General features: G+C 56.5%; 5 protein-coding genes and 1 pseudogene across 10 annotated transcripts; 4 read left to right on the top strand and 2 right to left on the bottom strand.

Moving 5' to 3' along the window:
- Nucleotides 1–6,242: 6,242 nt before the first annotated feature.
- ABHD17A (abhydrolase domain containing 17A, depalmitoylase) lies at nucleotides 6,243–12,900 on the bottom strand. The gene is made up of 5 exons (XM_014884397.2): nucleotides 12,771–12,900; nucleotides 10,445–10,945; nucleotides 8,820–9,014; nucleotides 8,033–8,212; nucleotides 6,243–7,187 (listed from the first exon to the last, which is right to left on the bottom strand). The coding sequence occupies exons 2-5, from the start codon at nucleotides 10,747–10,749 to the stop codon at nucleotides 6,962–6,964; spliced, it is 906 nt and encodes a 301-aa protein (XP_014739883.1). The 5' UTR covers nucleotides 10,750–10,945; nucleotides 12,771–12,900; the 3' UTR covers nucleotides 6,243–6,961.
- Nucleotides 12,901–13,526: 626 nt separating this feature from the next.
- Nucleotides 13,527–14,095, top strand: LOC106858003 (protein FAM32A pseudogene; annotated as a pseudogene).
- Nucleotides 14,096–15,302: 1,207 nt separating this feature from the next.
- Nucleotides 15,303–24,891, bottom strand: LOC106858002 (AN1-type zinc finger protein 5-like). Its single transcript, XM_014884398.2, has 7 exons — nucleotides 24,775–24,891; nucleotides 24,202–24,471; nucleotides 22,967–23,140; nucleotides 21,884–21,977; nucleotides 20,960–21,078; nucleotides 19,427–19,537; nucleotides 15,303–17,734 (listed from the first exon to the last, which is right to left on the bottom strand). The coding sequence occupies exons 3-7, from the start codon at nucleotides 23,115–23,117 to the stop codon at nucleotides 17,586–17,588; spliced, it is 624 nt and encodes a 207-aa protein (XP_014739884.2). The 5' UTR covers nucleotides 23,118–23,140; nucleotides 24,202–24,471; nucleotides 24,775–24,891; the 3' UTR covers nucleotides 15,303–17,585.
- A 16,747-nt stretch (nucleotides 24,892–41,638) lies between these two features.
- On the top strand, nucleotides 41,639–57,384 carry LOC106858019 (nuclear receptor ROR-beta-like). The gene is made up of 10 exons (XM_014884430.2): nucleotides 41,639–41,779; nucleotides 48,997–49,082; nucleotides 49,179–49,320; nucleotides 49,690–50,103; nucleotides 50,569–50,690; nucleotides 50,954–51,086; nucleotides 52,145–52,252; nucleotides 52,639–52,749; nucleotides 53,068–53,180; nucleotides 53,712–57,384. The coding sequence occupies exons 1-10, from the start codon at nucleotides 41,773–41,775 to the stop codon at nucleotides 53,871–53,873; spliced, it is 1,398 nt and encodes a 465-aa protein (XP_014739916.1). The 5' UTR covers nucleotides 41,639–41,772; the 3' UTR covers nucleotides 53,874–57,384.
- A 3,522-nt stretch (nucleotides 57,385–60,906) lies between these two features.
- On the top strand, nucleotides 60,907–82,491 carry SCAMP4 (secretory carrier membrane protein 4). 5 transcript variants are annotated; one of them, XM_088179217.1, is made up of 9 exons: nucleotides 61,651–62,671; nucleotides 64,741–64,979; nucleotides 66,805–66,875; nucleotides 67,262–67,314; nucleotides 70,125–70,253; nucleotides 73,974–74,130; nucleotides 77,008–77,109; nucleotides 78,295–78,412; nucleotides 79,446–82,491. In XM_088179217.1, exons 4-9 carry the CDS (start codon nucleotides 67,308–67,310, stop codon nucleotides 79,620–79,622), a joined length of 690 nt encoding a protein of 229 aa, XP_088035343.1. In that variant the 5' UTR covers nucleotides 61,651–62,671; nucleotides 64,741–64,979; nucleotides 66,805–66,875; nucleotides 67,262–67,307; the 3' UTR covers nucleotides 79,623–82,491. The 5 variants fall into 5 exon arrangements, with proteins under 5 accessions (XP_014739855.1, XP_088035344.1, XP_088035343.1 ...); XM_014884369.2 differs by lacking the exons at nucleotides 61,651–62,671; nucleotides 64,741–64,979 and adding an exon at nucleotides 60,907–60,976; XM_088179218.1 differs by lacking the exons at nucleotides 61,651–62,671; nucleotides 64,741–64,979 and adding an exon at nucleotides 61,016–61,052.
- A 3,497-nt stretch (nucleotides 82,492–85,988) lies between these two features.
- On the top strand, nucleotides 85,989–127,187 carry CSNK1G2 (casein kinase 1 gamma 2). Of its 2 annotated transcripts, XM_088179214.1 has the most exons (13): nucleotides 85,989–86,127; nucleotides 111,838–112,334; nucleotides 119,566–119,606; nucleotides 120,141–120,210; nucleotides 120,608–120,756; nucleotides 121,154–121,388; nucleotides 121,590–121,675; nucleotides 122,026–122,110; nucleotides 122,188–122,336; nucleotides 122,718–122,801; nucleotides 124,318–124,422; nucleotides 126,068–126,174; nucleotides 126,682–127,187. In XM_088179214.1, exons 2-13 carry the CDS (start codon nucleotides 112,148–112,150, stop codon nucleotides 126,734–126,736), a joined length of 1,353 nt encoding a protein of 450 aa, XP_088035340.1. In that variant the 5' UTR covers nucleotides 85,989–86,127; nucleotides 111,838–112,147; the 3' UTR covers nucleotides 126,737–127,187. The 2 variants fall into 2 exon arrangements, with proteins under 2 accessions (XP_088035340.1, XP_014739851.1); XM_014884365.2 differs by lacking the exon at nucleotides 124,318–124,422 and having other exon boundaries at nucleotides 85,992–86,127.
- The last annotated feature ends 1,817 nt before the right edge of the window (nucleotides 127,188–129,004 follow it).

Here is a 129,004-nt window from a genome sequence, read left to right as displayed (position 1 = left end):
GGCAGTCACACCTGCATTTCCCAGTGGGGAAACTGAGGCACAAAGTGACAGCACTTTGGCTGAGCTGAGCCAGAGCAGGGACCTGGAGCCAGCCCGGGGGGATCAAGCAGGTGAGGGACATCCACAGCTCCTGGGAACCACCTGGCACTGCCCCTGCCTTGGGTGTTCAGAGCAGGGAGGCTCCACCTCCATAGGTGAGGCCCTTCTCAGGCCAGCAAGGACCAAGCCCTGCGAGGAGAAATCCCATGGATGGAACCAGACACACCAGCCTGGACAGACAGGATGATCCAGGGAGCCTCACCACTTGTGCAAGGAGAGATGGGAAGCTCAAGGGCAATGCCAGGAACAATTGGGTGATGCAGAGAAAGGTGCACAAGGAGGAGTTGGCCTTGGCCAAAGGGAGGGACAAGGGATAGATAGAAGAAATTGTGTTTTGTAATAGCCTTAAGTGAAAAAACCACACTTTGTTTTCCAAATTGGGCACACGCTGCTGCCTCCTCCCTGCCCATTGCTCCCATGGCATCCCAGCAGAGTCCAGGAGAAGACAATACCAGGAGAGGAACCAGCAGCTGCTGAACCTGGGAAACCTTAATAATCCATAAAAAGCAGGAAACCCCAGGAGATAAATTGCCTTCCCTCCGGCAGAAACTTGGCCCTGGCACAAGGTGCTTGTGGGGGAGGGCTGTGCTAAGATCTCCACCCACACCTCCCCAGCCAGTCCCCCTCTCCCATCAGGCCTGGGAGAGCAAGCTCATCTTTCCCCCACAAAAACAGAGTGGTTTTATTTTTATGGTATGGTTAAATCTATTTTATAGAACTTCAGCTGTAACAGAGAAGCTTCAAGAAACACACACACATAAACAAAAGCTCAGATACACGGGTTATTTCCCTGCCTTATAATTCTCACCCCGTGCTTTCTCATCTTACAAACAAGCAAAATAAAATAAAATAAGTAAAAAAATAAAATACTTGTTTCTGACTTGGAGGACTCCACATGGAAAACCTTCACAAAATCGATGCTGGTCTTGCTTTTGCCTTCCCATTTAAGCTCAGTTAACCGGGATGCCCATTCAGCTCCCAGTGAACAGCACTGGGAAGGTGCCAAGGGTCCCTCTGCAGCTCCTCTGGAAGCAGCAATCCCCAAATTCTCCCATCCTGCTCAGCACTCCACAGGAATTCCCTCCAACCCTGCTCAGGACCTAAATCCCCCCCCACCCCCAGCCTCTTTGACTGATCATGGGACCCCCAAAACTCCCTCAACACCTCAAAGCTCCTGACCCTCTGCAGAGAAGTGGGAGGACTCCAACCCCACTGCCTCGCATGTCCCACAGCCAGAGCCCCTGGTTTCAGGTAAGGAGGGGCTGTCACTGACCTTAGTCCCTGCAGGGACAAGGGGTTGGCCCAGGAGAGCCAGGCAAGGGGATGTCACTGCAGAGGGGCCAGAGTCACCCCTGGCACAGCCCTTCCTGCTGCTGGGGGATACCAGGACCTGTCCCCAGTGACAGGGGGACACCACACTGTGCTGGGTGACAGTGACACAGGGACCTGTCCCCAGGGACAGGGAAACACCACATTGTGCTGGGTGACACAGGGACCTGCCCTGGTGCCAGGGTGACCTCATGCCTTGCTGGGTGTCCCCCACACATCCAGAACCACGAGGGTGTGACCCAGGAACGTGGCTCCAGGGCTGCCACGGGGGATGCTCCTGCTTCACTCCCCAGAGCAGAGGTCAGATCCAGCCCTAGGACTTGGGGGTTTCCCTGGAATCTCATCCCCATCCTCCAGCCTTGCCCCCCCGCCCCAGCTGAGGCCATGAACCCCCAGCTGGGTGAATGGGGTTGAGTTTTGGGAGAATAGCCCAAAAAAATGGAAACCAGCTGGAGATGCTGGTGTGACCAGAGCCTCCCCCCACAGACCCCCACTCCCTGCTCCTTGTTCTACATCCATCCATGAGCATCCTAGGGTGAGTTTCTGCTCCCCACGGGGGAGATTTTCTCTGTATCCACAAGGAAACTTTTCCATTGTCCCAGCCCAGCCTCAGTGTGAAGTGCAAGGTGGGGTTTGTGAAGCTGGAGAAGGGAACAGATTTGGGAGAACAGGGCCTTCCCTGGAGTTGCCAGAACATCCTCACATGGGGTCACATCTTCACAGAGATGGCTGATCAGGATGGTGACACCGCTCCCAGTACTCCCAGTACCCCATCCTGGTACCACCCTACCTATAAAGCCCCATGGTCCATGTCCCCCATAGAAGGTCTTCCCCAGACAGAGTTTCTCCGTGACACCCCATAATCCCATCCTCATCCTGGGGCAATGGCCTGGCTGCTGCATCCCACCCTGCCCAGCCCCAGCCCATGGATGGCTGCTGCATCCACCCAGGGGGATGTTCCAGCTCCCCACGGTTCTCCTGGCACCCCAAAGGGATGTTTTGCCCTCCCAAGGGGTGCTCTAGGTCCCCACAGGTGCTCCTGGTACATGAAGGGGATGCATCCCAGCCCCTCCTCCAGGATGTTCTGGTCCCTCTATGGGATTTTCATCCCCCCCAGGATGTTCCTGCTGTCCTAAGGGGATGCTCTGGCCCCTACAGGACAATGTTTTTGTCACGAAGGGGCTGCTCCCAGCCCCCCACGGGGACATTTCAGTCCCTCAGGGTGTCCCAGCCCCCCAAATCGTGTCCTAGCCGCGGTGCGTGGTCCCCCGTGTGCTGTCCAGGCGCTGTCACCGCGGGGCTGTGGCAGCCCGTGGGCCTCCCTTGGCCGTCCCAGCCTCCAGGCATCGCTCAGGCATAGGATGACAAAGGGAAGCTCACAGGGGGCAGCGGGCCCGGACCCGCACTCTCCGAGAGCTCCTGCGGACAGAGACATGTGAGGGGAGAGAAGCCTGGGGAGCCGGAGGATCCGAGGGAGCTGGGGGGCTCTGGAGAGTTGGGAAATCCCGAGGAGTTGAAGGATCTCGGGGATCTGGGATAATCCCAGGAGGCTGAGGGATCCTACAGCAGCTGGGGAATCCCGTGGAGACAGGGGAGCTGGGGGATCAGAGGGAGCTGGAGATTCTCAGCCTGCCCCACGTCCAGGAGGTGAAAACCAGCCCAAGGGTCTCCCTGTGCAAGCCACGGCCCTGGCCACGCTGCAGCCCCTGGGGGTGGTTTGGGACATGGCAGGTGTGAGGTGACAGTGGGGCCGGTGGAACCCGAGGGTGAGGAGAGGGGCCAGAGGGGGTGTGGGGCTGCTCAGGGGCGTGTGCACATCTGTGTGTGAGTGTGTGAGCCCATCTCTGTGTGTGTGAGTGTGAGTGCACATCTACATGTGTGTGTGTGTAGGTCTGTGTGTGTGTGGACACCTGTGTGTGTGTGTGCAGGTCTCTGCAGGGCTGTGCACACTCGTGTGTGTGTGTGTGTGTGTGTGTGAACGTGTGTGCAGAGGTCTCTGTGTGCAGGGTGCATGTGCTCATCCATCCGTGTGCACATGGACGTGCACAAGCAGAGGAGGGTGGGGCCATCCCATAGTTTCCCACCCAAGCCCGGGGTCCCAACCCACCTCAGGGACTGCCACCTGCCACCCCTGTCCCCAGCCCCAGCCATCAGAGCAGGGCCAGGTGCTCCCCCGGTTCTGGGCACCGTTCATGTGTTCTGGGTGCCCCTCCAAGGTTGTGGGTGCCCTCTCAGGGTTCTGGGTGTCCCCAGGGCCGTGGGTGTCCCTGCCCCCCCTGCCCCCCTCACCGTGTCTCACCAGGGAGGTGCCGCCGGTGTCGCGGTGCGGCCGCGGGCGCGTCGGGCTCTCAGAGCTCTGCACTGCTCGGGGAGTGGGGACACAGGCTCTGCTCCCCCAGATCTGCCCCATTCCTGTCCCCACTGTCCCTGCTGTCTCCAAGGCCTCCACCTCACTCCCTGGACAGGGCAGGGCCAGCACATCCTCCCCTCTCCTTGTCCTTTCCTGTCTCCTGCCCTCAGCCAGCACCGTGCTGTGCTCCTCACCCTGGCATCCATTTCCCAACGCCGTCCTCTCTCCCAGCCAGACCACCAGTGGGATGCTTCCCCTCTGCCCTTTTATACCGTCTTTGTTCATATGACAAGCACGTGGAAAAACAGAGCAGAGCTCGGAAAAAAGCTCCTTAAGATGCTTTAATTCAGTTTCCTGGATCCCATGACTGAGCTCGGCCTCTGAACGAGGTCTCATGACTGTGGCACGCAGGCCCCAGCCATCAAAAGCCTCATTTATGCCCCAAATGAGACTTAAACCCCTCTTGGCCCTCACCCGACATCTCCCATGCCCAGCCTGGGCCCATGTGCTCCCCTGGCTGAGGGCTTCAAACGGGCTGGAGGGACACCTGCCCTGACCCTGCTCTGCTCTAGCTGCAGGAGGGACTTTGGGGACACTCAAGGCCTTGGCTCTGCCTGTCCCCTCCAGGGAAAGGACACTGCAGAGTCCTCCTCCAGATACCAAAACCATCCAGCCCTGTCCCCCACCCAGTGAGTGCCCTTCCTTCGCCCCAAACTACAGCATCAGTGGAGGGGACAGAAGTGCTGTCCCAGAGGCTCGTGGCCCAGTTTGGCCCCAGATGGGGGTTCTGTGCCCAGGACCCCAGCCCACGCCCTCTGAAGCCCCTACAGTTCTTTGTAGGGGTGAGTGCTCCTCTCTTCCTCCTCACTCCAGCTGCTGAGTGAGGATGGAGCCTCCATCCTGGGCAGTGACAGATCCAGACCCAAAGCCCTGATCCCAGTCAGGGTTCCCCACCATGGAGGTGGCACCCAGCAATGTCCATGTCCATGGACTCCCATATTCCCGGCCTAGACTTTGGGGATCAGGCTGAACGCTACTGACCTTTTGCCTTTGTTTCAAACTGAGACACAGGAAATACAACCTCGAGCCACCTCAAGATCCCCCCAAACCCAGCTCTGAGCCATCCTGCTGGAAAGGCAGAGCTGCCTTGAAGCTCAACAGGAAACAGGCAGCAGTAAGAGGATAAAAATACCCTGGGTGCACACAAAATGTCTCTGTGCCAGGATTAGGGAGCCCTGGGACAGTGGGGCCATAGGGAGCCAGGCTGGGCGGCTTTGGCTTCCCACACACGTGAGCCCAAGGCTCCCAAACCACCTGGCCACTGCTGGCAGAGGGATGGGGAAGGAAGGACTGGGGGGATGTGCAGGGAGAAGCAAGACATCCCAGCTCCTGGACCCCAAAATCCCCCTGGAAATGAATGAACACCACTCCAGAGCCATCCACATCCTCAGCACCAAGGAAGGTTCATCCCTCCTCCTCTGGAACACCCTGCTCTGGTCCTGGGGGAAATGAGGGATGTGTGGGGAGCAAAGGGTCTTGTGCCCCCCACCTCGGCCTCCCCCAGCTGCCAGCCCCAACAATAGGTGCATTGGAGTGCTCGGAGCATGGGGGTGCAGTGAGCCCCCCCGTCCAGCCTCTGAGCCCCTAAGGAGATTAAATCCCTCCTCACATGAGCCTGGCGGGCCCCAGGGCCTCGTGTCGGGGAGGGGACACCAGGAGGACAGGGAGGGGACACCAGGAGGACAGGGAGGGGAAGGGCAGAGCAGTTTTGCTGTTTGGGCTAGGGCCAGGGATGTCCCAGGGGCAGGAAAACACACAAACAACTCTCCCCAGGGGTGTAAGAGCAGGCACTGTCCCAAAAATCACCAACCTGAGCCTCTGCCTTTCCCTGGGGCAAATTTCCCATGTGTTGGTGTGAGGATTCTGTGGGCCACTCCTGAACTTGCCCCCATGGCCAGTGCATCTCCAGAATCACTGAGGTCTCCACACAGTTCTGGTCAGAACTGGGCATGGAGCAAGTAAAAAATAAGGTTTGCTCTCCCCAGGATCACCCCATGTACTCCAGGACCACTCTGTATCCCTGGTGTAGAGCAGGCCATGGGGATGTCCCCCTTCCCCTGTGGCACACCTGGCCCCCCACAACTCCTGGAAGGCTGAGACCATCCTCCACCTCTGCACTCATGGTTCTGTGGGATCCCCTAATGACAGGGGACAGGGAAATGGGTTCCTATTATCCCCACGTCCCACTGGACACAGAGACCTTTGCAGCCTGGTCCCAGGGGCCAAGGGCATCTTCCCCACTCCTGCTGGCACCCTGGGGCTGCCCAGACCCCAGAGGAGGGTGACAAGCCAACGACAATCCAGGAAATGTGCTGAACAGGGGGAAAGTCGAGGGACCAGACACCCTGGAGCCGGGTCATGGGCAGGAGCCCCCAGGGGTACCCAGGGAAAGGGCACACACGGGTGAAACGTTAAACCTCTGCTCTTTATTTGCTGCCTAGTTTCCTCACCCCGTTCCCCAGGCAAGTGGTCCAGAGGAGGTTTTCCAGGGGTGACCCGAACACCAGCAGTGCTCTGGGAAGGCTGAGCAGCGCCAGACTGGAGGAGGTGTGGGGCAGGGGGGCACCTCCTCCATGCATCCCCATAGTCCCCGTGGGGACACGGCTCTGCCCCAGCCGCAGGGTGAACACCGGGCACCACTAGCGCTGGTCCCGGGAAAGCTCCATGGAGAGCAGGAACTGCCACCTCCTCTGTCCCACCCACACGGACACCGGGAGGGGCCGGGCCCCAGCCCCTCTCCAACTCGCCTTATTGCTATGGTCAGAGCAGCAGAGCGGCCGGGAGGGACTCGGGGCTTCGCCGGTTTGGGAGAGGAGACGAGGACATGTGTGAAGCCAAGGATCCACCATCAGGGTGGGCTCATGTCTCTGGGAAGGGGCAAGGAGGGAGCTGCCGTCTCTGGCCAGCCAGGCCAGTGGTGCCAGCAGCGCCGGGGCTGGCACCAGCAAGGAGGAGAGCTGTGCCCATGTCCAAGAGCAAACACTGTCCATTCCAGGGCCTCCCACCCTCTCCTGAGCCTGAAGCTGAGGCTGAACAAACTTGTTACAGCTCCAGCAGCAGAGACTACGAAGAGCTACTGGGAGAACTGGAGAAACAAGCAGAACCCCCTGCCTGTCCCTCTGGCTAGTTGCGTTGGCTGGCCAGCTCCTGGGAGATGAATTTCCGAAGGCGCTCGAGGTACTGGCTGTAGAGTTCAATGTCATTGTGCCCGGCCCCGTCCACCCACAGCGGCTCCACAGCCTTGGGGCAGCGCTCGAACAGCGCCAGGCCGTGCGAGAAGTCGATGACTTCGTCCTCTGTACCGTGGATGATGAGGACAGGAGAGGTGATTTTGGAGATCTTCTCGATGCTGCCAAGAGAGTGGATGGGGAAGAGAGGAGAGGGGGGGGTAAGGACAGGGAATGAGACATTTCCACTCCTCCTGCCCCCAAAACATCCCCTGGGAGAGGGACCAGGAAATGCTCTTTGATCATAGCAGAGCACAGGGACAGGGAGGGACACAGGAGTTTCTGCCAAGGAAAAGATCTGTCCCGGTGTGACAGACAAGGAGCAGAGAGCAGTGACAACATCCTCGTGGGACCTCGGCAGGGCTGATGGGAACTGCTGCAGGACAGCCCATCCCTGTCGGCATCAGCCCTGCTAGGCTCTGAGGAAGGGAAGCACGGCTGGTCCCAGCCCAGTCCCAAAGGCCACGCGAGGCCAGCAGGATGCAGAGTGTGGGCTGGAGGCTCCCAGCCACAGCTTCCGGCTTGGGGACTGTCCCTGGGGCCCCACTGGCCTGGCTGCAAGGGAGAGGCAAAGGAAGAACTCGTCCTCTCAGCACTGCTCCTGCCATCTGAAGAGCAGGAAAATCCCCAAGGAATTACTCCTGGGGGACAGAGGGGTCCCAGGGACACCTGACAAGGAGCACAGTCCCAAAGCTGGCAGGCAAAGTCACCGTGACAGGGTGGCCAGGAAGTGATGCCACAGGGGACTGGGGTACACACGTGGCACAGCCCTCAGGAAGGAGCACAGTGACCCCAGGGAGGGGTACAACTCCCAGACGGCACCAAATACACGGTGAGAAGATGCCGAAGGGGATGATTAAACCTATCACGAAAAATGGCCCATATGTCCCATGCTCCCTGGCTGTGACCAGAGGTGTTGTGGGCACTGCCTCACCAACCCCCCATGCCCTCTGCCCAGGGCACTCACTTGGGGAAGGCATCGAACCAATAGGTCTTCTTGGTGTCGGGGAAGGCGACGCGCATGCCGGAGGTGAGCGGGGAGTGCAGCACGATGGCCGCGCACTCGTAGCGGGAGGCCAGGTCAACCGTGGGCACCGTGCCGATGCTCTGTCCATACAAAATGATGTTCTCCGGGCTGATCCCGTACCTGGCAGAAGACAGGGCAGCTCAGTGTCAGGCACATCGCCAGGAGATACAGCTCAGGGGTTACTCTGCTCTGGTCACTGCATCCACAAGGCTCCTGGCAGCGTGTGGGGTCTGTCCCCCTGACCTTCCCCCAGCTCCTCATGGCTGGGCCCAGGGCAGTTCCCTGCACTCCCAAAGGACCAGAAAGCAGCCAGGGCTGAGCTGCCAGGTGGGTGGTGTCAAGGCTTTTCCTCACCTCAGGTCAGGGTTATAGGGTGTTCACAGACCCTGGACTGCAGCCGTGTGGGGCAGCCCCAGCTCTGGGTCACACTGCAAGCCAGGCCCGAGAAAAAGGAGGCAGAGCATGGCATGGGGCTGCACCCCAAACCTGGCAGGGGAATCACAGCTGAGCCTGGCAGTGAGACAGGAAGCACAGCTTGTACCAAGTTCATGCCCCGCAGCATCCCTGCCCCTCAGATCCCTCAGTCGCTCCCACTACAGTTTTCCAACCACCCCTTCCTGTCTCAAGTGGCCCAGGGTTCCCCTTCTGAGAGATTTCCTGTTTTCCAGACTGCTGGAGCACAGGGTTTTGCTGAGGGCAGCAGGGCCCTGCTCCCGGCCCCGCTCACCGTGTGCGCAGCGCCTGCCATGCAGCGTCGATGTCGGAGTAGAGGTTCCGCTCCGAGGGCTTGCCCGTGCTCACGCCGTAGCCCGAGTAGTCATAGGAGAAGATGTTGCAATTGATGCGGGTGCCCAGCCCGATGTAGAAGCTGCTCATCTGCCCCAGGTCCACGGCGTTGCCATGGGAGAAGAGCACCGTGTACCTGGGACACGGGTACAGAACGTTAACCCCAGGCTCGGCCGCAGTGCCGGAGCTCGGGCACGGATATCTCCAGCCTTGGGGGCCAACAACCGAACTGTGGGACACAAAGGGCCAACACCCCTCTGGCCACCAAGGAAGGCCCTCATGACACCCTCAGGGCTATCCAGACCCTTCTGCTGCTGGAGCCAGGGGCTCACTCCCAGTGGGAAGAGGCAGCTTGAAGGCAGGAGATGATTCTGTTCAAATTTTTGAGTCTATTTTTGGTAAAAAGCTCAGGATTTGGGGCCGTTTGCCCAATGGGGATTTCAAGTAAGAATTTTGACAGCGGGTTTTTTCTCTCCTGAGCCTGGCAAGACACCAGATGCTGAGAGAGAAGTGAATTGTGGGAGTGACAAGGCACAAGAAATTTCCACCATAAGGGGAAAAACAATGCTAATCATAAAAATTAACACTAATAGCAGATTGATGGGAGCTTGGCTCCCTTCTGCTAGAGGGAGGGAGCAGGACTCACTCCCGGCTGAGCCCCTGCAGCTGATCCGAGGGGGTCTGTGGCCAGACTGAACCTCCAATCCTGGTCTGGATGCCCAAGGAGCCCTAGCTGGAAGTCAGTGACAGGATGAGCTGCGGGAGGTCAGACAGCCAGCAGCACCTGGTATCCCACGCTTTGGGAGGTCTGGTTCCCCCCAGCCCAGGTTCTCCCCTCCAGCCCTGAAGCCTGGGATGCCGGTCCTTGAGGACCTGTTGTTCCTGGGAGGATACAGGAAAGGGGTCAGCTGGGGTGACCTGGCCTCCCTCTGCACCTGAACCCCCCAAATTGTGCCACTGCTTGGGGAGCAGCTGCCAAGTCCCCTCCTGTCTCCTCCAGCCCAGGCACTGGCAGCAGGAGGGGGGCTCCATCTCACACTCCAGGGTACCTCTCCAGCTTCCCAGTTCATAGACCCAGGGGAGTGACCAAACCCCTCCTGGCTTTCAGTTCCATCATTCTTTTCCCTGAGGAATCAAATGTCCCTATGAATTTGACTAAACCATGGCTGGCACGGGCAGCTGTCCATCCCCATGGTCACCGCAGGGCTGGGGACAGGGAGAAGAAGCAGCTGGTGCAGCCACCCTGGTGTTCCCTGAAAACCAAGCTCTGTGCAAACAACTGGAGCGTTGCGTCACTGCTGTGACACTGGCGGATTGTGAGACGGCCTGGGGAATCCCCACCTCCCTGCAGCCTCTGCTCCTGCTTTAACCCCACTCCCAGTACGGCCACAAGCCAGACCGGTCCTGGGAGCCCAGCTCGCCCAGGCTGCCTCCAAAGCCCTGCGGCAGGGCCAGCTCCTCCAGTGCGGGTCAGCCGAGGGAGAAGAGGGGACAGGAGCCCCCAGAGTGGCCCCAGCCGCGGCCAGCCCAGCAGAGCCCCAGCTGGCACACCCACGGGTGACTCACCTGGCGCCGGGCACGCAGCGGACGTACATGCAGCCGACGCGGTTCCCCCGGCTGCTCTTGGTGACGAACACCTCGATGTTGTCCAGCTCCCGCTGGGAGTACTGGAAATCCGCCCGGTCCTTCAAGTGCAGCTTCCAGCGGCCCGCGGCGCCTCGCAGGGAGCCTGTGCTGCCCACGGGCTCGGGCTCGGGCACCATGGCGTAGGTGGGCTCCGGGGGCAGGAAGGCGAGCTTGGCCGCGATGCGGCTGGGGCAGGGCGGGCAGCAGAAGAGGCAGCAGAGTTGGCTGATCGACAGCCCGTTCATGACGGCGGCGAGGCGGGAGGCGGCCGCGCCCCGAGCGAGGGAGGATCCGAATCGGACAGAGGCCGGGAACGACGCTGGCCCGCAGACGCCCCGTCCTCAGCTGGCCCTGGGCACGGCTGGCGCCGGCCGTGCAGCGCGGGCCGGGGCGGGCGGCGGGGCTGCCGTGTCCATCTGTCCGTCCGGCGGCTGCAGGGGCCTGCGGGCAGGGTGAGGGCCCTGAGTGCTCTGTCCCCTCTGTGACAAACGTGCTCCCTGCAGTGTCTCCCCCCTCGAGCACCTCTGCAGCTCGCAGCCCCCACCGAGCCCACGCAGCACCCCCCCTCCCCAAAATCAAACCTCCTGCCACATTCGCCAGCCCCCGCGGGCAGCCCACGCAGAAAGGGTGAGGACAAGCGCAGGATCACACACACACCACCCCCACAGCAGCCACACGGCTGATGGGACAAAGGACACGGCTCCCCCGGGGCCACCTAGGTGCCGGCACAGGCGTGCAGGAGTGCAGAGCTCCCGAGGAAAAAGGGGAAAGGGGAGAGAAAGAAAGAAAAAAAAAAAAAAAAAAACCAACTATTTTCTGCAAGTTTGGGCACAGGCTTGAGCTGAGGAATGTCAAACCAGCCCACACCCTGAGGAATTCACTCCATCTGCTTCCGAAGGGCTGGGAAAGGGGAGGAAAGGGTGGAAGAGGGATATGGCACTGAAGCTGCGATATGGCACTGAAATACGCGGAAATACTGGGAGTGAAGGGATGCCCCGTACCCCAGTGGGAGCCAGGCCCCTTCGGGCCGGTGACCATTCATAGCGGGGTCAGGGCCGGTGTCACACCTGGCACGTGGCAGCCCTGCTCCTCCCAGGTTTGGCACACCGTGTGCCACTGGGACCAGCACTCCCGGAGCAGATCGGGGAGTTAGTCCAGTGGCTGCACACCTGCACGGCGAACACGCGGGGAGGTGACACTACAGGTCACTAACATTGTGTGTCACACTCGTGTCCTGCGTCTTACACGCTGGGACAAAGGCAGGCACCAGCTGAGGACACCCTGCCGTGGGCAGGCAGCCCCACTCAGCCCCTGCCCTCGCCCCAGGCCTGCTGTGGGGCCCGACACACCGCACACACAACCGACCCCACACACATCCACAGCCACAGAGAGGGGATCCATGCTGTACCCAGCCACTGACCTATGTGGGGCTCCCCAGCACTGACTGGTGGGTGCTCCCCCCTCCCCTGACAGGCATAGGACCCCCACCCCGCACACACGGACTGGGGTGGGGCTGTGGGACCCCTTTTGGCCTCCCTCCCACCACTGACCAACTTACCCGTGTGGCACCCCCACCACTGACCAGAGAGTTCCCCCCCTCTCTGTCCATTGTGGCCCTCCCACCTTGCTGACAAGCATGGAAACCCACGCCCAACTCACACGGACCCGTGTGGGCCCCCGCGACTGCTGTGGGCCTCTATCCGCTCACTGATCGCTGGGGGACCCCCCCCAAACACACACTGAACAGTGGGACTCCTCCGCGGTCACTCTGTGTGTGTGTCCCCCACAGTCCCACTGAACCTGTGTAAGCCCCTCGAACCCCCCACTGACCTCCTCGAGACTTCCCCCCGACTACTGAGGGACCCCCATGAGCACACAGTGACCCGCGTGGGTCTCCCTCTGCCCCCACCGCCTGCTGTGGGACCGTGAGCCTCTTCCGACTGCTGGAGGAGGGTCTCACACACACTGACCGGTCTCCACCTCCACTGACCGGCGTGGACGTTTCACCGGGAGGGTCCCACACCCTCAGTGACCTGCGCGGGGCTCCCTTAGACATAGACTGACGCCTGTGTCCCCAGCACACTGATCAGCAGGGCCTCCCTCGAGTGCCGGGGCCTCCCCTCCCTCTGACCGCGCTGTGGGACCCCCCACCAACACACACTGACCGCCCCCTCCGCCCGCTGCACCCCGATCCCTGCAGGCTCCCCCCGCCTCGGCGGTGTCCCCACCCGCTCCCCCGGCCCATGTGCCCGTCCCTGCCCGGTACCTGCACATTCTCCCGGCCCCCCGGCCCCGCTCGCTGCTGCCTTGAGGCCCCGCGGCCGTTGCGGCCTCCCAGGCGGGGGCGGTGCTGGCCCCGCCCCTACCGGAAGTGACGCAATCGCTCCGCGCCCGTTGCCATGGGAACAGCGCGGCCGCCTCATGGCGGGGACGCGGCGCGGCCCTTCCCTCCTCAATCCCTGGATCCCAAATGGGGCTGGAAGGGACCTCTGGAGATCATCCAGTCCGACCTTGGCAGGGTCACCTGGGCTTGAGATGTCTCCTGAGAAGGAAACTTCCCCGCCTCCCTGGGCAGCTGTGCTGTGCTCTGCCATCCTCAGTATAAAAAATGTTCCTTCCTCACGTTGAGCTGGGACTTCTTGTGGTTCAGTTTATGGCCATTGCACCACTGAAAGGAGACTTGCACTCACGTTGGAGATATTTATGTGCATTGGTGAGACCCCCCTCTTGCTGGAAAATATACCAAGTTTAAAATTTTTATTTTCTAACTTTAGTCACGTTTGTTCGCCTTTGCCCCGGGGGAAGGGAACTGAAGTTTTTCCCCAAAGCATTGTTCCACTAGGTGAGGCCTGATAAGTTCAGCATCTCAACAGGCTGAGAGCAGCACAAGAGATACATGAGAGATAAGGGCCATCAAGGGCCATTGGTGAACCATCAGCAAACATCAGCGAACATCTGCTCCAGACCTGCCCTCCGGCACGGCTGGAGACACCTGGAAAAGGCTGATAAGGAAATGCAGGAATGAAGACCTAATTAACATCAGAAGCGAGGAAATCAGTATCCAATATGAAACCAAATAGTAAGAACTGCGCAACTCGGGACCAATGAACATGAAACTGATGGATTTCTACAGGACTGTATAAAGTTTGAGAAAAGTCATGGAGCGTGGTCCCCTGCGGCTGAAGGGCAGCGGGGACGCCCTGAGGGTGAAGGGTGAAAAAAAGGCGGCGAAAGACAAGGCCCAGATCTTGGAGCAGATCGGGAGCAGCAAGCAGCAGCAGCAGGAGGAGGAGAAGCGCGGGCTGGACAAACGCACCTCGGCGCAGGTGGCCTTCGAGAAGATGCAGGAGAAGCGACAAGTGGAGCGGGTCCTGAAGAAAGCGTTGAAAACCCACAAGCAGTGGAGGAGATCAACAGGCACTTGGATGCTCTGACTGAGCACTGCAACATTCCCAAAGTCAGCTGGACTAAGTGACTGGCCTGCTTGTCACGGCTCTGAAGCTGGGCTTTCTTTCTATCAGGCAGTGCTGCCATGTGCATCTGTCTATTTTCCATATTGTGGAATATAACTTCTGAGCCTTTGTGACTTTATATTGTCTTATAGTCTTTTTTTAAAAAATCAAACATCCAACACTCCCGGTCTTCTCTGGATTAACCAAGCCCAGCTCCCGTGGTCTCTCCTCACAGATGCTCCAGACCCCAAATCATCTTTGGGGCCTCTGCTGGACCCTCTCCAGTAGCTCCTTGTCCTCCTTGTCCTTCTTGTCCCAGAACTGGACACAGCACCCCAGCTGTGCCTCACTGCAGCCGAGTGAGGGGCAGGATCATTCCCTGCCCTGCTGGCCACACTCTTCCCAGATGTCCCCCGGGGTCCCATTGTCCCCCCGGCCCCAGGACACTCTGCTGGCTCAGGGACAGTTTGTCATCCACCAGGACCCCCAGGCCCTTCTCTGCAGAGCTGCTCTCCAGGGTCACTCCCAGCCTGTGCTGGCATTTGGGGTTGCTCCTCCCCGGGTGCAGGACTCTTCCCTTGCTGAACCTCCTCAGGTTTCTGTACACCCAGCTCCTCAAGGTCCCACTGAATGGCAGCTCAGCCTTCAGGTGAATCAGCCACTGCCCCCAGCCTGAATCATCGTGAAACCTGATCAGGATCCATTCTATCCCTCCAGCAGGTCGTTGCTACACAAACTGAACAAGGCTGGACAATCCCTGGGGACAGTGCTGACCACAGCTGGACTCTGCTGTGCATAGCAGGCCCCTCTGAGCTCTGCATTCAGCCAGGCCCTCCCCTCCAATTCATTTATTCCACATTTCCTGTGTCTACCTACGAAGATGTCACGGGAGAGCATCCAAAGTCTTGCTGAAGTCAGTCCTGGTGCCAAACACTGCCAGAACACCCCCACACATGGTTACGGGGAGGGGGGGAGGCTTTGGGGGCCTGTCCCAAACTCCCTTTCCTGCTCCAGCCCCACGGAGGTGACAGCAGACAAGAGGGAACCCAGGAGAACCTGAGAGCCCCTCAAACCCCAGCCAGAGCTCCCTACTCAGCCAGAAGGCAAAATCCCAGACAGGGATTAAGTGTCAGGGTTGAAGTGATCTCTGGAGACCATCCAGTCCAACTCCTTGTGGATTTGAGATCTGGGGGGTGCAGGTCTGGGCTGCTTTGATCCCCGGCCAGCACCAGGTACTGTGAATGATCATCCACAGGGAAACTGAGGCACAGAGCCCCAGAGCCACCCCAGAAGAGCCCAGTGGTGCCCCACCAGACACCCCTGCCTGAAACAGAGCACCCACAGCATCCAAGCAAACTAGACTGTGTTGTATTTACACTCATGGACAGGGAGGAAGGAACAGGGAAAAGGGCAGTGCTGGAGAAGCAGGTGGCTATGGGCTTTCCCAACGGATCCATGGGAGCTGCTGCACTTCCTCGGGGCTGGTGGCTGCAATTCCTGCTTCCCCTGAGAGTGAGGGATCATTCTCAGCCAAAAGCTCAGTGGCAAACCCAGCCTGGCCACCCAGCTCCACGCTGACGGCCCAGGTGTATCCAGGGGTAACACATGCAGACACTTGTGTGCTCCAGACATAATGTCAGTGTTATCCAGAAGGAAAAACGTGAGGAAAAGGCTGGCAAGAGGCAGCCTTGCTCCTCTCTGTGGTGGAGTGGGGAATCTGCATCAGTTTAGGACGTTCAGATGCTACTGGTACCACCAGAGGATGGCAGCTGGCAGAGAGCACACACTGCTTTGGCTGGAGCAGACTGCAAAAACCAAACACTCAGATCTCCCCACCAGTTCTGGGCAGAACTGCCACAAGCAGGGCAGGAAAACAGCCCTTAGAAGGAAGGAATTGCTGTGATTTCCCCAGCTGGGCCCTGCAGCTCTGCTCTCCAACACCGAGGGAAACACTTCCAAAGCGTGGGATGGCCAGCAGTGGGACAGAGGCTGCTGCTTGTCCCCCGGGACACATCCGGGTTTCTCTGTTTGTGAGAGCCAGAGCCCCGTGGCCACAGCCCCGCCTCAGGTGTTCCCAGGAATTCCCCGGGCATGGGAGGGGCTGTGGCTATGCCCCAGGAGCCTCTGCCTGCCTTGTGCTGCATCCCTGACCCCAGGTCCTCCCAACAGAGCCCTCCGGGTGCTTGTTCTGGAGTGGTACTGAGATGGCATTTGGCTTTTCCTACACCTCCCTTCCTGTGTGTGTGTGTGCACCCCCAGAGCCTTCAAAGACCCTTTTGAGGTGCTTGAGGCATTTGAGCATGTTCACTATAGCCCAAAGTTCTCCTTCTGCCTTCCCTTCTACCCTGGAGCCCTCCCTGGGCCTTCCAGCACCTCAGGGAATTCTGAGTCTTTCAGTGAGCCCAGAGCCCTCCAAGCACCTCTCCCTGCTCCCCGGGTCTCTCCATGGGTGTTTTTGAAGCTCCGCCAGGACTTCTGGGTACCCTGGGACCCTCCTTGTGACTTTCCCTGTGTCCCAGTTCCCTCTGTCTGGCTTGCAGAGCATCTCCTGGGGACCTGGCCCTGCCTCTCATCCCACAGGGAGGGAAGAGGTAGAGGAGAGCAGCTGGGTGGGCTCCCCAACCTCTCCCCAATACCAGCATCGCCCACACGGGAGGAGGGGACCCCACTGTCAGCTGGATGCAGGGACAGGTCCAGAAGCAGAGGTGTAGGGACCTGAGCTTTGTGCACAACCCTGATGAGAGTGACTCGTGTAAGGCAGAAGGCAGGGAGAGAGGAGAGAAAGGAGAGGAGAAAGAGGAGAGGAAAGACGGGAGAGAGGAGAGCAGGCACAGGCAGCGCTGAGGGACACACCTTGCTGGGAATGCAGCTGGGGTTATCCAGGGGTGCTGAAGCAGGAGGCTGGAGCAGGGGTGTCCCCGGCTCCCTCCCTGCAGAGAGAGGCACAAGGCAGCAAGCAGAACCTCCGAGAAGGTCCTGCCCAGCCCACATCACTTCAAGCCACCAAATAACTTCCCTGTGCCAGCATCACTGCTCAACCCCCTTGGTGCTTCTCCAACAGCGTCAACATAGGGTGGGGAGAAGGGTCTGGGGTGCTGGAACTACAGAATCAACTTATCTGCATCTGAGAGCAAACACCTCCCGGGGAGCAGACGGCAGCCTGGCTGCCAGGATCCCCCAGCTCCCGGGATTGCAGGCAGAGGGAACAGAGTCCAGCTGCTCAGGGATTGTGGCCACAAATCCTGGGTGGTTTGCAGGACTCAGAGCCGCCAGGAAGGGAAAGGCTGCCCGGCAGAGCCCGGCCACTCACGCCGTGCAAACCACCCGGAAAGAGGAGAGTCCGAAGGTCTTAGCGCTGGAGCAGCAGGGCAGGACGGTCCCTTTCCTTTGGGAAGCTGGTTGAGAACACATCAGCTGAGCTGTGGCTGTTGGACAGGCAGGAGGGGAGAGGAGCAACACCAACTGACTGCCAGAGGTGCGAGGAGTCCCCATGTCCAGGTGCCGGGTTCGTGTGCGCTGCTGGAGTTACCCTCACACCGCCGCAGGGGCTGGGAGGAGGAGAAGGAAGGCTGGGAGGAAGGGGAGGAGCACCAGGCAGCCTGGCTGCAGTTCGATCTGCTCAGACCCCTTCACAACTTCTGAATCTTCTCGGCGATAACGATGGGGTTTTCCTTGCGGATCTTCTCGGCAGCTTCTGCCTTGTAGTCGTAGGGGCAGGCGTGCATGTCAGAGTACCGGTGAATGGCACAGAACAGGTTCCCACAGCGGCAGTCGAAGCCTGTGAGGAGGAGGAGCAAGGACAAAACCACATCAGGCCCCATCCAGCCGGGCAGGAAAGCAGCAAGGCCTGGCTCCTTCCTGCCATGCCAGGAAATGCCACCAAGGCAGAGAGAGGGGCAAGGAAGGGGGGCTGGTTGTCCACCACAGGCCAAAGGGACTCTTCATTTGGGGAAGACCGTGGGTGGCTCTTTGCTTTCCTCTGGCTCAGGAGCTCTGCATGCTTTGGGCAGCCCCAGCTGTCACATGGTGGGAAACGCTCGCAGAGCAGCTGCTGTCCATGTTCCCTGGGGACAAGGGACGTGCCAGGCACTGCAGAGTGCCAGATTGCTAATCCAGACTCCCCAGGCAGCCCGAGCTGGAGCGGAGCCCTCTGAGCCAGTCCAGCTCCCCAGGGTCACACAGCAGCAGCTGGACTGACCAGCAGCAAGCAGCAGAGCTGTCACCACGTTAGGATCATGTTTGAGATACTTAGGCTTCAAAATTCCCAGTGTAGTCACTTCACTCAGGGGCAATGATCAGAGTGCTACCATCAACACAGCACACTGGGAAAGCAAGGCAGGGAGCAAGCAGGGGATGTACTGCAGGGAATCTCACTGCCAGGGAATCATACTCTGTCCCTTCACCTTTTTCCAACTACAGGCTGTAAAGCCCACAGATACCTTGCTCCAAGTTTACTCCTGGCTGAGAAAACTCGTTTTATTCTAAATACCCTGAATTCACAGGAGTTCTCTGTAAGATGAATCCTAAAGAAGAGAATTTCTCATTGTTTAAAGCTCTTAAGGAAACACTCATCCAGGAAAACAATCCTCTCTGCAAACTGAAGGCTGGGCACAGAGTACCCGGCCCAGCCTCAGCCTTATCAACTCACCTCTATTCTAGGACAGTGCCCGTGGATTTCCAGGCAAGCTCAGGTTCAAACTTTGCCAAAGTCTCTTATATCCATGAAAACAGCCAGTCCCTGGCTCCTGGATGCACCAAGCAAGCTACAGAAGCAAGTGCTCTGCCAGAACAGCATAACCTGCACAGCTCCAGAGTTAACTTTTTTCCAGGGAAGCACTAAATGCCAGAGATAATTTAGGAGAATGATGTTTTTATTAACAAACCACAGCCAACTTCACTGCTTTACTTTACAGGAGCCATTTTCCCATTAATAGCAGTGCCCTGACATCCCAGCACTTCTCTCTCCAGCTTTACAGGCTGCATGCTGAGAGCCATCCTGCTCTCAGGAAGCTAACAGTGGAAATCAGGCAGCATTAACAAATGGGATGAGTCTTGCAGAGGGATTTTCCATTTGGGTCTAGCTCAGTTCATGTCACTGTTACGAAAGCTTTACCACAGACCTGACCAGGAGCGGATTCCAATCCACAACGAGCTCTGCCTTCCTCTACAGCAGCTTCTGCCAAGAGGCAGAAACGACCAAGAGGTGCTGCTGCATCCAATCCTGCTCCCAAGGGCTGCCAGGATCCTGGCAGTGAGTGGGATGTTCCCCAGGCTGCTGCCTCAGCCAGTGCTGTTGCAGGTCAGAGCTCTCCTCCCTCCTCTCCTGCAGCACCATGGCTCCAGGATGGATTTGGGGGGAACCTCCAGCCTCTGACCCTCCAAACCCAGCAGCACCACAGCACTGTACTCAAGGGCTCTCACTCTGGACTGCTTAGGGCACAGGGAAGTTTTCCCAGAGCCAGGCACTCACCAGTCAGCCCAATCTTCTTCCGGCAGGTGAAGCAGCGATTCTTCTTCGGTTTCGGTTTCTCCGAAGCCATCTTGCCCTCAGCCGTGTTCTGGGATATCTCAAGCAGGGTACCTGACACAGAGGCAAGAGTTTTGCTGCCCTTCTTGATAAACCAAACGTTAATTTTATTACAGGAGCTGCTTGAGGCTCTAGTGACTCTGTGTGTGCACACTGCCCTGGCTGACATACCCCAAACTGTGAGATTTGCCTTGTTTCTCAGAGATCTCCACCTCACAGCTTTCTCTCTGTTTCAAATGCCTTAAATCCAAAGCTGGAGTGGCCACTGGACAGTGACTGGATAGTTACTACAGCTCAGCTGCTGTACAGCAGCACAGCTGTCAGCTGAGCCCACAGTTAATCTTTGCAGGGAGGAAAAAAGTTAACCCCTTGTAAGTACTACTAATTATTTTTGCTGACTCTTATGTAAGTGTTCCCCATATGTAGGTCTTAGAATGTTTTACACAGATATCCATCACTGCCTCTAATCTACCAAAGGGAAAAATGAGCTCTCAAAGCCAGATTGTTAAAGGTCACTGATGCTTAGCAGGATTTCCTCCAGTACCTAAGCAGGTTAGAGAAGTCAACAGGAGGGAGGAGCTCCAACTGCTCATTGGAGCACCTGCGGTGCAGGCTGCTCTGAGGAGACAAAACAGAGACAGCTTTATGGAGCTGACCCTAAACAGCCTCCTAAAAACTACACAGGCAGATGAAAGGGACAGGCTCTCCCAAGCCTCTTTTTAACAGCCTCTCACCTGCCTGTTCTAAATCGTCTCCTGGGCTTGCAGGCAAGGGATTACCAAACCCAAAATGCCTATGTGTGGTGACTAGAGCCTGGCTTTTCAGCAACCAATAGCTCCTGGATTTTTTTAGCTTTCAATGCAAGCAAGCTGTCAGCTGAGCAAAGGAGGGTGTCTGCATGCAGATCACCTGCTTATGGCATCAGCTGGAGGATGTGCCACGCTGGGCAATCACTCTGCTGCTCCTCAATCACATCAGGGCATCCACTGTGTAATACCCTCCGAGGGACAGGTGCCCCCATCACACGGGGTGACAACAGCAGGCCTCCACTACCCCCAGGCACTGTCACAAACGAGTCTCCCGTCTCCAAGCCTCGATGGATCCGTCTCCCTTCCTCCCCCTCGGGAGCTGGCAGGGGAGTGCCGCCAGCAGAGCCGTGGCAGGCTGTGGGACGCTCCGGGCTCGCTGCCATTCGCTGCGAGAGGCGTCATGGAAGATTATCCTCCTGCCAGCCACTCGAGGGTTGGCAGCCACTCAGCCCTCAGCCCACAGAGCAATCTCTATTGGCCTGCCCTCAAGCACAGTATTTGCTCTCCTCCCTGTCACCAAAACAAGAGTTTCCTCCTCTGCTCTCAGGTGTGCCTTTACTGCCGGGAGGGGACACACCCCAGGGTCAGCAGCTGTCCCTGCTGCTCCAATGGACTCCTGAGCTCAGTGTCACTCAGATTTGTGTAAAGGACAAACCAACCACCCTACCTGATGAAGAAGAAGCTGATGAGGCTTCATCTGTCTTGCTGAATTCCTCTGTCTCGTTGCTAGTTTCCTCTCTGGATATGCTCATGGCTGTCATCTGATGGGTCACAGGAGTCTGAGCGCTGGGAGCATGTGCAGCAGACAAACAAAAAGAGAAAACACAACTATCTTCATTTGATGGACGGTTATGTGGGAGACACCTTCAGCCCATAAAGTTTATTTCCTTATATTCAAAAGTAGGTCAGGAGCACAGCAGGTCAATTCCCCTTGAGATCTGGGATCAAAGTTCTTTATAGACATAAACGGAATGAATCTGTGATGATCTCAGTTTCCCTTTCCACCCAATTATATCTCAAAGCAAAGCAAGAACCCATACAAACAAGTGCAGGGGCAGGGAATCACAGTTATGAGTCAGGGCTGTAATGTGATGGTAGAGCTCAGTGCAGCCCTGTCCTCCTTCCCATCAAACAGGCCCAAGGTCTCTATCCTGCTGTCACAGCTTCCAGACTGGGTCATCAGCAGTTGCTTTCATTTAAGAATCACGGGACATTCTGAGTTCATGATCCTCGTGATCCTTCCAAGTCCAACTCTTGGCCCTGCACAGGAAAACCCCAAAAATCCCACTGCTTGGGACTGAGCAGAAATGGAACAGCTGAACAGAGCCAGGGACAGACAAGGTGCACTGGCTCCAGGAAAACCAAGATAACAATTTACTACCAACCCTCTGGTACCTCACTCTACAGATCAGACATCAGCAGCAGCAGGGACATCTCAATCTTCCAAATAAACCAGAGTCACAACGCAGAGATTGACCCAGCCCGTTTACAGACTGGCCATGTAAAGGATGACACTCCCATCTCTGTGGGTACCTGTGTACCAGAGCTGGATTTTAGCAGGGTTTAGATCCCCTCCAGGCTCTGCCCCTACCTGGCTTTTGCATCCTCAGGTGTGGAGTCTTCCTCTGCACGCTGTCCTGCGATTGCCTCAGGAGCCATGGGGCTGCTGCTGGGACCACTGGGTGCTACGAGACAACAGCAGGCTTGGTCAAGTCTCTGAGAAGTACCAGCAAGTTCCTCAGGTGCTTGATAGCCAAGGAGAAAGCAGAACAAGCACTTTCCAGCAGGCTTCACACTCCTGCTCCCTACTGGAGCTGGGAGGGCTTCCATATCCCTATTCCTACACTCTCCTCTCCAAATCTGTGTATGGACTCTGTGGAACAGCAGGGCTGTCTGGATCTTGAACCCAATGGCACTTTGTAACTTCTCCAAGGTGTAAGAACCAGATCCTCATCTGCTGAAAGGAAATGCTTCAACAGACACCTGTGGGTTTGTATCAGCTGACGATTTAAGCTGGGGTCTTAGGCAAACTCTTTGTCAGGAAAAGTCATGTTCCTGAGCATATTTTGTGTGGGTGACTCCATGATTACCCTCAGGAATAAACTGTGAAAGAACTGTCAGAGGCATTTCTCATTCTGTACATGGGGCATCTGCACAAACCCCCAGCAAAAGAAATCCCTGGTCATGTTTCAGAGAGCATCCTTCCCCTACTCCCATCCCAAGTGCAGGAAACAAACCTTGTAAGTCATAGCTTTTAGATATCACACTGTTAAGATAAGAATATTATACAATTAGGCCAAATAACATTTCATTGTGGGGCTTTGTCATGATTTCCAGCAGTCAGCACCTAATCAGGGAGCAGGAAATAGCTGAAAGCTAGGATCACCATTAGCAAATGTGAAATTTTACAGTTTACTGGAAGGTGCTGGCTAGGATGGGGCTTCACTAACTGGGAAGAAAACTAGTGCCCCTCCTGATAGGGAACAGAAGTGCTTGAGGGCTTGGGTCATTGATTTAGTGCCTTGGGTATCCATGGAAAGGGGAAGATGGTTTTTCTAGGAGGGGGTAAATCTGCTGGTGACCAGGTACCAGCACCATGCTCTATCACAGCTATTGAACACAGTTTGTATCCAGACACCCACTGAAGACAGATTTACAAGAAAAAATGCTCTACCTGGAGGGCTTATCCGGTCACTGCTCTGCTGCCTCTGCAGGAACTCCTTGTAGCACACGGAGCACATCCCGTTGGTCCGGGGGCTGCCATAGAACCCACAGCCCGTGGTGCACAGCAGAGGCACCTGCGTCTGGTTCGTCTCCTGAGCCATCCTCGCTCCTCTGAGGCACCGAGCTACAACCAAGAATCAAAAATAAACTCAGGACAGCTGTGAGGGCTGGAGCACTTGGGCATTGTGTGCTGCAGCTGATCAGGAAGGAGCACAAAGGATCCCAAGAGAGCCCAGTTCCTGCACGTGCACAACAACACCACCCCAGGCCCCTGAGCACTTGGGGCTCCTAAAATCCATGTCTTGGGGCCCTAAGCCACCCAGAGCTCAGCAGCCAGGAGCTGCCCAGAGCCAGACTGGAAGGCAACAGGAACTGGCTCCCGGCTCTCCCTCCTGCACCACGAGGCTCCCAGAACTCCCAGTGACACATGAGCACATCAGACCCGAACAATCCACTCTCCACCGCTACAAAATGTGCCCCCACAGCACTACTGATGCCCCCTGTGAACACCCACACCTCAAACACCCAGTGCAGGCCTAGTCAGTCACATTTTGGTTTTCATTTCAAGCCCGGTTTAGTTTTTTAATGCTCAGGAAGATGACGCAAGCAGTGCAAAAAGAAGCCACTGACGCTCTGTTCTGACATACGTGGGTAAGGGGAACGTTAGCATGGTTAGGTTGGAAATAAAGATAAGGTTTTGTTTCCAGCAGTAAGACGTGATTCCAGAACACCTTCCCAGGGAAAACAGCTGACACAGTGAAACCTAATTTTAAATTTAATCTTAATAATTTCTCTCTGGATCACATGCAGTTACCTCCAACCCCAGGAACTGGCCCCTTCCAGCCACACACGGTGTAGCATTTACAGGGCCAAACCCACCACAGTGCTCCAAATGAGAACCATGAGGCACAAACAAAAACCACACACAATTCCAATGCGTGTGGACAACGTGGCTGCAGCCACTCCAGCTCTGACACAGAAAAAGGAGAAAGGATGTGTGCGAGACCATGGTGGGTGCGGGTGGCTCCAGCTCGGGCACAAAGCCACGGCGTTGGTACCAGGAGCCCCGGCAGTGCTGCCTTTGTGGGATACACGAAGTACCCGGCCAGCTCTGCCGCTTCCCTTCCTGCTCCTACAAAACTTGCTTCACCAAGGGAATAAACAAGACGAACACGAAATCATTACCCTGCCAGAAGCGCTCCCGTGGGACGGAACCGGATCACCTCTGGTTTATCCTCCTCGTCCTCAGCTGGGGGATGCGGGTCTCGCCTCCGCACCCGGGGGTCCCTCGCAGAGCTCAGACCAGCGCTCCCATCGCCACACTGGGATCCTCCCGGCCCGAACCGGCCTCTCCTCGGGCACTCGCAGCCAGGGCAGCCCCGGCAGCGGTGGATCCCTCGGGGGTCCCGGTGCCACACGGACAAACCTTCGGGAGCTGCTGTCGATCGAGCGTCCCTGCAGAGAGAAGGGGCCGCGGGCTCAGCGCTCCCCTAGCGCCGCACGGCGCGGCCGGACGGACGGGCCCGAGCCGCGGCCCCCGCGGTGCCCGGGCGACCCGGGGCTGCCGGGACCCCCCACCAGGCTAGGGAAAGACCCCCGCCCGCTTCTCCCGCGGCTGGGCCCGGCCCGCCGCCCCCGTCCCCTGCGGCCGAGCCCCGCGCCCCGCTCCCGGCCCGCGGCGCTAATCGAGGCCGAGGCTCCGCGGCCTGCGCGGAGCGGGAGCCCCGGGCCGGGCCCCGCTCGCCGGGCCCCACTCACCGGCGGCGGAGGAGGGCGGGCGGCCCCGGGCCGGGCCGGGCCGGCCCCGGGAGGCTCAGGCGAGCAGCGGGCAGGGAGCGCTGCCGGGAAACATGGCGGGCGCGGGCCCCGAGCGCCTCCCCCGGGGAGGGCCCGGGACGGGGGGGACGGGACGGGGGGGACGCGAGGCCTGGGACGGGGCCGGGGGTGTCGGTGTGAGGCGGGGATAGAGCCGGGGGTTGTGATACCCCCGGGCACAGGGGCGGGGGCGGAGGGGAGGGGGCTGGGGTGTGGGTGTGCTCCAGCAATAGGGGAGGGGGCTGTGATCCCCCTGGCTGTGAGAACAAGAGAGTAGGGGTGCTTCGGAAACAGCGGAGAGGGTTGTGACACCTCCCTCCCCCGGCCATAGGGACTGGGGCATAGGGGAGGGGGTGGGGTATAGGTGTGCTGCAGCAATGGAGGCGAGGGCTGTGGGTCCCTGGTTATAGAGACGAGGGTATACGTGTGCCCTGACTATAGGGAAGGGAGCTCTGACCCCCTTGGCCATAGGGGCGAGGTTATAGATGCGCCCCATCTATAGCTGAGGGGGCTGAGATCCTCATGTGAGTATATGGGGTGGGACACAGCCAGACTCCCCTTTAGAGAGGACTGCAGCGGCTGGGTCACAATCAGACTCGGGCTGTAGGAAGAGCGGTGAGACCCTTGTGCTTTAAGCTATAGGGCCTGGGACACAGATATTGCATGGCTGTAGAGGCTGGGACACTGCAGGGGCTTCAGCTGTCGGGCAGAGGACTGGGGACATGGCTGTAACTGCAGGGGAAGAAGGTGGACAGCACCCTGCTCACACCCCATCCAGAGGGGCAGGATGCAGCCAGCTCTACCCAATGGATGGAGAGGGGCTGGGACCCTCAGCACTGAGGTCTGGGGCCATACACCATCCACAGTGTGGCTGGGTGAGATGCTCCAGGGGCCTCCAGCTGGAAGGGGTTCCCGGCTATAAACTGTTCGTGCTGCTCTTCACCAAGCACTGGATGATGTGGGGGTTTATTCTATCAAAGCTTTGCTCGGATGGCCCAGTTGAGTCATGGGGCCGATTCCTTTCTGAGCTCGTGTGCCCAGCCCTGCATCCAGGACTCTCCTCCGAGCCCATGTGTCCGTGCTGGGAGTCCAGGATTCTCCTCCAAGCCCATGCCGAGGGTCCAGTCCTCTCCACTCCCGGGTTCCCCGGGGCAGACCGAGCAGGAGCAAACACCCACTCCCAGCTGTGCTGGGGCTGGGGAGCACCGAGCAGCAAAACCCCTGCAAAGCCACAAGGCCAAGGTCTCCTCAGGAGTCTCTCCACCACCTCCCCGCCCAGGGGGACTGCAAAGAGCTTTGCCCTGAGCCCTGAACTCCGGCGGGCTGGGGCGAGGGGTTCGGCCCGGTTTTGGTTAGAGGAGAGGCGTGGGCCACACTCCGCTCTCGGGGTGCCCTTGGGGGAGCCTTTGGGGCAGCGCAAAGGTCCCTGCGGGGACAGGTTGAGACATTTCCCGTGGCACCCACCCCGGGCACATCCGGGCCGGGGCCGCGCGGCCACCAGGTGGCACCAGGAACCCATGGACGGGGCACCCAGGGATGGGGGGAGTACAGGGATGGGGAGTACAGGTACCCAGGGATGGGGGGAGTACAGGGACGGGGGGAGTACAGGGATGGGGAGTACAGGTACCCAGGGATGGGGGGAGTACAGGGACGGGGGGAGTACAGGGATGGGGAGTACAGGTACCCAGGGATGGGGGGAGTACAGGGACGGGGGGAGTACAGGGATGGGGAGTACAGGTACCCAGGAATGGGGGGAGTACAGGGATGGGGGGAGTACAGGGATGGGGAGTACAGGGACGGGGGGAGTACAGGGATGGGGAGTACAGGTACCCAGGAATGGGGGGAGTACAGGGATGGGGGGTGCAGGTACCCAGGGATGGCGGGAGTACAGGGACGGGGAGAGTACAGGTACCCAGAGAAGGTGGGAGTACAGGAACGGGAGGTGCACAGGTACCCACAGAGGGTGGGCACACAGATACCTGGGGAAGGTGAAAGCAGAGGTACCCAGGTGAGCACGCGGGTACCCAGGGACAGTGGGTGCACAGGTACCCACAGAGGGGGCTCGTGCAGGTTCTCGTAGAGGTGGACACACATGTACATGAGGATGGTGAATACACAGATACCCTGGGAAGGTGTGTGGGTTACCAGGGAAGATGTGTGCACAGGTAACCGGGAAGGGGTGGGTGTAGAGGTGCTCATGGAAGGTGAGGGCATAGGTCACTCACACCCCCACACCTGCAGCTTCCCAGGCATCCCTCACTCACTGCCAGCCCCATGCTCCAGCCAGCCCTGCAGAGGGGGTCCCTGGACCCTACTTTGTTAATGAGAGTCTCTCAGCTAACAAGGCTTCCTTGGCTAAAGGGGGGGGGGGGGGGGTCCCCTTAGCTATTGCAGACCCGGGCACTTGGGGCTGCCAGCTCCAGCCCAATGAGCCCCTGGCTCCTGGGGCTCCACCATGCACCCTCTGGTGCTGCTGTCCTGCTCCCCAGGCCCTTCAGCTTTGGGGATCAGGGCACCTTTTAGGGGGACAAAGCCCAGCAGGCCCGGTGGGGCAGGTGGAGCACAGGGGCTGCTCTCAGGGCAGTTGCAAGGGGACTGGGAGGTCCCTGACCCTGGGGACTCTGAGATCCCAGGGCAGCGTGGTAGGAGCTGGGGACACTGTGTTGGGGATGCTGTGCTGGGGAAGCGGGGGGCACGCACAGCAGAGCAGTCCGGGCAGTACGATATTAATACACATTTTCCCATGGTGCTCTGGCACAATTTTCAGAGCCAAAGCCGGAGGGAGTTCCTGGTCGACACAGCCTGGGTTTGTCCCTTCCCCACTCCACTCTCCCCTCACCCCCAAATCCACCGGCCCCCCACTCCTGTGACTCCCACAGCACCAGGACATGTTGCTGCAGCATCGTCTCCATCTGTCCTTGAGCCGTGGGAGAGGAGAGCGGAACTGCCTCCATCCCTGCCGGCATCAGCCCTCTCCACAGCATCTTCTCCGCCTGGGTTATCTAATGGCTGTGGCAGAGCCTTTAAATGTCACCCACTAAAGAGAGCACGACGGCGTCCGGGAAGGGAGGGGAGGCTGGGTGAGACAGGATGGGAGAAACAGGAGCAAAACAGTATCGATTTCCAGCCAATTATCACTGTTATCAAAGCAGAGCAATTAAAGGATGATGCCACATCGCCAATACCCGGCTGCCCCTCCGAGGCGAGGCGCGGGCTCACCAGCTCTGTCAAACACTCACAAATACACAAACACATCCAAGTGCCTCGTTCCCTCTGTACATGTGTGTCCGTGTGTGCTCGGAGCACAGGCGTGTGCTCTCTCTCTCTCTCTCACACACACACGCACAGGGGTCCTGAGCTCCGCGGCGGCTGCTGAGCTTGTTTTCCCCGTGGAGTTAATCTCCCCAGCCCGCTTCACTGCCTCGTTCTCCGTGCAGCCAAGATGTGCCTCCATCTGGTTCTCGCTGAGCCCAGGGAGGGTGGAGGGCGCTGGGGACGGCTGGCAAAGCACTGCCCAGGGCTCTCGCCTGACGAGGGGATGGAGCTGCTGGAACTTAGCGCACTTCTCCTCAGGTCGCCTAAAATACTTTCTCTTCGTGTGCCCATCCCTCCTTCTCCCTCCTCCTTCCCGCAGCCCCAAGGTGCGGGGTCTGGCTCTGACCCTGCTGCACCCCAGGGGTCTCCCAGGCTGCCAGCTGGGCACTCGCCTTTCACATGTTCATGGCTCTGAATTACACCATCCCTGTCACTCGGTTTGTTCAGCTGGAGCAGAGGAGACTGAGGGGAGACTCCTCGGGGGCTGCAGCTCCTCCCGAGGGGAGGCAGAGGGGCAGGGGCTGAGCTCTGCTCTGGGCCAGGGCCAGGAGCCCAGGAAGGGCTGGAGCTGTGCCAGGGCTTGGCATGGAGCTCAGGGCAAGGTTCTTCCCCCCGAGGGTGCTGGGCACTGCCCAGGCTCCCCAGGGAATGGTCCCGGCCCCAAGGCTGCCAGAGCTCCAGGAGCGTTTGGACAGCGCTCTCAGGGATGCTCAGGGTGGGATTGTTGGGGGGTCTCTGCAGGGACAGGGGCTGGACTGGATGATCCTTGTTAGTCTTGTCTCACTCAGAATATTCCAGGTTTTTATGATTCTGTGATTCCATCAGTGGTGGGTGGTGTTTGGGAGCAGCAAAGATGCCAGCAGAGACCAGACCTTTTGCTCAAAATGCAGCCCAGAGCAGTAACAGGGATTATACATGGACCATACTCTGTGCCACAACACAGTGATTCAGTGGCACTGGCACAGGGTACTCAGAAGAGCTGTGGCTGCCCCTGGATCCCTGGAAGTGTCCAAGGCCAGACTGGATGGGGTTTGGAGGAGCATGGGATAGAGGAAGGTGTCCCTGCCCCTGGCAGGGTGTGGCACTGGATGAACTTTAATGTCCTTCCAAACCTAAGCCAGTCTGGGGTTATACAAACACCTTCAGTGCACAGCTTGAGACATGTCAGTGTGGTTCCAGTACTGAGAGGGTCAAACCCACAGCCAAGGTCAATCCCTGGTTGGGCAGACCCCAAAACCTCCCTTTCCCAGTCTGGCAGCCTTGTCCCCAAGAGCTGTGCTGCCCACATCCAGCGGCAGAGCTCCAGAGCAGCATCTCCAATAGCCACTCCAGCCACTTCCATCTCCCTCCAGATGCCTTCCCGAGCATCTGGGGAGGAAGGAAAACTGGGCTCTGCTCCTATTGCCTGGGAGGGAGTTTATATGGAAAACCACGGAGGCTGACAATGGCAGGAGCCCTGAGCTCCTTGTCTGGCCTTGGCCACACTTCTCTGCAGCTCGGGTGCCCCATGCTGGCTCTCACCACTGAGAATTGCTGCTTCCCTGGGGAATGAGCAGAACCTGAGCCCTGAGCCCAGCCTGGTCTCTGGTCATCCACACTTCCCTGTCCCCTGGATCCTGGCCGTGCACAGCTAACACATTAACCTAGTGCTGCGCCAGCCCCCGGCCCCGCGCTCCCTGCCTGTGTGACACATATCTGGGTGAGCAGAGAGGTGTAGGGGGGCATCAAATCCTTTTAAAAGGCTCAGTGGGTTAGAAACCCCCTTGCAATTACCACCTTCTCCTTGTCTGGTGCACACAAAGGACCCTCCGGGGCGCTGGGCATGTTCCTGACAAACCCAACACAGCCGCGGGGGCCGGGAGGAAGGGACATGCAGGAGCCTTTTCAGACTCTGCTATTTGGTTGCAAACTGCTTAATTTCCTGAACAAAATGATATTTTTGTTGTTGTTGTTGTTTTGATGGAAAGGACAGCACTTTTTTGGCATGGTACAATCCCAGGGCTATTCATCCGTCACCACAGCAACGAGCTCCATCAATGGCCATCCGAGATTGCGGATGATTAGAGACAACATGTAAAAGGTGGAAGACGCTGGGCACCTCGAAAACCTCATCTTCCCAAATGACTTGAATTATCCTCATTATTTCTCCCCGGCCAATTCTCTCCCCAGTCCGCAGGAGACGTCGCTGTTATATAAACACGGGAAGAGCCAAGTTACGAGAGCAGGTGGATGAGAAGGGAATGGTCTCTTCTGGTGGGGACTGACCTGGAAAGCTCATGACATGGAGGATGAAACCCTCAGAGATGTTCAGGGAGTTCTTCCGTGCCTGCAAGGGCCACGCAAGGGTGGGGCCACGCTGCTGTCAGGGCAGTGGGGACCATGGCTGAGCCTTTGGGAAGAGTGACCGTGACCTCTGCTTTTCCCTAGTACTGCAGGACATCCTGCAACGCTTCCCTGAACTGAGCAATCCATTCTGGGGGCACAGTGAGGAGCTTCGTGTTGGTTTGCTCTTGTAGCACTTCAAGGACCCAGCCCATCACCACCAGAGAGAAAGAGGTCACTGGAGCCTGGTGAAGGTGTGACATGTCCCAGCAGAGGGACTTCCCATGGTCACAGTGTCCTGAAACATGGCAGCCCTGAAACTTTAATGCTCACCTGCAATATTCATGGTGCTTTCGACAGCAGCAAGGTGGGAATTGTGCAGAGCAGCCTGAATATTTCATGGGGGGCTCTGCACTGGGATTTTGGGCATGGTTTCCTCCACTGCCACTACAGCCCCACCCTGCCATGGAGTCTGAGCTCTGGTGTGGAGGAAGAGTGATGATTTGCAACCAGAGTCCCTCAGAAATAATCAGTGCGTGTTTTGGCCCCTGCCCAGGGTGAGAGGTGAGCGTGTGTCCTTTTGGGCATCTCTCTGCTCTGGGGTGATCAGGAGACCTTGGGTGCCAGGTGTGGGTCTCCAGAGTGACCTCCCAAACTGGCTTTGGTGGATGTCCCCCACTCTGAGTCCCCAAAGCACCACAGAGCGTCCTCAAGTGCCCACCTTGGCTGGGCTGTCCTAGCGTCACTACGAGGGACAGGGACAGCAGCAGTCCCCAGTCCTGTCCTCTCTGGCTGTTGCAGAGTTTTTCCCTTGCTACAGGCCCTTGTCCCAGGGCCATGCAGAGGCATGGGAGGTGAGGGTCACACGGCTGGGATCCAGATCAGCTCTCCATTGGGACATCCCCACTGTGAGCCAGGTGCTCACAGCCAGTGTTACACAGGATCCTGATCTGTATTGACCCAGCCCAGCCCCAGACCAGTGACACCACAATGGTGGGGGAGGTGATGGTGAGAACATCAGCGATCTCTGCAGAACACCAGCAGAGAGCAGCCCCTCCCCAGCCCCTCTCTGTCCCCCTTGGCTGGAGCCCTTCCTGAGCACTCCCTGCCTGCTCTGCAGCAGCTTTGGGGGGTGCTGGGCAGTGGTTGCCTCTGAAGTGCCCTTAGCTGGAGCCCCGAGGGCAGCAGAGCCCCATGGCAGGGACAGGGCTCAAGCACCCTCGTGGTTCCAGCAATGCCTCAGAGCCCATCATGGTGCATGTCCCCTCCTCACTCCGTGCCTCAGTTTTCCCTCTGTATCCTGGGGATGACCCCTCTGTATCCTGGGGATGACCCCTCTGTCTGGGGTATTTTCCAGAACCTCAGGCAAGAGAACAGGATATCAGTGGGCTCCTGACTCCACCCAGGGACAGAGCCCAGCCTTGAGCACACAGATGGGAAGGGTGCCCGGGGGACATGAGTGCCAATCCTTCTCTTCATCCCATGGAGCAGCACAAGGAGGCACAGTGTGGCTGCTTCCCCTGGGCTCAGCACTAGGCAGGATCAGTTTTGCTTCCCTTCTGCAAGGGTGCTGGGGCTTGTCCTTGGAGCAGGGGACAGGGGACTGCTGTCACTGCCCCTGATTGTCTTCTGGGGTACAGGGACACGAGGAACAGCTCTGCCCCAGTGTGGGAAGGTGGCTGTCAGTGGTTGTTCCTGGAGAGCAAACCCTGCACTGTTTTGACCTCCTTTTCTGCAGGAGCCACCCCTGCTGTCCCCCAGTGTCACATGTAAGATGCTGGCAGCTCTGCTCTGGGACATCTGTGCCATTCAGGGGCTCCATGTGCTGGCTCCTGGCTTGGGCTCTTCCCCTCCTTCAGTCCCCAACGTGTCCCAGGTCCCCCTGCTTAGGGAGCACCACCTGGCCAGGACATGCACCCCAAATCCCGCCTGCCTCCAGCTCCCCAAGTCCCCCTTTGGGTCCCATCTGCTCCCCAGCAACCCCGGCACCTCAGGGCAGGGGAGGAATGGGAAAAACCACAACAGGGTTTTTTGCAGGGAGCCGTGGCTCGATTGGAGCCGATAATTAACAACAAGAGAAGATCGATAAGGGAAGCGGCTGTGCTGCAGCCAGGGACAGGGACTGGGACTGGGACTGGGACTGGGTCTGGGCTGGGGCCCCTCCTGCCGCTCGGGGGTCCATGGACCCCTCTCTGGCACCCTCTGCCACCTCAGTGCCCCATTTCTGCTCGCATCCCGCATTCTCACAGGAGGAGAAGGAGGAGGATGGGAGATGCACACGTAAGGGCTTATCCAGGTCCCCCAGGGGAACCAGCCCACCACCAGGCTGGGGGTACAACAGGGGGACCCCCCCTCCATCCCACAGACCCCAGGCCACACAGGCAAGGGAGCTGGAGCGACGCTGCAGGTCAGGGAGCTGCGGGGTGGGAGAAGGAGTTAATTCCTACACCGAAAAGCTCTTTGCCGGCATCTCGTGTCTAATGGAAGAGTCATGTCGGATTAGCGGGCGGGCGCGCGAGGCGCCGAGCGAGGGCCCAGCCTGGCGGGCCGGGCCCCGGGGACAGCCGGGGTAGCCATGCGGAATGGCAGATCTGGGCCACTGTGCCAGCGCCGGCGGCGGCCGCGCCAGCACCACGGCCAAGGACGGGCGCAGGGAGCGGCCCGTGGAGCTCCCACGCGGGTTCCCATCCCCGCCTCAGCGTCCGCTCCTGGTGCCCAGGGATGCTTTTCCTCTGTTCCCAACCAGCCCAGAGCAAAGGTGGTTCACAAGGAAGGAGCCCCGAGCCCTGGCGGCTCCGCAGCCGCTGCAATCCAATCGCCGAGGGCGAGCAATGCCCGGGCGATGGAAAAGTGGGTCAGGCACATTGGACACCATGTGCTCCTCCTCTTCTTTCACACTCCTTATCGCAGAGCCGATGGTAAATAAACCAGCCCGTCTCCCCAGCAACCCAGCCGGGCGCTGGGCTGTGCCGGGAGCGGAGTCCAAGGTGAGCCACGGTGGCAGCCATAGGAGCCAGCTGGGAGCCAGGAGTGAGCAGGAACCCCCAGCCCATGGGCACAGCACGAGAGCAGGGTCTGCCCGGTGGCCAGGGAGTGCCATCCCAGTCTGGTGGGGTGGGAAATGTGGGAAAGGCCCTTGTCTGGGTGTGATGCTGCCTCTGCAAAGGGCACTGAGCTCTCCCAAGCGATTCACTGGTTCTGGCAGAGTCCAAGGTGGAAAAACTCTTGTGACCAGGAAGCATAGTGAGGTATTTGAGACACCTTGTCTCCCTTGGGCTCTGTCAGCTGGAGCAATGGCTGAGAACATCAGAGCATCCCTGACCCACTGACCTGTAAAAACGAGGCATCCCAGAGGGGCCCCACCTTGTATCATCCCACCGAGCATCTCCCTCCTCAGGTAACCCCAGTGGCTCCCCCGAGGCAGGGCTGGGTTGCTGCCACCCCCCCCTCCAGCTGCTTAAACCAAGCAGAGCCCTTTGTTTTCTGCTTTCATATTATTTAATTCTCCTCTCCTCACTTGCACTGCAGGGGCAGTGGCTAAGCCCGGGGCTTTGCTAAGCCGGGATCGTATTAAAAGAACAGAGAGGAAGAGAGTTTCTGGTGCTAAGCTGCTTGTGGTAACAAAGATGGATTTAAGGAAACTGCTCCCATAGCGATATTATTGCCCAAAAGCACCCAACCCCAAGGGAAAGCGGCTGGGATGCAGGGAAAGGCCCTGGGAGGTTCCTGCTGGGATGCACCAGCAGCAGCACCGGCACTGCAGGGCTGGGGGTTCTTGTGTGGGGCCACCAGGTGAAGCCCCCAGAGGCCACAGCTGGAGCTGGGACCCAAAACCAGAGCTGAGCCCCTCAGCCAGGACTGGCACCGGCCCCTTGGTGCTGGGCAGCAGTGGGTGGCTCACCTGGGCTTTGGCTGTATTAAAAGCTAAGCCCTCTGGCACGGCTTTTTCCAGAGCAGCAGCCAAAAAGGTGCTTATGGGGCCAAGGCGGGCGCCTGCCAAGCCCTAATTAGGGCCGCTCAGCGGTGCAGGCGCTAATGCTCAACCTTTCGCCTCTGGAGAGCGGGATTTAACACACCGGGATCGCCTCGGGGCTGCGAGTGCTGCGCTTGGGGTGTCTGGTGAGAGGGGAAAAACCCCCTTTCCTTCCCAAAATTGCACCAGACCGGCAGCTGCCAAGCCTTCCTGGGCCACCGGTGCTTGGCATCCCCAAGACAGCAGGATGCAGAGTGAGCAGAGCCCGGGCACGGGGCGGGCCAGCAGCAGATTTCTGGACACTTTCCTCTTCCCTGCACTTTACCTCACCTTCTCTCTGCATTAACATGTTAACTTTGGTCAAGAGCTTTTCCCACTGACCTACTGATCTTTCCTATTTCGGTCCCTGGAATTAAGGGATTGCTGGGCTTAACTTGCACTAAAGCCTCCAGATCGGCTCTGGAACGGGACGCCCAGGTACGGGCACCACGGGCAGCCTGGGGCACCGAGGGCAGGAGGAGGGAGCCCAGCAGTGTCCGATGGCTCCAGCACGGGTGGGACAGGGCAGCACGCCACCCTCGAGCAGCTCAGGTGCTGCCAGCTCTGCTCCTGCTTCTCCCATTCTCCTTTGGAGCCACTGTGGTCAGGGCTGGGCACCCACACAGGTGATGGGGAGGTTGGGGTGCCCAGAGCCCCCCAGCAGGGATGAATGGGTGCTCTGAGGGCCAGGGTCTGTCCTGGCAGCAGGGATGCTGCCCGGGGGCTGTGCAGCTTCCAAGCTCCTTCCCCAGGGAGCAGCTGCTTCCTATGGCAGAGCCCTGAGTGGGCAGCCAGGACAGGACCTTGACCAGCATCATTTTCCTGCCTCCAGCCCCAGCCTGGGTCCCACAGTCATCCCCAGCTGAGCCCTGCAGGGAGGAAGCTCCTGGCACCCAATGAGCACCTGCCTGCACATCCTGCCACATCCTCTGCCTGCCCCACAGGGTGATGCCTCAGTGTCACCAGCCCCCAGAGCCTCACTATTGATGGTAAAGACAGGGACACCATCTTGGTGGCCCTGAGCCATGGGCTATCTTTATGCAGTATTTCTACAATATTCCAATTTGGGGGCAAAATAAAATCTCCAAATATACCTTTCTCACCCCATATTGGAGGTTCCCCTCAAAGACAGGTGGCTTTTCCACCTGGAGGGACCATCCCTGCTCCAGGCCTAGGGACCATGTCACTGCCAAGTGCCCCCATCTGCCCCGGGACCCCCGTGCTCGCCGCCGGGTGCAGAAGCAGCATCACATGAAACTCAGCAATTTTGTGTCTAGGAAGTTCAAAAAGATGGAGGTGAAGGAGGGGCTGGGGGGGGGGGCAGGAACAACCCAGCTTTGAAGGTGCCTGGAGATTAACTCAAGGCCATGGTAGAGGCTCGGAGACTTTTACAGCAAAACCTCATTAAGGCAGGAGCGGGGGGAACGGGGGGAGTCAGGAAATCTTCTAAGCAGGAGGAAAAATGTTTGATTCAGCAGAAACAAGTGGGAAAAAAGCCCCCTTGAGTCCCCCCACTCCGCTTTTATCTCTCCCGGGGGGATCGGGGCGGAATATGAAATCTGCCCCTTTCCTCTTTCCTGTTTATCTCCTAATTATTACGCTGGAGATTCGGCAGCGCCGCGCGGTGCCCGGGACGGGGCTGAGCGGAGGCTGCGCCGCCCGAGCTGGGGGCGAGCGCCGGGGGGAGCTGCCCGGGGAGCCCCCTGCACCCCACACTGCAGGGCTGAGCCCCCCGGGGCACCAGGGAGGGAGGGGGCGACGTGGGGGACCAGGACCCCTTCAAGTGCCAATTTGGGCATCATTTGTGAGAGGAGATGAGTCAGGGCTCTGCGGTCGGGGCCGGGGAGACGCTGCCTTTGCCCCCTCCCCAGGGACCACAGAGCCCAGTGGGGCCAGAAGGGGGATGGGCTCGGCCAAGGGCCAGGACAACCAGGGATAAAGGGAGCAAAGCCCCCCGCGGCGGGTGCTGCAGCCACCCACAGTCACCCAACACCACGGCCCACTGACCTACTTGGAGCATCACTGCACCACGGGAGTGCGGGATGGGGATGCAGGAGGAGATGGGCATGGAAACAGGGATGGGAATGGAGACGGGGATGGGGATGGAGACAGGGATGCAGGAAGGGATGAAGGTGCAGATGGACAGGAATGCAGGAAGAGACAAGGATGAAAACAGTAATGGAGATGCAGACAGGGATGGGGATGCAGAGAGGAATGGAGATGCAGACAGGGATGGGGATGACGAAGGGATGGGGGTGCAGATGGACAGGAATGAAAACGGGGATGTAGGAAGGGATGGAAATACAGGAAGGGATGGGGATGCAGGGATGGTCAGGGATGCAGGCAGGGATGGGGATTCAGGCAGGGATGGGGATGCAGGCAGGGATGGGGATCCAGGGGATGCTGCGCTCCACTCCAGTGGACACCCACAGCCGCTGCCCGGGGCACAGTAGGGTCCAGCCTGGCCATGGTTCCCCTCCCCCCCAGCCCCTAACGAAGGCTCAGTAATCACTAATTGCTTGGGACACCCCTTGGGGTGCAGGAGGAGACAGAATGTTCCTCCCCCGGCAGCTCTGCTAGCCACGGCTCCAATTAGCCTCGTTATCCTGCGTCGCTGCTGATTAGGGGCCAGGTAATTGCCGCGGCGTTGGGTGTCCCTTAGAGCCACATGGCAGCAGCTATTGCATAAGCAGCGGGCAGGCGCTAAGTGAGCCGTGAGCGGGTCAGACCATCCCGGGGGCTCCGGTTACACCTGGCCCTGCTGCCCCACAGCCCCTGGCCTCGGGTGGTGACAGTGACAGCCCCGCACGGGCTGCAGGACTCAGGAGTGCACCCCACTGCTGCCTCAGTTTCCCCCTTCTCTATGCTCTGTTTTACACTCACAGTGTGCCCAAATGACCCACCCTGCGCCCAAGGCCCCATGACCCCATAGCCCCATGCCATGGCCCCTGAACATCACAGCCCCACAGCCCCACATCACAGCCCCACACCACAGCCCCACACCACAGCCCCACATCACAGCCCTACAGCAACACAGCCCCACACCACAACCCCATGGCCCCATAGCCCCAGGTTGCAGTCCCATGGCCCCACAGCCCCACACCACAGCCATTTTCCATGGCCCATTACCCCTGGCCCCACATCCCCTTGCCCCAGCCCGTGCCAGCCTTTGCCTAAGCAGCCCCAAGGTGCAGTGACTCACAGCTCTGCAGCAGGGCCACGTGCCCAGCACCATGCCCGATCCCACTGGCTGCGAGGACTGGCACAGCTGGCAAAGCCACATCTCATCCCCATGGTCTGAGGACACTGCTCTGTTTGGTTTGGCACAGTTGAGGGATCCTCATCCTGCACAGCAGAGGTGCTTCAGCAGCAGGGCTGGGAAGAAGGGTGACACTGACACCATGGAGAGGACAAAGCAGTGGGACCCAGCCCCTGAGCAGGAGGTGCCCCCTTATATCACCCCCACAGCCCGGGGGACACAATAAGGCTCAGTGGTTGTAATTGCTGCATTTCCCCTGCAGCCCCCCCGGCCCCCACTGCTGCCCCTGCCCCCAGCCCGGTATGGGGGGACCTGGCTGGACCCTCACCCAGCCCAGGGACTGAGGGACAGGATCCCCATCCAGCCCAGGGACTGAGGAACAGGACTCCTGCCCAGTCCTGAGGCTGGGGGCTGCCATGGGGCACCTGAGGATGAGATGTGGGAACACCGATGCTGTGCCCCCTGTCAGTGGGTTCACCCCGTGACCCACTCCCTGCCGGGCTGGCCAGCTGTTCCAGGTGGGAAACTGAGTCACGGCAGGCGCCTGGCAGTGCCCCTGGCAGTGTCCCTGGCAGAGAGCCCAGGGCAGAGACACCGCGGGGTCCGGCTGTGCCAGCCCGGGGCTGGCCGAGCTCGGGGCTGCTGTCACAGCTCTGGCTGTGGTCCCCGCTGTGGTCCCCGAGCCGGGGTGATGGGCTCTGGGTGTGGGACGGGCGATGCTGGCAGAAGGTTCCCCTCTCGCTGGGTGGGGCGCGAGGGAGAGCAAACAGTGATTAAGGCGCGATGGTGTCATCCGGAATTCCTGCTCACCTCCGGGCCAGCCGGGGGCCGGCTGGGCTAATCCTGGTTAAGAGCCGTGCCAGCGGTGGCCACTTCAGTGCTGCCACAGGTTGGCAGGGCCCCGCCGTCTGCCCTGGCCCTGATCACAAAGATTTGGCAGCGAGGCTGGGCCAGGAGGAGAAATGCTGGATGGCGGCAAGTGTCAGTTTTTGGTTCCTTATCCCGTCCTGGTGGCCTTTTCCTTCCTCTGCCACTGGTGCCACCTGTCCTAGGCTGGATCCAGCCCCGCTGGACCTGTCCCCCGGCATTGCCCCGGCGGGTGCAGCTCCTGGCACCGAGTCCAGGCCTGGCACCACCCAGGAACCAAAGGCAGCTCTGGCTCTCCAGCCCCACTGCTTTCCATCACCAAGAGCAGCACCAGTAGACACTGGGGTGAGGGTCTCTGCACCAGCCAGCTGTGAACAGAGCTGCACCAGCTCCTGTCATAGCCTGGGGAGGGGGAGAGAATTTTTAGTGGGTGTTCTGTGACCTCCACCACTGCCACAGCAGAAACAGCCCTGGTCAAGGCTGCTCCTCTCTTAGGAACAAATGTTACTCCAGGGGCTCAGCTACCAATGAGCTGACTCCACCTCGCTCTGGCTTTTCTGGCACCAGGACCCTAATTTAAACCCAGCCAAGTCCATGGGGTGAGACCCTGCTCACGACGAAAAGGTTTCCTGCTCTGGTAGAGCCTCTCCACCTCCACCCTTGTGGCCCCAAAACCGTGGGGCTGAGTCCCAGACCTGCAGCACCCAGCACACGCTCAGGTAACCCTGCAGCATCTCCTTCTCCCCCGGGCCTTTCCCCGGGCCGCTGCCGAGCCTGGCGGTGCCGCACACGAAGGGTTAAGGGGCCGGCGGCGGGAGCGGGTGCGTGGATGGGTGCGTGGGTCCCGCGTTGCTCACGGCAGGTGTGGTGCCGCTTATGTAACCTCATACTTCTGGGTTGCGCTGAGCACTCGGGGAGTATTTTCGCTCTCGCTCTGGCGCGATTCAGCCACGACTGTCCCAACAGCAGCAATCGGCGACCGCCTTTTGGGAGGGGCGATTTCGCCGAGGCCGGACCCTGCGTGCCACGAAGAGTCACTGCGCTGCTCCCGGTCTCAGTTTCCCCATCTGAAATGGGGCTAATGAGAGTGACCTGCTTCGGGCAGCTCCCGTGACCCCGGGGGACGGCAGCGGCCTCGCCGCGCACGCCGCGGGCGCAGGGGCTGCCCCCGATGTTCCCCGGGTGGGATCTCTGCCTCCATCCGGGGCTGCGCTCGCACGAGCCGTGCTGGAAGCGGAGCCTGCGAAGAGCGAGGGGAGACGTCGCCCCGCGTCCCGTCTGCGTGCCCATCCATGCGGAGGAGGCAGGAAAGCCGGGAGGAAGGAGAGAATCCGACCGGCGAGAGCAGCGAACCCGTTCCCAATCGCCATCAGCAAAATCATGTCAGACAGCAGCACTGGAGCGCGCTGGGCTCGGCCCCTCCGCCCCCCGCATCTCCCGCCCCCCAGCCCGGTCCCTCTCCCTGCCGCAGCCGCTCCCGCACCGGAGCAGAGCGGGGCGGTTCTCGGCACACGGGTGGGAGCACACAGAGTGCCACCACAGCTCAGCCCCAGCGTCCCTCTGCCACCGCCACCTGCCAGAGCCAGAGCAGGGGGACAGTTCCAGGAACAGCAGGGGAGCCCCTCTGCCAGCGGCCCATCAGAATCTCTGCACCCCCAGCTCAGCTCAGCGTTTGGGGATGCATGTGGGTGGAAATTGCCCCCCTCAGCTGCGATTAAATGGTTTGATTTGAGTGTTGGGGGGCTGACGTGTCCCTTCAGGGCCCAGCTGCGAGGGCAGGAGGCCATCCAGGGAGGAGGCAGTGATGCCATGTGTAGTGATGGTGATGGTGGCTGCGTCTGTGCCTCTGGTGGATGTTGTCTCCACATCCATGGCTGATGTGGCCGTGCCATGCTTGTGATCACGACTGGATGCCATGCTCATGGCAGGTGCCACATCCATGCCTGTGGTGATGCCAGGTCCACGCCCATGGTGTATGCCAGCTCCATGTCTGCGTTGTGAGTTGTGCTCATACCTATGGCAGATGCCTTCTCCACACACATCAGGTCTCCAGGCCAGTGCCACTGTCCCCGGGCACCTCTGGGCACTGCTGAGCACTGACCCTGGCACCTGAGCTCAGGACCAACCGCCTCCACCCATGTGATGTGGCAGCGGGGAGAACTCTGGTGACCCGGTGCGCCTCAAACCCCAGCCAGGGGACTTTGCCCCATGCCGACATCTCGGGCTCTGCATGGCAAGGTCATGTTGTGTTGTCCAGAGCCACCATCTCTTTGCACGTCTTAGGCAGAGTGTCCAAATGTCCCTTTATCTGGGATACAACCCCGGGCCCCAGAACCACCTGTGTGTACCCCAGCACGAAGGACAAGGTGGCAATGCCTCCCTGACACCTTCAAAGCTTCCTACTACTTCCATGGCGCCATTCCCGACCCGCAGGTCTCCCGGGTGGGTTGTGCCCCCAGACCTCAGTATCTGCACTCTGGCACGGACACACTGGGCAGCCACACGGGGGTCCCCGTACTCCCCACACCCCCCCAGTGCCGGGTGCTGCCCCTTCGGCAGAGGGGCCCCGTCCTGTCCTGTCGGGATTTATTTGGGGTCCCCGCGCCGAGCGGGGTCCGTGTCGGGGATAGCGGGGCTGAACGGGAGCGAAGTGAAGCAAGAGGAGCAGTGATTCAGCGGGACACGCAGCCGGCCCCGTGCCTGGGCGAGCCGGGGCAGGACGGGCACCGGCACAGCCCTCCCGGGGGCGGGCAGCCCCGGGGGCAGCTCCGAGCGCCCCGCGGCCACAGCCGGGCAGGGGTCGTGCAGACCCCGGTCCCGGGGAGGAGCCGGCAGCGCCCGCGCAGAGCCGAACACCGGGCGGCGGAGCGGCGGGGATGGGGATGGAGCAGGAGGAGGAGGAGGACGAAGGGCAGGAGGTGGGGCTGGAAGTGAAACCGATTGGGGGGGGGGCGGGGCGGGCTCGTCATGTGAACGGCCGCATGCTCGGGCAGAAGTGGGTCACGGCGCGGCGGAGGGGCAGGTGCCAGAGCCGCCCGGTGCCGCCCGGTGCTTCCCGGTGCCGCCCGGTGCCTCCCGGTGCCGCCGCTTCCCGCCGCGCCCCGCGCTGCTCCGGACCCCCGCGCCGCCCCATGCGCCCCCCGGCGCCCTGACCGCGGCGGACACGATGCGAGGTGGGTCCGGGGGGCTGGGGGCTGCGGGGGGCAGCGGCAGAAGTTGGTGCCGGTGGGGATCGGGGAGATCCGCATCAGCCTGGCATAGGGGGACGGGGAGGACCCGACGTCAGCCCGGACTGGGATACGGGGGACCCGCATCAGCCCCGCCGGTGAGGGACGGGGGGACTCGGTGTCAGCCCGGACAGTGACAAGGGGGAACCCGCATCAGTTTTGCTGGAGGGGGGCGCGGGGACCCGTACGAGCCCCGCGGAAGGCATGGGAAGGACCCCGCACCAGCCCCACTGGGGACACGGGGGGACCCGCACCAGCCCCGCGGAGGGGAACAAGGGGGGAACCCGCACCAGCCCCGCCGGGGCCGCTCCGCCTTCTCCAGCTCCCCCTTCGTTAGGAATAAAATTCTTGTTTATTTTGCTTTGCTTTCCGACGCCGGCTTAGACGCACTCTTAAGCTTTTCCCCGCACTAAACCCCTTAATCTCCTCTTCAATATGTTGCTCCCACCAGGGCTGGATTTATTGTAGTTTTTTTCCCCTTTTCCCCCTCCCCACGGCGTGGGGGGCAGTTTGGGAGGCTCCTGCAGGGACGGGCAAGGGATTAGGCGCAATTTGGGTGCCCCTTGTCCAGGGCAGGGGTGAGTTGTGCCAGCACTTGCCTGGTTTTTTTACCCGTTACCAAAGGCAATTCCTACTTTTCACCCATCTGCTTTGCCAAGCAGGCGGTGGGGAGGAGGAGGATGGAGGGAGGAAGGCTCCAGCGGGACAATCCAGCAGGGCCTGGTGATGGTGACGCAGCGGTGGCCGGACCCAGCTCTGTTCCCAGCATCACTGCACCCTGGGCTGGGATTTTCATCCTCCTTTAAATCATTTTTCCATCATCTCCTGCCTTTCCCGAGCCCTTCGCCCTGCCAGGACTCCTTCGCGCCCCTCCATAGGTGTGTTTTGGGGGTGCACGTCCTTAGGCACATTTTGGGGTGTGGGTACCAGGACGTTCATCTCGAGCTCCTCAAATCCTCCTTCCTCTCTGCGCCGCGGGTGCTGCGGCTCTGCCCCCGCCGCACTCTTGTGTAATGGTGGGGCCGGGGTGGGTGAAGAGGATGAGACAAGCCCCCCACATCTCCTTCCTGCCCCTCGACATCCTGGGTTTTCACCTTTATTAGGACGAAGGGAAGCATTAACGCCTGTCTAATTACGAACACGCCTGGCTCTTACGTAGCACTTACACAGCCAGCATCGGCTTAATTAGCAACTGGGCGAACTTTTCCTTTTTAAAAAATATTTTTCCTTTCCCCCCCTGAATTCCTGGTGTTGACCCTAATTTAGGGCCAAACCCTCCTGATATCCCAGTATTCCCCTCAGTCGGGCGCTTTTCCCGCAGTCCCGCGTCCTCATCTCTCTCGAAGCTCAAAATGCCGCATGGCGACACCAAATTGATTCAATCTCCATTTTCCTTCCCAAAACCGCCACCGCTCTGCCCCATTTCCCCGGGGGCCACAGCAGCTCCTCGCTCCTGTCCTTCCCTGCGCCGCGGCTGCGCCGGGGCCGGGGAAGAGGCTTTGCCTTGTATAATCCTATACGGTTTCCAGCCCTCCTGCTCACTTGTTTTGCAAGCAGCGTGGCGAGGAGCGTGCGGTGGCTCGGCAGCCTTTGCGACTTGTCCTAGTGACCTAGATCTGTCATTGGAAAAATCAGAGAGGGCGGAGGAGGAGCTTCCCTGCCCGTTTCGGCGGCGTGCACACGCTGGCGCGGCCGGCACCCACCGGCCCTCCCGCACGACGGCCGCGCCTGTCCCGGGTACCACAGCGCGGGGATGCCCGTCCCTGTCACTTCCCAAAAAACAAGCCTAGAGGGGAAAGCTGTCCGCTTGCTTTATGGGGTCCTGAGGGGTCCAGACAGGATTTGGGATCCCCCACCCTGATAACCCCAGGGGCAGTCAGCGCCTGGAGAGGGAAGAGCAGTGGTGGGGGGTGGTGGTCGCCGTCCCCAGCCCAACGTCCCTGTCCCTGCTCCCTGTCACGTTTAACTTTGAACTCGCAGCGGCTATTTAAAGAGCTGCTAATGTCTAAATCAGCCCGGTTTATCGGATGTGGTGAGCAGAGCTGCTCTCCTGCCTTTTTTTAGCCCCAGGGAGATAATTCCCCCCGGTTTAGCAGCAGTGCCGGAGGGGTTCTCCCACCGCAGCCCGATTTGTCCCCACCCCGGGCTGGCAGGTCCCCCTCCCCGCTGCCTCACCTTTGCCACCCTTCTGCACCAGGCAAAGTGCAAAGGGCTGCGTCCTGCCGGCGGGGCCGGCCTTGGCACGGAGCTGCGTGGCACGGGAGCTGCGGAACCGGAGCTGCTGAACCGGAGCAGCCCGGGAGGGAGCCGGGCGGCCCTGGGGGAGCCACAGCGCCCATCCGGCGCTACGATTTCCCTGTTAGGGGCACACACTGCACCACGGGACAGGGAAAAACAGCACTTTACTGGGGACTGGAGAGAATGCAAAACCTCCATTCGCGTGCCTGCAAGGGAAGGTGGCCAGAGGTTGCCCCGGGGCAGGGTAAGAGCAGCTGAACGCTGTTTTGGCCCAAAGTTTCCAGGAAATCTTTGCTAATCAATTAGGAAAGCAGTTCTCCCTCCAGCATCCCAGCCCGGCCACAGGGCCATGGTTGTGTCATCTAAATTTTCCCTGCTGCCCACTTGGCACCGGTGCTGTCCGTGTTCCTGCGCCTGGAGCTGGGGCTGTGAACATCGGGCACGGGCCTGGCTTGTTTGGGGTTCCCTGGGGTGCATGGATGGGGATGGAATTTTTTGGCAGCGATGGCCGAAGTGCCGGGGTGCTGGGAGACCCCGAGGCGCTGCGGCACTGGAGGCTGTTTAAAGTCAACAGCAGATGTAAAGGGGTGATAATTCCCTTTATTTCCTTATTATTCCTACCCCAGCAGTAAAACACAACTGTGAATGGTGCCTGTAGGGAAATGCAGTCACTCCTAGGACTGGAGGTTGCTGCAGGGGATGCAAGAGCAGAGCCAGGGTTTAGGGCAGGAATGGGGGTCCCTGCATGTCCCTGTGGGTCCCTGTGCAGCCTGGACTCATCCTCTTCTCCCTGCCCTGGGTGCACCAGGGGGATGAGTTCCCCTGGAAGGGGAGATATGGTGGAGGTGAAGCATCAGAGAACCCCAGTGCCCTGGCTGGGGCTGGGGGACCCGGGGGGGCTGCAGGGCTGCTGCCAATTACCAGGGGTGCCTGTCCTGAGGCATCGATCCAGCCTGGCAGAGGGATGGGCACGGACCTGCCTTCCCAGCAGGTTCCCTGGGTAATGAGCCAGGGCACTGGGGAAACACTGGGGGGTATTTGGGGCAGGGATGGCCCCAGAGGCACAGAGCCGGCTCTGAAATACTCAGAGCTGGGATACTCGCCCCACTACCAAGGACAGCATGGCCTCACGTGGTCCCCCAGAGGAAGGGGTGGTCATATTCTGCCCCTGTGAGGTGACAGCTGTGCAGGCTCACCCCAAGGGACTGTTCAGGGGATTGTGCAGGGATCTCCCAGGGCACCCCAAAACTCGCCCCTCCCAGAAGTCCTCACCCCACAGCCAGTTATGCTGATGGGAGGGGGAGCATGTCCAAAAAGCCTCCAGCAGCACTGGGGTCACAGCACGTCCCAAGGTGAGGGTTTTGAGGTGATTTCCCCAAAGCAGTGAGATCATACGGCTGAGGGGAGGGATGGGAGGAGGAGGAGGATGGGGACACCATCCTCCCTGCACCACGGAAGGGGGGGTCAGGCCCCCGCGGCTGCATCCTGCAGGGCCTGCCTTGTTTTGTTTTGGGGTGCAAGAGATGCCCGCCCTTGGGGCGGAGGCGATGGAGAGGAGGGTGTGCCGGCGTGGCGTGGCACCAAGGCCGATTCCTGCTCCGGGGAGGGCGGTTCTGGCTCTGCCGAAACCACGGGAGCCTCAGCATGGTCTGGGGTGAGCGGTGCTGGGCTGGAGGGGACACAGCTGGCTGGGTCTGGGCAGTGACCGGCGACCTCACCTGGAGCCGCAGCTCATGGTGACAAATGGGTGCCCCAAGCGGGAGGTATCACCCCAAAATGTCCCAAAATCCCCGCTCCCGGTGGCAGGAGGTCGGGGTTCTGCCCTGAGCACCGGCCCGCTCCCGGAGTGGCCGCGGGCCCGGAAGGGTTAACGTTACACAGGCCGTGGTTACACAAGCGCGCGTGGCCACGGGCAGAAAGTGTGTCAGTGGGACAGGATGGCTCCAACCGCGGGGCCACGCGCAGCCGCCGCTCCGGGGGCCATCGCCCCGCCACGGCCGGGCCCCGTGGCCGGACCGTGCCACAGGGCCACTTACATAAGGGCCGGCCGGTGGCAGCGGGCCGGGAGTTGGGCAAGAAGTGTTTACAGTGGGAGGAGAGCAAATACCACCGCCGGGACATTTTAATTGCCGGCTGGAGATCATTATTAATTATTTTTTTTAACCCTTTTGTTGTTTCTTTTATCCCGATCGTTATTTTAGCCCCATCGGCCTCAGGGTGGAGTTTCTCTGCTTCCTTCCCCAAGGTACACCCTCTCCTAAATGCCCCCCCGTTCGCAGCGTGGCCGATGGTGGCACGGTTGTGATGGGAGGAGATGCCAAATTCTCTGGTGGGGAAACTGAGGCACGGGGGGAGGGGGTGGAGGAATACCCGGGATTTGGGTTCTACTGCGACGTTTTCCCTGATCAGAGTGAGATTTGGGGAATCGGGAGCCGCTGTGGCCACCCCACCCGTACCCACATTCCTTCTCATCCTTCTGGATTTGCTCCCGGAGTGTGTTCGGGGGTCTCGGGGGAGATGGGGACATGGTCCAGCCGCCTCGGGGGTCCACGGCTGCGGCACGAGGGGACATTGATGGAGCCGACTCGGTGATTCAGCCGGGTTTACAATCAGAGCAGCAATTAACCGTGCTGGGCTGTAATTGCCATCGCCAGGTTATGGCCCTATCTCCACGTCAGTTATTTGGGGCGAGCGTCTTACGAGCGGGTCAGGTGCCAGCGGCGGGCACGGCCGGGTAATTAGCAGGATGGTAATTAGAGCCCCAAAAGGCTGCGGGCACACGGCGGGTGGTCGGGGTTTCTCCTTCACCAGGACAGCATCATCCCCATCACCTCCAGCTCCGGGGGGCTCCCGGGGGGCTCCTCTCGGCCCGTGGGCGGGATTTGGGATCCCATCGGCATTACACGAAGCCTTTGGGATTTTTGGGGCACTGCGGGCTGGCGTGGCTGGGCCGTGTTGGGTGGGTGCCGGCGGTCCCGGGCCGTGCTCAGCCCGGTGTTTGCCGGTGCCGGTAATTCCGGGTACCGGGTATCGACCGCGGGCGTGAGGGCGCGGCGCCCGCGATGCATCACCCGCTGCCGGCGGCTGCAATTAACGTTGCATAACGAGCCGACGCCGCTTCCTGCCGGGGGTGGCACCCCCTCCCTGTGCCCCCCGCCGTGCCACCACCTCGGTCCCATCCCGGGACAGGGCTCGGGGCAGGGTGTTGGAGAGAGAGGCGGTTCCTGGGTCCGGCAGCATGGGAGAAGATGGCACCGGGATCCAGGGAATTGGGGGTGTCTTGGTCATCGGTGATTTGGGGGTGGCCCTCCTGGTGCCTCTCTCCATGCCTGCAAAAGGGGTGGCCCTGGTGCTGCAGTGTTAATGCAGCTGCGGGAGATTTGAGGATGCCCTGGACATCCCTGCCCTGCCCACCGCGGGGAAATCAGCTCTGCTCTCCCAGGCCCAGAGCCACGGATGAGGAGTTGGCAGAGGATGTGGGGAGGAGCAGGGATGAGATGTGACTCCCTCGAGTCGGGGGAAAACACACAGCCCTGGGAGAAGTTCGGCTCAGCAGCCTGGGGAAGGAGGGGTAAGGCCCAAAATCACCTGGTGCATGTGGGGCATTGGGTTAATCAGTGAGTCAAAGGATGCAGGAGGGATCCGTCCCTCCTCTTATACCTGAATTTGGAGTGAGTCCTTCCCCAGAGTGGCTGAAAGCAAACCTGCCCCAGGGGATACAGTGATGGCATCCCTGGGGGTACCAACAGCATTCCTGGGATACCGACGGCTTCCCTGGGGGACCAATGCCATCCCTGGGGGATTGAGCATCCCTAGGAGGGACCAATGCTATCCCTGGGGGACCAATGGCACCTTGGCTGCCCCTCTGCCCAACGAGGCTTCACTGCCCCATCCCAGCCTCCCCCCAAGCAGCAAGGGACCCCAGGACCCTGCCAGGTGCTGGGGTACAGGTGGCACTGGCTGAGAACTGTGACTGTCACTCGCAAAGGTGGCCCTAAAAAACACATCCCTCGAGCAGAGCCGATAGCTCCCCAGGGAGAAGAGAGGCAGAAGGGAATTACCCGAGTGGGGATTTGCACAGGCCCAGGAGATTGGACATCACCATAATCTGGCCGTGGGGGTTATTTTGGCGCGGCGGTGCCTGCCCAGCACCCTCGAGAGCGATGCCAGGCTGAGTCTGGCCGGGGGGTGCGGGGGCTGGAGCGGGGATTAGAGGGTGCAGAGATGCTGGGAGGCACGTACGAGTCCCGGGGGTGCCGTGCATCCCCCCCCCGCGGGTCGGGAGGACAGAGCCAGCCCAGATCTGGGGCAGCTGGAAAATGAGGAGGACGAAGCCTATTAGCAGCTCAGTGCCAGCGAAGCAGAAGCGGGGAGGGAAGCGGATTTGTGGGGGGAAGGGGGCCGGGACCTTGAGCTGGGGATGGCTATATCGGTCCTGGGTTTCAGAGGAGCTGCTGGGGGGGGCGGGGGGGCCCAGACCCTCTGCCTGGGCCAGACCTCCAGCATCAGAGCATCTGCAGCTGCAGGGGTGGGGATAGTCCCTGTGTCAAGGCTGTCCCTGTCCTGGTGCACACATCAGTTGAAAAATAAAGGGAGTGGTTTCAAAACAGGGTCCCTGGCAGGCTGGGGCTGAAACATTCCATGCTCTCCCAGATCCAAGGGCTTTCCTACCCTGTCTCTTGTTGCTGGGGGATGGAGGTACCCCACGCCCTGTGTGAACCTTGTAGGGACCTCTCTGAGGTGCAAGAATCCTTGTGGAGTCTGTGGGAAGAGCTGAGGTGCCGGTGGGTGCAGCTCTCGTGCCTCAGTTTCCCCGGGTGCTGAGCCAACCCGCGGCTGTCATGGACAGGGAGCCATCTCTCTCCTGCCATTCAGCAGTGACCATTATTAACCGCCGTGGTTTCCCCTTTCCCCATCCCTCACAGCCCAAATCGAGGTGATCCCGTGCAAGATCTGCGGAGACAAATCCTCAGGGATCCACTACGGTGTCATCACCTGCGAAGGCTGCAAGGTGAGCCCAGGGATGGCAGTGCGGGCAGGGGGTCGGCTGCGGGGGCTGGCTTCCAGCCGGGCTCTTTCCTAACTCCTCCCGTCCCATCCCGGGCAGGGTTTCTTTCGGAGGAGTCAGCAGAACAACGCCAGCTACTCCTGCTCCCGGCAGAGGAACTGCCTGATCGACCGCACCAACCGCAACCGCTGCCAGCACTGCCGCCTGCAGAAATGCCTGGCGCTGGGCATGTCCCGCGACGGTGAGTCGTGCCCTGGAGGTGCCCGGGGTCCCCAGGGGCCACCTGATCGTCCTCGGAGCGAGTCAGGCACTCAGGAAGAAGCTGCTTCCCCTGCAGGGCCAGCCCGGTGCAAGGAGGGTTTGGGAAGCAAGAAATGCTTTTGTATTTTCCATGGGAAAATCGAAACTGGTTATGTTTGGTTTGACCCACGGTCGGTCTGGGGCGGGTTGGGGTGCGTCCAGTGGGGTCCCAGCCCCGCTTGGGGCTCAGAGACCCCCCAAACCAGGCACTCCCCCGGGAGCCAGGATGTTTCCCAGGGCAGTGGGCGGTCGTGGCTTTGCCCTGGGGGGTGAAGCTGCCCTGACACGGCGCCGTCTCCCCCCGGGGCAGCGGTGAAGTTCGGCCGCATGTCCAAGAAGCAGCGGGACAGCCTCTACGCCGAGGTGCAGAAGCACCAGCAGAGCCAGGAGCAGAGCGGCGGCACCAAGGATGAGCCCGAGCCCCTGAGCCGCGTCTACACCACGAGCGTCAGCAGCGGCCTCTCGGACCTGGACGACATCTCCACGCTGTCGGACGGGCTCCTCTTCGATTTCCCCCTGACCCCCGACGGCAGCAGCACCTACTACAACCTGGACCTGCTGACCTCGGCGCAGCCCTCGCCCGACCAGTCCAGCCTGGACGTGGCTGATGCCACGCTCATCAAGCAGGAGTCCATCTACGAGCTGATGCTGGAGCCGGCGCTGTTGGCACACGGGGCGCTGGAGGGGGCCCAGCTGCCCCCCGACATCTCTGTCCTGGAGATTGGTGAGTGCCGCTGCGGTGCCGGGCACATGTGGGGGAGGTGTGGCCCCAAGGATGGTGCCTGGGGCCACCCCAGCACCTTGCAGGACATACCCAGCTCTGGGGACACACACCTGGTCTAGGGGAAAGTGTCCCTGCCCATAGCAGAGGGTTGCAATGAGATTGAAGATGATAAGTGGATGGGATTTAAGCTTCAAACCCAAACGATTGTGGGATTCTAGATAGTGAGCCCAGCCTCAGATCTTGGAGCAGCCCCAAGGTTCCCTGATGGAGCTCAGCATACCCAAGGTCATGTGGCACATCCCTGGCTTGCTTTAGGCTCAGCCCCTGCTGTCCAATCTGTCCTCACACCCCCGTGACACCATGTGAGGACCCCATCACCCCTCCAGCTCTCAGCCCCAGCAGCCCCAGAGGAGAGGATGGGGTTGGGGTCCCCAGGTCTCACCGCCCACTGTCCCCACCTTGCAGACCGGGTGGCCCAGAACGTGGTGAAGTCTCACCTGGAGACGTGCCAGTACACAACAGAGGAGCTCAAGCGCCTGGCCTGGAGCCTCTACTCCCCCGAGGAGGTCCGTGCCCTGCAGAGCAAGGTGAGTGCCACTGTCACAGCCCCAGACACAGCCAGTGTCCCCTGGGGCTATGCTGAGATGGGGGTGAAGGTGAGGAGGGTCGGTCAGTGCTTTGGGGGCTGCCCGAAGGGGGAGTTGGCGGTGGCAGCTCACGTCCCAGGTGTCCTAATGCCACCATCCCCCTTGGATGGCACAGCACTGGGGTCTCACTCCTGCCCTGGGGGGTCACAGAGCTGGGTGCCAGGGTGTCGGCACCCCCTGAGAGTGTCCCTGCTGTACCACAGAGCTGTGAGGCCATGTGGCAGCAGTGCTCGCTGCAGATCTCCAACGCCATCCAGTACGTGGTGGAGTTCGCCAAGCGCATCGATGGCTTCATGGAGCTCTGCCAGAATGACCAGATCATCCTCCTGAAAGCCGGTAAGAGGGGGGACCCCCACCACCCCCCTTGTGTCCCTGCCACTCCCCTTCATGTCCTCACTGTCCCCCTCCCGTCCCCAACGCCTCCCCTGAGCGGCAGCTGTGGGGCCAGAAGCAAATCCCATCTTTTCTCTTGGCTGGTGCTTTCCTTTTAGGGGTCCCCTCCCTCGCTGCCCCAGTTCTCCCAGTGCTGAGGGAGCAGGTGCTGGGCTGGAAGGAGCTGAAAGTCACGTTTAAGGGCCATGGTGAAGGGGGGCACGTGGGGAGTGGCTGCCTTGGGCAGAGGCTTTTCTTCATGGCCCTCTTCCAAATGTCACCCAGAAACTGGGATGGAAATGAGAACAGAAGGTTTTCCTCTGGGAGAAGGGGTGCCAAACTCAAACAGGAGCAGGGAGGATTGACAGAAAAGGATTGGCCTCTTCTCCCAGCAAGAGACTGGGAAGAGGAGGATGATGGCAGCACACACCCACGTCTCCCACCCTTCCATCTGCCCAAGCTGGTGATGCCGTGCCCAGGCCAGGGAGCTGAATGTGCAAAATCCCCAAAACACTGGAAAAATCCTCATAGTTTCTAATATGTCAGAGCTGGGGAGCTGAGATTAGCACGTAGCACTGGGGACACGTGCCAGTGTCCCAGCGAGGTGCTGTACCCCAAAGCCAGAGCTGGCCTGCCTGACGCACTGGAGTTTAACTCATTCTTTCATTTCTTCCTTCCATTTTCTTTTTATTTATTTTGTTTTCATCCTTTCCTCTCTCTTGGTGCTCCACGACCTCGGTCTCTCTGTGCCTGGCTGTGAATGACTGGATAATATTTCCCTTTGGTGAAATATTGTGGTCACAATTGGACACCTAAAAAAACCCAACCAATCCCAAAAACCCAAACTGGATTTGTTGAAATACCCATTCTGCTCTTGGGAATGAACAATTTGGACCTCAAACGTGCACTGGGGGCTTTCCTCTTTCTTACATGTGGTCCTGGGGTGATGAAAACCCCCCTGACCTTCCCCGCCCTGCCCTGCCCTGCCCTGCCCTCGTCTGCGCTCTCTCTGCCTACATCAGGTTGCCTCGAGGTGCTCCTGATCCGCATGATCCGCGCGTTCAACCCCTTGAACAACACCGTCCTCTTCGAGGGCAAGTTCGGTGGGATGCAGATGTTCAAATCCCTCGGTAAGAGCTGCCCCTCCCTCGGGGCTCTCCCCCTTCTCCCCCTTCTCCCCCTTCTCCCCCTTCTCCCCCTTCTCCCCCTTCTCCCCCTTCTCCCCCTTCTCCCCCTTCTCCCCCTTCTCCCCCTTCTCCCCCTTCTCCCCCTTCTCCCCCTTCTCCCCCTTCTCCCCCTTCTCCCCCTTCTCCCCCTTCTCCCCTCTGTTTTCCTTGTCCCTCCCTTCTCCCTCTGGAGCCCAGACAAGGCTGGAATTTGCAGCCAGGTGAGTGTCCAGGACTCTCCTCCACCCATCTTGTCTCCCAAAACCTTTCCAAGCTCCGGGTGCCGCTGGGTTCTGCTGATGGGTGGGCAGAGCAGTGACAGTGACGTGTCCCTGCTGTCCCCTGCTCAGGCTGTGACGACCTCATCGGTGCCATCTTCGAGCTGGGGAGGACCCTGTGCCGCCTGCAGCTGTCGGATGAGGAGCTCGCCCTCTTCACTGCTGCTGTCCTGCTCTCCCCAGGTACTGGGGGGCCCTGGGGAGGGCCCCATATCCAGGGGTGTCCTGTGGGGAGAGCTGGCCCCGTAAACCTCAGCACTGCTTCCTTGGTGGATTATTTCAGTTATTCCTGGGAAAATAACTTTTAAAAAATTATCTAAAGATGCACAGAATGCATCTGTCAAATCTCCTTGATGGGAAGAGGAGTCACCCATGGTGGGGTGGGGAGCATAGAGAGGAGCCAAAACCATCCTGGAGAGCAGGAAGGGTTAAAAGAGCCAGGGGCCACTGCCCTGTGCCTGGAAGTGACCCTGTGGTGACTCTGTCCTTCCTCTCCCACAGACCGCCCATGGCTGACCGAGTCCAAGAAGGTGCAAAAGCTCCAGGACAAGATCTACGTGGCCCTGCAGCACGAGATCCAGAAGAAACACTCCGCTGAGGACAAGCTCTCGAAGGTAGTGGTACAGGAAACCCAGCCAGGGGTACAGGCGGTGTCTGAGCTGGGGGATGTGACTGTGCCAGAGCTCAGGAGCCACACGCGGGCATTTTGGAGAGCGAGACATCAAACCTGTCAGAGGAGGAGAATTTCTCCTTCCCAGGGCTGTGAATCTCCGTTGTGGTGCAGGCAGAGGCAGCACCATGCTGCTGAACCTGGCAGGGCATGAGGAAGTGGGGTTTTTTAGGCAAAATTTGCCATTTTGAGAATGTTTTGACCTGTACAGAGGGTGGGGAGGAGCCCCTTCTCCCTGTGGAAAGATGGGGGTTTGGGGGTGAGGCCAGGCTGCTGCCAAAGGTGGGGAGTCTGCTGGTATCCCAGTGCCAGGCAAGGCCAGTGATCCCCAAACACAGGGAAGGGGGAACAGCAGTGCAAGGGACACCAGTTGGGAACCCCGTGTTCCCCAAACCCCCTCGTTTGTCCCCAAGGGAGGGGGAACAGTGGCACTACACCCAGACCCAGTAGTCACCAGCTCCTTCTCTCCCTGCAGATGGTTTCCAAACTGCCCTTGATGAAGACCATTTGCAACCTGCACTTGGACAAGCTGGAATTTTTCCGTCTCCTGCACCCCGAGACTGCCATGAACTTCCCCCCCCTCTATAAGGAGGTTTTCAACTCGGAGCTTCAGTACAGCGACCCCCGGGAGAGCTAAGGCCGGGAGCCAGCGGCCCCCTTCGAGCTCCCCAAAACTTGGAGACAAACTGCACTTCAGAGGTTTGGGGCAATTAATTTAAATCAAATAATCAAACTCAAGAGAATCCCGGGGGGGCTGTGGTGCCTCCCTGGCCCCGTCTCCTCGCTGTGGATTGCAATAGCTCTTGAATGTAAAGCACCTTGAAGGAAAAAGCAAATGGACTTTGCCATACCAATGAAATGAATGTGAAATCTCTGCTTGGGAGAGGAGATGCTCCCAGCAGTGGTGAGGGACCAGCTGCTCCCGGTGACACGGGAGGAGGGAGTGCCCTCCCTGCTGTCCCGGCTGCACTCTCCACCTCCTATTTTTATTTCTTTTTTTTTTTTAATTATTCTTATTTTTATTTTATTGGGTTTTTTTAACCCAAACACCAGGCATGGGATAAAGAAGGGGCAATGCTGACTCGGCTGGGTCGGGTTGGGGCTGGAGCTGAGGAGAGGGAAAGGAGAGAGCTTTTGCTTTATTTCATCTCCCACGGGTGCAGCAGGCCCCCGGGAGCTTGGCCAAGAAAGGTCTGGCTGTGGCTGGTGGGGGGATTCAGCACAGGATTCTCCTGTGGAAGAGGCTGATTTGAAGGAAAAGATGCCCAGTGCAGCAGGGGAAAAGTTTTGCAGGGTCTCCATGCCCTCCATCACAGCTTTTTCCCAAATTCCCAGCCAGCTCCTCCAGCTGGGTGACCACACGACTTTGTGGAGCTGGTTCAGCAGGTTCACCTGCCTCATGCCACCTTTGTGCATCCCAAAAGCTTTTCCAGGGCCGTGGGACTTCAGCCAGAGCCCAAATCCTGGCCATTCCACCCCAGAAGCACCCGTGGCCACTGGAGGGGCTCCAGGGCTGTCCCTGTCCCCGTGGTGGCTGAGCAGTGGTGGCTCTCTGGGTGCTGCTGTTGTGTGGAGTTCTCTTATCAACCCCATTAAAACTGCCCCATGGTTCAGCACCCAGAGGAGGGTTTGTGACCCTTCCTCCACCCAGCCCACAGCTGGTCCCATTCCCAGGTTCTCCCTTCCCACACCACACACAGGAGCAGCATGTGGCTGCCTGCTGCTGCAGGTTGAGCTGGACCCAGGCTTTCCCTTCAGTGAGCTCCTTAGAACTGTTATTTTGGGGGTTGTTCTTTTAGGAGCTTTTTAGGGGGAGAAACTGTCTGTTGGAGTCAAGGAGAAGTGAAAAGTCCTTATTCCTTCCCTTCAAGGAATAAGGGTGGTTGGAAGGAATGTGGTGTTTGGGACCTGCTGCTCCTTTTGGGAGACTCAAAAAGGGATGAAGGGAAGGATTTGTGGGGTGATGCTGTTCTAGGCCACAGCAGCAGGGGATGCTTGAGAGACTCTGTGGCTCTGCAGATGGATTTTTCCATCTCTGTTCCTGCTCCCGCTGCAGCAAATGCCAAAAAACTACAAGGGAAAAATCTGCTCTGAGGCAGCCCCAGTTTCTGCTGACAAAGGGCTAAAATCCCAAGCCCCTTTCCTGCTTTGTGCTGATTCCTCGTACACCCAACCCCATCCTCCGGCAGCTCAGATCATCCCCGAGCACGAGCCAAAACCTTTGGATCCATAACTGCACCCTTTAAATGAGCAGCTTTCTTAGTGACGTGAGGGATATTCCTGCTTTTATAAAAAGACCTCCTAGGGAAGCCCATGGACCAACCCTGACAAGCGAAGACTCCCCAGGAAGCTGATGGGATTTCTGCTCCGCTTGAAGGCAGAGGGAAACGTGGGACCGCGTTCCTCCCCGGCAGCTGCGTGCAGCCCTGAGCTCCCTGGGTTTGCTGACCACATCCAAACTGCTTCTGGGAGCAGATTGGAGCCCACCAGCCTTGGCTCCCTCTCTGCTGGAGCCAGCTCTCTGGGAAAAGGCTGCCGGCCTTCCCACGGCCCCACGCGACGTCCAGTGCCAATGCGTCGCTGTCCAGCGCAGCGTCCACGGCGTGGGGATGTGCCCAGCTCCTCTCCTGCCCTCTCCAAAGCTTGGACAGAAGCCAGAAGTCAGTACTGCCTTTTACGTCCAGAGGGTTGTGCCTTTTTTTTTGGAAGCATCATTTCTGCCAGCACCGTTCACTTCCCGGGAAAAGCACCCCCAGAACACGACCGAGCTTCTGCCGCGCTCGCAGGGAACAGCCCGTGGGTGTTTGGAAACGTTTGGGGGGAAAAAAAAAAAAAAAAAAAAAAAGCACACACCCTTCTTTTCAGCCTCAGTATTCCTCAGCCAACACACACCAATGGTCAACACCACCGACTTCATTTCATCCGGCAAAGAACCCAGGAAAGCACCTTAACCCGGGAACAGGCTCACCACACAGCGCCCATCCCGTGGGGAGAGATTCTGGATTATTCTGAGCAATAAGAGCCCCCCGTGGGAACCTAGGGAAGACTGGAAGTATTAAACACGTGTAACTTGACCTGCCAAACTGCGGGAATCTGCACTTTTCAGTTCTCTTTAAAGGAACCGACTTGATTCGATGATTTTTTTGGGAGGGGATAAAAGTGATTCGGTGTCGATTCGGTGATTGCTGGCCTGGGACGGGCGCCACGCATGGCAAGGGATGGCAAGGGACGGCAGCCCCTGCTTTGGGCTCACCAGGGCTGTGCCAAGGCTCCTCACCCCCGCTGGGCCACCCAGAGCTCCGTGCCCGCAGGGAAAGGGAGAACAACAAAACCTGGGCAGAAATGCCCGAAAAAGGGAGATTTTGGCTCTCCCCTGTGGCCAGGGGGGAGGGTGCCCGGGAGCCCCGAGCCCCCCCTGGCTCCGGTGCTCCGTGCTCGGTGTCTCGGAGACGTTCCCATCCCAACACGGGATGTTCCTTTCCAACAGCCCAGGGCGGCCCCGGCTGCCAGCGATGGCTCTTTTCCAGACCAAGATTAATTTAGTGTTTGTTTGTCTGCTTTGGCAGTTTAGCTGAGTGTCCATTTCCACCCACAGAACCCTCACACTGTGTATAAAGATGGATCAAAAATATATATAATATATATTCTTGTGAATGTTGGTGCAAAAGAGAAAAATATATAAAGTTTCAGTCGGTTTTATGTTATTTTTTATCTCTATGAATGAAAGGAAGAAATGGAAAACCTTTTATTTCCATTTACCACCCCTCCACACACACCTACCTGTAGATACCAACAGGTTTTATGGAAATGTTTTACTTTTTAGATTTAGGAAAATGCTTCTGTTCTCATTGAATGTTCTGTCTTGTAAGATTGTAATTTCTATTTTTTTAAAGAAAAGAAAATAACTAAATAAAATTTCCTCTTTCAGACCAGTCAGCTTAGGAAGGGAGGGCAGGGGAGGGAGAAACGTTTATTTAAGGACAAAAACTGTTGTTGGAATTTTTCATAACATTAAATAAAAAGTAATATAATGTATGGATGACAACCTTTTTACTGAGGTGTGTTCTATAGGTACATAGATGTATATTGCACAAAATTTACAGGAAGAAAAATAAAGTCTGTTTCACAAGGTAAAAAAAAAATTAAAATGTTGGAAATAGTGATTTTAAATTTTAGCAAAGAATGAGAGTGGAAGCGAATCCCTCAAAGTGACGGAAAAATCTTTAATTTATTCCATGGATTCAGGACTGAGCTGTAACAGAGTCCCAGAATGGTTTGGGCTGGAAGGGACCCTAAAGCCCATCCAGTGCCACCCCTGCCATGGCAGGGACACCTCCCACTGTCCCAGGCTGCTCCAATCCCAATGTCCAACCTGGCCTGGGACACTGCCAGGGATCCAGGAGCAGCCACAGCTGCTCTGGGCACCCTGTGCCAGCCCTGCCCACCCTCCCAGGGAACAATTCCTGCCCAATATCCCATCCATCCTGTGCAGGATTTGGATATAAGGGTAGCTTTCAGACACTGCTACACTTCATGCCAAGAGCACGACAAAGTGAGCCAGGAGGAGGCTGGAGCAGTGCCCTGTGAGGGTGGGTCTGGTTTGGAGCCCTTGGAAGCACTTCCCAGCCCCTGTGCATCCTCCAGCCTGGGCACTCCAAGGAAGAGCAGAGGTCTGGGAAGGTTCTTCATCCGGGAATCCTGTTTAACCCCTGGAGCTGAGGGACAGGGACTGCACCTGGAAGTACCAGGGACACATTTTGGGGCAGGAGACTGGAGACAGGTCTGAGGGGATGGTGCATCCATGGGAAGGAATCAGGGACAGCCAAGGATCATTTGAGAGTCATTTTCACACAGTTCCCAGTCCTAGGAAGGAAAGAACACCCCAGGTATTCCAGGGCATTATACATGGATGTTCATGGATGTCCTGGATTTAACAAGGATGCAAGGCACCAATCTCTGCTCTGGGCCAGGGCCAGGAGCCCAGGAAGGGCTGGAGCTGTGCCAGGGCTTGGCATGGAGCTCAGGGAAAGGTTCTTCCCCCCGAGGGTGCTGGGCACTGCCCAGGCTCCCCAGGGAATGGTCCCGGCCCCAAGGCTGCCAGAGCTCCAGGAGCGTTTGGACAGCGCTCTCAGGGATGCTCAGGGTGGGATTGTTGGGGGGTCTGTGCAGGGACAGGGGCTGCACTCATCATCCCTGAGGGTCTCTGCTAACTCAGAATATTCCAGGATTCTTTGAATCTCTGCTCTGGGTGCAGACAGGCCAAAGGGATCACTGGGTGTGAAACGTGCAATTCTCATCCTCGTTTCCTTCTCCTTCCCCTGGGAATCTCTCCTGGGTGTCCCTTCCCTTCTGCTCGTGCAGATCCCGAGCTGGGTCCCTCAGCAGCACAGCAGGGCTGTCCAGGAGCTGTGGAGCAGAGGGAAATAATGAAAAGGGATCCTTGTGGCAACAGGGTCAGTCAATGCCAGCTCCCATTGCTGCCTCCAGCCATTCCCAGGGGACAACATGGCTTCTCCTCCACCTTCCAACCCATTTGGAGCTCAGATATTGGATAAATCCTGACAGCTCCCAAGAGCTGGGAACAGCCTGAAACAGGGCACAGCTTGTGGAGATGCTGGTAAAGGCTATCATCCACTTTGGGGGTGGAGGGAGTGGAGCTGGGGTATCCAGGGAACCCTGTGTCCGATATGGGAGCACCAGAGTCGAGGGTGCCACCCTTGGATTGCTGCACACTGACATTTTGTTTTTCATTTTTAAAAATGTGTATTTTTTTCCTCTCAAACATCCTGTTTCTTTGGTGTATTTCAGAAAAATAACATAATAAATTAAAGCATGGCAAATCCATTTAAAAATTCCTTGTGAAGAGATCCTCTTTAAAGGAAAAAAAAGTTCGGGAAAAATGGCTCCAAGGGAGAAGCTGAGAATTGTCAAGGAGGTTTCAGAGCTGAAGGGCGGGATCAGGGTGGGCTCTGGAGGGACGGGATCCCGTGGGACAGGGGACAGGAGTTTGGGGGTGGCCCGGGCGGTGTCCCCTCCTCGGGTCCCCCGGTCCCCGCTGTCCCCCAGTAACGCTCCCTCCCTTACTGGTCCAGCAACACCGGATTTACTGGGGCCGAGTGACCTCTGCTGGTTCACACCCAAAATATTCCCTGCACGTAGATGATCCGGATGGATGGGAACAGGAGACCTGGCCCTTCCTTCCCAAAAACTCCTGCGCAGCTGGAAAATCCTGGAGCCAGCGGCAGTGGCCGTGCCCGCTTTGGGGACGATCCCCGGCAAAACGGGACAGCCCAGCCCGGGCAGCGGCTGAGCGCGCTGGGCTCCAGGGAGGCTTGGTGGGGTTTGGGGAAATTTTAGGGGAAGTTTTCAGAGAGAGGTCTCAGCATTTGCTCAGCTAAGAGCGATGAGCCTGACACACTCCCTGGAGCTGGGACCGACAGAAACCACGGCCCCGGCGCTTGGAAATGTTTTTTAAAGTCGAGTTGGGGTTTTATACACCTGAATTAAGAGGATTTGCAGAGCTGAGACTTTGGAGAGGGATCCCTACCTATATTTAGGAGTCTAATGTGGTGAAAGTAAGGACTTTAAGGAGCTCTAGAACCGAACAAAAGTGTTCAGGCTGGAAGGGACAAGAAAAGAAAACAAATAAACTAAATCAAATTTCCTCTTTCTGACCAGTTTAGGAAGGGAAGGCAGGGAGGAAGAAATACTCATTTAAGGACAAAATTGTTGTCAGAATTGTTCATAACATTAAATAAAAAGTAATGTAATATATGAATGACAACCTTTTTACTGAGGTGTTTTCTGTGGGTACATAGATGTATATTGCACAAAACTTACAGGAAGAAGAATAAAGTATGTTTTACAAAGTAAAAAAAACAAAACAAAAAACTAACAAACAGAAAAACAAAACCAAAACCAGCTAGCAATGCTGGAAATTGTGATTTTTAAATTTTAGCAAAGAGTGAGACTGAAAGTGAATCCTTCAAAGTCTTTAATTGGAAAAACTTTAATTTCCTATGTGCTCTCGGGACCAAGGTGTACCAGAGTCCCACAATGGTTTGGGCTGGAAGGGACCTTAAAGCCCATCCAGTGCCACCCCTGCCATGGCCAGGGACACCTTCCACTGTCCCAGGCTGCTCCAATCCCAATGTCCAATCTGGCCTGGGACACTGCCAGGGATCCAGGGGCAGCCACAGCTGCTCTGGGCACCCTGTGCCAGCCCTGCCCACCCTCCCAGGGAACAATTCCTGCCCAATATCCCATCCAGCCCTGCCCTCTGGCAGTGGAAGCCATTCCCTGTGTCCTGTCCCTCCATGCCTTGTCCCCAGTCCCTCTCCAGCTCTCCTGGAGCCCCTTTAGGCCCTGCAGGGGGCTCTCAGCTCTCCCTGGATCCTTCTCTTCTCCAGGTGAGCACCCCCAGCTCTCCCAGGGATGTCCCAGCCCCTGGAACATCTGGGAACATCTGGGAGAACATCTCCCCTCTCTCCCCGGCAGAGCGCCAGGCGGGGTCGGGCCCGGTACTTCGAACAATTCTGGCCCTCCCGGCTGCCGTCCCGCACCACTGCCCCTCCCCTCCGCCCTACCCATCACATGACAGCGGCGGGTGTCCGCCGCGTGGCACTCCGGGAGTTGTAGTCCACAGCGCGGGACGCGCAGCGGCGGCGGCTATGGGCGGGACTCTGTTTCCCAGCGCGCCCCGCGGCGGCCCGGGGGGAGCGGGACCGGGCGCTCGCTGAGGTGGGCGCGGGGGGATCGGGCCGGGGGCACCGGGCGGGCCGGGGGCGAAATGGGCGGAGGGATGGAGGAGACGGAGGTCGGGGAGGGGGAGCGCGGGTGAGGGGAGCTGGGGGCGGGGAGGGGGAGCTGAGGGTCGGGGAGGTGCCGAGGCAGGGGAGGGAACTGTGAGTCTGGGGGATGAGGGGGAGCAGGGGGCTACGGAGGAGGGACGGGGGAGCCGGGAGTGGGAGGAGCTGGGGGCCGGGAGGGGTCGCGGGTGATCTCGGGGGCTCGTGGTGCAGCGCGGGGCTCCGGGGGGCGGTGACACTCCCTCAGCCCGGGGGTGTAACGGGGGGTGCCCGGGGAGGGGTAACGGGGCAGCTCCGGGGGCGACAGAGGAGGGGGCGATGGGGAGGCTGGGCTTGGGGAGGTATCGGGGACAGGTCTGGGGGGACGGGTCGTGTGTGAGGGGGAAGGAATCGGGGACAGCCCGGGCGGGGGAGGGATCGGGGGCGGCCCCGCTGGGAGCCGCTATCGGGGGCAGCGGGCGGGAGGAGCCGGGCCGGGCCGGGCCGTGTCCCGTGTGCCCCCAGCCCCGGGGCTGCCGCCTTCCCCCCGCTCCCCAGGGGCTCTGGGGAATTGCCTCCCGCGGCTCCTTCCCGGCTTGGCCCTGGGGACGCGGCTCGGGGGGACACAGGAGGGACAGGGTGACACTGCCCGGCCGCCCTGCTCCCGCCGGGGAGGTTCCTGACAGGAATTCTCCGGGGGTTTTGAGGATGAACTTCTCTGGTCTATGTGGTTCAGCTACCGCAGATGTGTGTGTTGCCCTCGACAGACAGCACCTGGATGTTGTAGTTTTATTTCCCCTTCTAATTTCCCTTTCTAATTTCTGGTCTCAGTGTTTTGTAGCTCTCTCAAGAAACTCTTTTGTGGAACCTGTGATGAATAGAGCAGTGGGTTAGAAATTAAGCAATTGGTGGATTGATTTATCTGCATTTCAGTGTTATTCTGGGCTAATTAATATTTTTGCTGCTGTCTGCAGTCGAATTCTTCTGTGTGAGGCCAGTCTGAGCAGGTGACAAGGGGTGGAACAGGCTTCTGTCTGAAGCACGGGTGTTTCTGTGCTTTCTGTTTTCTTGAGCCATCTGAGTTTCTGTTCCTGAACGGCCACGCTTCACCTCTGGATGTGGTTGTACCAAAATCAATATTTGTCTGCTGTGAGTTTTGCATAGGCAAATTAAGGCTCCTTCTCATCTGCTGAGGCAGCAAGTATAGGGCTGTGTAAACAGGCTGAGGGAGACTTGGGGGAATTGCTTCCAATTCTGCTGTCTCCCCAGCTCCAGGATGGGGGCAGATGGGGCAGCAGAAGTCCGTGTATAGCCAGGAGTCCCCACGAAGCTCCTGGAATTTTGAGCTGATCTTGGAATGACGTGGGAGGGAGATAACCCTTGTAACTTCACTGTTCTCTGCTCCTTTTCTCAGGGCACTGCTGCCATACAGTTTCCCCATTCTCCCTGGTTGTGCTGGGTGGCTTTTGGAGTTATTTTTTGGCTGATTGTGTCACTGCAGGGACAGTGTCCCACCCTCTGAGGGCTGGTGGTGCGTCAGGGAGAGGAAACACCACCAAAGCCAAGCTGTGTCACTTCTGGGTTTATAATGCTGAGCTGATTGTTTTGGAGTGGCTGCTGCTGCCTTAGGCTCTCTGGGAAGTTCCTGGTAAGAGCTGGGCATCTGCAAGAGGCTCAAACCCCATGTTTTGTCTTGAAACCAGTGCAGAGCCACCACTTTGTCTTTAAATTCAACTGGAGAGATCATGAGAAAGGTGTTTGCTTGTGCTGGGAGCACAGGAGGCTGTGCTTATTCCCTGCTGAGCCAGGTGACTTCAAACCTGGATATCCTGGATCCCTGCGGGGGTCTTGTTCCTTTGAGGCTCTTCTGGAAGGTCTGGGGTGTGCTGGCTCAGGATGGGTTCTGAAAGCCTGGTAGTCTGGTGGTTCTCCCCAAAGACTCAGCTCGAACCACTGTCAGGAGATGTGTGTTGTGCCCAGGTTTCTCATTTCTTGTGTTCCCATCGTTAAATCCCTGTTGATGAGGGAATGTGCACACTTCTTCTCTGTGCTGGGATCCTGCTCCTCTGTTTGCTCTTGGCAAAGTGCTCTGGATGAAACCTGGAGTACAGGATTGTGTAGAAGCTCTTGACCTTGCTGCATTGCAGAGTCACAGAGTCCTTAAAGTTAGAAAAGACCTCCCAGGTCACTGAGTCCATCCTGTGGACAATGCCCACCTTGTCCTCAGCCCAGAGCACTGAGTGCCACATCCAGGCCTTCCTTGGACACCTCCAGGGACGGGGACTCCAAACCTCCCTGGGCAGCCCCTGCCAATCCCTGACTACTCCTGACCATGGAGAAATTCCTTCTGATGTCCAACCTGAACCTCCCCTCAACCTGAGGCCATTTCCTCTTGTCCTGTCACTTGTTCTCTGGGAGCGGAGTCATCAAAACAGAATGAAATTATAAAGGCAGTACAGAAAATATCCTAAAGCAAGAAACTCAGAAACTAGGGGATTTGTTGGATGGAAAACTTGGGTTATTGGGTTCTTCTGAGATTGGCTGGGACATCTGCAGGGCGAAAGAGGAGCTTTTGTCCAGTGAATCTGGTCTTGGGCACATGCTCTAGGCCACTTGGTGGGTTTATGGCAATGCAGGAATGAATTCAGCTCTCCCACTTCCCTGTCACTGCTCCTCTTTTGACCTGGCCTTTGCTTGTTCTCTGCCACCTTTCTGTGGTAGTGGAAAAAACAGTCGGGAGCGATAACAAACTTTTAAAACTATTTGATAAGGGCAGAATAAAGCAGGGGACTTAGGAGTAACGTTTGCAGTAGCAGGAATGGGAGGGATACTCACTAAGTTTGCTGATGATACTAAATTGGGAGGAACTGCTGACCTCCTGGAAGGCAGAGAGGCCTCACAGAGAGAGACCCTGACAAACCCTGGGGCTGAGCAATCGCCAGCCATGTGACATGTGACAAGGGCAAGTGTCAGATCCTGCCCTGGGATGGGGCAGCCCTGGATACAGGGACAGGCTGGGAATGAGAGGCTGGAGAGCAGCGCCGTGGGAAGGGACCTGGGGGTCCTGGTGGGTGGCAAGTTGGATCTGAGTCACTGCTGGCAGCCCAAAGGGCCACCAGGCCCAGGGAGGGATTGTCCCACTCTGCTCTGCACTGGGGCAGCCTCACCTCCAGTGCTGGGGGCACCTTGGGCACCACAAGATCAGAAGGACCCAGAGGTGTTGGAGAGTGTCCAAAGGAGGGACACGGAGCTGGGGAAGCTCTGAGGAGCAGCTGAGGGCACTTGGCTCGTTCAGCTGGAGCAGAGGAGACTGAGGGGAGACTCCTCGGGGGCTGCAGCTCCTCCCGAGGGGAGGCAGAGGGGCAGGGGCTGAGCTCTGCTCTGGGCCAGGGCCAGGAGCCCAGGAAGGGCTGGAGCTGTGCCAGGGCTTGGCATGGAGCTCAGGGAAAGGTTCTTCCCCCCGAGGGTGCTGGGCACTGCCCAGGCTCCCCAGGGAATGGTCCCGGCCCCAAGGCTGCCAGAGCTCCAGGAGCGTTTGGACAGCGCTCTCAGGGATGCTCAGGGTGGGATTGTTGGGGGGTCTGTGCAGGGACAGGGGCTGGACTGGATGATCCTTGGGGGTCCCTTTCCACTCAGGGTATTCCAGGATTCTGTGATACTCAAAATATGCCTCAAAGCAGATTCTCACATGTATTCCTTCACAAATTTTTCCCTAAGCTGAGATGGTGGAGTGTTTCACACTGAAGTCACATTCAAAGGAATCATGGTGTTGTCTGCATAGAAAAACAGCACTGTTTGTGTTCATGTCTTGGTTTGAGAGGGAAGTGGTGTCCCTGCAACTCACACAGGGCATTTTGTCTGCAAGATTCTGGTGAAGAAAAGCTCTGAGTGTCTCCAGTGGATTCCTGAGTCATGTGCATTGGACTGTGAACTTCGGAGTTATTCATTGACCACGGGTGAATACAGTGGAAAAAGGAAGTTCACTTCACACCAGAGTTTCCTTGCCATGTGTGGGATTTTCCTCCCTCCACAAGCAGTGGGTTATTGATGAGGAAAATCTCTGCAATGGGTGTAGGGTGTTGGGTTTCACCTATTCTCGATTAAACTGAAGATATTTAGATGAATAGAGATCTGATTTATGTATTGGAGAGGGACTGTTTAAAAGAGGGTATAGTGATAGGGCAAGGGGGGAATGGCTTCAAACAGATGGAGGGCGGGGTTAGATTGGATATTGGGAAGAAATTGTTGGGAAGAAACTCCCTATCATTTTACCAGGAGCTGGGAAGGTCAGCACTTCTCAGGAAGTGATTGCTCAGTGTAAAACATGGCCATGTGTGCTTATCCTTGCTGAAAGAAATGTTCTTGATGCTGCTTTGTGGATCCCAACCGCATCTTTCTGTGGAAGGGGGTGCATCACCAGAATGCTGCTTTGTCTGGAGGTTTTATTTATTTGAGTTAAAGCCTCTCCACAGCACCACAGGTCTCCTTGAGAGAAGGGCACAGGAAAACCATTGTTTGGCCATTGCAGGAAACCCATTGTCTGGCTCTGTCAAGCCAGGAATGTCCCCCTCAGTCTTTCCTTCTGATCCCTTTTCCAGTGGGCAGACACCTCTCTGCAGCTGTTGGACACCAATACTGAAGTGCAGTAGCTAAATAATCCTCTTGTGAAGGAGGGCCTTATTTGCAGGCTCATTTTTCAGTAAATGATTCCTCTCTCTTAGTGCCTTGTTTTAGCTGGTGTTCATGGGCCATTTGTTTTCCACCCAAAATTCACAGATCTCAACTTAGAGCAGCTGCAGAAGGGTGGGGTGAAGTTTTAATTAAGTTTTCTTAACTGTCTTCATCCTTTGTTTTCTATTCACATGTTTGAAAAATGAAAAGTAAAAGGCTCCCATTTCCAAGCCATCAGTTACAAAACCGTGCCAGGCACTGGGCAGTGCTGGTGCTGAGGGACAGCCCTGAGGCCTCAGCTGTGGCAGGGCTGGATCCCTGAGCAGCTCCCAGGGGACAGAGCCTGCTGTCCACACTCTGGGGCTTCCTAGACTCTGGTCCAGGAAAATAATATGTTCTCTGTGCAGACATATTTAAGCTTGTACATCTCTGCAGAGGAAGAACAGGCTGCTGGTGCAGTCCTGGGTGCTGTTTTCTCCACGGGCTGGGTTAGAGTAGATCAAATGAAAAGCAAAAGCAACCCAACAAAACAGCTATGCCGGTGCAAAACTCTGCAGCCTCCAGACCTTCCCTGGGGCACACAGGGGGACAGCAGGGAGGTGCAGCAAAGGGGAAGCAGCTGCTGTAAATCCTGAGGGATTTGGATACAGTGTGGCTCTTCTGACCCCGCTGCTGCAGCTGCTGTCAGTGTTTTTAGGGGCAGATTTTAGTCTAGACTGTCTTAATTTCTGTCAGACCCCACAGTGCTGGTTTGCAGGGTTGGTTTGTGTGTTCTGTTTCCATTCTGGGATTTGCAGGTAGGGACACATGGTGTTTTTATCCTTAAGGAAGAAGGGGTGGAATCACAGTTCAGCAAAGACCTCTCTGTGTATTTCATCTGTGGGATCAGCTCTGCCAAAATCAGCAGCACAGCTGATGCTGGGTAAACTTCCCAGGGTTTGCTTCTGCCAGAGTTACAGCCACGCTCTGTGGTGGTAACAGGAAGAATGAATCTGCATTTGTGCAGAGTTTCTAAAATAACAGGGGATGTTGGGTTTGGTTCCAGCTGATTATTTTTTTGTTTATCAGGAGTTTAGTGCCCAGCTAACAGGGATTATCTGTTTGTTCCAGGAGTTGGGAAGCACCACAGAGAGCCAGGAGCCTACAAATCATCTCAACACCTAAATGAGGCATTAAGTTTGGTGAGCTCTACACATTTCTCTTCCAATATATGAGCTCTGCTGGGTCCCACCCTGACCTGTGTGGCTGCCCCTGAGAGCTGCAGGTGTTCTGGCAGGGCCTCCCTGAGCATCCTCAGCCTTTGCCAGGGACACATTTCTCTGCTGCTGGATAATACAAACCTTCCAAGTGGCTGAAGGAGGTGCTGCCAGAGCTTCCTCTGCACAAGCAGAGATCAGGATTCTTTCTGGGAGGCTCCAGCTCTCATCCTTTGGGTGATTGACACGAGTAGTTTGTAGTGGGAAGCCCAGGCTCTTGTTTGTCACACACTGGGAACATTCCCAGTTCCAGGAGGTTCTCTGGGTGCTGGTTAGTGACATGTGCTGACCTGATTTTCTTTCTCCAACAGATCTGTTGCTCTGTCTGAAACCTCACCAGGGAACACCAGTATAGAAATGGCAGGTAAGAGCACCTCAGATAGGGCAAGGAGGGAGAGAGGTTTCAGAGTGTTCATGATGTTGTGTGGCTGTAACGTGTCAGGAATGTGACCTGTGTCCCTTCCCAAGACCTTGGTGACCCCTAAAGCTCTTCAGCTACTTCTCTTGCCTTGGTCACATTCACTTTCCTGCTGTATCCTGATCTGTCACCTGAGGTTTCTGCTCAAGTCAAAAAGGTTCAGGTGTGACTTGCTTGAAAGTTTTATGAGGGTGGAACTTACTCAGAAAAAAAGTACATGAGAATAATTCCTTTTTCCAGAGGCTTTCCACAGTGTCCCTAGCCGTGCTATTGACATTAATCCATCTGAATTTAATTTGCAGTGAAATTAGTAACAAAATTCCAACTTTTTTTAAAATAAGGGGAAGTCTGGAATTTGCCTCCAGCTGCTGCTCATGGATGATGCAGTTTGGTTTTTGAAAGCATGGAATGTATTTGCTGATCTGATGTGTTGATCCCAGCCTTGATGAGAGAACTGTAGCACTCCAAGCTCTGCAGTCAGACATGAAAGGGGATATTTAATCTAATTTATTTTGTCTAATCTCAGAAGTAACCCAGAACAGCTGGGACCTGCAGGGTCTCTGGGTGGGAGGAGGTGGTCAGCAGCCTGGCAGCAGCAAGGAAGAGGTGTAATCCCCAGCTTTGTGTACCTAGCAAACAATCATGGCAGTGACTGGACCATTTTATGAGCTTGAAAAGTGACAAACTGCAGTGGCTTCTTGGTTTTGGCCCCACCACGTGGGAACTCTGCACTGGGCACTGTCAGCAGCTCTGCTGTCCAGACAGAAAATGGGAGAGAGCAGAACCAAAGGAACAATCTGCAGCTTCAGCTGTTGAAGACAGGGACAAAAAAAAAGTCTCCTCATTCCTCAGAAAAAAAAAAAATGTTGGAGAATCTGCTTTTACTGCATTTGATTAATCTTGGTCTTACTGGCTTCCCTAGAGACCTGTCCTTTCAGCTTTAAAAGCTGTGTCCCCTCCCTTTCCCTTGATCCAGCATTGTTAAATCCCTTTCTAGGCTGCAGGGACACACTGTGCAGGAGAAATCCCATTAGGTGTTTACAGCAAACAAAAAATGAATGCAAAGGAGTCCAAATTCCTGTGGACTTTGGAAACATCCGTGGGCCATCAGCTCTCCATGGGATGGAGTCAGCAGTGATGTTAACCAGTAACTCAAACCAGCTTGGAGGGGCATCTGAATTAATATAAAATGGGTTTAAGGGAGGTGGGTGAGGAGGGGCAGAAGATTTGATGTTTGTTTTTATCGGGAGAAGTTAAATTGGGCTGGTGACTTCAGACATTATTCAATAGCTACTTCTGATGTATTCCCAGTGGGCGTTCTCACCATATTTTCTGTGTGAAAATATGCATGAGGGAAAGCCTTTTTCCTTCCTAAAGCCTGGCTGCAGCTCTAGGCTCTTCCCTGCCAACCTTCAAACAGAGCTGAGGAGCTGCTCCTGCAAAATGTCTCCTCAGCCAGAGATAATGGGAAGAGAAGGGGAACTCTTGTGCTGACAGCTCTTGTTCAGACATTTCCTCTTGTCTCCTGAGCCATTTGGAGGTTTTCCCAGGACATTCTTCATCTCTTCCTCTGGTTGTTTTTAATTCTGTTTACTGGGGCTGAAGGAGGCTAGAGACAATTAGTCACAATGCCCTGGAATCAAACTTTAATCAGCTCTGGAAGGCAAGAGCAAACATTCCCAAACATGTAGGAGCACACATCCAGGCACACACAGATAAATCTGGGAGCTGACAGCAGCAGAGGATTCAGGCATTTAATTACTTGATTTTGAAACAGAAATTCTTCCCAAGGTAGGGTTTTCTTCACCATAAAGCTTTTGGCAGCATTTGCTGATTTATTGTCTCTGAATGCAAAGCTTTTTCTTTATTTCTTTGGGTTTTTTTTTTTTATTTTTCCTAGGGCTTAACCTTGCAGGAAAACCTTCAACTTTTTCCATTAAAAATCTTGTGTGTTTTCAAAACAAGATCATCCCTGACACAGAATCATGGAATCACAAAATGTTTTGGGTTGGAAGGGATCTTAAAGCTGGTCCAGTTCCAAACCCTCCCACTATTCCAGGCTGCTCTAAGCCCCATCCAGCCTGGCCTTGGACACTTCCAGGGATCCAGGGGCAGCCACAGCTGCTCTGGGCACCCTGTGCCAGGGCCTGCCCACCCTCACAGCCAGGAATTCCTTCCCAACATCTGATTTATTTCACTCAACTGGATGATACCTGGGTACAGAATTCCAGTTTGGGGATGCCTTCAGGCTCCCTTCCTTATTCTCCCAGGCTACTGCATGTCCTAAGGCCTGACCCAGAGCCAAGACTTGCTCCTGCCTACCCAAAGCTGGTGGCTGAAGGTAAATCTGCTTGTCTGGACACTCCCCAGCCTTTATTTCCTCTTGCTCTGGGTTTCTAAAGGGTTGTAACTGAGCACCTCTGTGCAGCTGTTTCCCCCAGATGTTGCTGACACCTCCCCCTTCCTGAGGAAGTTCATCCTGGAGCTTATTTTAAGTTTTTTTTTTTCTTGTAGCACCTTTCACACAACTTCACACTGATGTGTAAAGTTGTTAAATCCATGTGATGTTTCTTAGCTTGTTCCTATTCCCCTCTCTCAGCCCTGTGTGTAATAGAATGAATGTCCTGTCCACTGCTGAGGAAGAAAACCAAAATATTTGTGGTCCAGGGACAGGATGAACATGCAGCAGTGTTGGGAAGGTTTGGGGGATATGACACATTTCTGCTTCCAGCTGAAATCTGTGTTCTGTGTTCCAGAAAAGGTGAATAACTTCCCACCGCTCCCCAAGTTCATCCCTCTGAAACCATGTTTCTACCAGAACTTTGCTGATGAAATTCCCATCGATTACCAGTTCCTGGTGAAGAGAATCTATCATGTGTGGATCTGTAAGTTGAATAAAAACATCTGTGCTGGAAAAAAGTATTTGTGTAGCAAAATCCCATAGATCTCCATGAATAATGTGCTTTGAAGTTTTGATGAGGAGCAATGAACCCCCTTAGAATACTCTAATATAACTTTATGCCTGAATTTTAAGCTGCTGTGCCTTGAATCCTTGAAGGATCTTGAAGAAATCAGGGTGTCAGTGCTGGAAAAGTCTATTAGTAAATAGCAGGCCACCTTTGATACCTTTATTAATGTCAAATGATCACAGAATCCCAGACTGGTTTGTGTGGGAAGGGACCTGAAGGATCATCTCATTCCACCCTCTACCATGGCAGGGACACCTTCCACTGTCCCAGGCTGCTCCAATCCCAATGTCCAACCTGGCCTGGGACACTGCCAGGGATCCAGGGGCAGCCACAGCTGCTCTGGGCACCCTGTGCCAGCCCTGCCCACCCTCCCAGGGAACAATTCCTTCCCAATATCCCATCCACCCCTGCCCTCTGGCAGTGGAAGCCATTCCCTGTGTCCTGTCCCTCCATTTCTTGTCCAAAGCCCCTCTCCAGACTTTTTGTAAGCCCTATTTAACTCTCAGACATAGTTACCTTAAGGAATTTCCCCATTCCCCTAATGTAAGAGGAATAGAAGAATTTTAGACAAAATAATTTTGGCCCATTTGCTGCTACCTGGCTCCCCACCTCGCTCTTGGAAGGCTAAAATTCCTTCTTACCCCCACATTTCCCTTCCCAATGGAAGCAGTGTCTTCTAGCTGCATGCTGGCTCTTCCTTAGCTATCCAGAGCCCCCAAAACATTCCCCATCCTGCTGGAGCTGGGAGCTGATCCTGTCACAGCTGCTGATGTGCTGATACTCTGTGTGAACAGAGCTCCTGGCCCTGGGCTCCTGTTGTTTGCCTCAGCCATTCAGAAAGCAGAAATGAAAATTGACCATTCTTCTCCAAGGAATGAAATCGGTGTGGCAGGCCTAGGAAACCACAGGGAACGCTTTGGAAGATTAAGAATCTTTTTGCCTTGCTTATCTTTTTTTCCCCCAAATGCTTGTCATCCTCTTTACCCTTCTCACTGAAGGAAAGCTTGTTTTCTGCCAGCTCTGCATTTGATGGCATGGCTTTTATTCCAGATGCACGGGATGTGTGTAGGAGAGAGATTTGTGTGCATAAATAATGGCATAATCCATGGCTCCATTGTTCTTTGGTTATGTGGAGCTGCTGCAATGAGCTCTGTAATTTTCTTGCCTGAAGAAGCTGCCTGTCCCTCCAGACTCACTGGTGCCATGTTGAAGCTGTAAAGCTGCCTTTGTCCTCCCCTCTCCCAAAACAAAGAGTCCCTCAGTCGAGTTAATGGCAGGCTGGAGGAGAGCCAGGGATTTGGGCATGGCCAGGAGAACTGCCATCTGCACCAGGAGTTTCACATTTCCATCTCCTGCACTCCAGAGTTTCACATTTCCATCTGCAGCACGCTTCCTTTGGGGGTCTCCCTGATGTTTTGGCGTGGGTTGGAGGGAGATGTGTAAAGGGAAGAAGGTAAACAAGAAAAGGCCCCTTTTGAAAATAGAAACGCACAAGTCATTGCTGGAAGGGTGATTGCTCATTACTTTAATTGGATGTGAGCACTGGATTATTAAGGTGGAGGGAGGTTTGGGGAAGGTTGTACCAGAGCTCCCACTGCTGGAGAACAAACTCTGACCTGAGGCACAGGGAGAGCCAAAAGTTCCTTGACACTTTGTAGATGCCCTTGGCTTGGTGTTGTTTTGTTGGGAATTGTAAAATAAGTAACTTTTGGAGAATAAATAGCTTCTGAAAATGAATATTTGGAGAAGTAAAGCTAATTGGTATGAAAGTGAGATATCATAGGTTCATGTAATCCCAGAATAGTTTGGGTTGGAAGAACCTTAAAGTCCATCCACTGCCACCCCCTGCCGTGGGCAGGGACACCTTCCACTGTCCCAGGCTGCTCCAAGCCCTGTCCAGCCTGGCCTTGGACACTTCCAGGGATAGGGAATTTACAAACTGTTCGTTTAAATACCTAGAATTAATTATTTTAAATAACTAATATTCTTCCCCCCAATATTAAGACACATCCAAACCATTAGGTACAAAGGTTACTCAGAAGACATTTTCTTTGCAGTAAAACAATGTTTTATTTTACTCTCAGGCCATGTGTAAGTCAGAAGTAGCAGCTGGGTATAGGTTTAATTCCCCTGACTGTGTTGTCAGTATTATTTTGTAACCATAAAACCCTGCAGTTGTTTAGGACCCCCAGGCTGTGTGAAGGCAGGTGGGTCAGTGCCAGGAGGAGAGGGAAGAGTCAGAAGGACCAAGGCAGTGATGTGCAGATGAGCTGCAGAGCCATGACAGGGAATAAAATGAGGAATGGGCAGGACATGTTCCCTTGGCACAGGTGAGGAGAAATTTATTTTTGCCTGAATAACTGAGGCCAAGGTCCAGAGTGTTACCACAAGCTCATCACCAGGCTGTGCTGGAGGATCTTTGGTGTTTGGACCTTGCACCTTCTTCTTTCTTTGTACTTGTTGATACAGGTTACCACAAGTGGTTTTAAGAGTCACCACCAGTTTTTCAAAATAGGAGCTTATAAATTGGCTTCTTTGAGCCTGGCAGAACAGGGGGGGGATGCAGGGACAGCTTCAGGGAGCCCCTGGCTTGGGGCTGAACCCTCTTTCCAGGGATGTGAGCTCCAGGAAAATGGGGGAGCAGCATCCCTTCATATACTACTACTTAGTATACTACTACTACTAAGTAGAACTCTATATATATACTAAGTGTATACACAGTATACACTACTTACTTACACTACTTAGTGCAGCACTGCTGTGCTCTGGGGGCCTTTATCAACTGTTCCTTTTTATCCAAGTGACAGGAACAGGGATGTGAAAAGGCCTCTAAGCCACCCCTATGGTCCCATGCTCTCAGCCTGATTGGAGTTTGTTTATCCCCTTGCTCAAGGCAGCACTGCCAAGCCCCCAAGCTGATCTCCAGGCTTCTTCAGAGGCCCAGGGAAGCAGAGAGAGCCTGCAAGGCACTGAGCTGGCTCAGAGACAGCTCCCGAGGCAGCCCCAGCAAGCACAGTCATTCAGAGGTGGGAGCAGGGCTAGGGTCACCCCTTCTCCTCTCACAAAGGGGTTTTGCTATAAATGGAAATTAGACCTTGCTCATAATTCATAATAACACTGGCCTGAGTCTTGTATTGGTCACATCAGTTGCTTCCTAAGCTTTCCATGTTTTGACAGGTCATAAAAGAGTTCCCTCATCCCTGTGCTGCAGGATCCCTCTGGAGCTGGATGTTCTGTGCTCCCAGCTCCAGGTCACATGGGAGCCTGTGACTCACTCAGAGCAGCTGCACTGCTGCCCCAGGGACCCTTCCCTGTAACCCTGGGGGCTTTGTAGAGTCCTGAGATATCCTGAGTTAGCAGGGACCCACAAGGACCTTCAGTCCAGCTCTGGCATTAGCCAGGAGACCCCAGCAATCCCCCCTGAGCATCCCTGAGAGCTCCTGGAGCTCTGGCAGCCTTGGGGCCGGGACCATTCCCTGGGGAGCCTGGGCAGTGCCCAGCACCCTCGGGGGGAAGAACCTTTCCCTGAGCTCCATGCCAAGCCCTGACACAACCCCAGCCATTATCTTTTGTTTCTTTTTCTCACCAATTCCTGGAATTTCCCCATCCCACGTTCCCTCCTCTGCCCTTTCCCAGTTTACTGCATCACGCTGGCCGTGAACCTCATTGCCTGCCTGGCCTGGTGGATTGGGGGAGGCTACGGGGTCAACTTTGGCCTGGCCATCCTCTGGCTCATCCTCTTCAGCCCCTGTGGCTACGTCTGCTGGTTCCGACCTGCCTACAAAGCCTTCCGGTGAGTACAGGCCCAGGAGCTGCCTCTGGTCCAGTTCCCTCTGGAAGTTTCCCTGGTTGTTATTGGGGGGAGATCTCTCTGGCTGGGATGAAGGTTCAGCACCTGATGTCTGAATGTCTTGTTTACTTTCAAAATGAAGATGAATGTGGCTACTTTTAAATACTAGATACAGGACTGAGGGTCACGTAAGATTGGAGTGAGCAGTTTGTCACTTCTGAGAGGGTTAAATTCATATTTTACTTAAATATCTGAAACACCCTCATCTCAGTTTAGCATTAAAATAGGTACTAATTCGGTAAAGCTTCATTGAGACTTATTTTGATGGAAGACTATTACTAGTTTTTGAGAACTCTTCTGATTTCTCTTTCCAGCTACTTGAGAGTTTGTCTGCTTAGCTTTTTAGATAAAAGCAGTTCCCTGGAGTCAGTCCTTCTGAAACTCCACAAATATTTAAAGCCATCTTACATTTTTTCTTTAATTAATAATCATTTGCATTTGCTGTGGCATCACAGCAAATCACTCAAACATTAATGTGTAAAGCCTGGCAGAGCTAGGAGGGTCCTGAGCAGTTCCCAGCCTGACACAGGGAAAGGAGGGGCCTGCCCACCACCACACACGAGTCAGAGGTTTGCCCTCTAAAGGTGAAGCTCCTCCTGGTAGGATACTCTGGATTTTGCTTATTCACCTGTGATGAGCTGGTTTGGATAACAGCAAAAGCAGCTGATGGAAATGGGAGGTGGCAGGTGAGTCCTGTCTGGCACATGATAAATTAATTGTTTAAATTGTTCTGAACTGCTGCTTTGTGTGCCCACAGCACTGGGCAGGGGCTGTTAAATCACCAATGGCATGGTGGAGTACAGGAGAGGGTCATTTCTGCTGGAAAGAGGAGGGTTGGATTTGTCTCAAAGTTCCAAATGACATGAAAAGCCCAGCTCTGAACTCTTGCCCTCTGGGGCTGGAGTTTGTCCCCATCCTGAGCCCAGAAGCCCCAGGGCCTCCAAGTGCTGGAGCTCTGTTCAAAGAAGAATTTCCATTCTAAAGTCTGGGAAAAATTACTCCTCCCTGCTGACCTCCCCCAGGCTCCACAGGAACGTTTCTCATTATTCCTTGAACGTTGTTTGGATGTGTTTATGCAAGTGAATGCTGAGAGGTCCCCGAGGTTACTCTGTGCAGAGGCTTGCAGTTATAAAAAGACTCAAGCCCAGGGACAGAGTGGGGAGCCCAGGGATCGTCCCCTGGGACAGCGGTTGGGAAGAGGCTTGGAAATCACTGCAGAGGGGCAGCACTGCTGGGATCACACGTGGTGATTCCAGAGGCAAAATCAGCCCTGCTTGTCCTGGAGGAGGCCACCCTTCAGTGCTGGCACCCTGTCCTTGGAGGAAGCTTCTGTAAAACCTTCGTCATCCCACTGCATCCCAAATTAAATTAGCTGCAGAGCTTTGGTGCTAGGGCAAAGCTGTAGCAAATCTGCACCAGAAAGCTGGATGAGAAATCACCTTTTCTCTGTATCCTCACTAATTCCTGCAGATCCTTTCAAATGAAGACTCCTCCAGCCCCTTCAGGTCGGAGTTGGAAGAGTCTGTTTGAAGGCTCAGCCTCAAGCCTAATCCTTGTTAATTGGATTCTGACAGGCACTACTGTCAGCAGGCCCTGCCTAAAGTATTTCTTTCACATTGCTGTACTCTGAGGTGGTATTTGAAGGGTGGGTTTGTGAGGATATTCAAGGATGACAAATCTTCCAGAGCCACCATCTGTGACAGACACCCAGACCAACACGGGCAGCTCCGAGGAGCGTGGGTCTGACTGGAGGCTTCTCCACGTGCCTCACCTCCCCCATCTCCTCCCAAGGCATCAGAAGCTAGAATTATAAAACTAACAACCATTAGCATCATAAAAATAATTAAAATAATAACCATTTAAATACTTTCAGGGCTTAAGCAGGAGCTGGCAGTGATTGGAGCTCTTTTCTAAACTCCCCTTTGCACCAAACTGCCTCACAAGCATTTTTTGTACATCTGTAGATAAATCATTGGCCCTTTGAGTTCCTTAGAGTATGGGAATCATTTGTATCATTAATAATGATAGTTTGAGGAACTTCAGATGTGCCTGATGTAGCTGGTTTGATGGGATGAAGATGTGTTGTGGCAGAGCCCAGACATGGACAGGGCAGTGCCAGGCCCCCAGTGCACCCATGACAGAGACTCTGAATGTCCCTTGCTTAGGGTAATTTTCATGCTAGTTACTGAACCTGCATAAACTCAAGGACCTCACCTGTACATCCTGAGCATGGGGAGCCTGCAGAGATGGGAAGTGTGCCTCTGCTTTCATGGTACCACCCACCTCTCTCATGGCTGTTTTCCTTTCTATGATGTCCCAGTGCTGGATGATTTACCATGGGCGTGGGAACATGATGACAGGCAGCCACTGAGACATTCCCAGCTGGAATTCTCGTGCTCAGTGATCATTTTTAGTGCATGGACAGGCTCTGCCTGCCAGCATCAGGCCCCTGCGTGCCTCCTTGCCAGGGTGGAGCCGGGCAGGTGTCAGGCTGGGCTGACGTTTGGTCAGAGAATGATTCAGACTCTCTGTGTAGGAGACTCGTGTCCCTCAGCCTCTCCTTGTGTGTCATCATATGTGCAATTCCTCGGGGAGAGCAACTGCAAGAGGCAGGTTATTGGGAGCCAATCTGTGCTGCTGAGTCATGGAGCTGTGTGCTTTCACTGCCAGGGAAGGGGAGCAGCCTCCCAGCACACAGCCATGGAGGGAACCCTCTGGAGTCAGCACTGTGGAGGGTTTGAATGTGGTGGTGGGCTCAGACATAGGTGTGGAGCAGCACAAGGTGCCAGTGCCCCCCTGACCTCCTCTCTTCCTCCACAGGTCAGACAGTTCCTTTAATTTCATGGCCTTTTTCTTCATCTTCGGGGCACAGTTCCTCCTCACAGTCCTGCAGGCGATCGGCTTCTCTGGATGGGGAGCGTGGTAAGTGGCAATGTTCAGCAGGCCCAGGAGATCAGGGCTGTGCCTGCTTCCATGGACTTGGAGAGGCTGATGGGAACCTGTACAAGGTGGAGAGGAAGAGGCTTTCTGATTTCCTCAGTGGCAGAGCTGTATCTGCTCTTGGGATGCACCATTTGGGTTTCATTGCTGTGTTGGGCAGAAATCAAGGCCAGGTTGGATTGGATTTGGAGCAATCTGGTCTAGTGGAAGGAGTCCCTGCCCATGTGGTCTGGCTGAGCTTTAAGGTCCCTTCCAACACAAGCCATTCTGTGATCTTCACCTGGTTGCTCTTTGTAGCCTCTTCCCTCAGTGTCCATTTCTTCTGCCATTTACACAGCCTGTGTCAGCTCAGCAGTGCCCTCAGTGCTGCAGCACACGGTGACCTGAGTGTGGTGACTCACTGTTGGCCTATGAGAAGTACTGTGAGAGTTCTCCTAAAATAAATGGGAGCTTGTTAGTGTCTGTCCCTGGTTGTGTTATAATTGTTTGGCATTTTAACTTCCTGTCTGTAGAGACTTGAGAGCAATTTCTGCTGAAACTACAAGTAATGGAAAGTCTTAGCACTCCATTTAACACTCTCATTTCAGAATTGCTGATGTCTCACCTGGTTTTTGCCAGCAAAGGAATGGAGATGGAGTGTAAATCACAGGACCATAGTGTTCCCTGATCCCAGTTCTGGTCTCCAGATGCAGAACCTTGGGAATATGTCTTCTCTTCCCAAACACCATGCAGCTGACTGTCCCTTAAAGCCCTCAGACTGGATTAGTGAGGAATGCTGGCAAGTGAGAGTTGAGATCTTGGGGAAATACCTGCATTGAATGCTGTCAATTATCTTCATTGTTCATTTCATTTTCAAGAGCGTAAAAGCTGAATTGTAATTTCTGGGTTATGAATCACAGAAATGGAGAATGGTTTGGGTTGAAAGGGACCTTAAAGCCCATCCCATTCCATCCCCTGCCATGGGCAAGGACACCTTCCACTAGACCAGGTTGCTCCAAGCCCCATCCAGCCTGGCCTTGGGCACTTCCAGGGATCCAGGGGCAGCCACAGCTGCTCTGGGCAACCTCTGACAGGGCCTTACAAGCAAGTAAACAGTTTTTCTGATAACAAGGACACTTTGAAAAACAGAATATAATGATATTGTGTCTCTTTTTCTGTTTCTTCCAGTGGATGGTTGGCAGCCATCACCTTCTTCAGCACCAGCGTGGCAGCTGCTGTGTTCATGCTGTTCCCTGCCATCATGTTCACCATGTCAGCGGTCGCAATGCTCATCTGCATTATAAGGGTAGGTTCTTCTAGTGGAAGGTAGCCCTGCCCATGACAGGGGAGCAGAATGAGATGAGTTTTAAGGTTCCTTCCAGCCCAAACCATTCTGGGATTCTTCAGATCTCTCTCTGCCTTGGAGAATCCCTGCTGTGTATCACAATAATGTGAAGAGGCAGCTCAGCAGCCACCACAAGCCATCACTGCTTTGAAAGGTTGCACAATGCAGTCAGTTAATATCTCTCAGAGTTTCTGGGGGACAAATCTAGACAGCACAAGACAGCTCAGGCTGGGAATTGTCACAGTGTCATGTGGTGATGTTGCTTTATGTCATACAAAGCACACTTCATGTGGAGTAACCTGAGGCTGTATGAAGTGGGGAGGTTTGGATTGGATATTAGGAGACATTTATTTTCACAGAACAGATTGTAAAGCATTGGAACAGGCTGCCCAGGGTAGTGGTGGAATCACCATCCCTGGGAGTGTTCAAAAAATGTGTGCATGTAGCCCATGGGAACATGGCTTAGTGACGAACATGATAGTGGAGCTGGGCTGATGGTTGGACTTGGTGGTCTTGGAGGTCTTTTCCAGCCTCAGCAATCCTATGATTCCATGATTTGTTGGTCTTTGGGATGGTCAGTGGTGAAGTATCTGCAGTGGGGACCAGGTGGCAGGGTGGGAATTGTGTCTCTGCAGAAACAAGGATTTACAGGGCTCTGGAAAGCTTTGGCAGGCAGGGAAAACAGAAGCTCTGTGGTGTTGGACTCTGTGTTGGAGAGGTTTCAAGCCCCTGGCCTGGGCTGGCTGCCTTGCTGTGGATCCCCCACCTGAATTCTGGGCATGCAGCTGAAATGTGTTCAAGTATTGGGTTGATAATTCTCTGTCTGCACCTCTGTTCACTGCATTACTGCATTTTTTGTGCTTTGTTCCTTGGAAATCCAGCTCTTCACAGAGAGAGGAACATACCCATGATCCTCTTCCCCAGTTACTCTGCAGGGGCACAGCTCTGGGCTCCTGGTGCTGACTCTCCTCTTGTCCTCCCTTTTATCCCTTAGGTACATAAAATCTATCGAGGGGCTGGTGGAAGCTTCCAGAAGGCTCAAGATGAGTGGAACAGCGGTGCATGGAGGAACCCTCCCAGCAGGGAGGCCCAGTACAGCAATTTTTCTGGGAACAGCCTGCCAGAGTACCCCACAGTGCCCAACTACCCCTCTGGAAACCAATGGCCTTAAGCAGCAACAGCTGCAAACTGCCTGGATTCTCTCCTTTTTGGTCTTTTTATTCTTGTTCTTGGAAAAGATCATTTGCATTCCCCCCCAAGCACCCCACTCATCTGGGGGACCTTTCTGGTTCTTGTCTCCTGATCCCTGCAGAATATCCATGCTCTCAGCCCTTCCCACCTCCACTGCACTGCACGGCCATGGCAGAAAGCTTTTTGTTTGCCTTGAGTCACCAGTATTTGCCTCGTTGCAGACTGAGAACAAACCCTTCACTGCCCTTGCTTGAGGGAATTCTCTCCTGACCATCCCTGGAAAAGGCTCGGCTTCCCTGCGATGGCAACACTCCCACAGCTGCCCCTGCTCGTGCCCAGCTGCCATGGAATGCCCAGCACAGCACCACACCGTCTGCAGCAAAAGCAATCAGAGCATTAGTAGTAACTGATGTTTATTCTCCTTGATGAATGATGTGGAAATTTTCACTCTAAGGGAAATGCAGCACTTAAATTATTTGGTACTGGTGACACTGAAGTGATTTGTGAAAGCTCCACCCTCCGTGGGAGGATCCCTGCAGGTAACAGAGCGTGCCCTGGGTGAGTCCTCGGATGTGAAGTCCCCACAAGTCCTCATTTGCCTGGCTCAGACTGTTGTGATGCTACAGGTCTTGCTTTCCCTGCTGCCAAAACCTCTTGCTGGATCTTGTGTTCCAAAGGGGCAGATTCATCTCCTTAGGTTCATGATTTCTCACTAAAGCCTGAACCAAAGCCCAGTGGAAACCAGTGCAGAGCTGACACTGGGCCTTGGTGATGTTCACCCTGGTACAGGGACTCAGCATGAGATCTCCCCACCATGTAACTTCCAGCCCGGTTTTGTGCTGGCCCAAGAAATGCCTCACTGGACACACTTTGTCCTGTTGGGACAGCTTTTTCCTGGGTTCCCAGCCAGGAGCTGGATGCAAGATAATGTCTGATCTCAGTGCTGGAGCCCTAGTGTGGTTTGGAAATCCTTCTGTTAAAATGAATAGTTTAATTCTGCCTTCTGCTGGTGTATCTGAACTCCAAACATTACAGTGGGGTCTGGGACACCAGGGGAAGCTTCTTAGTCCTCATGGCTGCTGTTGGCTCTGTGGCGGGCAGGACTTCCATGAGGGAGAGATTCCTGCTTTTCTCCAAGGATCAGCTGAAGGGAGGATGAAGCTGTTGAGAGGGATTGTTTTCCCTGAGATTATCCTCCACCTTGTCATTCATCTCCATTCTGTGCCTGAGCCATCCAATTCCCTGTGTCCTACAGTGATCCAGGCAGCAAAGGCTGCAGTTTCCTCTTCCCCCTCAGCCTGCTGTGAATTTTTTCAAACCTGTCCAAACTGGGAGGTCAGTTCCCAAGTTTTTTATAGGGAGTGAGTGTTCCAAGTCTTTGGCTCTCAAAGTTTTGGCCAATGATCTAGAGTGCTCCATTTGGGAGACCTAGGAGGGGCTGGGCACCCTGGGGATCAGACCCAGAGCCTGCTGCCTTGGCAGGCTGATGATGGGGTTATTCCAAATTCCCAAATTCACACTGAGAAACTGGAAAACAAAACTGGCTCCTGGAAAGGGACAGGGACATGGTCCTAGCTAGGTGGAATTGATTTGCAAGTGGTCTTTTGAAAATTTTTCTCTACATGTGCCTTATCTAATGAAATCATGATTCACAGAGGAGAGCTCCCACTTCCCCCTCGCCCCTGCAGAATTCCGTGTCCCTATTAACTCGTCCTGTGTCACACTGTAAATAATGAGGGAAGCACAGTCTGGAGTCTGCATGACCCCTGTGTTACCAGGGCCAAAGCAAAAGCAACCCCAGATGGGAGGGCAGAGCCTCCCCAGATTTCCGTTTACAGCCACACTGACCCTCTGCTGCAGGAGCAGCCCTGCAGTGGCTCTGGGACGTGGAATGTGCTCCCAACACCAGAGGTTTTTCCTGGAGAGTGTGCAATGTGCTTGGGAGGACGAGCTCTTGGAGCCTTCTTAACAAGGCCTGATGGCATTGTGAAGCTTTTAGGTGCCTTTGTCTAGTGTCAAGTGTAATTTTAAGTGTTCTTTGTCGCTTGCCATCAGAGTGATGAAAGAACTGCCTGGCGTTGACTCCCTGGAAATACGATGGATGCACCATGGGGTGAGGGTGCCTGGGGCTAAAGGTGGCATTGGCCACACTTGGGAGCCAGGACATGGTGCACCCGTGTCCCTTGGTCCTGCCCCTCGCCATCCTCAGCCTCTTGCCAAAATTCTTCCAAACCATTTGATACCTGCCCCGTTTCAGTGTGTCACGTTGGAGGTTTCGAAGGAACCAAGAGGAGAAGCCTTGCTGGGAGCTCCACATCCTGCTCTCTTTGGGAATTTCCCCTTGGAGAATTTGGGGCTGTGTTGAAGCACCCACCCTCAGTCACACTGGAAATGCTTGATGCAAGGAGAGGGGGTGCCTAGGAGCCTGCCCACCGGGATGGTTGGAGCCGGACACCAAAATCTCCCCCTATTAGAGCCTGCACTGCCTGAGATCCCTGTGGAGATCAAAGCACCTCCAGGTGGGAGCTGCCATCTCATCCCCCTCCCTCCTCTTCGATGCCAGAAACCGTAATTCCAGAAAGTTGACCCAACACGCTGCCTGAACAACCGTGGCTTAATTTTTTCTTTTTTTCTTTTTGGACTCCTGTATGTTTTTAAATGTTTACATTAGATTTCTAAAAGTTCTTAACATCGTTAACCCGGCCCTGGCTCCTGGTGTGGTCGGGTGTCACGTGGCGTGTCTGTGTGCGATGTTTCATGTCACCCGTGGAGCTCTGGGTTTTGTTTGTGTTTTTCTCCTGATCACAAGACAATAAATGCTCATCCTGTGCTTGATGAGGAGAACTGGCCGCATCGGAGAAGTGTCTGTTCCTAGGTAACCAGAGTTATCTGGCAGAGGGAAATGGCAAAATCTCTGTGTTCCTCCAAAGTCTCCCACTGCATGTTGTTTTCTCTGTAAAAGAACAGCACATTGATTGATGAGGCTCATCCTCTGTGCTGGGGACTGGTGTGAGTGGCTTCTTGTGGTTTGTACTCTTAGAGATGCCCCATCAGCTTTGACTAAAGGTGCTGCCATTGTTCCCATCTTCCAACAACGGGCTTGGAGAACAGAGGTGTGGAGAAAGTCCCATCTCCCAAGCACTGGGGTAATTTTTGTGACCTTTCCATAGTGCAGAGAGCCCCTGGCAGTGCTGGTATCTGCTTTCCCCAGTTACTGCCTGGAAGGAGACTGTTACCCCTGAAGTAAATGGGCTTGGACAGCGAAGGTGAGTTGAATCCCTTTAGCATGTGGCTGAATTGATTGCCCAAAATGTTTTTCCAAAGCTATCACAGAATCCCAGAATAGTTTGTGTTGGAAGGGACCTTAAAGTCCATCGAGTTCCACCCCTGCCATGGCAGGGACACCTTCCACTGTCCCAGGCTGCTCCAATCCCAATGTCCAGCCTGGCCTGGGACACTGCCAGGGATCCAGGGGCAGCCACAGCTGCTCTGGGCACCCTGTGCCAGCCCTGCCCACCCTCCCAGGGAACAATTCCTTCCCAATATCCCGTCCAGCCCTGCCCTCTGGCAGTGGAAGCCATTCCCTGTGTCCTGTCCCTCCATGCCTTGTCCCCAGTCCCTCTCCAGCTCTCCTGGAGCCCCTTTAGGCCCTGTAAGGGGCTCTCAGTTCTTCCTGGATCCTTCTCCAGGTGAGCACCCCCAGCTCTCCCAGCCTGTCCCCAGAGCAGAGGGGCTTCAGCCCTTGGAGCATCTCCGTGGTTCCTCTGGACTCATTCCCATAGGTCCACGTCTTTCTTGTGTGAGGACCCTAGAGCTGGTCACAACACTCCAGATGGGAATATAGAAATCACCATATTGTGGTGTCATACCCCAGTTCCACTCCATGGCAGATATTTAATCCTGGAAGAGCCATTCCCCTCACAGCTGTTGATGTGACATCTGCTGATCTCAGTGTCTTCCCTGTCTCCAAAGCCTTGTGCCAGGTTCCCCCTGCCTGACCCTCACCATCCTTCTCTCTCTGACAGTGGTTCCTTACAGCTGCTTCTGTATCCTGATGTGTTGAGCATGAGGATGAGTTGGATTTTCCTCAAATTCTTGTTCCAGGGCCTCAGAGTCTGAGGCAAATTTTAAGCTCCTGCTCCAGCTGCTGCTCGAGCAGGACCTTGGCACTTGGAATGAGAGGTTTTTTTGCCTCTGCTGCAGGAGGACTGGGCAGGGTTTGTCAGGAATGTTCCCAGATTCAGGAATGGGGGTGGCTGTGTAGCCAAGCCACCATGAGGAGCTCATAAAAAGCTCTGGATTGCTGGCATCAGCATGTGAGGGACACTGTGAGGACCTGGCTTTTCCTTTTCTCTGGTTCTTGCTGTGTTTGTGTCACTGCAGTTTCCAGGATGTTCCAGCTGGGAAGGTGTTGCCCACCCACCCTGGAGCAGCTCATTCTCCCATTCCCCTGTGCAGTCACAGTGATTCCTTTGTGTTGTCTGCTTGTGAATGAGCCCCAACTGTCTCGTGCCCACAGCAGAGGGACAGGGTTCCTGGCTGGATGATTTCCCAACAGAAATTCCCTGGCTTTTCTTGCTCCCCGTGCTGGTTCCATGGCATGAGCTGCTCGTGTCTCTGCAGGCCCTTGGCACACCCTGTGCTCACCGCTGGAGATTTGCCTTGAAATAAAATCAAAATTCCTTTCTTCCTAACTCTCCTGCTCCAGAGGATGGTTCAATTCTCCAGACAAATGTCTGAACAACTTGTGAGTTCTTAAAATGCGTGAAATCACCACAAAATTGCAGACTGGGGGGTGGGTGGGATGGGGCAAATAGGAAAGGGAGGGTTCCAGGGTGATTTTATCTTCTCCAGGAGTGATTTTATCTTCTTCAGGGGAGATATCCTCTCCAGGGGTGGTTTTATCCTCTCCAGGGGCAGGACATGTGTCACAGCACCTCAACACCCTCCTGAGCCAGGTCACAGCACAGGAACAGGATGGGAGCAGCTGGAATTCACACATTCAGAATTTTCCTGATCCTCCTACAAAAACCGCTGATTTTAGAGCAAATACCCATAGGGAAAAGTTCTCCAGCCAAACGTTGTGGGGAGAGCTTTGCCCTGGAACATTTCTGCAACAGGAGAGAGAAGCAACTCAAGTAGTTGGAAATGCTGAAATGGGTACTTGGGGTGATGGTGGAGACCTGATTGTCCCCCAAACCCACACAAACTCATTTGCATATTGCCTGAAAATACTTTTGGGGTGCATCTGCTCCATGCTGTGGTGAAGATGTGACCAGCAGGGTTGTGCAGGGGTGTCCCCTCCCTCCAGCCTTACCCTGAAAGCCTCAGACTTGGGGATTGAGAAAATAGGGGTGAGAAAGAAATTATCCTCTGGCTCTGCCTTCCTTTGCTGAGTATGGGGATGGACTATTTGTCCCCAGGTGATCAATCAGAAGGAAATGTAAGGCTTTAGGAGGTGGCAGTGGCGTCTGTGTCCCTGCTCAGTTCCTGTCCCAGCAGATCCCACAATCCTGGAGCTCTGTTCCCTGCAAGACACTGGAATGGCAGTGCCTCTGTTTCCCTCAGAGTGGCTTTGCTCGGGGCTGATGTCCCCAAAAAGGTGACAATGCCTGTGAAATCCCACCCTGGCTTCCCTCTGTTCCCATTGGATGGGGTGCCACAGCTATGCCCTCTCTGCAGCACCGCCAGTCCCTATCCCGAGGTTGCCCCAGAGGGCCTGGAGTGTGGATGGATGTGGGGGTGAGGGAATTGTGCCCCAAAAAGGGGCTGTACCCCGAAACAGGGACTGTACCCCAGAATGGGGCTGTAACCAAACACGGGGACTGTACCCCAGAACAGGGATATCCTGTGGTGCGAGGCTCACTCACATATTACGGCCTGTCCCCTATAACTGGGTCGATGCCTCCCATGCTGTTCCCTGCACCCGTAGGACGGTGGCATCCAAGTCGCGACAGCGGCGCGACAACCCACATCGGAGCCATATCAGTGGGCTGGGACCCTACAGGGCACCCTACAGCGTGGCCCGTTCGCTGTGTGGGAGCTGCGCCTTCCAGCCCTGCAGGGCGCTGAGGCAGCGCGGGCCCTGTCGCGACAGGGGCGCCCGTCCCGACAGCGGCGCCGGGCAGCGCGGGGTTAACCGGAGCTGCCGTAAAGCGCGCCGCGCTGCCGCAAAGCCACGCCGCCGCCTGCCGGCCGCTATTCCCGAACGCGCCCTACGCCAGCGCCGCTGCGCCGCCACCCTCGCGCCCGCTGCGCTTGCGCCGCGCTCCGCCCCGCGGCCTGTATTCACGAAGCGCGGTTGCGCCGCTGGCGCGCGGGCGCGCACGGGCGCGGCACAACTCGTACGCCGTTGGCGCAGCGCGGGCCGTACGCCGTTGGCGCAGCGGCGGAGGGGAGGCGAGCGGGGCCGGGCCGGGGGCGCCGCCATGGGGGAGCGGCCGCGGGGCAGCGGCGCCGCCGCCCGGCGCTGAGGGACCGCCGAGGTAACACCAGAGGAGCACCGGGGGACGGCGGGGGCCCTGCGGCCTCGGCTCCGCACGGCCGGCACCGGGGAGGGGCGGCCGGGCCGGGCGGCGCCGCGGGCGGGGGCGGCCGGGCCGGGGCGGTGGCGGAGGGGGTTGAGCGCCGGGAGGGGCCTGGAGAGAGGAAGGGGCTGTGGGGGTCGCGGAGGTTCCGGGAGAGGCCCCGGCTTGGCCCGGGGAGGTGGCCAGGTGGTAGGGCTGAGGGGGATTCGGTCTGGGCCGGGGAGCAGTGGGGGGCTGTGGGGGTCGGGCTGGGATCGGGGGGTGGGGGAGGCTTTGGGGTCGCGTTGGGGTCAGACTGGGCCGGGGTCTGAGGGCCCAGGGCCGCCTCGCTCCGTCCCCTCTCGGCCACGGCTGTTTTGTGGCCCCGGGGAAGGGGTGCGAGTCCCCCAGTGCCCCCCAGGCCGGCTGGGCGGCAGGGATGGGGTCGGATCCTCCCCGCGTGTCCCCCCGGCCCGCACCCTGCCCCGGCCTGCCTGAGCCTCGCAGGATGTTGGCTCCTTTGTATGTGGCTTTCCTCTCTCCAGAGGGGTTGGGAAGTGTTTATTTGGGGAAAGGACTGTGCTGAACCTGGTATTTAAAACGGCTTTTTTTTCTTCAGCGAAGCGGGTGAGGATGAATGTGAGAAAAGGGAAAACTGCCCTCCCCCTCCTGCCCCCAGCAGACAGGAGCCGACTTGAGCTGTCCTGAGGTTTGCAAATGAGGAGCAGCTCTGCCGGGGAGGCCTGTGGCTCCTGTCGCTGGCTGGCAGGAGGGAGCTGAGCCAGGAGCTGGGTCTGGATCTCGGGGAGCAAACAACGGGAAGTTGTGGGGATGGTCAGGAAGGTGCCTTTTGTTTTGTGCACTGGGCAACATGAAGACTTGCCGCGTCTGGTGTATTTTAAAAGTTAAAGAGCAGAGTTTCACAAACCTCTTTTGAGTTGCTGTGATATCAGTCCGTTCCAAACAGTTAGTGTTAGCCTGGACCCGGGTTGAAAGGTGTGTAAAACCTTTGGAAGTTGTCTCCTTAACTAATCCATTTGTATTCTTTCCACACAACAAGTGGTTGGAGGTGTGGAAGTGCATTCTAAGGAGTGTGTGAGTTCACCTGCCAGCCAGGTTGCCCTGCCACACACAGTGTGCCCTCATCTCCCCACGGCCAGCACACAGGTTTAAAAATTGGGCCTTATGTAACAGATTGGAGCAAACGTTTGGTGTTTGCCAGTGGTCTGACAAAGAATTGCTGCAAATTAGGGCAGGAGGCCTCCATGGGGAGCCTTTGCCGTGGCGGGATAGGCTTGGCTGCTGTGAGGAACTTGCCAAAGATTTGTTGGTTTTGTTTTAATTTGGTATGTTGCAGATAGGGACGTTGTTTGGTCAGAGTTTTATCACTCCTGAGCAGCTCTGGGGTGCTGGGAGGGTTGTGGTGCTGGCTGGTCTAACACCAGCATGTTCAGGTCTGTGGGAACATGAGATCTGGGGAGCCCCCAGCCCTCTAGGGGTTGTCCCTCAGCCTGGATAGGTGGCTGCCCTCTTGTACCCTAGGGTTTGATCTCCTCGTTAGCTGACAGCTCTGTGAGGCCTTATAAATCACTTTAAAAATCAGTTGTGTAGTTCCTTTTCCAAAGCAGCAGCTGCTGTGCTTTGCCCCTGCATCCCCGGGGTGCAGCTGGTGGTGGTTTGCAGGGCAGATCTTGTGTCCAGCAGCTTCCCCAGGCACGCTGGATGGAGCTGTGTGCTCTGCCCTTGCAGCGTGGTGTGTGCTGCTTGCTCTTGGTGCAGCTCCTGAGAGGAGGAAGCGAGCCCTGGCAGCTCAGCAGGTTCCTGGGTGCTGCTCTCCAGAGCAGCTTCACGGTGCCCCTTGTTTTGTATTCCGTGTCAGAGCTCCTGTGCAGCCCGGGTGTTGTCAAAACTGTTAATACGGGAGTGACTCAGCGGATCAATGGGAATGACATGAGGGTTGTGCTCATGGACAATCAGTATTTCCCACCCCCCTCCAGCCCCACTGGGCTGGAAGACACAATGTCTGAGAGCAGCTGCCAATAAACATCTTCGCTGGGCTTGGGCCTGGCTATACTCGAGAGCTGTCTCCCCCTGCCCACCCCCCTCCCCGTGGTTTTCCTAGCTAGAAAAAGCTAGCTTTCCTCCTAGGAGGAGCTGGGATGAGCTGTGCTGGAGCAGCACTCCTGTGCTTGGCTGGTCCCTCCAGGTGTGTGCCTGGCCCTTGATCTGGGGCACTGCTGCAAGGCCCAGGCACTGTGCGAGCCGGGGTGGGTAGGAAGCTGTTTATCTCTGCCTCAGACAGGAACTGCAGCTCCACAGGCACTAAAGGCTTGGTGGGAGGGGTGAGGGAAGCCTCGGGTGAGCAGCAGCCCCTCATGTGCTGTTGTGGGGTGTGCAGGAGAGCTGCAGCCCCTGGGCTGGGGAGGAGACACTCCCCTAGTGCAGGGCCAGGCACTATGGGGTTTGGTACCGGAGGACAGTGGCCTGGTTTGCCCTGTGCTACTCCTGTGACTTCCTGCTGCAGTTTGAGGAGTCAAACCCTCTTCCCTTGTAGTGCTGCTGAGCAGGGACAGACTTGGGTGCCAACACAGGAGCTTCCTTCGTGTGTTTGCCACGGCTTTTTGCTGAGAGCCTGTGGGAACAGCTCTGCCCACAGCCCTGTAATTGTGCTCTGACTGGGCAGACGTGGCTCGTTGTGGGTGCAGTGAGAAGCTGTGAACCTGAGCCTCCTTCTTGGCCCAGACATGGTGTGACCTGGAGTCTGCTTCGGTCCAGCTGTACCCTGGGAGGGCAGAGAGGGAGGCAGGTCTCAGCAGCTCTGGGGTTCTGCTGGAGAGCAAGTCATCTTCCTGTTAGAAAAGCTGTGTGGGGTTTCATGAAAGGTTATTTCTACTTCCTGCTGGCAGTTGGCGTCTCGGGTAGATTTGTTGCTGTAGAGGAGCAGCAGATTTGGTTGTGAGGGAGGTGAAAAGGTGATTTTCTGCTGGGGCAGCTGAATGTGAAGCATCAGGGTCCTCTGTCAGGCTCCCTGATTCGCACCAGCTGCCTTCCTCCTCCTAAAGAATTCAAGTTCCTGGCCAGGCTGTAGCCCCACAGCCCTTCCTGTGGGAAGCCCCTCCCTTGCGTGTTACATTGATGTATTATTTCTAATAACTGGCTTTGAAAAAGCAGCCTGTGCATCAGGAACTGGAGTGACAGGACAAGGAGGAAAGGCTTCCCCCTGACACAGGGCAGGGTTAGATGGATATTGGGAAGAAATTCCTGGTTGTGACAATGGTGAGGCCCTGGCACAGGCTGCCCTGTCCCTGGAAGTTCCAAGGCCAGGTTGAATCAAAGGAGCACTCTGGACTAGTGCAAAGTATCCCTGCCCCTGGCAGGGGATAGAACTGGATTAGCTCGAAGGTCCCTTCCAACCCAAACCATTCTGTGATTCCATTCCGAGGTGTTCCAGCACATCCCTGCCTAGTCTGTCCTACCCTGTCAGGTTTCTGGGTGCCACCCGTGGTGCTCAGAGCTGTGACCCCCCCACTCACAGGGCCCCCACCAGGCTGATGGGGGCAGGAAGGAGGGTGTTGCAGTGGCTGGAAAACCACAGGACGTCTCTCTGCCTTCCGCTCACAGCAGATCAGCACCCACAATGAGGCCTGTGTGGTGTAGGAAATGGCTCTTCAGGTAGGCTGAAACTTCTAGGTAAGGCTTTGCAGAGTGGAGCAAGAAGTCTCTGGTTTCATCCACCATAAGGAGAGTTTGCTCCTGCAGTAGAGGAATTCAGTTAGTTCTGTAAAGGTTTCAAATTGGCTTCTTTGGCTCCAGCGAGATGGAGAGGAGTTTACTGTGTCTCCAGGAAGATCTCCCTGTGCCTATGGGGTCTATGGTCTGCTGGGAGGTTGGTGGCAGTGGCCTTTCCAAGCACCACCCTGCTGACACCTGCCTTCAGCCCCCCAGCGCTTGAAATGTCACAGCAGAAACATCCTCACTCATAGGAAACACAGGTCTTGAGGCCTTGTGGTGACAGTGAAACCAAGTGCTACCACAGTCCTGTCCGTGAAAGGCTTGCACTGAGATGGTGACATGGGGGAAACCCAAAGTCCTCTCCAGTGAGGTCCAGCCGAGCTGACCCCAGGCTGGGGAGGGGTCCCTGTGCCACAGGCCGAGATCTCAGCTTCACCCTCGTGTGAGCCATGAGGCAGCAGAACCACATCCACTGGTGTCTGGGGACCGTGCTCTGAAAGCTGGGCTGTGCTGTGTGTTGTTTAGCATCTGCAGGGCAGGGGTGGCAGTAAGTTGGATGTGAGAGTAGGATTTGGGATGAGCCAAGATGCTGTTGCCTTGGAAATAAGGTGCTCATTGGCCTCCCAGGGTACTGCAGACACCGGGAGTCTGGAGAAAAGGAGCGTTAATTTTTGAGTCATTCATTTTTACATGTCCACCAAGCAAAGAATGTCCTGTAGCCCTTTGTTACTTAAGGTTATGTAATGCTATTTAATGAGGCAGGCCTGGCCTTTGCTTTCCCAGTGGTGAATGAGACAGTTGGCAGGTGATGCACGGGCTTTGTCACCCTGAGAGGGATGTTCTTAAGTTAATAAACAGGGGTTAAGGCTGAGCTTGAACTTGGATTTTGTGCAGCTTTCCTTTGGAAGGGCTTTGCAACCCTGCAGCTGAGCAGTTCTGTGCAGCAGGAATGGTGCTGGGAGGGGTGTGGGGGTTCCCTGGGAGCACAGCCAAATCCCTGGGGGTTTATTCGTCTTCCCAGTCTGGGGGCTGCAGAGTCTTGCTAAGAGGGGCTGCTTGGGTGTGGGTGGCTGAACGATGGGCTCAAAAAGGTCAGTGGAAATCTAATTTAAACCCGAACAGAGCTGTGTTTGTGCTACAAAAGCTCCATTCTTGCAGACTCTGTCCTTGCTCAATGTTTTCAGGTAAAAAAAATCTTGCTGCTTTTGAGGTAACACCGAGGTACAAACAACAAAGCAAAAAACCCTTTCTCTTATCCTTTTTTTAGCAGGGACTGTTGGCAGTGATGAAGTTTATACTCTGCTTGGTTTCCCTGGTTTGATGCAGGGAGAGGATGGTGCTTTCCAGCAACTTCTGTGCTGTGTGTGTGGGCGAGGGGCAGGCTGAGGCTCTCCTGGAATCCCCTCGCCCCCAGCTCTGCCAGTTCCTCTCATCCCCAAGGCGATGCCGGTTTGAGTCAAAGTCTGGCTTTGGTGTTGCCAAGTACAGGGAACGTTAAGGAAGGGCTCAGGGCTGGGAGCAGAGCTGGGGTCCCGGTGCTGGAAGGGGCTGCTCGGAGCCGGGAGCTGCAGTCGGCTGTGGGAGGGCAGGGTCAGTGTGCTGTGGGATGAGGAGGTGCTGGTGCTGACAGGTACAGGCTGGTCTCTGCCTTGAGCCTTGGGAATTCCTGCTCAAACTTGCTGGAGCTCGTCCCTCCGTGGTCTTCGGTGGCTGGGGAGGGAAGAGGAAGTGCTCAGAGCTTTAGCATTTCTGCCAGGGTGACTCGTAGCTGGTTTTAAACCCACACTGTTTTCAGAGGGATGTCTGCCTCATCAGGGGATCTCACTGAGAAGTTGTCAGAGCCCCCAGGAGATTCCCCAGCTTGAAATACCATCATAAGTGTCTTGGGAAGGAATTAGAGAGGAGTTCCAGCATAGCAGACCATCAGAGCTCTCCATCTCACACAGCAATGGGGGATGTTGCCAGGGAGCAGCTCTCCACTGCTCAGTCCCCTCCTGCCTCCCAGGCCTCTCAGAGCAGGCAGAGCTGAGCAAGGTGCTCCTGGGCTTACACAGGAGAGCAAAGGGGAAGCTCATTTAACACACCCCATGATGAATTTAGCAGGATACAGATACTGTGAGTGTGAGTTGGTGTGTAGCACATCTGTGCCGTGTAACCTTTCTCAGGGTAACAGTTGAAGTGTTTTCTGGAGAAGCAGTGGGCGGACCCCTGGTGTTGGAGCAGGATGTGGTTTGGGGTGGTTTTGGTAGGGGATCTTTGGGACCTGGCCTGCAGTGGGGGTGATGGAGCAGCCCCTCTGCTCGGGTTTGGATCAGCAGCATCTGGACATCACAGAACTGCTCTGGGGTGTAACAAACCTGGCTCTGTAAGGCTCTGGCTGCAGAGTCACGACAGCAGCTGCTCCCTTGATCCATGTGGAAAATGCCCATGGCATCCCAGCACCTGAGTGCTGCCAGGCTTCAGGTGCACTGACCTCAGTGCAGGTTTCTTTCTCCTCCTCACCCTTCCCTCTCCCTTTTACTGTACTACCATCTCTCTGACTGTTCTCCTACCTTGCTGGGATGTTTTCTTACAAGATTCAGCACGTCTGTTGGGAACTGGGCTACCTTCAGAGCAGGAACAGCCTGGAGCATCTTCTGCACTGAAGAGCTGGGCATGGCTGGATGGAGAGGTGGGCACCTTTGGGAATGCTGGTGGTGCAGCCAGAGGCAGGGAGGACAAGGTGTGCGAATGCCCTGGACGGCACCCACGGTTCCCAGCAGGTCTTCTCCAGTGTCTCTCTGAGGATATACAATCACAGACCTGGAAATGAGACTCGGACTGATCCTGTGCCCAGTGCAGAGGATGCTCTGCAGCAGCCTTGGCTGGGTGACAGCAGACACCCGAGGTGTGAGAAAACATGAGCAGGGACAGTTCCTGCTGCTGGTTGTGGTCCTGGCAGGGGACTTGCAGAGCCTGAAATCTGACTTCTCCCAGAAGAGGAGTGTAATGCTCGGTGCTTTGCTCCTATTTTTGTTCAGAGCCAGAAATCAAAGTCCAGAGCGGTGCTTCTCCAGCCAGAATCATTGAAAGGCACTGGCTGTTGTTTTAGGGCCAATATTTAACTTGTGCCTTCCATGAGGAATGCCTGTTAGACTCCAAATATTTGCCTTAAGGAAGAAGTTTGAGGGAAGAATGTCCAATGCTGGTGAGGAAGCAGGAGGGATTCAGGAAGTGAGTTTAAGGCTGTGCATGTCCAGGTGTGTGTGGCACAGCCTGTGTTCCCTCTGGCACAGCTGTGGCAGGTACGAGGCAGCTCTGGCTGAGCCGCGGTGTGAGAATGGCTGGGAGGAAATGTTTGTGTGCTCCAGCGCTGGAGCACAGGGCGTGTCTGCTCCCTCAGCCCCAGCCCTGCGCTGCCAAGGGGATTTAAAGGCATAGGCTGGGAGCTGCTCTCCAGCTGGGGCTGGTGTGGGCAACCGGGCTGAACTTCACCATAAAAGCAGCTTATCAGAAAAAGAAATGCCCTGCTGCTTTTGCTTTTGCAGTGGTCTGTGGTGGCAAGAGTTCATTAGCTGAGAAATCCTCTGCACTGGATCTGCTAATGGCAGGATTTCCCATTCCCTGGGCTGACTTGATAAGGTGCTCATGGCTTCTCCTCACCTTTCTGTGTGATCCTTCTCGCAGGGTGCCCCCAACAACCAGGTGAAGCCTGCTGCTGGTTCAGTGCTGACCTTGTCCCACGTTTCTGGGAGAGCAGCTGAACGGGGCTGTGTGCTGGTGTGTGTCACAATTCGGGTCAGGGCATGGTGGCATCTCAGGCTGCATGGGCTGGTTGTGATGTGTGAGGACACGAGGACTGAGAGGAGCCTGATCCTCTTCCCAGCTCCTCTCTGCAAACAGGACAGGTCAGGAATTCTGGGTCTGGCTGGGAAATCTGGGCTTCCTTAGCTCCATGGTAACCCTCTGCCCTGACTTGTCATTCTCTGTGCTGTTGATTGGATGGTTTTGGCCAGGCTTGACTGTTTCATGCCTGGATACAGAGAAAACATGTTTCCTCTTGAAGCAAAACCAAAGGCAGGCAGCTGTTTGAGAGGGGAAGGCTTTTCCTGGGCTCCTGTGGGCACAGCTCTGAAAGGTTGAGAACTTCTTTGTGCCAGTGCGGCAAAGGGCTTGCAAACAGCCCTTGGGCCCAGCCTGAAGCTCTGCTAAGGAGAGCCAAGCCCAGCCAGAGCATGGCTCTGGCTCTTAGTCACAGCTTTGGTGCTGGGGAGGCAAAGAGGAGTGAGAGCCCCATCCAGCTTGGAGGATAGTGGATGCTGGGCAGCTGTGGGAAGTCTTGGTCCCTTTCCATAATGAGAGTTGATGGGTTTAGGCCCACAAATTGGCTGCCTAATGAATGAGGGAGCCAGGGGAGCTGTATCCTGTCGGCAGGGGTTGAAAGAGGTGATGTGAACTAGAAACACGAGTAATTAACTCAAAAAAAAAAGAGGAAAGGTTGGGGTTTTGGATGGAAGTGTGTACTAGAGAAGGATGAACGTGTGCTGGCTGGGATTTCTGGGACAAACCAGAGAAGTGAGAGCCCAGAAGTGAGGGGGAAAGGACAATCTGTTCGTGCAAATAATGTTCCAGGTATTAATAGCAGCAAGATGAAATGGGTCCTCCTGGGGGTGTATCCTACATGTTCCTTCACTGGAAAGATCCCTCTGATTTTTTTAAATTAAGCCCTTTGTGTAGGGTTGAAAGAAGCAGGTGAGGGGAAGGGAGGAACCCGGAGGTTGCACTGCATGTACCTGTTTGAGAGAGTCTTTGGGATGAACCCCTTGAAAGAGTCCTTTCCCAGCACCACCTCTTCAGCTGTAGCCAGTCCTGTGCTCTTCCTGTTTCAGTCCTGGCCTTCTCATCCCCTGCAAAATACACACAGGTGGGGAACGAGGGAAGATGAGGAAAAAAAACCTTTGGAATGTGCCTTTCTGATGTGGAGGTTGGTGCAAGCCAGACCAAATCCTTAATCCACAAAGCTGTCCCAGTGCTTAATAAAGGGTTGTGAGGCTGACCCACTGTGTGAGGGATGGAGGAGTGAAAAGATCCTGCACAGCTTGTGGTGGGACCGGGAATGGGATGTAGGTCTCTGGTCCCTCTGTTTTGAAACTTACCCATCCCTTCAAGTCAGCAGACTGGGGTGCTTGCTGGGCCTTAGGAATTTGTCCCAGTTAGTCTCCAGTTAGCTGAGAATTGCTGTTCTCTATCCTCTTTTTTCTCTGAGATCACAGATCCTTCCATGCCCATCTGTGAAATAAGCAGGTCGCTTGCATACTTTTGAAAGGTTGCAAGGAAAACTGTAATGGATTGAGCTGCTGATGGTCCTGTAATAGAGGGGGTGGGAAGATGAACACCTCGTGGATCGCTCACTGCTTCCCTGAAGATGCTGCTGGCTCTTGCATGGAAGCTGATGGATGTTGTCATGCCACAGAGCATCCCTCTGCCCCAGTTATTCTGCAGGAAGGATTAATTGCATGGTGCTGCTCTTTCCTCTTCATGGTCTGGGCTGTGGGTCCTGCCTGTGGCCCTGGAATGCTGTCCCTGCTGGGTGACTGTCCCTGCTGGGGGGGAGCTGGGAGCCAGGACAGCAGCGAGTCAGCTCCTGTGTGGCTCTGCAGCAGGGATCTGGTTTTGACGTCTCAGCACATGAATTTGACAGTTCTTTGGGGAGAGGTTTCATGGTTAGCCCTTCTGGGTGCTTTCCCTTCCCTCCCCGTCTTGTCCCCCCAAATCTGTGTGGTTTGGCTGTCATTTGAGGGGAAATGTGTGGGGCTTGGAGCAGCCTTGGGAAGAAAGCAGAGGGGAAAATGTGGGACAGCTCAGCTTGGCAGAGCTGCAGCTCTGCTACCCAGAAATGAAACAGCCCTTGTCACCAGTGGGAATGACATCCCTTCTGCCCACCCTGCTCTGGGACCCTCCAGGACAAAAGGACTGGGCTAGGACAGAGCTGAGCTGGTGCTGCTCCCCCTTCCCGTGTGACTTCAGGAGAGGTGGGGAAGTTGTGATTAACTGTAGTTGTGTTGATTGAAGAGATGACTGGATCCAGGCACCCCTTTTTCCCCCTGCCTTGCCTCACAAAAGGCCACCCCAGATCTGCCAGTGCAGCTGCTTCCTAACCTGGTTCTGTCAAAAGGATATGGGTTAAGGAAAAAAATAAAACCCTACAATTAAAAGTGTTTCTGCCAACCCAGATCCTGCTGACAGGAAAGGGGTTGGGAGCGTTACACATGACAGGAGGCCAAGCAGATCTGTGCAGAGTGACAGTCCCCAGATGGCTGAGGAGCAGGGAACCCTGCTGGCACGCACAGCTCTCGCCATCGCTGTGATCAGGCCTTTGGCAGCCAGGCTGGAATTGTTCTGAATCCGCTGAGTTGGAGTCTTTGTGGGTCTGTCTCCCCTTGTAAGCTGTGGCTGGTGTGTGCATGGCTCATTAAAAACCCCTTCCAGAGTATTCAGCTTGCCCCTTGTCCCCGTTCCCTGTGGAATGAGTAGCTATCCCACATCTTGGAGGTGGGAGATGAAACTGTGGTTTTCATTCCTCCAGTGCTGCGTGTTGTCTCTGCCTCTTCCTCCCCTGGTCCCAGGCAGGGCTGGGAAGGAGCCCTGTTGCTTGAGGTACTGGGCAAATCCGTGTCACAGCTCTTGCCTATGGGAAGTGATCACAGCATCCCAGAATCATTTAGGCTGGAAAAGACCCCCAAGATCGAGTCCTGCCTGTGACCAATTCCCATATTGTAACTCAGCCCAGAGTGCTGAGTGCCACATCCAGTCTTCCCTTAAACACCTTCAGGGGTGGTGGCTTCACCATCTTCTTGACAGCCCCTTTAACAACCCTTTTTAAGAAGAAATTCCTCCTGATATCCAGCCTATGTTGATGAAGGTGACAGGTTCTCTGGTTTCTCAAAGCTGTCTGGTTTCTCAAAGTCACACAGGTGAGCTTTGGCTCTCCTTTCAGGAGCTGGTTGCTTTGCCACACAATTCTCAGCCCCTCACTGGAGCTGCTGGACTGATGGTTGGCACCTTTTGGCTGAGCTTTGGGATACCCTGTGAGTGCTCCCAGTGTTTCCCTGGCTCTGCACTGGTTCTCTGGGTGGTACAGGGCAGCTCACCCTCCCAAGTTGTTGGGTTGGTCGTCCCTCCTTTCCCACACCTCTGTGGTGACAGCCCTGGAGTGGCAGAGCTGGGTGGTGTGTGTCTATCCCCTGGCAGGAGAGCAATAACTCTTAAAAAGGGGAGGTTGCCTGGGGTGGCACAGGTCAGGAGGAGGAGGGAGTTACTGTCTACAGGCATCTACTCCATCCACCTCCTGGAAATGTGAACCAGGAAACAAATCTGAAACCAATCTGACAATCTCCAGGTCAGGCCTCTGACCCAGTCCTGGGGTTGTGCCACGTTACTGCCCTGTGTCAGGTTACTGCCCTGCCTGGAGAAGGCACATGTGGTCAGGGCCACCATCCCTGCAGGTGACCATAGAGAGCACATCAGCCTTTGGACACTGGGCTTTTCTGCCTCTTCTTCCACTGCTTTCTGTGTGACATGTGGCAGTGTTGTGCCTCAGTTCCCTTTTCTGTAATGACACTTCCTTGGGGACCTGCTCTGAACCAGCTGCTGCAAGGAGCAGTGTAAGAGCTGGGGGGGCATTGGTCTGGAAAGCCCCTGGAGCCTGTGACGAAGGACATTGGGAAGATAAGATGGCTAATGCTGCTGCTTGGATTGTTTCCCAGCCTGCTGGGGGAGGAGGAGGTGTGTGTCCAGCCTTGGGAGCCATATGGTGTGAATGCCAACACAGGAGAGAGGATGGGTCTCTTCTGGGGTGTCCTGCCTGATGTGTCGTGTCAAGAATTTTGCAATGGCAGCATACCTGAGTTGATCTGCTCTCCCTGGTGGCCTGGACTCTCCTGGAACAGAGGGGGTTTTCTCATGCATGGCTGCTTGGAAAGCTGTGGTTCAGATAAGGCAGTCTGCTGTGGCCATGCAGCAGCTTGGGCAGCGGGGGTGTCCTGCCCTTCAGAGATGGTGGTTTCCAGAAGAGTGAATGTCACCTGTGTCCCTGGCACAGAAATTGTCAGGCTGGTGCAATGTGCTGATGGTATCCCTCAGATTCCTTGTCTGGCCTCCCGAGTTGGGATTCCCCTGCTCCCTGTGCCTTGCAGACAGGGTGGAGAGAGTGGTTTTGCTCATTCTGTGCTCATTAGAGGCTGCAGGGAAGGGAAATGGAGCCATTTCTAGTTCTCTGCTAAAAGTTGATCTCCCACTCCCTGGAAGCTGGGGGTGATCTGGGATAGCCTGGGTTGTTCAGTGATGTTCAGCCATTGGTGCTGTGGGGAGGCCTGTGGTGTGAGTGGGGGCAGCAGTCTGTTCCCAGTCTCCTGCTCCTGAGGTTATCTGGGAGCTGGTCCAAGGGCTGTGGGGGGGAACAAGTCCTGAGTGTGTCACTGTGGTGTCCCGCTCCGTGGGGAGGAGAGTCCCAGGCTTGCCTGTGCTGGTTTTCAGTCAAGTTCCTCTGTGGGGAGAAAATCTCTTCCAGGTGGATGAAAGGTTCTCAGACCCGGCTTGGGCTTGGAGGACGGAGGGAAAGGAGATAGATGCATCCAGAAATTTGCTTTTGTTATGGGAGAGGTATTGGGAAATGTCTCTTACCCTCTGAAGAGCAAATGTTGATCCCATCACCCTGCCTTCCGCTGATCCTTGGCAATGCTGCAAGGAGCACATACGGATTTGAGGCTGTGGGCTCTCTGAGGACATCCTCGAATGGCTCACGTTCTTCCTCTGCTCTTGCACATCTCCCACCAGTTGACAGCACTCCCTGTGAGACAGTGCTTGAATGGCCCCATCATCCCTGTCCTCTGCTCCTGGCCCGTGGGATGCTGGCACGGTTTCACGATGTGGAAGCAGAGCTGTCCCACGAGGAGCTTTCCCACCGCGTGGGGGAATGTCCCACCCCACCATGTGCTCAGACCCTCTGACTCATGTGCTCCTCTGGAGCCTCATCCTGCTGTGATGAGGTTGGATCATCATGTGGGCAGTGTCCCTCTCCAGAGATACCTGGGAGGCTCCCAGAGGAGAGGGGTGGATGGGCTGGAGGCAGGGCTGGCTGGGAATAGCATTGCTTCTCCAGGGAGTCCCATGGACAAGAGAGGGCCATAACTCAGGATATTGGGGGCTGCAGGGCTTCCCCTTCCTTGCTGAGAGCTGCTCTCAGCTTTCCCATGCGTGGGAATTGATAAAGGAGCTGATAAAGCTGTGTCAGCAGGGAGCTGTTGTGTCATGCACTGGCTGAGGGTCCAGGGCTGCCTGCCGCAGGTGGGGACTCGCTCTGTAGCTTGTGGCAAGGGGTGACAGTGGCACTGCAGTCCCTCCTGGGGCATTCTCTCCTGTGAGAATAGCTGCTGTCGTGTCCTGCCTCAGTTTCTGTCCTCAGGGGCCTGTGGTTGTGTGAAGGAGGAAGCTTTGGCTGTAGGGCCTTCTCAGTGGATTGTAGTGGAGAGTGTGGACCCTGCTGTGCTTTCAGTGCAGTGCAGAAAAGCAATAGCATCATACACAGCATTGTGTGTGTGATGAGGCTTTGTGATGGACTGGCCTTGTGGTGGTGTTTGGGCTGTCCCAGAGCAGGGAGAGCAGGACACCTTCCCATCCCCCTGCTTTGATGGGAAGAACTAATTTTGTGGACTGGGATTCGGAGATCTCTGATAGTTTGCTGTTTCAACCATCTTACTTGGCACTAATATTTAAATACATGTGAGAGCTCTTGTGTATTACTGAAAATTCACTGGAGGGAGGGAAGACCCTGAAGTTTACCAACAAGCACTGCAGAGTGGCCTGGATACCAGGCTGGGAAACAAGCCCATCCCAGTGTGTTGGGAAGTGGACAGCCATTTGCCAAAGCTGTTTGCTGTTTGTTTCTTGCCCCTCCTGCCCTGGTGAGGTGTCAGCAGTGCCAGCGCTGTGCTGTTCTCTATGGGTCCCTGTGCCCACTGGCTCCAGGAGATGCTGAGCAGGTGGGCTCAGGATCAGCTCTTGGATGGGCACATTGTGGCCTCACAGCTGCTGCAGTGTTCCCCTCTCTGCTTTGCTGGGCCATTCTGAGCCAGAGGCATGTTCCTCTGATGTTTCCTCCTGCTGCTGCCTGCATTTGTACCTGCTGTTCCTCTGGGCGTGCTGTCAAATCCTCTTGCAGCAGGTTGTCCCTAAGCCTTGTCCTTCAGCCAGGCACTTCCTGCAGCCCGTGCCTGGAGCTCTCTGGGGCCAGGGCAGCTCTCGGCTGTGGCTGCAGAGGAAAGGTGCAGCACATCTCTGGCTGCAGTGGAGGTGGGGAGAGCCTTCCCCTCTTCTCCCTGGGAAACTGATGGCAGCTCCTCTTCCACATCCATTCCTGGACGTGCTGCCGGAAGTGCATTAAGATCCCTTATCAAGGGAAAGGCGAGCAGCACTTCATCTTGTTTTTATGAAAAGTGTTAGCTTTTGAGGGCGTGGGAGTATTCAGGGACAGGGCTGGGGAAGTAGATGGTCTTAACCTTATTTCAGGCTACAGCAGCACAGGAGGAGGTGTTCCAGCCTCAGATGGAAATGGAAGCTGTTCCCAGCTGCTGGGTGAAAATTATGTTTGTCTAGAAGCCTGTTTTTTCCCATTGCCTGGTGACTGTGAAGCAGGCTGCAATCTCTGGGGAGGGGAGGAGGTGGAAGGGGAACTTGCCTGCTCAGAAGCTGACATCTGAACACAGAGCTTTCCTGCCTGGTTCTTGTGGCCGAGCAGAGCGACTGTCATGGCCAGCCTGGTGATGTGGGTTACGGTGGTGATGAATCTGTGTGTGTGTGACACACGTAGGATCACACCTTTCACAGAAAGGCTTTGCAGGGGAGTCTAAGTGCTTCTGCCCGAGTCCAAAGCTAAAACTGCTCTAGAAACTTCTGTGGAGCTGGGGATGGAGAGGGCTCGGTGATGCTTGTTCCAGGTGTGCTCATGCAGCTCCCATTCCTGATCAGCCAGCTGCCCTTGGGCTGGATCCTTATGGTCCTGCAGGACAGGCAGGCACTTGAATCTGTCCTTGTTTGACCTCCCAGGGAAGTAAAAGGGTACCTGAGCTGTCAAGAGTTTGGGTATTTTTCCCACAGCATCCAGTGGCAGAGGTTGGTGTATGGGATAGGGCTGCCTGCCCTGAAGGTGCTGTGGGCTCTGCAGTCTGTGCTCAGCAGCTGTGTGAGCAGCAGCTCTCCTTGGGCTTCTCTGTTTCCCAGGGTGAGCACACACAGATGTGACTCAGTGATTTGGGAGACAGACAGTGCTTTGGACACCTGCTTGCAGGCAAAGCCTGTTTTGCAGAGAGTTACCAGGCGTGAAAGCAAAGCTCAGGTTTTGCAGGAGGTGAGCACTGGGGACCTGCCCTTTCCCAGTGTGTGTCAGTCAGATCTGCCTGGGTTGTTCTGCTCTGAAACGTCTCAGATTTGGTGTTGGTGGAGCAGCTGAGTCTTGGGCTTTATGCTCTGGGTGTCAGTGGGTTAAAAGCAAGGCTGGGTCCTGTAGAAGGGAAACTTTTGCAGGCTCCTTCCCAAAATGAGCACACTTGTGATAATGAATCTGTGCAAGAACTGGACAGGATGTGACTGGTTGAAAAATGTAAATGTATGGATGGGGGAGCAGGAGAAGCGGAAGCCATGGGACCGGTAAATGCCTTTTTGCTGGCCAACTGCTGTGGACTTTTGGAAGGCAGCTGGTTCCTCTCTGCAGCTCAGTTTTCCAGCAGCAACATGGATTTAATTAGGATCCGGTGTCCCCCTGGAGCTTGCTGCGTTGGGGGTGTATTGTCTCACTTAAATGGAAAACCCCGTGGCAGAGCCACCAAACCCAGCACATGTGAGGGGCTGAGGGCAGGGAGCACTGGATTGAGTCAGTGGCTGTGTGAGAAATGCCTGAGTGGATCCAGCTCCTTCCGTGGTGAGCGGGGGGCTCCAGAGAAAAGTCACGTCTTGGCCGGGGTGGCTGCGTGTCCCATGGAAACTCCGGAGCAGATGGGAAGGGACGAGGCACTGGGAGCTGCACTCTGCTCCTTTTAAGGTCTCCCAGCCAGAGACTCGGCTTTGTCTGTACTGAACTTCCTTTCTTCTGGTGCTACAAACTCTGGCTTAGTAAAACCGAAACCAATTTGACATCCTAATTGGCTTTTTCTGCCTTGAACTGGGGAGACACATTCTGCAGAATTGCCGCATAGGCAGAAAGTAAACCTGTGCCTTCGTTGTTCAGAAGGAGGTTTCCTGCTCTGGTTACCTGCCTGCTACCTGTGCCCTTTCTCTTAGAGTGAGACCAAAGCAAGTTGCAGTTCCCCAGACAGAAATTGTGTGAGCAGGGACACCAGAATGATGCTGGCACGGGCAGTGGGCTGGAGCTGGGTCATTTGCTCATCCTGACATCTTCCAGCTCCATGCCAGAACTTTTCCTGGCCCAGCAGCCTGAGTGAGGATGGCTGTTGCTGGTCATGGAGAAGGGATGCTGGAGTGGAAGGTGATGGCAACATCCCAGAGGCATTATGGCAGGGCTGGATGGGAAGGTGGGAATTAAGTACCAATTGCTGCCTGACTCCCTCCTGCAACCCGGGGCTTTGCATTTCCACCACCCACTGTGCTTTTGTGTTCTCCTGTTCCCCTGCAGAGGATCCTGCATGGGGACCATGGGAATGGCTCCCAAAATGAGCATGGCCAGGAACTGGGAAAGGGCTGCCCTTGGGCTTCGTTGGGCACAATCACATCAGAAAAGGTGTAAATCAAAATGCATACCCTTTGTGGGGTCTGTAGACCTAGAGCTTCAGTGTGTTTTCTGGTTATGAATTCTGCTGCTGGAAGTTTAAATTTGTGTCCCATGAACCCAAGAAGGTGAATTAACTCTCTTGGGCACTTGCTTCATGGATGGGTTTGTCTGACTTGGGCTGGGTTTGTTATTTCCAGACTAGTTTTCAGATGTGGTCTTATTTTAGCATGTGTGTATTTACTGTTATTTTTCCTAGAGAAGTACTTTCAGCTTTTTGCTTGGTTTCTGTGCTGCTGCTGAAATTTCCATCGTGGTATTTCCGGCTCCTTGGTGGAGCACAGTTTAATATTTTCCATCCAGGTGTAGCTGCTTTGGATGAGGATCCAAGGAAAAGAGTGAAATTTTGCTTTGGACTGGAAGTGAATTGGCAGCTCATAGGAGTGGAGGTGCTTCATGCTTTTTTTTTTGTGTGGCTGTTAAGAGATTTAGAAGTGTCCTTACTCTGTAGGCTGGTTTCAAAAACATGAAGATCTGGGTTGATCTGAGTTTGGATGTTGATGATCCAAGTTCTGCATTTGGACTGACCAAAGCACATTGATTTCTTTCTGCTCGTATGTGCAGGGAGCAGTTGCTCATCAAACAGTCCCACTCCTGTTGGTTGAAGAGGGGCCTGGTTCCTCCTCAGATATTTTTGGGTGCAAAATGACTCCTGCTGACCTGCTGCTGGAAAGCTGACACTGTGCACACACATGCTGCTGAATTCTCCTCATCCACCCTGAGCTGTGCTGTGCATGAGAGTTTGGGGTGAAGTTCTCCTGCTGCTGTTCCAGGGGTGTTCTGGCACGTGGCTTGTGCAGCCCTGCTCATCTCAAGAGGACGAAATTTTTTGGATTAGGATCCCACCAGCATAAGGAATTCACACCTTGAATTGTGAAAAAGCTCTTGTGGTTCCACTGGAAACTGAAAACTCAGCTATTGGTGGTTTGCCCCCGTCTTTTACTTCTTTTTTAATTCAGTTGTTTGGAGAACAGTTTCAGTTTCGCTTCCACTCCCTTTAGGAGCCCTTGCACGGGGGGGATGCTGTGCTTGCTCTGGGTCTGTGGGCAGGAGCCTGGCAAGGTTGGGCTGGAGTCCTTTAGAGATCTCTGGAACCTCACACAAGTCATTACTGGATGTGTTGTGAGAGTCCGAGGTGGGAAGCAAGGACCCCCCTTCAGCAGAAGCATTTCCCTGCTGCCTTGTTGAAACTCTGCTCTCCTCGTTCTTACAGAGGGAATGGTGTGGTACAAATATTAAAAAATATTGAAAATTCATAGCAATCCATTAAAAAACCATATTTTAGTTCAGAGGCTGGGAGAAAATAACTTTGAAACAATTTGGAGCTTGATTTGTTGTAGGTTAAGGGCTGACCAGAGTTCACAGTGTCATAAAAGTCTCCTGGGGAAGGGAATAGCTGGTAACGAGAACATTTCTAATTTAGAGAAAAGTTTAATAGACATGAGAGCTGGAAGAGGAAGCCAGAAAGAAAAATCCATCTTCTTCATGGCACAGTTTAATTATAGGGAAAAAACCTAAATGTTTTATTATTTTTAAATGATTATTTTTTCAACCTGGTGGATTTATGCCTTGTTTTTATGGACGTGGCTGAGAGCTGTGGATGGATACCTGGGTGAAGTCCTGAGATGTTGGGGCTGACTGCTGGCCTGTGCTGGGAGCAGGGCAGCACCTGTACATGGTATCTTCTGTAATGTGTGACAGGCTTGGCACGTTCCTGCCTCATTTGCCTTATTTTTGTTTATTCTGTGTTACCTGTGCAGCTGGAGATGATGGTGTGTCTGGTTGGTTGCACTGAGAGTGGATTTATGTTTTTAATTCCAGTGCTGGGAGTGTTGTTGGCTGTGTCCATCCCTGGGGCCATGCAAAGGGAGGGTCAGATCCTGTCCATGGGGCACTGGCCAGGCTGGAGGTGCCAGGAGTGCCCTGTGCCCACTGCTCTGGGAGCTGGGTGTGATCCTCTCTCCTCACAGACACTCGGTGCTCTCAGTAAAGAGCTGGCAAAGCAGGAAGGGAGCAGAGGTTTGGAGCGAGGATGCTGGGATCATGTTGGATTAAAAGCTTTGCTGCCACAGTTCAGGGTTTTTGTGGGTTGGAGTTTTTTTGTTGGGGTTTTTTTCCTTCTGAACACTAGAAGAAATTCTGGTAGAAACGTTAACCTCAGCTTTATTCTTGTGTTCTTTTCAAGAAAGAATTTGGATGGAAAAAAGCATGTTTTGGACAAGCTGCCCATGCAGATTTCTTGATTGTAAATATTGGGGCACCAGAGTGAAACCCCCCTGGCTCTTTGCTGAGAGGGAAACCAGCCAGCACTGTCAGTGCTTCAAACACTGCTGGTGCAGTGGCCATGGTGACAGAGCTGTGTCTGCCGTGTCATCAGTGACTCAGCCTGGTGGCACCGCACGGAGCCAGGGTCTGTGTTTGGGGGATGAGGGACACGGCAGACTCGGGGTGCAGTCAGGGAGCTGGGCTGAGGGCTGCTCAGTGGGGCCAGCTGGCTGTGGGGCTCATGTGGGGATCCAAACAGGGCATTTGTGACCATTGGCTATCCCTGGCCTGTGTGTGGGCAGCAGCAGCACGGCTAGGGTGGGTGGGTGGGTGGCTTTCACAGGATGCTGTCCCTGCCTGGTGGGGCAGTTCCTTCAGTTCTGGGTTCTTATCTCTGCCTTGAAACACGCTGGGGGGGCTTGCTGAGCTCTCAGCACCGTTCAAAAGCTGAAAAAGAGCCAGACATCTTTACAGGGACCTCAAATGGAGGAGGTGGATGCAGGGAAGTTATCCCAGTGTAACGGGAGGGGTGTGAAGGGCCAGGGACTCAGTACACGCCCAGATCACCGGGAAGGGGTGGCAGAGCCAAGAGCTCTCAAATCCCTGAAGCTGAGCTCGAGGCTGCCCCGGCTCGGAAGGCGCTGCACGTTCCGCCCGGGTTCCCCGGTGGCTCTGCATCAGCAGTTAAGTAACAAAGTATTTAACAAGAGCTTCCTGTTATGCTGACACCAACACCAACCTACAAAGGAGTAAACAGAGCTGTGCTGGCTCCTGCCTCGCTGGAGGCTGGAAAAAGGGTTGGAGATTGGGAGGAGGCCGTGGTGGCATCACTTCTGAACCCAACCTGCTGGGCCAGGGATGATGTTCTTGCACTTGGCAGAAACTGCTGGGGAAATGGCTGCTTCCAGGACTTGTGCTTGGTTTTTAAGGGAATTTCTGGGCTGGATAAAGGCCCCTTCACCCCTTGCCCTGCTGCTCCAACTCCTCCACAGGTGCTGTCCCCAGAGTGGTGCAGCCCATCCTCCATCCTGTGGGCATAGCTCTCACAGCTCTCAGAGCTCTGGGTGTGAGAGCTCCCATCTCCACCAGGTTCCTGGAGTTCCTCAGTCAGAGCCCTGAAACTCCTGTTTTCTTGAGGGATCCAGAGGAAATGGGGCCACAACAAGCCAGTCTTTCTTTGCCATAAGGGATGTTCTGCTGTCCTGGTAGGTTTGTTTGAATCTCCTGTGACTGGAGCTGTCGCTGGTGGAGCTCCAAGGTGGAGTCCAAGCTCTGGGGGCTGCACAGCCCCTCTGCCTCTCAAGCCCATGGAGGAAACTTCCTTTGTGGGGTCAGGATGAATTTTCTCCAAACAGCACATCCCATGGAGCTGAGTTTCAGCCTGTTCAGTTGCTGTGCCCAGCTCAGAGGAAAGGTTCATGTCCTAGGGTGGAGGAAGCTCAGGAGATGTCTCTGGAGCTGTTGGATGGTCGTACTGTAAGTGGAGACCAATGACAAGTGGTGTCCTCAGGGGCTGGCCCTGGGACCAGTGCTGTTTTACATCTCTGCTGGTGACAGGGACAGTGGGACTGAGGGTACCCCAGCAGGTTTGCTGGTGACACAGGGCTGTGTGGAGCAGTCATGTGCTGGAGGGAAGGGATGGAGCTTCCACAGGGACCTGCAGGGGTGGGATTGTGCCAAACTCATGAAGTTCAACAAGGCCAAGTGCAAGGTCCTGCCATGGGCTGGGACAATCCCAAGCACAAACACAGGCTGGGTAAAGAATGGATGGAGATCAGCCATCCCTGGAGAGAGAGATTTGGGAACTTTGATGGATGAGAAACTTGATGTGACCCAACCCCATGAGCTGGCAGCCGGCTTGGCTGTACCCATTGCAGGGCTCCCGTGGGAAGCTGGGTGAGGCTTTCCATGACCCCTGTTTTGGGAAACCTCTGTGGGGTGGCACAGCTTTCCCTGCTCTGTCACGAGCAGGGCTGGCTGCAGCTCTGCAGGCTGGAACATGTGTTTAACAACAAACCCTTGCAGACATCATTTGGGACCGTCTGTAGCTCACTCTTGAAAATGTTTAAGACTTTGCTTTGTTTTAAGACTTTTGATCTTTCTTTAAGCTCAGCCTCTTCAACTTTTAGAATTTATTGGGATTTGGTTTCAGCTGTGTAAGGCCACTGGTTGCTTTTTGGTCTGGATTTTTATGCTGGGAGCCAGCTGATGGGTCATCCTCTGGGACATCGGGGTATTTGTGATTATTTTTAGCCTTTAATTGGCAGTGATCTGTACTTGGAGCTGCGGAGTGTCAAGGGCTTTTCTCTTTGTGCTCTCAAGAAGCTTTCCTTTCTCTTTCATCTGGATGCAGCTGTGTTTCTCTTCTGCTCACAGAGCACAGAGTACATGGAGAAACCAGCTCCAAGAACCATCCCAAGGCTGGTGGGGCTCAGGGAGCAGCACCCAGGGATGCCCCAGGACACCTGGACCCTGTCCCGAGCAGCACCATGGCCCTGCTCCCTGACCTTCACCAGCCACTTCCCTGCTCCAGGCTGTTATTTTTTCCTCTCCTTCCCCTGTTTTGTCTTGCCCCGTTTAGCTGTAACCTCTTTTGGGCAGGAACACGGTGTGTGTGTTCACACAAAGGGCTGAGAACAATGTGCCCCAGATGGTTTGTACAAGTGCCTTCTCGGCAGCCACGGGGCTTCATTCTACAGGAAAGAAATTCTTAAAAATACAACTCCTCAGCATCTTATACTTGCAAATGTGAGCAGGAACTTCCCGAGCCGTGATATTTTGGTCCAAGTCACAGAGACAAGGGGTAGCACTAGAACTGCACCTTTTATTTTTTTAAGGAAAAAAACAACTCCCCCCAACCCCAATTCCCCTTTTCTAACCCTTACATCTGCAGGGAAAAGCTTGTAAATGTGACTGAAGCAGCTCTGACCTGCTTAAAACCAGATGGCAAACAATATTTTAACAAAAGCACTGTGAACTCCCTCTTTAGGAGTCAGAAGTTGTGTGGGCTTGCCCCGTTTTTATGGCACTTCCAGTGCTTCTGAGGTTCTGTTTTGGGGGTGCTCAGGCACTTGCACTTGCTTGCAGTTTGTCCCCCTTCCAGGATCCCTGAGCACTGGCACTGCAAACACCACAGAGCACTGCTTATTTACTTTAAGACCACAGCTTGCTTTGGAATTTCTTCTGCCAAACTTCAGGCCAATTCATTTTTTTTTCTTATTTATCCCACTCCCTCCCAAAGAGAGAAACAAGTTTTCTTAGTCTCATCTTGCATCAGATTTGATTCCAGGCCAAGAAATCCAGCCTAGAAGGTGCTTTCCTGAGGCTGCTTGCCTCACTGTGACCTTTTGGGAGAGGATTCCTGTGCAAAATGGAACAATATGATATCAGTTTATCCAGGGAACCTTCCCCCATGGTGCTGCTGCCTGGGGAGGATGGGTCAGGTCTGGGTCCCTGTTGCCTGTTGAAAGGCTGCTGTGTTTTAACAAACACGGGGGTTTTTTGCTCCAGAGCAGTGGGAGTCCTGGGATTTTACCAAAAGTTTCTGTTTCTAATTAGGTTGCTCTCAATTTTAAAGGCCAGTGATCCCTTTATGGCACAGGGTGGAAAACCTGAGCAGTCACTGACACTGCACAGAGGTGGGTCCTGCTTTTGTCCCAAGGTCCAGGGAGCCACTGTTTCTCCTTGGCACTCCTGAGATGAGACATTAATTCCTCCCAGCCCTTGGCTCATCCACGGGGGAGGCTGGTGGGCAGAGTGTGAGGGAGCATCACTTGCCCTGGCCAGACTCACAAGGATGTGGTTCCTGCTGCTCTGACCACCCGGCTTGGGAAAGGGGGAATTGCAGCATGGCAGTCCCAGCGTGGGGGCTGGGCTGTGGCCTCGCTGGCTGTGAATCTGGCCCAGATGCCTGAAATTGGGGTTTGGAGCTGGGCCCCTCCAGAAGGGCAGTTCCTGAGGCTCCACAGGCAGCACCAGAGTTGTGCTGTGCTGCTCCCTGCGTTTGTCTGGGCTGGGAGAAGGCAGCATAGTCTCCCTGTGCTCACAGGAAACAGGATTTAATTTTTCCCTTCTGTCTCACTTCATTGTCTGAAATTCCCTTGCAGAGGCTGGCCCATAACTCTTCAAAGAAAATAATCCCAAGCGCAGGGGCTGGAGCTCCCTGGGCTCTGGCTGTCGGCCGCCTGACTGTGCAAACAGTCTGGGCCTGGAATCCCCTGGGACTGAGCATAAAGGTCTGATTCAGAAGGAAAACAGGTTATGGAGCAGCAGGGCCTGTGCATCACTGGCTGCTCCCCTTTCCCAGTGTGTGGCTGGAGCCATGTCCAGGGAAAGAAGCTGCCTGCTCTGGGAGCTGGGAGCCCATGGGAGAATGGCTCCCGATGTCCTGTGGAGGTGGGAGAAGCATGAGGAGGTCGGGAGGGCAGCACCATGTGCTGAACCCCGAGCGGAAATTATTGGGGGAGCAAAGAATGAGCAGGATGTCACGTGTGGGCCGTGTGTGCTCGGGGCTGGGGCAGAACAAAGCACAGGGAAGCCCTGCTCCTGCCGCTCCCACCCTGCTTCCTGCTGGCACGGACACGCTGCTGGGGGAAGGGAGCACCAGGCCAGGAGCCAGCCCGTGCCTGCCCACCCTTGGAGAGCTGGAAGGCTCCCCGTGCCTCAGTTTCCCTCAGCTGGGGTGTGCTGGGTGCAGCAGGATGTCCCCGGTTGTTGGTGTGCTGGGGTGGCCTCAGGGGGCCAGGCTGCTGTGCTCTAGGGATGTTCCAGAGGTGTTGGATGGAGCCTGTGGGGACGGGAGGGGGTTCCCATGAAAGCCTTATTGTCCTGTGCTTGAACAGTCAGGTTCCACAAGTGGGACCCCAGCACTCTGTGCCTTTGGAGCAGCTCTGGTCTCTCCTGGAGAGCAGTGGCAGTGTGCCAGGATGCTGTGGAAAGTGAGGATTCTGTGTCAGGAGGGGGCTGGGAGCAGGACAGCCCTAAGGGGCTGCCATGGGGGCTGTCCTGCCCCTGGATCCTTACACAGCCAGTCCTTCCTCCTGCTGAGCTCTGGCTTTGGTGACTTTTTCCCTCTTTTTCCCTGGGTTGCTCTTAGAGCTCCCACATTTCCCTCTGTGCACCCTTGAGCACGAGAAGCTTTTTTTTTTTTTTTTTCTGTTATTAATAGCTATTGAGAGCCAATAAAAAGTTTTACAGGGTTTGGCCAAGCATCAGAGCTCACAGTGTGTTCATTTCCTGGAGCTGAGCGCTGGAGGGGGGATTTGCTTGGTTAACCCACGGAGTCAGCTGGAGCCTGCAGTGCTGGGGGCTCCTGGGAAGCTTTCAGTGGTGTCACAGGGGCCTGGAGAGGAGCAGAGGGAGGGGGAGAGCGTAAAGGAGGGGTGGGAGGTTGGCAAGCGTCAAGCTGGGAGCAAAACCAGAGTGGGGGGGGAAATGGAGGTGTGGGTCTCTCATGTGCCCCCCCAGTGTGTGCCCAGATTCCCTGCTTGACCCCCTCTGTCCGTGTTCAGCTTCCTGACCTTCCTGCCTCCCACACGGGCATCCCTGTAAGGAGGGACCCAGCCTGACCTTCCCCCATTGCAGGAGAGTCCCACTCTGCTGGAATGCTGGAGGGAGGGAGAGTGCAGTTCCTCCTCGGGCATCTGGTTCCTTGAGCTCAGAGCCATCGATGGCTCTTTTCATCCCAGTCTTGTGTCCAGAAGGAAGCAAGGGGTTGGTTTGGCCTTGGTGTTGAGCTGTTGTACCCACGTGAGGACAGGCAGCTGCACAGGGATGTGTGTGGAGCCAGTGTCATGGAATCGTGGAGTAGTTTGGGTTGGAGGGATCTTTAAAAGGTCACCTCATCCAGCCCCTGCCATGAGCAGGACTGTGCACATGGGAACGAGCTCCTGCTTCAGGGGCTGAGCTGATTCCTGCCTGTTTGTGGGAGCTGAGGGGAACCCTCCAGCAGCACAGGACTTTCCAGCAGCCTCACTGGGAGCACAGGAGGCAGGCAAGGTGCTGCACCCCTGAGCAAACAAGCTCCCACAAGCATCATTTGCTCTGACAAGTGTCACAGCATTGGCCCAGGCTGCAGCCAAGGGGCCTCGCTCCCAGCTTTGCAATTAAAATCAAGGTTGGTTGATAAGAGCAAAGGAAAAGGCAGTGGGATGTTAGTCAGTTCCTGTTTGCCAAGTGGGTGTTTTCCCCCAGCCCAGGTGGGCTGTGGTGGGTGCCCTGAGTGTGGCTGTTCCTCAGGAACCGTGTCCTGGGCAGGGCTGCTGGCACAAGATCCTGGCCCACCACAGCAGAGACTGTGCTGGAGTGGGAAGTGCTCCAACTCCACTGGCCCCTGCCCCTGGATCCACAGGGACCCTCCCAGCCAGGTGAAATCGTTTTCACTCCATGGGCAGCTCCATGCCTGGCCTGGCACACGTAATGCTGGCTTCACATGTGTCCTCTGCTCTTGGGGGCTCTCAGAGTCCCTGGCTGGTGCCTCTGAGTGCTTCCAGAAGCTGCCAGCAGCTCTTCCCCATGGGGACAGTTTTGTCCTCACATCACTCTTAGCTGGCTCCAACATGGAGACACTCATCAACCATTTCACCTCTGGCTGACTAAGCTTTTTTAAAATTCTTAATTTAAAATTATTTAAAATAAACAAATTTAAAATGTATTTGTTTAAACCAACATCTCAGGCATGGGGCACTCTGGGACATGATGTTTATCCCAGCTTCTCCCACCCCTCAACTGCAGCAGTGTCATTGCTGTAGGAATTATCTTTCTGCAGGGAAGGTGCTGGAGGGGCTCTGCAGAGCTGGGGACAGGAACCCAGAGCCCACAACACTCTGTTGTCCTCTGCCTCTTCATACTGATTTTCTCCCTCTCCATTTCCACAGCTGGGAGACCGAGGAGCTGCGCTGGGAGGACTCTGTGTGCAGGATGTTCTCTCCACCAAAGAACTCCCTGTGACCGGCGATGATGACAGTCCCGGCGGACCCTTGGGAAGCACTAACATTTCAGTAGCCCGGCACCCAGGGACGGCCTCTTACCCCTCCTTCTCCAGACCCCGCCCTCCCACCGCTCACCGGGATGGTGTATTAACCAAGAGGAACCCTGCTTCTTTCCTCCTCACCCTTCCATTTTCGGCAGCTCTGGGATTTGTATGGCAGCAGCGTAACCGTGGAGAGGCCGGGGTATCACAAACTTATGGATTTTGATAAGAGAGGAGGGAAAGGGGAGCTGGAGGAAGGTAAAAGGATGTCCAAGACAGGTGGAGGAAGGAGTGGTCATGGAGGCCGGGGTGCTGGAACCAACTCGGGAGTCTTAATGGTGGGTCCCAACTTCCGTGTCGGAAAGAAGATTGGATGCGGCAATTTCGGGGAGCTCCGTCTAGGTGAGAAGGGTCATGTTTGTCCTCACTGTACCCACTGGTGCTGGATTGCCCTGGCATCCTCCTCCTGCAGTGGGAGGAGCTGGCACAGGCTGTGGCCATGAGCACTGGCGTGCTGACTGGCCACCCAGAGTTGAAGCATTGCCCCTTGCAGGTAGCCCTTGTTCTGGCACACAGGTTCCACTTCCTTACTCCTTCCATGCTGTGCTTGATGTTCCCAGGCCCATCCCAGCCCAAAGGACTGATTGCAGAGGTGTTTCCCATCTCCTCCCCATGCCTGTTCCTCTCTGGGAGAATGCCACAGTCTGGGTCTGTCTGTTCTAAGTGGTGGTGGCCATGGAGAACTGGGTGTCCCCCAAATCCAGAAACACTGAGTGAAGATTTGGTCACCAGATCTCACCCCACTTATGCTCTGGGTGCTGCCCTCCTGCTGTGCCTCGGGCAGGGGATGGAGCATGGGGGCCTGAGGGTTGTTCAGTCTGCTGAGACAAATATCTAGGGAGTAGAATCCATGTTTTATCCTGAGTAAATTCTTCAGTTGTTTGAGAGACTCTGCTGAAATTCTGTGCAGGAAAGAGAAAGGGAAGAATAAAACCCAAGCATCTTCCATGGTCACTTTCCATTTTGAACCAAGTTTATTAGGACACTCCTCAAGCAAACTCCTCTTTGAAGGGTGGGGAGGTTGCTCCTCTTCCAGAACTGGGAATGTCCCTACAGACTTTCAGCAAGCTATTAACCCTTTGCTTGGCATCAGGCAGCTGGGAGTGGTCTGGCAGGGCCAGGCACCTCTGTGCCAGCAGTGAAGTCTGGATGTCACCAGAACATGTGGGACATGGACATGTGGGTGGAGTCCCTGCCAGCTGTAGCACTGTCCTTGGCTGTGAGTGCTTTGGGAAGGGGCTTGTGCTCTGGGAAGAGGGAAGAGAGGCAATCCCCAGAGACTGTGACAGCCACAGGCCTTGTTACTCTGTGATATTTTAGGCAGCGCCTTCTCAAACCGAGCTCTGAGCTAAACCTGCCCTGACCGTGGGTCCAGGGAGGAGCTGCAGCAGCCCTGGCTCGGGTGGGGTCAGTCCCCCGTCCCTGTGTGGGGAGTTAATGTCAGCTCTTCCCGGTGTGACAGACTGGCTGGTGCCAGGCTCACCCTCCATCCCTGCACTTCCCGGCGGGATCGCCCCGTAATTGCAGAGCTGAGGAAATGCTCTGCTTAAAATGCAGCCAAGAGTTCCGTGTTCAGCTGTCTCTCCTGGTGTCATGAAAAGCTCTGAGCCTTCCTCCAGACCCAGGGCTTGTGGAAGGATAGGTACTGGGAGATTTTGCTGCACCAGCTGCTCCTTTCAGTTCCCTGCTGTCAGTGCCTCCCTGCTTGGCTGGTGGACAGAGAGCCCTGAGCTGTGCAGGGTCCACCTGTGTCCTTGCACCTCCTTTTCGCTGCTTGCCACTGAGCATTCCACAGTGGATCCGTGGTTCTGGCTGAGCTGGATCCCAGGATCCTGCTCTAGGCAGGAGCTGGGGCTGTGCTGCTTTGCCATGCTCAGTGCTGAGGGTCAGTGTGCCCCCCCAACACCTCAGCCTCCCCCTCATCTTCCAGGGGCAGCAGCAAGGGGACACGAGGCTCACATGGATCTGAGGAATGTCTGTCAAACTGACAGTGAGGTTGCTGCAGGGACCTGGGAGCAGTTGGGCTCAGTTTGCTCATGGCTGCAGGGACAAGCAGTGAGCTCTCGCTCCAGGGCTCTGCACTGGTCGATTCTCACAGTGAGAGTTTGTCCTTGCCACCAGCAAGAGAAGCTTCCAGTCCCTTCACATGTTTTTTTTTGCTCTGTCACACCCTGCAGTGCCTGGCCATAACATGAAACAGGCCTGAGCACGAGATCTCATCACAGCAGTGGAAGCCACAGCTATGTGGCTTCTCTCCTAAAATCACATCTCTCTTCCTTAGGTGTGCCTTCGAGCTGCATCAGGGCTCAGGAATGCTTTCAGGATTTAGGGATTCCTCCAACTGCAGATGAATGGCAAGGGACCAGAGGGCTCCTGCTGTGAAGTGGTGGCAGGAGCAGGGATGCTTCCCAGCTCTTGCTGGGCAGTCAGCTTTTTCCTGGGAATAGAGAATCCAGTCCTCAAGGCTTTAGAGGTCAAACTGCAGCTCAGTATGTAAGAGCTCCCAGATCTTCTTTGGCCTTTTTCCTCTCATAACAAAGGCCACGAGATCTTGAAAAAATGTACCTGGAGGTGACTCCTCCAGCTCCCAGTGGTGGGGATGGAGGAAGGGGACATTGTCTTCCTCAAAAAGGTACCACTTTGCCCTCTTTCTCCACCACACCAGGAGGTATGTGGTGATCTGTCCTTAGGGTGCTTCAGCTCAGCTGCCCCAGGTCGAGACAAATGTCCACCCATGTAGGAGGTGTCCAAAATAATGTGATCTGTTTAAAGATGAAATATAAAAAAACAATTGGCATAAGGCATTTGTGGGAAGCCAGAAGGGGAATGACGTGGGCAGGAGTTGTGGCTGCCAGGGCTGTGCGTTTGGATCCTGCTTCTCCTTGTCCCTGCTGGCCTTGGCATCCTGGGCAATGCAGGGCCGTGGTGCCACTCCCAGTCTGGCAGTGCTGCCCCCAGTTCTGCACTGGACCAGAGAGCTGGGCTGGGAGCTGCAGTGGGGTGGCTGCCCCAGCCCTCTGGCACAGAGGGGCAGCTTTGTGTTGTGCAGGTACTGGGTCCTGTTACCTTCTTATGTCCTGGAGCTTCACCCTGGGCTGGTGAGTGCTCAGCCCTCCCCCTGCCCGGCTCCAGCTGCGGTCCAGTGCCAGCTCAGCTCCTCCTGGGGCCTTCCAAGAGCATTCCAGGGCAGTGCTCACTGGCTGCAGTCCCCTGAGCTCCCCCTGCCCATGTGCTGCCCACAGCCAGCCTCACTCCATGCCAGGGTGGGACACAAGGCAGCAGGACACTGGTGGCAGTGAGTGACCAGAGTGTGGCTGGTGGCTCGTGTGCCCTGGCACTGGACACGGCTGAACAGCCCTGGCAGCTCCCTGGCAGCTCCTGCACCCTGGGAGTGGGGCCAGCACACTCACAGAGAGGGTTTGTTGGGTTTGTTGGAGCAGGTTCCTCTTAGCAGCTACTCAGGAGTGCTTGGGATGGGCTGGAGTAGAGGAAGAGGAGGAAAACCCAGACATTAAGCAGAAAGGTCAAATCTGAGCCCAGAGCACCTGGGTGCTGTGCAGGTCCTTCCCTGGTGCAGGGCTGCCTCAGAGCCAGGAATTGCCCTTAGTCCTGGCACACTCCCTAGGGGCCCCTTCCTGAGCCTGGCTCAAGGCTGGTGCTCCTGCCAGGCTGTGCCATGGAGCTGCCCCAGGGCAGCCTCAGCCTCGTGCAGGGAAGGATGAGGGATCTGACAGCAGCTGCTGCTTCTGTTCTTCCATCAGTAAACTCCTGCAAATGTGCTTTTTGCAGCTTCTCAGTGCCCACCTCTTTCCCCCAGCTGCTGCAAGCATTGCTGCTGGCAGCTTGGAGCCGTAGCAGCTGTTTTCCTTCAAAATTGAAAGCTGGAAATTAATTATCTTTTAAAGTAAACTTGGGATTTTGGAGGGAAGAACACGAGGAGTGAGTCTGTGTGCAGTATGTGAGCCACGAGCAGGTCACTGCCAGGGCCATGCCTCAGCTGAAAGGTCACGTGCAGGTGCTGGGGACATTCCCAAACTCTCCTGAGCTGTGGCTCTTGGGCCTGTCCTGCAGCCTCCCAGGAACTCTCAGGGAGTTAGCTGGGGCCACAAAAGATGCCTTCTGAAAATGGGCTCAGTGCTCGTGACACCCTTCTTGTCTTGGGCTCTGCAGAGACCTCCTGTGAGCACCTGCAGTGTGGCCAAGGGCTCGGCCACCTCCCAGAGGAGCCACAGACCCAGAGGTGGCACACAGATGGCTTTGGAAGCTTTGGGAGAGAGGAACCCACACAATTCCTGCTGCTCCTGCCTCCCTCGCTGAAGGCTCAGACTTGCTTTTCCTCCTGGTTGTTCAGAGCCTCCTCTGAAGAGGTCAAGCTCTAAAATAACATTTTTCTTCTGATGATGTTAAACCCCAGTGCTCCACAAAGCTGTTGTTGCTTGGCCTGGTGCAGCCACTGTGGCTGGAGCTGCAGGGCTGGCAGGGCTGGGCCCGGCTGCTTTTGCATGGAGCTGCCTCATCCCCCGTTCCTCCACTGCATTCCCAGGCCTGGGAAGCCAAATTCTCATCCTGGTGCCCAGGCACAGCTCCATGCTGCTGCTGCACAAAGGTTCCTGGTGTAGAACAGTGCTGTGCCACGGGCAAGGGACAGCCTCAATGTTTGCTTTTCCTCTCACTGCGAGGGGCTGGAGCATGTCCAGAGACAGGAATGGAGCTGGGAAGGGGCTGGAGCACCAGGAGAGGCTGAGGGAGCTGGGGAGGCTCATCCTGGAGAAAAGGAGGCTCAGGGGGGCCCTTGTGGCTCTGCACAACTCCCTGACAGGAGGGGACAGCCGGGGGGGTCGGGCTGTGCTCCAGGGAACAGGGACAGGAGGAGAGGGAACGGCCTCAGGCTGGGCCAGGGGAGGTTTAGGTTGGATATTGGGAAAAATTCTTCACTGAAAGGGTTGTGAAGCATTGGAACAAACTGCCCACGGTAGAGTGGAGTCACCATCCCTGGAAGTGTTCAAAAACGTGTGAATGTGGCACTTGAGGACATGGGCTAATGTGAGCATGGTGCTACTGCTGGTTGATGATTGGGGTGATCTGAAAGCTCTTTTCCCATCTTAATGATTCTGTGATTCCATGCTTCTAAGCTGTTTGGATGGGGACCCAGCCGGGAGACCCAGCTCCTCCTGTGACGTGCAGGAGCAGGTGCTGGGTGCTGCTGCCAGATCCCTGCAGAGGGGACAGCAGAGAAAGCCACGTCCAGCTTTAACACAGCCCAGCCCCAGGCCTGGCTGCCTGCTCCTGCCTTTGCTCTGATCCCACACGCTCCATCCTGCAGCTGCTGGCAGCTGGATTTGGAGGCACCTCCGGCAACGAGCTGGGCAAAGGCCCCTGCAGTGCAAATATTTGCTTTCTGCCACCCATCTCACCGCTTTTGTCTTTCATTTCCTTTCAAAAGCACCTTTTGTGCTGCAGGTCCTGCCTGCTCTAGTCCTCCCAGGCACTCCCTGGGCTCTGGCACATTCTGGGTGTCAGAGTTGCCCCCTTGTGAGCACTGGGACAGAGCGAGAGGCTCGAGGAGCTGGAGCAGGGAGTTCCCTGGCATGGAAGAAATCCTCCCTCCTTGCTCTTTTGCTTTTCCTTTTCTCTTGGTTTATTAATCTCATGACAGGCCAGTTCTGTTATTTGAATTTTTTTTAATTCAGAAAGGGGAAGTGGGGGGTGGTGATTTGAGCAGTCCATACCACATCTTGCCCATGAGCTGTATCCAAGCCCCCCAAGGAAGGGCTGAACCACGGGAGTATCAAATGATTTAGACTCATTTTTGGGCTGGGAGAATTCTGCCAGCTTCAGAGTCTTGTTGCTGGTAGGTTTCTGTGCCAGCAAGCCACAGGGGTCCTGTGTGGTGGGGACAGGACAGAAGCCACTGCTGAGGATTCTCCTGCCTCCATCCCTTCTCCCTCCCAGCCCTGCTGGGGATGCTCCTGCTTCCGTCCTTGCTCCCTCCCTGCTGGGCTGAGTCCCTTTTGCAGTGTCCCTCTGGCAGTTTTCCTGTCATGTTCTATTTTTCCCCCTTCAGATCCTGCCTGACCTCAGGGAAAATCCAGCTGTGAGTTTTCTGATCGCATGTTGCTGCCCTGAAGGCAGCAGTAATTGTTTTGGACTGGAATGTACAGCCCTGTGGAGCCATGCACAGGTCTCGGGGTGTCCCACCTGCTCCCAGGAAATGCCAGTGTGTGATGGGACAAACCCCCTGGATCTGGTGCACGCTGTGCTCGCCAGACGTTCCTCCCTCCCTCCCAAATCCCCTCCTCCCTAATCGCTGTGAAGGGATTTGCTTGATGCAGAGGCAGCAGACACAGTGGCTTGGCAGAGGTCCCCTGGGATGGGAGAGGGTCAGGGAGGCAGCAGGGCTGAGCCCCTCCTTGGCTGCAGAGCCCTGGGAGGAGCCGCTCCATTAATATCTCCCATTCATCCCTCTTGCTGTAATCCTGCCGCCGACTGTGGCACTCAGCAGCTGGCTCTGATGTCACCCGGCCAGGATTTATTGCTGCTTCAGGTGGAGAGCAGCAGTCGGAGCAGATGAAATCTTACGCCAGGAGGAGCTTGTTCCCTAAGCAAATTGCTTGGAGAAAATCCGAGGAGACAGATGCAGCTCCATCGGATACGCACATGCCAGGCACTGGGATCGCTGGGATCTGGAGTCTGCTGACTCTGGAGGGAACCTGCTGCTCTTAACCCCCTCCTGCCCGGGCTCCTGCAGCCTCTGGCACAGGGAATGCTCTGAGCTGCTCCTGCAAACCTTTAATCTTTGCCTTTGGGTCTGAGCAGAGGTTGTGCTGATGCTTCCCAGGTGTGTCCCCTTTTCCTCAGCCCCCTGGTTTTGGGGGGACGTGGAGGCACCCAGAGCTCAACCTTCCTGTGGTTATGGTGTGTAAAGTCCTGTGCAGGTGTGGAGCCCTCCGGGGGTTCCTGTACAGGGTGCTGGGTGCCACGGCTGCTCCTTCACTCCCCTGGGCTCTCCCTGCAGCCTTAAGCTCTTCATACAGTCTGGGCCATTCCATGGATTTTCTCCTGGCTTCCCCTGTGCCCTTGGGGAATTGATGTGCCATTCCCAGGAGTGACTCCAGCCTTGGGGGAGGGATCTCCACATGCCTGTGGTGCCCTCAGACCACTGCCAGCTGCCCCCGTGCTCCCGGGTGTCCTTCCTCCCTGCACCCTTTGCAGGGTGACAGTAACCCAGCGTTCCCCCTCTCCCTGTGGGGCTGGGAGAAGCACCAAGTCTCAGCTTTGTCCCTGCCTTGCCCAGTCACATCCCCCTCCCATCAGCCTTGGCTGCAGCCCCCAGGAGCCTCCCCATCACAGAGGAATCCACCTACCCTACCTGAGGATAATTAGCAGGCATGTTACAACTCCCCACAGAGAGTTCTGCTCCTGCTCGTGCCTTGAGGCTCCTCCAGGTGTTGTGGGAGCAGCAGAACCTGTTCAGGATGTTTTTGAGCCCAGGAGCCCTCAGGGACAGCAGCGGGTGTGCGGTGGGGGTGATGCAGGGACTGCTTTTCATCCTTTTTTGTGTCTCTCCCTGCAGGGAAGAATCTCTACACGAACGAATACGTAGCTATCAAATTGGTGAGTAGCTGTCAAACCGGGGAGTTCCTCCATGGTGGGGTGGGGGATGTTTCAGCCGTTGGGAAGGAGTTTCTCCCCCTCCCCCGGTGTTGGGGTGGGTGGAGTGGGTTGGGATGTGATGGATGTGACGGCTGGGTGGCTGCGGGGGAGCTCCATTCCCGCTCAGAACTGAGAGCAGTCTGGGAACACACGTCACTGCAGGTGGGGTGATCCAGGGAAGGGATGAGTCTTGCTTCTCCCAGCCCTCACCGTGGCCTGAGCTGTGCTCAGCCAGTGCCAGCAGCAGAGACGGTGGCCCCACTGGTACCTGATCCCATTAATGTTTTCCTCTCTCTGGATGAAATTATCTGGCTCCCATATGGGCTTATTTTTCTCTCATCATCCCCTGAGGCTTCATCTCCATTTTATACCAGTTGCTCCCAACCTCAAATGCTCTCAGTCCAGCTGCTGCCAGCATGTGAAGGAGGTGTCTGACACCCAGACCCCCTGAACATCCCACTTCCTACTTAACTGTTCTCCTTTCTCTCTGCCAAGGAACCCATAAAATCCCGGGCTCCCCAGCTGCACTTGGAGTATCGGTTCTACAAACAGCTCGGCAATGCAGGTATGGGGCTGGGCTGAGCTGCCCTGGGGAGCTGCCTGCCAGGGGCACTGCTGGGAGAGAGGTTTTCCCTAAATATGACTCTGCAGCTTCACTCCCAGCTTGAGCTCCTGCCCATCTGCTCTGCAGGGAGAGGCTGGTTTTACACAGACGCCTCATCTCATCTTTGATCTCTTTTGATTTAGTTCTTTCCCCCCACCGCCCCTGCAGCAGAGTTAGGGATGCAGATGGAGCTGCCTCCCTCCCCCTGCTGCCAAGAGCAGAGCCAGGGCGGCGGTGCAGGGAGGGCAGTGCAGGGACATCCCCCCCTCTGCAGCCCCTGTCCCTGTCCGGCAGTGGCCTGGCTGTGACAGCATGGCCCTGCTGCAGCCCTGCACAGCCCCTGCTCCATCTCTTGCAGAAGGAATTCCTCAGGTTTACTACTTTGGCCCCTGTGGGAAGTACAACGCCATGGTGTTGGAGCTGCTCGGACCCAGCCTGGAAGATCTCTTTGATCTGTGTGATCGGACCTTCACGCTCAAGACTGTCCTGATGATCGCGATCCAGCTGGTGAGTGCAGCCCCTCCACCCCCCCTGCAGCCCTGCAAGCTCCCCTGGCCCCCCTGGCTGCCCCTGGAGCAGGGCATGTGTGGGCACTGTGGGCAGGCAGCATGGGCATCCCACAGGGAACGGGGGGAAGATGCTGGCACATCCCAGCCTGGCTCAGCCATACCTCACCCTCTCCCTGCTGAGGGAGGGCTCTCCACCCTTTCACAGCCCCTCTCTGAGCCCCCACAAGTCTCTCACTGTGTGCCCAAGGTGCAGCTGGCCTGGAGCTGATGTGCCCGTCCTTGGGGCTGGGGCCAGGCTGAGGGGAGCAGAGATGGCCAGAGCAGGGCTCAGGGCAGGAGCATGCAGGACACAGGGTGGGTCTGTGCCCTGGCACTGACATCTCCTCCTGCCCCAGATCACACGGATGGAGTACGTCCACACCAAAAGCCTGATCTACAGAGACGTCAAGCCAGAGAACTTCCTGGTGGGGCGGCCGGGCAGCAAGCGGCAGCACACCATCCACATCATCGATTTTGGCCTGGCCAAAGAGTACATTGACCCCGAGACCAAAAAACACATCCCCTACCGAGAGCACAAGAGCCTGACAGGGACAGCGCGTTACATGAGCATCAACACCCACCTGGGGAAAGGTGTGTGGGCACAGCCAGCCCTGCCTCCTGGCTGAAGGGAGGGACTGCAGGGCAGGGGTGCCAGAGGTGGGGCTGGGGACAAGCTGCCTCTCCTGCTCTTCAGGGTGCTGGCAGGACACTTGGGGTGCTGCAAGATCTGGGGAGGGGACAGGGACAGTGGCCGTAGTGGGAACTGACCCATGTCTCTTTTTCTCCATGCAGAACAAAGCCGCAGGGACGACCTGGAAGCATTAGGGCACATGTTTATGTACTTCCTCCGTGGGAGCCTTCCTTGGCAAGGCCTCAAGGTAGCTGCCAGCTCCTGCTGCCTCTGAGCATAGCTTCCTGTGGGTCTGGCTCTCCTCTGGCATGGGGAGGGGGAAGGTTTGGCCCCTGGGGTGTTGGAGGGTTGGCACCCCACCAGCTCTGAGCTCCATGCCAGGCCCTTGCAGTGCTGAGCAGCTGCAGGTCTCCCTGTGCCCTCCCAGCTGCTCTCACAGTGGCTGTCCTGGAAACCCTGGGGTTTGCCCTCTAGACCCGCCTGGGGAGGGAGTTACCTGGGAAAAGGGGTCCAAGAAAGGGGTGTGGCAGCCCCCAGTGCCTTCCCCTGCCCGGGGTGGTGCCGGGCCCCTGTGCTGACCCCACTTGTCCCCGCCAGGCTGACACACTAAAGGAGAGGTACCAGAAGATTGGTGACACCAAAAGAGCCACCCCAGTGGAGGTGCTCTGTGAGAACTTCCCAGGTGAGAGCACTGCCCAGCCCAGCCCCCAGCCCCGAGCCCCCTGTGCCCTGTCCCCCTGAGCCCCCGTGTCCCCGCAGAGGAGATGGCCACGTACCTGCGCTACGTGCGGCGCCTGGATTTCTTCGAGAAGCCCGACTACGACTACCTGAGGAAGCTCTTCACAGACTTGTTCGAGAGGAACGGTTACGTGTTCGACTACGAATACGACTGGGCAGGGAAACCTCTGGTGAGTGCACAGGGACTGGGGGCAGAGGTGCAGGGAGGAGCAGGGGCAGTGGGGTCAGGATGTGGCTCTCAGCCATCCCTGGCACACACCGTGTCCAGGGGACCAGCTCCACCCTCCTCACCCTCACGGGGATTTGAGGCTCCTAGAGCCAAGGGCATCCCAGCAGCCAAGCTGGCATCTCACTTTATGCCAATGGGCACATTGCTTGGGCTCACTGCAGCCAGATAACAAGCATGGCGCTGCTGGGGCAGGGGTAGGGGCAGTGATCAGGCCCCAGTTCTCAGGGGTTTTGCACATTTGGCCAGAGGTTGCATCTGGCTGCGGGGTGTTGGGAGGGCTCTGTGTCAGTCAAAGGACTGACACTGTGCTTTGTGTTCCCAGCCCACCCCCATTGGCACGATGCACAGCGAGGTGCAGGTGCAGCCCCCGAACAGAGACAAAGCACAGCCACACACCAAACACCAGGTGAGCAACGGCACAGCCCGGCTGGGCACGGGGCCACAGGCATGGGCAAGCTCGGGCTGCAGCTCCAGGGACATGGAGCCCAGCGGGGATGGTGGCAGGGACTGGAGCATCATTTATCCTCAGTGCTGCCTGTGGGAAGAGTTCCTTCTCACAGCTCTGGGTCTCTGGCTCGCCAGGGCCCCAGGGCAATGTCCCTGTGGCCTGGCAGAAGAGGGAGCACTGTGGGTGCTGGGCATGACTGGGGGGTGCCAGGCCTGGACATCAGCTGATGAGGGGCAGGGTCCAGCCTGGAGTGTGGGGGAGGGCTTGGTGCAGGCTGAGCCACCTCTGCAGAGGACAATGTCCCTATGGGATTATTTGCTGCTCTGCTTGTGATGCCCTTCCATCAATGGGAGGTGACACGGGACAAGAGAGGGCAGGATTGGTGGGGAAGCTTGGCAGCATTTTGCCCCATGCTGGGGCTGCCTTTGCTCTGGGAACGGGCAGGGCACAGGGAGCCAAGCCCGGGGCAGGGATCGGGCAGAGCTCTGTGGGAAGGGGGCCAGGCTGCTCAGAACTGTTCCAGTGCTGTGGCCTGTGCTGCCCTGGTGCAGGACACGTGTCTCTGGTACTGCTGCCACCAAGAGCAAACCTCATGTGTTTCCCAGCAGTCTTGTACAAACCCTTGTCCTCCCAAACCTCCTTGGGGGTTTGCAGAGCACCTGCAAAGGGGCTGGAGCCGGGGGTGCAGCGCCCTGTCCTCCCCAGGCTGCTCCTGCCCAGCACAGGGAGCCTGGCACAGCCCTGGCTCTCACTGGCAGCACTTCCTTAGGGAGAGGGAAACATCCTCCAATCACCTGTGGCGCATTTCTGGGAACTCGCTCCCAGTAAGGTTCTACTCTCTTCCCCCAGCACCAGGGAAATGCTATGTTGGATCCTTCCCCAGAGCAGGGGAAAAGCAAAGCACAGAGCTCCCAGAGCATGGGAGCAGGGTCCAGCTTGGGGACACAGGGTGTCCCCCAGCTATGTGGCCATGCTGTGCTCACCAGGGGAGGGTTTGGCTGTGGGGCAGCCGAGCCCTGTGGAGGAGCAGCCCAGCTGGTGCCACACAGACCCTGCCAAACTCTGCGTCGTCCTGGGGATACGGCGTCACCTGGACCTGGCTGCAGCTCCAGCTCTGCTGCCCCAGCCCAGTCCCAGACACGGCCACCAGCCCTGCTGGAGCTGGCCCTGCTCCATGGGGTGGCCCTGCGTGGGGCTGGCCGTGGGGGATGTGTATGGAGGTGGCAGAGGGACACAGAGCCCCGCTGTCATCACAGGGACCGCTCTGGGAGCTGCTGGGACGGTGCTGCACGGGTGCCCTCTGCAATCACCAACTTGAGCTGCTCCGCTCATGTTTTTGCTTTTGCATGTCTTATTTTCTCGACTCCCTTTGCCACTCTTCCCGCCCCTTCCCTCCACTTCTCCCTTCTTTTCCCCATTCTCCCTCTTTTCTTTTGTTTCTTTTCATTCTGTTCCTCCTGCCTGTCGCGAGCAGCCGCCCGAGGGGACGGAGTTGTGGGATCCTCAGGCCGGTGGGCAGCCTGCCGAGGAGCCTTTGGGAGCTCACCTGGCAGCCGGCAGGCTCGGGGGGTCCGTCCAGGTACATGAAACCACGCGCCAGGGGCAGGGGCGGGCACGGGAGGGAGCGGAGCCACCCTGGGCCTCGTGGCCGCCCGCGGAGCCGGGATCAGCCCCGCTCCCCTGCCCCGGGGCCACACAGCCCGGGGTCCTGCCCCAGCTGCAGCACCCGCTGCCTGTCCCTGATGCTCACGGCTCGCAGATGAGGCTGGTGCTGCTTCCCAGGGGCTGCTGGGCTCCCTTGGTGCTGCCCGGGGGAATTAGAGGGCAGTTGAAGATGGATGGAGGATGGAGATGGATGATGGATGGATAGGGATGGATGGATGGATGGATGGATGGATGGATGGATGGATGGATGGATGGATGGATGGATGGATGATGGATGATGGATGATGGATGGATGCCAAGCTGCAGCACAGCAGCTGGGTGGGCATTGCTCTGCCCCCAGTGCCGCTCGTCTGAGCAGGGACTTCCCTGTGCCTCCTTGACTGGAGCCCTGGCTCCAAGCCCTGCTTCTCCTCCCTTCCTGGGCACTCCTTGGCCGTGTCCCCCCGCCGTGGTCCTGCCCTGGTCGTGTCTGGCGCCGTCAGCCCCACGCTCGCTGCCGCTCAGCCCTGCCTTGGCCTGGGGGTTCCTCCCCCATGGATGGGACATCCATGCCGGGTCCCCCCGGCCGGGCCTGCGCTGCTTCCCCCGTCTGTGCTTCCGTCCTCGCCGCTCTTGCTCGTTCCTGCTGCTCCACGGTGACTCTGCTGGTGCTCGGCCCAGGCTTGGGCACAGCTTCCGCTGTTGCTGTCACGGGGCCGGGCACTCCGTGGTGCCAGGCAGGCCGTGGGGCCGGGCACTCCGAGGGCCAAGCTCATGCTCTGCCTCGCTCCTCCTGTCCCTCACCCCCTTCTTCCTGCCCACTCCTGCTCTGCAAACCCTTCTGCCATGCTCCGCCTGCACCCAGCACTGCAGGGGTGATGTGCAGGGGTCTCTGTGCTGGTGCCAGGGGCTGGAGCCCGGCGTGGCCCTGCTGGCTGGGCGCTGCTGTTGGGTGGCAGCTCCTCGGAGGGGCTGGGAAAGGCCAAGGCTCCTTGCCGGGGCTGAGCAGCTTGGAGAGTGTTTGGCCTGTGCATCCCCAGGGAGCTCCTGGCTTTGCCTATGGGCAGCAGGCACAGGATGGTGGTTCGGGCACCTCTCTGTTGCCTTGGTTGCTTGGATGTCGTCCTGGCCCTGGCACTGTGGCTGACCCTGCTGCCCTGGTGAGCGGGCAGGGTGGGCACTGGACTGACTCTTGGTGATGGGAAGCAGTTGTATCCAGATGCTCAGCTGTGTGGGAAGGGCTCCTTGGAACTGTCAGCTTTCCCAGGCCCTGTCTCCTGCCCACGTTGGAGCTGGCTGCCAGCAAGCCCCTCTTCTGGTGCAGGGGCTCCCAGGAGCTGGGATCCTTCCAGGGCCATTGGCTAAGGGGCTCAGACCTCTCTGTGTGATGGGGCTCTTGGGGAGAGCTCAGCACTGAGGCTGAACACCGCGGTCTGGGCGAGGGCACCATCCTGCCACCAAGGGCACCTCGGTGCTCCCGATCAAAGCTGGGTGGTCTCCTGGGTGGCTCCTGTGCCCCGCAGGGACGGGAAGAGCTGCAGGCCCGTGGGCTGTCCCTGCTGACACTCGTCTCTCCTCAGGTGATGAGCTCCACCAACGGAGAGCTGAACACAGATGACCCGACGGCAGGACATTCAAACGCCCCCATCACAGCCCCCACCGAGGTGGAGGTGACAGACGATACAAAGTAAGGCCCCAGCCCCGCTGCCCCCTCGCTAGTGCTGGGCTGGAGGAGGGGTCAGCTGCTGCCCCAGGATGCCTTGTCCGGTGCCTGCTGGGGAGTAACAGCCCAGCTGTCCCCTGGCATTCCCTGAGGGGTGACCCTGCAGGGCCACCACCACCCCAGCCCTTCCCACCTCGCCCTGGCCAAGGCTCCTGCACAGAGGGGCATGGATGGATCTGGGACTGCTCCTTCTCTGGAGTCCCTGCCTGGCCCTCGCTCTGGCTATGTGGCTGGCCTTGTGTGCCATGGTCAGTGTCTCTCCCCTGCCATTTGCTGTGGCAGGTGTCACTTTTGGTGGCCGTTGTGGTGCTCGCAGTCCAGCCCCTGCCATGTACCAGGGGCACTTGGTGGAGCAGCTCTGCCCACGTGGGGCTCACCAAGGCACCGAGGGGTTTCTGTCCTCCCTGATCCCGGGGCTGCTGCGCCCTCCATGCCGTGGCCCCGGCGCTGACGCGTCCCCTCTGTCCCCAGGTGCTGCTGTTTCTTCAAGAGAAGGAAGAGGAAAACGACCAAGCGTCGCAAGTGAGCTGCCGGGGCCGGGCGGAGCGGCGAGCGATGGCTCCTCTCCCTCTGGCCGTGGCTGCATCTTGACCCGGGAGCCTCGGCCCCTCGGGCTGGACGGGGACGGGGGGGCCGGGCCGGACGGGCTCCCCCAGCGCCCCACGCGCAGGTGGGGAGCGGGGCCTCCCCAAACTGCTTGTCCTTTCCTCCGCCACTCGTGGCCGTTTACTCGAACCAAGCCCAACTTCGCTGAAGTTCCTGCGTCCGTCAAACAGAAAAAAAGAAAAAGAGAAAAACCCACGGCGTCACTTGCTTTGAGTTTATAACCAGTCTGAAATGGGGATCAACTACAGACTCTGACCCGTCGCTGTCAGAAGAAGACGAAGACAATTTCAAGAGCAGTGGGCTGAGGAGGAATATTTTTTTTTCTGTTGCTTCTTTGTCTCTTAAGTTAATTTAAAGTGAGTCTCGGTGCAGAGTGCTGAGTCGTCAGTCTTTGAACATCATCTTCAGTGTTACCGAATTCTGCTCTTCCTTCCGGCCCCGCCCCGCGTCCCCGCCGGGTCCCCCTCGCTCAGGCCGCTGGTGACGAGAGTTGGGCTCCGGTCCGGCCCCGCTCGGGCGGGGAGAGCCGGGGGCGCGCGGGGCGGGGAGAGGAAACGCGTTTACAGTTCATTTACGATGCACTTTTGCGAGCAATACAGGCGCCGTCCGGTCCCGCCGAGAGCAGGTCCGAGACTCCCAGGGGTGGGGGACACAGGGACAGGGACGGCCGAGACCAAAGGGACCCATGAATGGCGGTGGCAAAGCAGGGAGGGGAAGCAAAGCAGCCTCGTCTCTGGTGCTGCCGTGTCTTGGGGCTGGATGTTTCCACGACAGCTGTAGGTGTGGGCAGGGCTTGATCGGCCCCTTGGTTTTACAGCCTGAGCCCCCCGGGGCCCCGCGGCTGCTCCCGGGGGTCGGGGCTGCGGCTGGGCCGGGCGGTGAAGGGCGCCGGGGTGGAGGGGCTCTGCCAGCCTGGAATCCCCCAGAGTGGCATCCCCCCAGGGATCCTCCCGCCCTGCTCCCGGGGCTGGGGGAAATGGAGGTTTTGGAACTGACACACAGACACCCCCCGCACCCCCGTGTTCCTCGCCACCCCCAGGGCACTGCAGCTCCCCACGTGACTGACCCCGTGCGCTGTCGTGTGTATTGATCGTGACACTTTGGGGGGGGACACACACTTATCTTTACCAAAACCCTGTTGTTCTGCCCCAAGAGAAGGGGCTGAGGCTGTGCTGGGGGGGCGGGGGAGGGATGGGACCATCTGTGGCTGCTTTGAAACATTTGTCCAAACTGACCATCTCGGGGAGGGGCTGGAGACCCCGGATTGTGGAGGGGCTGGGGGGGCACGGGGTCTGCCATGGGGCCGTGCCCTCCCCAGGGCCCCTCTTCATCCTAATTCCGGGATTGACCCCGGCTTTGGCTTGTCCGGGCTGCAGCAGCCAGGGCAGACCCGGCTGCTGCTGCGTCCCCGGCCGCGGCAGGAAGGGGACGTGCAACGTTTGACCTCGTGTCCCCAGCGAGGCGAACAAACGAATTTTAAAAATCGCCTTAAAATTTTCACTGGAAGTGGTCCCTTGTCAGCGCATCGGCTCAGAGCAGCCCCGGCAGAGGCCGAAGAGGAGCCGTGGAGGGGAAGGGAAAGCGGCCACGGGGGTGTGTCCGGAGTGCCCGGCTCTGTCCGAGCACCCTCGGCCGCCGGGGCCGTGGCCCGAGCCCGGGACTCTCTGTCCTTCCAGCGAGGAGTCCAAATACTGCGATTGTACGTGAGAGCGTTTGTTCCATTGCGAGTTTAGTTACTGCTTTAAAACCAAGTGTACAGAAATGGCATTTCAATTTCTCTGATGCTTCCTGGAAGCCATAGAATTTAGGGGCTTTTTTTTAATAAAAACAAAAAAATTAAAAAAAAATATTTAAAACCCAACATATTCTTCTGTGCTTCACTGTGTGACTCCCAAAGGTGAGGACATTGCCCAAGCACGGTCTTTTTGTTGGAGGCTCCCTCAGCAGTGGACGGGAGGAGCCCCAGCCCCTCACAGGGGCTCCCTGCCCAGGAATCTCTCCTGGAGCAGCAGGAGGAAAATCTCGGGGGGATAGGTCAGGGGAACAGCAGCAAAGGTGACGGTGCAGGAGGGTAATTCCCAGCTCCCCCCGTGCAGGGGTTGGAATGAGGGTCCAGCCTGGAACCACAGCCCAGAGCTGGGTACAGGGAACTGGGGGAGCCCTTGGCATCGTGGCTGACGAGGAGAAA

The sequence above is a fragment of the Sturnus vulgaris genome, chromosome 26, assembly GCF_052056855.1.
Source record: "Sturnus vulgaris isolate bStuVul1 chromosome 26, bStuVul1.hap1, whole genome shotgun sequence".
Lineage (NCBI taxonomy): Eukaryota > Metazoa > Chordata > Aves > Passeriformes > Sturnidae > Sturnus > Sturnus vulgaris.
Note: the sequence above shows the minus strand (reverse complement) of the source record. Positions and strands in the feature narration are given on the sequence as shown.

Bases quoted from the DNA above. Each gene is read 5' to 3' on its own strand.
- ABHD17A (XM_014884397.2), bottom strand. From the start codon at position 10,749: ATGAACGGGCTGTCGATCAGCCAACTCTGCTGCCTCTTCTGCTGCCCG. The intron at 9,015-10,444 runs GTGAGTCACCCG...CCCGTGTCCCAG, and splicing joins CGCTGCGTGCCCGGCGCCAG to GTACACGGTGCTCTTCTCCC. The intron at 7,188-8,032 runs GTGAGTGCCCTG...CTCTCTTGGCAG, and splicing joins TGGTTCGATGCCTTCCCCAA to CATCGAGAAGATCTCCAAAA.
- LOC106858002 (XM_014884398.2), bottom strand. From the start codon at position 23,117: ATGGCTCAGGAGACGAACCAGACGCAGGTGCCTCTGCTGTGCACCACG. The intron at 21,978-22,966 runs GTAGAGCATTTT...GTTGTCTCGTAG, and splicing joins TGACCGGATAAGCCCTCCAG to CACCCAGTGGTCCCAGCAGC. The intron at 21,079-21,883 runs GTAGGGGCAGAG...ACATGCTCCCAG, and splicing joins CCTGAGGATGCAAAAGCCAG to CGCTCAGACTCCTGTGACCC.
- LOC106858019 (XM_014884430.2), top strand. The intron at 49,321-49,689 runs GTGAGTCGTGCC...CCCCCGGGGCAG, and splicing joins GCTGGGCATGTCCCGCGACG to CGGTGAAGTTCGGCCGCATG. The intron at 53,181-53,711 runs GTAGTGGTACAG...CTCTCCCTGCAG, and splicing joins CTGAGGACAAGCTCTCGAAG to ATGGTTTCCAAACTGCCCTT.
- SCAMP4 (XM_014884369.2), top strand. The intron at 77,110-78,294 runs GTAAGTGGCAAT...TGTTTCTTCCAG, and splicing joins TTCTCTGGATGGGGAGCGTG to TGGATGGTTGGCAGCCATCA. The intron at 78,413-79,445 runs GTAGGTTCTTCT...TTTATCCCTTAG, and splicing joins TGCTCATCTGCATTATAAGG to GTACATAAAATCTATCGAGG.
- CSNK1G2 (XM_088179214.1), top strand. From the start codon at position 112,148: ATGGATTTTGATAAGAGAGGAGGGAAAGGGGAGCTGGAGGAAGGTAAA. The intron at 112,335-119,565 runs GTGAGAAGGGTC...CTCTCCCTGCAG, and splicing joins TTTCGGGGAGCTCCGTCTAG to GGAAGAATCTCTACACGAAC. The intron at 122,337-122,717 runs GTGAGTGCACAG...TTGTGTTCCCAG, and splicing joins ACTGGGCAGGGAAACCTCTG to CCCACCCCCATTGGCACGAT.